Source organism: Drosophila sulfurigaster, chromosome 2R, assembly GCF_023558435.1.
Source record: "Drosophila sulfurigaster albostrigata strain 15112-1811.04 chromosome 2R, ASM2355843v2, whole genome shotgun sequence".
In the NCBI taxonomy this organism is placed as follows: Eukaryota; Metazoa; Arthropoda; class Insecta; order Diptera; family Drosophilidae; genus Drosophila; species Drosophila sulfurigaster.
In genome coordinates this window covers 34,479,615-34,603,676 of record NC_084882.1, presented here as the reverse complement: position 1 = coordinate 34,603,676, position 124,062 = coordinate 34,479,615, and the positions used below count along the sequence as shown (strand labels likewise).

At 38.2% G+C, this 124,062-nt stretch overlaps 16 protein-coding genes and 1 long non-coding RNA gene across 23 annotated transcripts; 11 read left to right on the top strand and 6 right to left on the bottom strand.

The window, feature by feature from the left end:
- Window positions 1-11,721: 11,721 nt before the first annotated feature.
- Window positions 11,722-12,525, top strand: LOC133837100 (protein lifeguard 1). The gene is made up of 2 exons (XM_062267759.1): window positions 11,722-11,738; window positions 11,806-12,525. Exon 2 carries the CDS (start codon window positions 11,833-11,835, stop codon window positions 12,523-12,525), a length of 693 nt encoding a protein of 230 aa, XP_062123743.1. The 5' UTR covers window positions 11,722-11,738; window positions 11,806-11,832.
- Window positions 12,526-21,552: 9,027 nt separating this feature from the next.
- Window positions 21,553-22,520, top strand: LOC133835745 (uncharacterized). The gene is made up of 2 exons (XM_062265795.1): window positions 21,553-21,803; window positions 21,963-22,520. Exons 1-2 carry the CDS (start codon window positions 21,780-21,782, stop codon window positions 22,386-22,388), a joined length of 450 nt encoding a protein of 149 aa, XP_062121779.1. The 5' UTR covers window positions 21,553-21,779; the 3' UTR covers window positions 22,389-22,520.
- An 835-nt stretch (window positions 22,521-23,355) lies between these two features.
- Window positions 23,356-27,424, bottom strand: LOC133835742 (DNA-directed RNA polymerase II subunit RPB2). Its single transcript, XM_062265792.1, has 4 exons — window positions 27,249-27,424; window positions 24,973-27,141; window positions 23,930-24,864; window positions 23,356-23,865 (listed from the first exon to the last, which is right to left on the bottom strand). The coding sequence occupies exons 1-4, from the start codon at window positions 27,268-27,270 to the stop codon at window positions 23,461-23,463; spliced, it is 3,531 nt and encodes a 1,176-aa protein (XP_062121776.1). The 5' UTR covers window positions 27,271-27,424; the 3' UTR covers window positions 23,356-23,460.
- Window positions 27,425-27,906: 482 nt separating this feature from the next.
- Window positions 27,907-29,016, top strand: LOC133835744 (RPII140-upstream gene protein). Its single transcript, XM_062265794.1, has 4 exons — window positions 27,907-28,079; window positions 28,131-28,296; window positions 28,356-28,444; window positions 28,505-29,016. Exons 1-4 carry the CDS (start codon window positions 27,907-27,909, stop codon window positions 28,860-28,862), a joined length of 786 nt encoding a protein of 261 aa, XP_062121778.1. The 3' UTR covers window positions 28,863-29,016.
- On the bottom strand, window positions 28,942-30,719 carry LOC133835743 (twinfilin). The gene is made up of 5 exons (XM_062265793.1): window positions 30,568-30,719; window positions 30,461-30,491; window positions 30,322-30,399; window positions 29,468-30,243; window positions 28,942-29,413 (listed from the first exon to the last, which is right to left on the bottom strand). Exons 1-5 carry the CDS (start codon window positions 30,706-30,708, stop codon window positions 29,255-29,257), a joined length of 1,185 nt encoding a protein of 394 aa, XP_062121777.1. The 5' UTR covers window positions 30,709-30,719; the 3' UTR covers window positions 28,942-29,254.
- A 98-nt stretch (window positions 30,720-30,817) lies between these two features.
- LOC133837035 (abl interactor 2) lies at window positions 30,818-33,519 on the top strand. Of its 4 annotated transcripts, none has more exons than XM_062267684.1 (7): window positions 30,818-30,944; window positions 31,182-31,548; window positions 31,988-32,613; window positions 32,682-32,769; window positions 32,850-32,861; window positions 32,933-33,120; window positions 33,181-33,519. In XM_062267684.1, exons 2-7 carry the CDS (start codon window positions 31,193-31,195, stop codon window positions 33,342-33,344), a joined length of 1,434 nt encoding a protein of 477 aa, XP_062123668.1. In that variant the 5' UTR covers window positions 30,818-30,944; window positions 31,182-31,192; the 3' UTR covers window positions 33,345-33,519. The 4 variants fall into 4 exon arrangements, with proteins under 4 accessions (XP_062123668.1, XP_062123667.1, XP_062123670.1 ...); XM_062267683.1 differs by having other exon boundaries at window positions 32,679-32,769; XM_062267686.1 differs by lacking the exon at window positions 32,850-32,861.
- A 1,762-nt stretch (window positions 33,520-35,281) lies between these two features.
- LOC133837140 (kinesin-like protein KIF19) lies at window positions 35,282-43,595 on the top strand. Of its 2 annotated transcripts, XM_062267810.1 has the most exons (6): window positions 35,282-36,003; window positions 40,877-41,036; window positions 41,098-42,505; window positions 42,746-42,894; window positions 42,953-43,296; window positions 43,382-43,595. In XM_062267810.1, the coding sequence occupies exons 2-6, from the start codon at window positions 40,926-40,928 to the stop codon at window positions 43,593-43,595; spliced, it is 2,226 nt and encodes a 741-aa protein (XP_062123794.1). In that variant the 5' UTR covers window positions 35,282-36,003; window positions 40,877-40,925. The 2 variants fall into 2 exon arrangements, with proteins under 2 accessions (XP_062123794.1, XP_062123795.1); XM_062267811.1 differs by lacking the exon at window positions 35,282-36,003 and having other exon boundaries at window positions 40,178-41,036.
- On the bottom strand, window positions 36,064-44,107 carry LOC133837142 (uncharacterized). 2 transcript variants are annotated; one of them, XR_009893771.1, is made up of 4 exons: window positions 43,828-44,107; window positions 43,728-43,777; window positions 43,393-43,651; window positions 36,064-36,267 (listed from the first exon to the last, which is right to left on the bottom strand). It is a non-coding gene; the product is annotated as an uncharacterized LOC133837142 (long non-coding RNA). The 2 variants fall into 2 exon arrangements; XR_009893772.1 differs by lacking the exon at window positions 36,064-36,267 and adding an exon at window positions 39,244-39,572.
- Window positions 44,108-44,136: 29 nt separating this feature from the next.
- On the top strand, window positions 44,137-51,285 carry LOC133837141 (F-box and leucine-rich repeat protein 13). The gene is made up of 2 exons (XM_062267812.1): window positions 44,137-45,097; window positions 47,309-51,285. The coding sequence occupies exons 1-2, from the start codon at window positions 45,014-45,016 to the stop codon at window positions 49,058-49,060; spliced, it is 1,836 nt and encodes a 611-aa protein (XP_062123796.1). The 5' UTR covers window positions 44,137-45,013; the 3' UTR covers window positions 49,061-51,285.
- Window positions 51,286-54,055: 2,770 nt separating this feature from the next.
- On the top strand, window positions 54,056-58,103 carry LOC133838521 (pyrokinin-1 receptor). Its single transcript, XM_062269647.1, has 4 exons — window positions 54,056-55,385; window positions 56,471-56,688; window positions 56,752-56,895; window positions 56,959-58,103. Exons 1-4 carry the CDS (start codon window positions 54,542-54,544, stop codon window positions 57,007-57,009), a joined length of 1,257 nt encoding a protein of 418 aa, XP_062125631.1. The 5' UTR covers window positions 54,056-54,541; the 3' UTR covers window positions 57,010-58,103.
- Window positions 58,104-59,745: 1,642 nt separating this feature from the next.
- LOC133837207 (10 kDa heat shock protein, mitochondrial) lies at window positions 59,746-61,251 on the top strand. Its single transcript, XM_062267884.1, has 2 exons — window positions 59,746-59,903; window positions 60,661-61,251. The coding sequence occupies exon 2, from the start codon at window positions 60,663-60,665 to the stop codon at window positions 60,969-60,971; it is 309 nt and encodes a 102-aa protein (XP_062123868.1). The 5' UTR covers window positions 59,746-59,903; window positions 60,661-60,662; the 3' UTR covers window positions 60,972-61,251.
- A 278-nt stretch (window positions 61,252-61,529) lies between these two features.
- Window positions 61,530-69,198, top strand: LOC133837206 (neuropeptide CCHamide-1). The gene is made up of 4 exons (XM_062267883.1): window positions 61,530-61,855; window positions 65,594-65,629; window positions 66,735-66,781; window positions 68,184-69,198. Exons 1-4 carry the CDS (start codon window positions 61,792-61,794, stop codon window positions 68,379-68,381), a joined length of 345 nt encoding a protein of 114 aa, XP_062123867.1. The 5' UTR covers window positions 61,530-61,791; the 3' UTR covers window positions 68,382-69,198.
- Window positions 68,952-74,309, bottom strand: LOC133837205 (ecdysteroid-regulated 16 kDa protein). Of its 2 annotated transcripts, none has more exons than XM_062267882.1 (3): window positions 74,197-74,309; window positions 70,829-70,919; window positions 68,952-69,614 (listed from the first exon to the last, which is right to left on the bottom strand). In XM_062267882.1, exons 2-3 carry the CDS (start codon window positions 70,911-70,913, stop codon window positions 69,220-69,222), a joined length of 480 nt encoding a protein of 159 aa, XP_062123866.1. In that variant the 5' UTR covers window positions 70,914-70,919; window positions 74,197-74,309; the 3' UTR covers window positions 68,952-69,219. The 2 variants fall into 2 exon arrangements, with proteins under 2 accessions (XP_062123866.1, XP_062123865.1); XM_062267881.1 differs by lacking the exon at window positions 74,197-74,309 and adding an exon at window positions 71,199-71,315.
- Window positions 74,310-75,691: 1,382 nt separating this feature from the next.
- On the top strand, window positions 75,692-89,217 carry LOC133836029 (kinesin-like protein Klp98A). The gene is given in 14 exon segments (XM_062266301.1): window positions 75,692-76,562; window positions 79,487-79,710; window positions 83,996-84,309; window positions 84,381-84,550; window positions 85,416-85,851; window positions 85,912-86,658; window positions 86,716-86,889; window positions 87,040-87,162; window positions 87,281-87,394; window positions 87,454-87,728; window positions 87,730-88,394; window positions 88,459-88,634; window positions 88,700-88,894; window positions 88,897-89,217. Coding segments are annotated over 14 exon segments (3,708 nt in total). The 5' UTR covers window positions 75,692-76,515; the 3' UTR covers window positions 88,945-89,217.
- Window positions 89,218-89,978: 761 nt separating this feature from the next.
- On the bottom strand, window positions 89,979-92,904 carry LOC133836030 (putative gustatory receptor 98b). Its single transcript, XM_062266302.1, has 4 exons — window positions 91,695-92,904; window positions 90,462-90,538; window positions 90,236-90,403; window positions 89,979-90,172 (listed from the first exon to the last, which is right to left on the bottom strand). The coding sequence occupies exons 1-4, from the start codon at window positions 92,557-92,559 to the stop codon at window positions 90,074-90,076; spliced, it is 1,209 nt and encodes a 402-aa protein (XP_062122286.1). The 5' UTR covers window positions 92,560-92,904; the 3' UTR covers window positions 89,979-90,073.
- Window positions 92,905-103,052: 10,148 nt separating this feature from the next.
- LOC133838306 (probable serine/threonine-protein kinase yakA) lies at window positions 103,053-108,900 on the bottom strand. Its single transcript, XM_062269373.1, has 5 exons — window positions 107,765-108,900; window positions 106,180-106,242; window positions 105,917-106,079; window positions 103,839-105,847; window positions 103,053-103,765 (listed from the first exon to the last, which is right to left on the bottom strand). The coding sequence occupies exons 1-5, from the start codon at window positions 107,833-107,835 to the stop codon at window positions 103,429-103,431; spliced, it is 2,643 nt and encodes an 880-aa protein (XP_062125357.1). The 5' UTR covers window positions 107,836-108,900; the 3' UTR covers window positions 103,053-103,428.
- A 4,340-nt stretch (window positions 108,901-113,240) lies between these two features.
- On the top strand, window positions 113,241-114,891 carry LOC133837532 (dynein regulatory complex protein 9). The gene has a single exon (XM_062268328.1). It carries the CDS (start codon window positions 113,333-113,335, stop codon window positions 114,548-114,550), a length of 1,218 nt encoding a protein of 405 aa, XP_062124312.1. The 5' UTR covers window positions 113,241-113,332; the 3' UTR covers window positions 114,551-114,891.
- Window positions 114,892-124,062: the final 9,171 nt, after the last annotated feature.

The window sequence follows — 124,062 nt, the reverse complement described above, 5'->3', positions numbered from 1 at the left end:
CCACACAAACGTACGCCTTATAAGCTAGTTTCTACTAGCTACTCTTACGGCATGGGATTAAACTGTAAGCAAAGAGAGAACAGCTTGTGTGCGTAATTATAATAGCTTTGGAGAATAATGCGAGGGTCAAACGAAGAGTGGGAGAATGTGAACTTATAAAGAAACAGGTAAGAATGCTGTGAATGTATTCCAGTGGATTCAACAATAAAGCTATGCAGTGCAGTATTATATTTCAAATATACCAAGATTTGTATACTGCAAAATACTAAATTATACCAAATGTATATACCGCAAAATATCAAATTATACCAAAATGTATATACCACAAAACTTTAAAGTATACTAAACTTATATTCTGCAAAATACTAAAATATACCGAACATATACTGCAAAATACCAAAATATGCCGAATGTATATACCGCAAAATACCAAAATATACCAAATTCATATACCGAAATATATTTTGCGGTATATAAATTTTGTATAATTTAGATAAATTTATATCAAAATTTCAACAATATAGATAAATTTTGCTGATAAAAATTCTTCAACAATATAGTTAAAAGTACTATATTTGTATGAACAAAATATCTCAAGAAACGACGCATTTCATACTATTTATTGAGTACTTCTCGCATTTTCGTAGAGGCGTAGTTATTGAAAATGTTATGCAGTGTGCAGTTAATTAAATTGTAGGCACGCACAGTCTTAGAGCGTTTGTCGAAACAGTTCATGAGGAAGGGAGACATGCGGGGGTCAAAGCTAGGCACTTATGGCACTCCATGACAATAAGAGGAATATACATATATGTGAGTGTATGTTGCATACTCACACTCAAACCGAGGTCTTATCAATAAATCAAAGATAGTTATGCGGGTTGCTTAAGCAACCCCAAACTTGATGACTCACAATCAGACCCTCGATGCATCATCCCATTGATGAAGGTACCACAAGCATAACTAATTTGAGCCAACTATATCTATTTGTGTTAATTAGGCAACGCAATATTACAGTTCTCTCTCTCTGCCGCTCTTCAGATCTATAATACAGTTAGTCCGTGGGGTACTTGAAGAAATTAAGAGCTAAGCCCAAAGGTACTTCAGAGCTCAGACTCACCTGGGAGAGAAGCACAGCCTAATGAGCTGCAATTTAATACGTCGAAAAGAACTTTAAAGCAAACGTAAAAAAGGGTATCAAAGTTATACAAACGCAAAATTTTAATTAAACAAATTACGCAAATTAAGCAAAAGGCAAAAAGGGAACGAATTACCGAGAATAAAAGTGAACAATATTTATTTACGCGGCGAGCAGTCTGGCAAATTATTCAAATGACAAAGGAAAATGCAAGCGTAATTATTTATGGCAAGAATTTTAAATATGAACAAAAACAAAAAGTTGGAAGCATGGGAAACAACACGTTGAACATGCGCTTTAAAAGTGTGACTTTCAGAGTTAAAGTGAAGAGGCTTGTTAACAACGGCAAATAACATTTGCCATTAGGCCACCTTTTATTATGTGCTATTAAAAATGGCGGCAGGAAATGGCATTGAGGTCTGTTCTGGTCTGGTCAGCACTGATTGTAGCCTGAAGTGGGTATTTAGCATATAAAATACGAGTATAACTTAAAGCGAGAGATTTCGGCACGTGGTCCATAAAATATGAATCGAAAATAACATGACACACTCGACTCGACTTCAATTTAATATTAGGGAACATGCTCGCACTCTCGCTTAGCTTTGATTGAAGAGTGTGAGCCACATTGGGTTTGCATAATATATGTGACATAGGTCCCTCAATAGCAATATCAATCTACACTCCAAAAGGTCAGACGATGCGCAAATTTCATTGAATTTTTCATGTTAAAGACTGTTTAATTTATGTTTAAAACAACGCTGGCCAAAACACTTTTTGGCAAATTCATAAATCAACGGCAAAATGAGAAGAGATTCGGGTACAACAAAGACGAAGGAAAGATGCACTATAAAGAAGGTGAAATATATGTATTTGCACTTTAGTATTCATAAAAAAAAGCGAACCGGAAATGCATCAATTGTGTGTTAACAGAATATAAAATATCTTGTTATTATTTAGTGTCCATTTTAAAGGGATAATCTCGTAGGCTGATCAAGTCTATATACGTATGTATGTGTGTATATATTTTGAGTTATTCCCCTCGGCTCGACAATGAAGTGAGCCTGCACGTAATGCCACTCTGGGGCGCATTTTATGCCAGTCATGTCAGTGTCCATTCGCTCTGGCAGTTAACATCCGTTTCCGTCGGCACAAACAAAGCTTTTATCAGATTTTCATGTAAAATGCGGTAGAACGCGGACAACGAGTATACGCGATGTGCGCCGACAGCAACAACTACTGTGGACACGACTCTTTGCACCGACAAGCGAGCCGTCAAGGCGCGTTACAAAATTGTTGTGAAGTGAAAGTAAAGTAAAGTCGTTTGGCTGGCTGGCCAAGACACTTTATCATCATTTGTCAATTAGTTTTGCCAGCCCGAGAGTGCCAAAAATCCAGACGGGGAATGCGTGTGTGTGTGTGTAAGTGGGTGTGGCCTAGGGGCGGGTCCATTAGTGGCAGAGTTATTGTTTCATAATTCATAATAATTATGGCAGTAGATTTGTAAATGCCCCCGAAAAACCTTACGCGCTCTGTCCAATCATTTTGAAGTTTCCCACAAGTTGCCAACGGCTATCAGCTTTACTTTGCTTTGCGTTCCCCTCTTCTCTTTAATTTTCGGATTGTCTAACTCATTTGCACAAAACTTTTGTTCAGCGCTCGTGGCAGTTTTTGCAATTTGAACGCAGCTGCGCGTGTCTCAGTTGCCGCCTGTTGCCATTTGCCAGTTGCCAGTTGTCAGCTGCCAGTTTGCCCAGTTGACAGGGCGCAGATTTCAGTTTTGGCTTTGTCAGTTCGCTTGACTTTAATGCAATACGATAACTGCAACAAAGGCAATGCGAGATGCTCAGCTGAAGAAGCATCTCGCGAAACTTTGCCACACCTGCTAGCACAAAAAAAAAGCAAACGGATGCAGTTCGCTTTTCTGTATTGCGTCAAAGTTTTATTCTGGCAAATGGCAAACAGCATTTTGGGCCAAAAATGTTCGCTTCGTTTCCTTTTGCGTTTTGCGGTTGCGAAATTTTGCCTGGTCTTAATTGAAAATTCGATTGGAGATTTTAATAGGCAGGCAAAAGCAGGCAAGTCAGGCCAGGCCATGCAGCAAATGAAATGCCAAAGCCTCGCATGTGGCATGCAACCTCAGCAGCGGTAGCCTAATTAATGCAAAAATTGCGCGTGGCGACAACGCTGCGTATGAGCAACGGCAACAGCAACAGCGATGGCGACGGCGTCGACAATGCTAACAGGATGTAACCAAAGAATTTCCTCTTTATATGTTGTGCTGAGTGTGTGTGTGGTCGTGTGTGTGTAAGTGTGTGTGTGTGTGGGTAAAACTATTATGTGGCTGCCAAAAGAAAATAAGCAACATTTTGTTACCTAAAGCTTTACGATTGCGTTAAAAGCAAAGAGCGAAAGGCGAGCATGAAAACAGCTGAAACTAGTTAAAGAGAAGAAGTCGAAAAGTGAGAGACTTTAAGATGCTCATTAATAGTATTAAGAAAATATATTTATAGTAATATTATTGTACTTATTTTAAGTATATTAAATCAGTTTTTATATCATAATTATAATCATATATGTTACCTATTTTATTATTCTATTTATTAAGCTGGGAAATCAAATATGAAATAAGTACATAATAAATGTTTTACTCAGAAGTACAGGTGGAGAACTATCGATAGTGGGAACCAATAGTAAAGTTTGAGCCATCGATTGTATCGATAGTGCCATCGATAGTTGCCGATAATATCTGCCGATATACAAATTTTGACTTATTGCCGCTTGTTTTATATTTTTTTCTAGACTCAAGACATTTCGAAAGAATAGTCTCAGACATGTGAAATTTTACTCTTTTCTGTAGTAATCTGTCTAGTGGCAGTGATCGAAAATGCCTTCTGCTATCGATTATGGCTCGATAGTACCCAACCCTCGATACTGCCATCGATTCCTCTCCATCTCTAGTCAGAATTGCCTTCTTTTGTAGCAAATCACAGGGTATAGACACACTTGCACTATGCTGCAAAAAAGGTAAAAATAATGGATTTAGGCATTAAAGTGCACAGTTTTAGCCATTTGCACGTTAGTTTTTGCGAATGACTTTGTTAGCGGCGTTCTTTCGGTGTGCTTTCTGTGTGGTTTCTGGTTGCCCTTAATTAAATGCCAGCAGCTAAGGAGCAGCTAGTTAATTTGATAGTTGCTTTTTTGGGTCTCCGAAAATCCAGTTGCAGCAGTTGCTGAGAGATAGAGAAAGAGAGAAAGAGAGAGAATCAAATTAAATGAACAAAGCTGCAGCAGAGCAGCTCCAAGAGGTGCTCTCGACACAACAGGAAAAAGCGCGTGTTACTTGTGTTATGATGCGAATGGCAATGCGAATGGGACTGGTAAATGCAAATGTGTGTGAGTGGGTGTGAGTTGGTGTGTGAATACGATGTGTATGGATGAGTGTTTGAATACGAGTCTGAGTACGGGCTTGCCATTTGTGGAAGACCTCTTCTATGAGCTACGCATGGACGTATAAAAAAGTGCTGCGAATAAAACTTTTTAATTATGCGTTGCGAATGCAAAGGCATTCCCACAGCGAGTGGTCTGAAGTCGTCCCCACTCTCTACTCCTCTCTCCTCTGACTCATCTCGCCAGCGAGGTCGTTTGACAATCCGCGCCCGGCAAGTATGCAATAAAATATGCATGCAAACGTTCGCGTGAATTGCTGTATAAGAACTTTTCGTTTCTCTTTTTATTATTATACATATTTACATAAAATAGAATCAACCCAAAAAATAAAAAAACACTCGAATTCCCTTTTTCCCATTTGGACAAATCGCAACAGTTTTCTTTTTTTTTGCGAGCTGCGGATTATTGATGGAAACATGCAGACATACGAGTGGCAACTGTTCCATATTCCTTTTTCAAAGCTGTTCCACAAAAGAGCGAAATAACTATAGTTATTTGTGCAGAATTAAAGCATAATTGGATTTCAGAACCAACATTACCTAAAAAAGCTTCGGGGAGAAATAAATATCCCATTGAAATTGAGAGAAGACAAAAAACTAATTATAAAAAGAAAATACAACTTTTTTGTGCAGTCTTTTATTATAAATTGCATTTAAAGTAAATAAATCCTCATGATGAGAATTATTCTATACTTGTTCAAACAGTTCAAATTCCTTTTTTACAGGGTATTATAAAGCCAAATTTATCAACATTTATCTCACATATTTATATTGCAAGCTTACAATAGTTTTCATATCAAAACAAAGCGGCTTTGCAAATGTTATTTTGTAAACGAAAAACATTTATGGCATGCCAATTAAAATATTATTTATTCGAATTGCTAAACGATTATTAAAGCGATTTAAGTTGATGTTGCTTTTGTGCATTAAAGTCAGACTCAATATTTTGAGAAAGTCTAAAGAACCACAAGACAATTTCAATTAATTTCGAAAACGCTTTTGCTGTTGTTTTCGGTTTTTTTGTTTGTTTACGTTTTTTCTGACCTTTTTTTGCGTTTACCACAAATACACCAAATGGGAAACATAAAAGTGTCCGCAAAAGGACACACACAAGTGGGTCATGCAACGACAGAGACAACCCAAAGAGAGAGAGAGAGAGAGAGAGCAAGAGATATTTACATGGTTGAGCAGCACATGAAATTCAATTAAACAAAGTTTACTCTTTGCACATCTGAATTTTCATGGAAATGCTATAGACACGGTCGAACGGAAGACAATAAATTTCGGTGTCGAATATTGAATCTGTGCTTTCAATGACAGTCTTTACAAAGTAGTACATAAGTAGAGTTTAAATTATAGCTGAAGATTTTTAAAAATTTAAAGGAAAAGTCATTGACTGATTGCGAGAGAATTTTGTGTCAATGGCCAAGAACTTTATGGACAGCAAGTGGTCAACGTTGTCTCCCCCCTCTCTCACTCACTCTCTTGTGGTTATCTTAGCATTCTGACAAATGTTTTTACTTGCTTGAGAAATATTTGCACTACAGCCACAGCAATAGCAACAGTCTCGAACGTTGCTTTGAAATTTGAAATGCATACTGACTCTGGGCCATGCTCATGTCTGACCCTCTGAGCAAAATGCAGCAGCACATTATCAACAGACTGTCTATAAACGTTTGCATACTTCGAGGCAATGAACCGAAAGGGCATTAAGTTTACGATTTGCACACAAATTGAGTTGGCCAATGTGTTTCTCGAGCAACATGCAACACAGAAACTCAGCTAATATTGTTTAGAATATAATCAGCAAGCTAGAGTATATATTTAAAATAAGTTAAGCAGCTTAAAATCGAACTTGAAAAATACTTTATCAATCTAGAATTGCTTGAAAGATGACGAAGCAATTTGCTATTAAGAAATAAGAGACTCGCTCGTTAAGCGAGACCTAATTACCTCAGTCATAAATATCATAATCTCAGCAGTAATAATATGTATTTTAATGGCAGTAGGAAAGTGCATTTAAGTAGAGCAAAAACATTTAATGAGCGCGCCAAACAACAATAGTTCAACCCAAAATGAGTGAAAAACTTGTGGTACACTGGCTGCTGAATGTGTTGTTATTGAACTTTCTGCTCCGCGTTTCGTTGTAAATTTTAATGACTTTAGCCCGAAGAGCAGCAGCTGGAACAGGAATCGAAGTTGAGAGCTAAAGCTGATGCTGTCTGTACTTGACTGCCTACGAAAACAACAATGAACACGGCCAAAATCAACAAGCGGGCCGAAAAACTGAGGAAGAATGAAGCCAAGACGCCTATAAGACGAACAATAAGAGCGCATAAAATATGTATGCCATGATAAAACATAACAATAAAAGGGAAAAGTTCACGTTGGCACGCCGAACATTAAACACACTTGGAGGAGGTAATAACCAAAAGACAAACTCTCAAAACAACAGATGTGACCTTTGGCTAAATTACTATGAGTATGCATATATGATGAATTGCTTCATTTTTTTTTTGGTGTTAGATAAGACCAATCTGAAGATTAGATTTTATCCATCGATGTATCTTTTATGAGCTGTCGACATGAAAAATAACTTATTAAGTTTACATTTGAAATTAGATAAAGAACAACTTTGAAGAATATTATAGTTAAAACAAATTATAAATTCTCAATTGAATTTTACAAATTCAGAAATTTGCCAATACATTAAAAATATATAGATATACTGATGATACGTTAGATCGATAGCGTATGGGATATCGATAACGTGAAGAGGAGAATTGCATAGTAACCAAGATGAAGAAACGATAATGAAGACTTGAGATGAAGTTGAAGAAACTCGTAATAGAATTCTAAAAGTTTACGCATTCAAGTATGAATTATTAATATTTAATGAAGAATTATTTTTAATCTTTTTTTTAATATCAGCAACGTCTTAAATAACCTATGAACTGCTAAGATGACTTATTCAACTTACTCTTTACTTTTTGCAATTGTCATCGTTAATTTGTTTTCGTCGTAATTTTGTAATATACTCTGAGAGGGCATAAAAGTGTGGGCGTGGCAGTCCAACACACTTGTGCCCACTTGTCAACAAATTTACAATTTACACACCGAGTGCGCACCGAGTCAACTGTCAACATTTTGCTTGGCACTTTCCTCCGCGCTATTCTCCATCGTTATAGTTGTTGTTGTTACTGTTGTTGTTGTTGAACGGCTGCATCGCACTTTTATTAAGTTGAAATCCACAAAATGAGTTTTTGCTCTGGATTTGCATAGATTAAACTGCAATGGATTTTTGTTTTTGGTCAACCATAATGATGTGGCCATTGTTGCTGTTGTTCTTGGCTCCCAAGTTGTGGTTGTTGTTGGTTTTTGGATGATGTTGCTGCTGTTCGCTCGTTGGTTGTTGTTTGTCGATGTTGCTGTTTCTGTTTCTTTTTGCGACTTTGTTTTTAGTGCTTGTTAAGCCGCTTCGTAGTCTATTTCTAGCACAGATACATATACTTAAATACCCTATAAGCATTAAAATAAGCAACGGTATACACCATTTTGTAAAAGCTTTTTAATATATTAGATAGAAGACAAATTATATATGCTAGACACGTTTCTCTTATTGATCACTAAAAATAATTTTAATAAGTTAAGCTTCAGTAGTGATGGTGCAATCTTAATATATTTAGTGATGGTACTTATATCGATACCAATCGATATATGAGTCTGCTAAGTTTAAAATGAATAAATTGCATGTAAGATTGGAACTCATTTATTTATACTCCTTTGCATGCTAAATAATATACACATTATATATGCGCGACACGTTTCTTCTATTGATCACTAAGGATAAATTTAGTAAGTCGAGTGTTGTTAGTGATGGCACAATCTAGTCTTGGTACTTAGTGATGACTTATATAAACCTATCGATATATTTGTCTGCTACATTTTTGCTATCAAGAGATTGCATGTTTAGCTATTTCTTGCAAATAACAGATTATAAATTATTATATTGATTAATTGATACAAATTATTATATTCTCTACCACTACAGAGTATTTTCTAGCTTACACTTTCTAGTACTACACTCAAGTATGTACTTAAATTTGTATTTGTTTTGGCTTTGGTCAAGATTTGCGACCATTTCAGGGGCCAACACACAGTCTATTCAATTTTGTGCCGTCTGTCAGCGCCTCACCTTCAATTTGGTCGATAAAATGTCAACGATTTGTTGTCGCTGCTATTTCTCTTAACCATCATCTTTGTCTACATCTTCCCCAACATCTTCGTGAGCTTCTTTTACTCTGCTTATCTTTGCTATGTGGCCACCTCTCTTGTCTCCTTTTGGTTTCAGTTGATTTTTCGGCACAAACTTTGCGCCACACAAAAACTCATTTAAAGTTTTAAAGTGTAGTTTTTTGTTGATAGATGCCTAACTGGCTGACTGACTCACTGACTGACTGACTGACTGACTGGTTGACTGACTGACTGACTAGCTGACTGGTTAGCTTGGGGTTGGTTGGATGGATGGATGGATGACTGGCAGCAATGCCCTGAAACAAATTCGGTAGCTGGCTTTTGTTGTGTCAGCCATGGGGATTAGAGTAACACGTGACGCAGTTTTTTTGCTTGGCTACCCTGTCATTGCCTTTTGGCAGCCACTGTAACTGATTCAGTGAAAAACTTATCAGTTATCAAAGCTTTTTCTGCAGAGTATTTCTTAGCCGGATTTTGTATATAAAAACGAAAGGAAAAAAAAGAGAACTTGTTGATGGCTATTTGGGCTTAAAGCCAAGTTGAAAACGCAACACGTGCCATGCCATGGAATGGAACTAGTTTCGGGTCTCTTTCGGTCGGAACCTAACAAAGTTAGGACCAGGACCGAACCTCTCGTGTTGCATGCCAGTCCAAATGGCATTTTGATTGATGTGTGCCACAAAATTGTCTCTGGCAAAAACAAAAGACTGTCAATTGCCAGTTGGCAGTTGCCATTTGGTGGCAGCATAACTTGCCCTCTTACATTGTTTATATTCTATTTTCCTTTCCTTTATTTGCCATTGCCAAGCTATATATTATTTTTATAATATATTTATTGTCAACTTAATTTCGCTTGGAATGTCTTCAATGCAAACTAAAATAAAAAGATAAAAGCGCCTGTGGTTTACTTGGAAACGAAGTCCTCACTTTCAAATTTTGAGGTATGCCGAATTTAAGTTTGCATTATTAAATGAATCTTGATGAAAAATACGTCAATTTGCTGTTGGCCAGGCAATCAGAAATGTGCCAAACGCAGTCCCCGCTTGGTTCTGCCAATTTTCAAGTCCTTCGTCCACTCAAACCGACAAAGGCGCTGAAAATACTGAAAATTATTTCACAAAACCAACAAAAAAAAGCTCACGAATTGAACTTTTGCTGAATTACCGCAATGCGCAGAAGCAAACTTCGAGAGTATGAGACACGAGGTGAGAGAAAGAGTTCGACAAGAGACAAGAGAGTTGGAGAGAGAAAAGCCAAAGCTACTCGTAAATAGAATCACATGAGGAAAACGCACACCTGTTGTTGTTTTCCTGTTTCTTATCAGTTATCGCGCAAAAAGATCCCGCCATAATAACAAAGTTAATGGAATGGAAATCACAGTTAAACACAAAAAATACACTAACTCATTATACGGGGGAACTTTTCTAAGCGTTCTTTTCAAATATTAAAGTGTTGATGGAAAGTTCCAAAAGAAAATATAAAATAAAATATTAAAAATTTAATAAAAAAAAAGTAGTATAGAAGTGAATTAAAATAATACACATTTAATACAACAAAAATAATGATAAACAACAAATATTACAAAAGTAGTTAACAAAATTGAAGAGCTAAAAAATATGTAAAATAAAACAATGTTGTAAAGCTTGAATTCCATTCTTTCAATTTCGAGTTTTCAATAATATAAATAATAATATATAACATAAATATTAACGTAATTCTGAACAAAAAAATATATAATTTAGTACTTAGTATACAAAATTTAACAATATAAGAAACGTTCTAAAAATGTAAGTTTTCTTTTATAAAACACATAAAATAATTCTTGATTTAAAATGAAGTCAAAGTCAATTCATAAAATGTTTCTTTAAATACTTAGGATATTTTAATTAAGAAATGCTCCACACATTTTTATTTTTATAGAACTCTGGCAATAATTTACACTAATCTTTTCTCTCAATATACATGTGGGATTGATTTTATGTTAATGTTTATTTATTATTTCATAAGTTTATTCCTTAATTATTATTGATTTAGTTTATTGATTAATTAAATTATTTTAATATATTCGTTGCGGTCGTCGTTAGCACGTCTTGCTTTTTTCGTCTTCGTCACCGAAGGGTATATTCTAAGTCTATTCTATCGACTTCCTTCTCAATCGATACTCCTTTCTTCCTATCATCCTCAGTTGGGATGACGTCAAATCAAATCTCAAGCGACTATACTCCAGCAAAAAGACAGAAGAAATGCTTGTTAGAGAGCTACATAATCTTCCGGATGGACTCAGTATGGGAAGATTATACTTCACAGCCACGAGAATAACTGGCCAGAGAAGCAGATCCTAGTGGACACTCCCTCGCGTCCAAACGTGACCAATATGACAGATTCTGCCTAAATACATTCCTAGTTGGATTAAAGGACCCACTTAGATCAGCCATTAGAAACCAAAGGCCAGAGACGATCGAGAAAGCGTACGAGTACGGACAGCTTAAACTAAACTTTTCTAGAAGTCTGAGTAAACATCCTGGAAACCCTAACACCGACAAACTAATACATTAAGAACACACTTTATAACACAACACAAAAATTGTAAAATTCAAAATATCGTCGGAGTTCGTGGCATACACCAACAACACGTCACCGAGCCATCCTTCTCCGATCCGGCGGATCCGGGTTTTATTCGTAGGTCCCGTCTTGTGTAGACACAAGATTAATTTCATTTGCCCGGAACTCTCTCCGGCCACATGGAATAATGCAGATCCGGAAACTCCAAGCCTACTCTATGCAACTCCAAGCCTACTCTATGCAACTCTGACGATAATACACTCATACATAGATTCTGTCACACACACATGACGAAATAGTCAGTCTCATTCGGTTCTCCAAACAGTACTGTCGTTTTATTTGTGAGTATTTCTAACATATTTCTAGCTGACAATTTCAACTTTCTAAATATTGTTTCAATAATAGCAGTTGAAGAAAAACTTTTCAGCTTTTAAAATGGCCATGACTAAAATCAATCCAGATTACCACTTGCCGATTGACAATCAAATTCGCCGTGGATTCATACGCAAGGTGTATTTTATATTGATGTGTCAGTTGTTTGTAACTTTAGGAGCTGTTGTAATCTTCTTCTTCTTCCCCGAAGTGAAGGACTTTGTCGAACGCAATATTTGGATCTTACGGCTGGATGGGATCATCATGGTGGTGACAATGGTGGCCTGCTGGTTCGAGATTGTGCGACGACAGACGCCAATGAATTTCACATGTTTGGGCAGCTTCACCTTCGCTAGATCCTTTTTTCTGGGCGTCGCAACCAGTTATTATGCTGACAACAAGGTGCTTTTGGCCATCGGGACTACAGTTGCCATCTGCTTGTCACTCACGCTCTTTGCCATGCAAACTAAATGGGATTTGACAGTGTTGGGAAAAATTGTGATATATGCCAAACCTATCTTTGACCTGTTCTCCATCTTCTTTGGTGGCAAGTTACCATCTCTGACCTATTCATCGCTTTGCGCCTTTTTCGCCTCCTTCAACTTGATCTACGACACGCAGTTGATGATGGGCGGCAATGTATGTAAGTATATCATTAGTCAGGAGGAATACATTTTCGCCATAAGCAATCTGTATTTTGATATTTCAAACATTTTCTTGAACGTGTTAAACATTCTGGGCATCACAGAAGAGTAAATAAGTAATCCATTTATTTACTCTTCTGTGATGCCCAGAATGTTAAAAATTTTGCGCATTTTATCGAATGTTTGCTTATTGCATTACACAGGCATTTAATTAGTGGCCAAACACACACATAAATCACACTCTCACACTTGAGTTGAAATGTGTCAATTATGTTATTAGTCGACGGCAATAAAAACGTCAAAGTAATTACAATATTAACATAAAGAAACCGCAATCTAAGCAGCAGCTTCTCTAGTCCTAGGATCAGGCCAATCAAATGGTCTTAGTTGACAGCTGCTGGCCGTTCAACTTTTTAGCTTTAATTAACAATTGACAGTCGCCTGACAGTTGACACACACACACTACGTTGTAGTTATCGATATATACCAACCACCCACTTTTATACTAAGCTGTATTTTGGAGCTGGCCATCAATAAAACTCAGCGTGCTCATCTCTTATCTGCTCACACGCCATGACGTGCGACAACTTTTTGGCTGTCTACGAACTTTTTATTTGGTGGTTCACTCCACACTGACCTCAGTCCCTCACCTCCTCTCTCCCTGCTTCACTGTTGTTTGCTTGTCACTAGTTTTTCTAGCATTTAAGTGCCAGCAACATTGACTCCTGACTTCCTGTCAACACGTGTGTCCACAACCATTCTTCTCTCCTTCCCTCTCTCATTTATCCTTGCATGACTTGCTGTTGTGGAAAAACGTTTGGCTACATTTTGCCATATTTAAAATTGTATTTTTAATAGTGTGTTGCATAACAGATTTGGCCGTATTATTATTAACACTTATCATTTCAATTTAATTAAAAACTGCATGACAAAAATGAAAAGCAGAGCAACTGAAGCATTCTTTAGCTTTTGATAAATCTTTTTGGAGTGCTCTTGTTCAAGCATCATCAAAATTGCGGAAATCGTTAGAGGCTAGTAAAAGCATTTTCAAGTTTTTTTTCTACCCGATACCCAAAGAAATACTTCTGTATGGCAAATTACGCATATTGCAATCTGGTATATTTTGAAGTCTTAGTATATACGATATACCAAATATAACAATCGGTATATTTTTGGTATTTTTCGGCATAATAATTGGTATATTTTATGACCTCTTGGTATATTTCGAATATATTACTTCATCGATATATCAAAATATGACCTGCGCATTTTTGGTATTTTTTGGTATGATAAGACCTCCTGGTATATTTCAAATATAATACTTCTTCGGTACATATTTAGTATTAGTTCGGTACAATGTTTGGTATATTTTAATACCTCTTGGTATATTTCGAATGCAATACTTCCCCGATATACCATATAAGGCACTCGGTACATTTTAAGCATATTTGTGAAATATTATTTGGTATATTTTAATAACAATACCATACAGTTCAGTATATTTTTAGTATTTTTGCAGTATATTCATTTGGTATAGTTTTGAATATAGGTTTCGCTGTTTTGCTTTTATTCAAAATGATTAGCAGGTATTTCATAGTCGAGCACACCCAACTGTAGCCTTCTTACTTCTTTTTTGTTAAACATAAAGCAAATTTATAAAGTATTCTCTTGTGGCTTAGTCTTGCAGTTCCATTAAACAAATCTTTTAATGAAAAAAAGCTAAGCTTGTTACTCAGTTATGCAATGATTAAATGCATAAGAGTCAGAGACTCACTCAACTCAGTGCCGCAAAATGTCGCACATGCTACGTGGCAACAACAATAATACCACAACAACAACGACAACAACAACAACGACAACAGCAACAACGAGAACAACAACTGTCTGACTGTTGTTGAACAAGCAGAATTTGCCCGCGTTGCAGAAGTCAAACAAAAAAAACAACACTCGAAAGAGATTACGTTATGACATTGTTAGCATTGCTTTTGACCAGCGCAGAACAGAAAACAACAATTGTAAATATTTCTTTTTTTTTTATATGTATTTTCGCAAACACTGCATAAAAATATGTTTCGCAATTTGTGGGTGTAAAAAAACGAAGAAAAAATGCCGACATATGTCACAAAGGTTGTGTGTGAAATGCAGGCGCAAAAATGGGATTGTTCTTTGCTTTACTTTTTTTTTTTGCTTTTGGGAGTCCTGTTAATGACTTTTTGGCGACCTTTTGCCATGCTAAAAATGTAATTAGAAGATTATTATGAAAAGCGCCTGGGCTGCCCTTAATTAAAGTTGACAGCGAAGACAACAAAATGGAGGAGAACAAACTAAAGTGGGGAATTATGTGAATGTGAATGTGAATGTGAATGTGAATGATGTAGAAAAGTTACCAGAAAAAAGTAAAAGTTCGGAGTGCAATCTTAAACGACTTCTAAACTGAGCCGGAAAGCATGCTTTTTAGTAAAAGGAAATTGGCAACAAAAGGCATCGGACATTTTATTTACTCTGTGCCGTCAATCAATTAAACGAACGCTTTCAACATATTTTGTTTGTTGCCTTCGATATTGCCTCGCACTTGAAATATGTCAGTTTCAATTTGTGAGACTAAACTATGTTCCCCAAAAACAGAGAGAGAAAGAGAGATTCCAAAAGTCGGCTGAATTGTTAATTTTTCCATCAAATTGTTTTATACCCGGAGAATCAAGCATCTACTCGGCCGGCCAACTAAACTGTAAACATTTGCAAGCAACACGTTTACCCGTTTCCGTTCCTTGTTTGTCAAGCAAAGATGCAGCTGCAAAAAAAAAACAAAATAGAAACAGTGGTAAAACCAAAAAAAAAAAATAGAAAAGCGAGATAAAATGGCAGCAAAAAGTGGGCAGAAAAATAACTGCAAATGCAACAAACTGTGGCACAGAAAAAATACAGAGCGAGAGTCAGAAAATTGGAACGAGAAAAAATTGCTTTGGTTGAGGCAAACAAATTTGCAATCAAAGTTGAGATAGTTCGTTTTTTTTTTTGCGCTCGCACAAAGACTGAAAAACTTCCGCCATTTGCCTTTACGCCAGTAAATTGAAAATCAAAATTGTTGCGAAAATCAATTACAAGCAAGTTAGAAACAGTTGAAAACTCGACTTGAACTCTCTCTCTTCACTAATTGAAGAGACTGCCAAGGATGCTTTCTGTTAATGTATATTGTAAAGTTGACGCTTATTCTCAAATGGATTTCATGAAAATTTCAATCGCTTTTCATTTTTGGTCGTAAGCTGCTTAAATGTCCGCTTGATCCGCGAGGATAACAACAGCCAGCAAACATCTGACAAATATTTTAGACTATGGGGGAAGGGGAGAGAGAAGACGAACTCGGATTGGGACTGGGAAAAGAGCACGTGATGCGCATGAGAAGCACATTCAAATCCAATGCCAGAAAGTGACAAACAAGCTAAAGTCAAAGCCAAGGATGTGCCTTCTGAATTGGTCAGAGTCTGCGGAGCGTGGACAATTTAACAGACTTATTTATTTATGAAAGCCAAATGCATTTGGGCTGCTCGACAATAGACCCAACGATGATGTGGCCAGCATCAAATTGAAATTGCCAGCAAAGCCAATTTTATAGGCACGCACGTGTAACTTGGCCATTTGACTCAGTTGGAAACGGGAAAGGGAAAGGCAACAGGGGCTGAGCTTAGGTCAATAAAGTTAATATTCAAGTCCGAATATTGCAGTTTGTTAACTAAATAAATAAATCAGTGGACATGTCTCCATTCTGGCTAAAGCACAAACAATTATTCTATTTACACTCAACTTCCACATCTCTTATTTTTCACATGTCGAACAATTGCCATTGAAATGTGTTGGAAATTAACAATTATTCAGCTTTAAAGTCAACACAAAAGACTTGACTGAATGGCAGCAATTTAAAATTGTGCACAAAAAAGTGAAGTTGAATGGGTATACAAAAATAAAGAGAAGCCTTGGATAGAATGATTTTTATTCTACATACTTTAAGTATATCAAAAAATGCACTTTTCCTAATATACTTCAATTCATTAATCGTGTATTTTATTTCATCATTTTTTATAACATTTTTCCAGCGTATGTTTCCGCACATCAACTCAAAAATTTCTCTCTTCATTTGCTAACATGCAAAAACTGTTATGTATTGAGCTTAAATTATTCAACAGTTTTAACTATTGTATTTCAATGCAATTCAATAAATTGCAAATATTTAAATTTTAAAATGTTGCTAAGTATTGTAAACAATAAAAAACAAGTACTATAAGAAAGCTACAGTCGAGTGTGAACGACTGTGATATACCCGCTTCCCATTTTTAATAAAAGTATAAAAAGAGTGCGGTATTAATTTTAAAATATACCAAATTAATGTACCGAAGAAATACTGACTTATACTAAAACATATTTTTTGTATATTGATACAGCAAAACATAAGCGAAACAATGTGGTACTATTAGTGTAATATTCCCAAATAATATACCAAAAAAATACTAAAATATATTTTTGTTATATTGATACAACAAAACATAAGCGAAACAATGCGGTGCTATCACTAAAATATTCCAAAGGAATATACCAAATAAAATGTATATCTGATATATTGATACAATATATACATAGTATAATATGTTGGACTTTATATAGCTCTATCTCTTATAGTCTCTGAGATCTAGGTGCTCATACGGACAGACGGACAGAAGGACAGACTGGCATAGCTATATCGTCTGGGCTCTTGATCCTGAACAAGAATAAATATGTATATAGTACTTCATGGGGTTTGAGATGCCTTCTTCTGTCTGTTACATACATTTCCTAGAATCACTAACTTATAATAACCTTCTACCCTATGAGTACTAAGTATAAAAACAAAAATACTCCCATTCAAAAGCTATTTGTGCATTTATTTTCGTGCTGTGGTGATGAATAAATTATAATATTTCTCTTGAAAGAGTCGTTTTGCAATTTAAGTGCAATTGTTATGAATTTAAGCTGCACTTCAAAGGAAATATTCTAACTTTAATAACATCCATTTCAGCCACAACTTGGTTTAATCTGTTTTCAATTATGCAGCAAACTGAATTTGCCTTTAACGACTTCAAGCTGATAACCTATTAATTTTTAATTACGAATGTAGAAAAAAAGGGTGTGCATAAAAATAGCATACAGCTTTGATTTATTATGCCCGACCCGCCCCAACGGCCACGCCCCGTAGTCCGTCCGTTCAGGATTTTAATGAGTTCAACTATGGATGAATGTAAGTGAAGTGAATGTGTTCGGTGGAGTCCAGAGTTCTTGGCAGGTTAATAACCGACATGGCACGAAAATTAATTGCAAAACATTTAGCCCAAGTTTGTGTGCCTTGCCGTAAGTGGTAAAGTGGCAAGTAGCAAGTTGAAAGTGCCAAGTGGCAGGTGGCAGGTGGCAAGCTCCAAGCAGGCTCCAAGCAGGAAGCATAAAGTCCGGCTGTCTGTGCGGCATGCAAATTATGCAGCAAAGAGGTCGGTGCTGTCGGACCCCATCTAATGTGAAATAATTAAAAGTTTACTTTTTAAATAAATTGCAACGGGCAAGCGATGGGTGAATCTCAGGCCTGGACTTGCCATTTAATTAGGTTGATAACCGGTTAACTATTCGAACTTCCTGACACAACTGTGGCTACTTTGTTAGTTCAACCACAATACAAAAAAGTCCGCTTTAATTTTGCCCTGGCAACAGGCAGGCAAACAAAAGGCGAAGATAACAACAAGGCAAGCAGTGACAAAGAGATAGAAAAAGAGAGAGAGGGGGGGGAATGGAATGGAACACCCGCTGACTTGAGAGTGGTGCACGCAAAATAACTTAAAAGCCGCAAAGTGGCTGGTAAAAACTATTTAAGTTTATACGATAAGGACAATAAAAGCACAGCAACAGGGTGGCACTTGCTGTGCCACCTCCCCAACGTCCCCTCCTCTGAATTATGCTAACTGTAAACCAACCACAGCACATCTGCCACGACACAGCACAGTGGCGTGAATTTAGATTTTAATGGAATATTAAGTAATTTAGTAAAAAGAAAGTAAAAATATAAATTTTAATGATGGTAAATATACAATTAACATCTTTAAAAATCATTAAATATTTATTATATATTTATGAAAATTTTGAATTTGCCCCACGGTGCATAGCACACACTTTGTTCTGTCAGAAAGTGCTGCATACTTATAGGCAACCGCAATATTATCTTTGTGTGCGTGTGTGAGACTATGCTATCTGCGAGTATGGAGGAGTATGAGTGCAAATGCGATTCCGTGTGCTTGTGTGTGTGAGTTGTGCGTGTGTGTGTGTGTGCAGTTATGTAATTATGGTAATTAAAAACACACTGGCGCCACTTTGGTCGCTTGACTTGTCTTTGCCATCTTGTATTTCATAGCTGAAAGCACCTTTTGCGACTTTAACTTCCGCGCAACATCTTGCTGAGTGTATAATATGTATAATAATAGTGTTGTAAAACCAGGATAGGCACGTCCGACCTCATGAAGTATTATATAATTATATTCATAAATGCAGATTAGTAAAGGTTTATTCCGCAATACACTTTAAAATAAAAAGCATACTTCTAGGCGGCAACAGGAAATTATAGATTAACTTCATTCATAGCAAAAACTTACTTATTAAAATATTTTCCATATTTTTATATATTTTTCTAGTTCTTAGAAACATTGTAAATAATCAGACTAGCTTTAGTTGGAAAAAATGAATGACAAAGTGTAGCAAATTTAGGAATTTTAGTTTACTCACTAGAGTATTCCCACTTCGGCTTGTCACATAAATTTCATAGAATTTTTTTTAATCACATTGTAAGCAAACACATACAAGTTATTACGGCATACTTACGAGCCAAGTTGCAAAGTCACAAAAATTTCCATGCATAAATTGCATAAACATTTTGCGAGCTCGTTTTTTGCAATTAAAAATGCAAATGAGCTGGGGAAAAACTGTTGCTCTTACACTTGTGGCAAGGACAAGAACAAACTGCAATTATTTGAGATATAGATTATGATAAGAAAAGGGAACTTTTAATTATCTAAAACAATCAAAGCACCCCATTTAATATAGTGTATTTAAGCAATAAATATTTGTGGTTGCATAATCAATGGCAAAAGCATTCATTTAATTAAAAATGAAAAGATATGGCGATGCCATAGAATAATTTGTGGGTGTGTAAATGTGTGTGTGTGTGTATGTGAGTGTGTGGCTCAAAGCTACGCAATCGGCTTACAAATTTGTCGGTTAACTCCGGGAGCTTATCGCGCGGCGAGACACATAAACCACACAATATGCTTCACTAATGCTGGCGCCACAGATGCTTTCAAATGAAAGGCTTTCACTTTTCGTGCCACTTTGCGAAAACAGTAGCCAAAGCCAGAGACCAGCAATATCATATATATGTGATAAGTATTCACCTTTCACACGATTCCCCGAACGCATACGAATGAGCTCATTAAGTGCGTCTGCTTCTGTTTCTGTTTCTGTTTCTGAATCGAAGAACGAATAACAAACAACAACAACATAGCATAGAACGAAATCGAACTCGAAACGAAAGCAAAGACAAAAGCACCCACAAAATAATCAAAAAGCCCCTCCAGGTGTGAGCGAGAAAGAGATAGAAAGAGAGCGAGAGATGCGCTGCAATTAATCAAACACGATTTACTACTCGACTCGACTCGCCTCGAAAGTGGAAATCAAATTGCGACAACTGATTATGATTATGTGATGTGTGCTGCCAATTGAGTTTATTTATTTATTTCCAAATAATTTCACATTTAAAGCGATTAAATTTCGCTTGTGGCCTTGCGTGCTGCTTTTGCAAGCTGGCCCTCAAAGTGTTGTGTGTGTTTGCCTTTTGTCTTCACTTGCCACTTCAATTACCTTTTTTTCTTTCTGTATTATGCTTTTTACGTGGCCCACGACAACGTCTGCTGCTGTTGTTGACGATGAAAGGTTTCCTATAGCTCTCGATAAACATCATTACAGATGACTTAAGTCTTTGTTTTCCTCTTGTTTACGCTCGATACTGTTGCTGTTGCTGTTGCTGGAAAGTAAGTAGTTAACAGTGCGTATGATTAATGTAACAAGCATAGAGACTGCATATCAAATGTAGACACAATATCACCGCTTATTTATGCTGTCAGTTGTCAGTTGTCATGTCATTGAATAATGCATAAATAATTTGCACTATTCATAGAAAGTACTCAACAGCGTGCACCACGGTGCGTATGACTAATGTGACGCATTCAGCTCGTAGTTATCAAAGCAAATACGAGTATAGTAGTAAATTTTTATTTGTTTTGAATAACCTGAAAACAAAACACATACTATATCTCATACGTATTTAACAATTATTTATGCACAGCAAGTTCTGCTTTGGCTTGTGGCTTCTTCTTCAATTGTAATTAGCAAAACTCTTCAGCGTCATTGACAGTAGCCAATTCACTGGAGACTTAATAATACACACACGTTAAAAACATAGAAATGTTATCATAATACTATATAAAATATACTCAGAAAACAATAGACAAACGGAACGCAAGCAAATCTCTTCAGCACTTTGCAAATATTTGCTAATTAAACATTTCTACCTTTGTCTTTCATATTTTTTTGTTGATGCTTTTTCACCTTGCCTTTTCTTCGCATTATTTACTCGCTTGTAGTTTGTTAATAATAAATTTGACATCATTGCGCGTAAGAGCATAAAGATATTACTTGTTGTTATTGTTATTTATAGATGTAAGCCAGCTACACAGCTGCTCCGAACCCGACTGATAAATTCTCGACAGCATTGACCCTGCTGCTGCTGCTGATGATGATGAGCAGCAAAAAACTAAACGACCTAGTGAACAATTAATTGCAATAATAATGCCAATATCTAATGCCGTTTATTAATGCCTTATCATAATAATAATATTATTGTTTTTTGAACTTGCCGACCGAAGACTTCTTAACCGAGAGAGCCCAACCCCAACCCCAAGCAGAAAACAAACCGTTTATTTACCTTCAATTTACAATTCATTGACAGCAAAATTGACGTTGACGTTGACGTCGCTGTTTTTACCGGCTGCTCTCTGCTGCTGGCTTTGAGTCGCGCTTTGGACTTGGTAAATGAAGTTACCTGGCCTTGTCGCGCGCCAGTCTGCGCTTGATAGCCAACGCAGCTGCCTCCGACTCGCATTCGCATTCGCACTTCGGCACAATCTTGATCGACAGTCTTAGTTGACATTCGTGGCTGTTATATTTTTGGTTGAAAGCGTTAACTGGCGTGCTAGCAAAGCGGCTTAACTTATAGAATCCCATTTGCTTTGCGATTTATCTATCAAAATGTCACTGGCCAAATTCAAAACGGTAATTACGCAACGGGAACACAAGTGAACACAATTTATAAATAAAATCATATACACAAAAAGGAGTTTAAGCTAAAAATTGTTAAACAATCGGAGTATCGAGAGTAGCTCAATGTTGGACTATAATTTGTGATCCTCGTATTCATTTTCTTAATTCCAGCCTCTGGCATTCCTCGGTCTCTGTCTCTGCCTCAGCTACAAAGTGCACTCAACAGTCGCAGCTCCAGCAGCACGTTATGAGGACAATCTCATTGCATATCCCACTTCACCCAGCGAAGTTTTACCCATTGAACCTCTCCTGATTTATCCAGAGACAAGAGAGGTTTACTATCAAGCACGCACACTAGACGGCGATGAAGAGCGCGACATTATCTTTGTGAAGTTGCTGAAGGATAAATCCAATAGCTATCGACCCAAGCTGCAGCGTCTGGTCGAGAAGAAGGAGCAACGTCGTAAGGAGCTGAGCATGAAGGACATCTTCTTTGTGAAAGCACGAACCAATGGACAATTCAGTCACGAGCGTCTCAAGGTGTATCGACTGCCGGAGTTCTATGCCATCAGCGTGTTTCGCAACGACGAGAAGTGAGAAGGGAGGAAGCTGAGGAAGAGGAAGCTGCAGCGAGAATCGATTGCATTTTAACGATGCAACAAAGTTGTTTTAAGTTTTTTAAGTGTAAGACGCTATAAATAAATACCTCAAGAGTTGTTTTAAGTGCAAGCTGCGTTTATTACTGTTAATCACACAAACAAGACACAGGCTCGTTATCAGAACAACGACAATTTACATGCCATTTCAATTATGCATAACAAAAGGCAGCTGAAAGATGGGCGTCAACGTCAGCGCCAGAATCAGCGCCAAACATCTCTCTCTGTCTCCTCACTTCACCAACTTCAACTTCACGCATTTTGCGACGGGTTCACGTCAAGCGGCAATTAATAACTGTCAGTCAATTGGTAGCTACAACTAAAGCCTCGCCAAAGCTCCAGCTTCAGCTTCAGCGCTCCATAACAACAAAGAACTAATCCCTTTTGTCACTGGGCGTCACAGACCGCGGGCCAAACATTACGTCAAAAAAAGAAAAAATCATAGAAAGCCGCAACAAGAAACAAAAGAACATGAATGGCAAGAAAGATGTCTGCAAAAGCCGATGCGTGAATACACTAATAACATGAGCGTGGCGTATGTGCTTTACTTTAATTACATATTTAAACACAAAAATATACCCCAAGGGGACTTTACATCAATATTTCTATCAGTGATTCACCTCATTGAGATGTCTAATGGGTTAATTTTTAATAAATCTTCTCTGGAATCGGGTTAAGCGCAGAAAATCTGGGGAATTTGTTATATTTTTGCAATCACTGCGTCACTGCGGCTTTCTGAAAAATCACACAAAAGCATCCACTGCAGACCTAACGTCGACTTTCGCCCACATTTTTCGGATTGCCATTTAAAATTCCGCACAGGCATTTGCTCCACTTTGAGCCACGGGGGAGCTTAGAAGACAATGAAGACGTCGCACAAAGGGCTTTATGAAGTAGACATGCCGCAATGAGGTTGTCACAATTATGTAAATTTAATTAATTACTTGGTAAATAGGACAGCACAGTCAGCGCCCAAAATTGATGCTTACAATGTAGGTGATAAGTAATAAGATTTAGTTGACCATCAGTCGTGGTGCAATGTTCATCGACATGAGCTCCTGGAACAGCAATTTGGCCGCATACGGCAGACGAACCTGCGATATTTGTGTCTTATTCTTGCAGCCCTTGCACTCAAACGTATTATTCCGCAAATTGGCAATGGCAATCAGACCACAAAAGTTGCAAATGTGCACACGATACGGATCCGACACCTCGAAGAGACGTTCGCGCAGAAACTGTGCTGCACCGTGAGAGATTTGACAATCACGTTCCATCTCACCGAAACGCAGACCGCCATCACGAGCTCTGCCCTCCATAGGCTGACGCACAAGAATCTGCACAGGACCACGGGCACGCGAATGGATCTTGTCGTCCACCATGTGCTTGAGACGCTGATAGTAAGTGGGGCCAAGGAACACCTGCAATAAACAGTTTACTTATTGAAATTGATTGATTTAAGTTAAAAGTTGATTCTCTACCCACCTGAGCATTGATTTTGCGTCCTGTGTGGCCGTTGTACATGACCTCATTGCCACGCAAATGGTAGCCGTACTCCTGCAGGAACGTGGAAATCTTCTGCACGTTCACAGCATCGTTGAAGGGCGTGGCATCACCAATTTCGCCCTTGTTGGAGCCCAGCTTGCCCTGCAGACACTCAATTAAATGGCCAATTGTCATACGAGATGGAATAGCGTGAGGATTGATGATAATATCGGGTGCCAATCCCTCGCAGGTGAATGCCATGTCCTCCTGTCGATACTGAATACCACATGTTCCCTTCTGTCCGTGACGCGAGGCAAACTTGTCGCCAATCTGTGGGATGCGCACAGAGCGCACACGAATCTTGCAGAACTTGTAGCCCTCGCTGTTGAGTGTCAGCATCACTTGATCCACAATACCAGTTTCGGAGTTACGCAAGAATGTTGAAGCATCTCGCTTGGCAAAGCGCTTTGTGTTACTGTCAAGTTCATCCTCGTTCTCGGGCAACGTAATTGTCTTGCCAATGACGACATCATCGCCAGAGACACGAATGCCGGGTGCAATGATGCCATCGTCGTCCAGTTTGTCGTAGTGAGCATTTCGCATGCCTTGGCAAGTGCCACGATGCGGCTTCTCAAAGTTCTCCTCCTGATCGCCAATACGCTTGTTCTCCGAATCCTTGTACGAACGGTAGAACACCGAACGGAAGAAGCCACGCTCCACAGCCGAAGCATTCAAAATAACAGAATCCTCCTGGTTGTAGCCAGTGTAGCACAAAATGGCCACAATCGAGTTGATGCCAGCGGGCAACTCTCTGAAACGCAGATACTCCATGGAGCGTGTGGTGACGAGTGGTTTCATGGGATAGTACAACACGTGGGCCAAGGTGTCCATCCGCACGTGGAAGTTGGTAATGTAGACACCCATAGCTTGTTTACCTGATGAATAAAGAAACAAATTAATAAATGAATAAGTAAGAAAGATACAGTCAAGCTTTGACGGTTTTACTTTTATCGAAAGTGAATATCATGGAAGGAATTTCTTACCCATAGCACTTTGATAGGTGTTACGCGGACTCTGATTGTGATCGGGGAAAGGTATAATGGATGCACAGACGCCCAATATCATGGCCGGATGAATCTCGCAATGCGTGTAAGTGGTACAATAAGCATAGTCCTTGTCTTGTTTAAGATCGTAAGGCGACATGGCAATCATAACCGTCTCCTCCTCCAGAGTATCGATGTACTCAACCACGCCAGACGCAACCAGCACTTGCCAGCTGTAGTTGTTGTAGTCACGCTCCTTTAACATCTCCACATGTGTTTTCTTCAACAGCAGCGTGCCATTCTCCACGATGAGCAGAGGTCTGCAAATACGTCCTGCATCTGTGTAAATTCTGATCTCACGATCACGAATATCGCGAATCATCGACACCTCCGACACAATAATATCCATCTGGCGACGCAGTTTACGCAATGTGGCCATCAGCTGCTCCGGGTCACGATGAATGCCTACCCAGCAACCATTCACAAAGATCTTGGTGGCATCCGCAATGGCAGAGGGTGCAATTTCCTCTAGATTCTCCATGGACCACTCCTCCAAGAACTCTAGAATGGGCGACGGCTGCGAACCCACAGAAATGTAAGCCATGAGAGCCAGATTCTTGACCAAGCCGACAGCAGCGCCCTCGGGAGTCTCAGCGGGACACAACATGCCCCACAAAGTGTTGTGCAACTGACGAGGTTTGGCCAGTTTACCATCGCGTCCAATGGGCGAGTTGACGCGACGCAAATGTGACAAAGTAGAAGCGAAAGTGAGGCGATTCAACACCTGAGAGACGCCAGCACGCGCCTGATGCGCCTTCTTCTGATCACCCCAGTTGCCTGTGGCCAAAGAGTAACGCAAACCATCAGTAATGATGTTTGTCTTGATGGCCAGCTCCAGATTAAAGTCCTTGCCGCGATCAATGAACTTTTGTGTGTACATGCGCACCTCCTTCATCAGGTTCTTGAAGAGACCACGGAAGAGGAAAGCCAACAGCGGTCCAGCGAGATCCAGACGCTTGTTGCCGTAGTGATCACGATCGTCAAGTTCTCGACGACCGAGTGAAGCCAGCAGCAGACGATGCACCATGTAGCCCAGGAAATAGGCTTTCTTAGTCTCACAGAAATCAGAGACGCCAACGTGGGGTAACATTTCCTTCTGTAGAATTTCCTTGGCATACTTGATACGCTTGTCCTTGGTGACGCCAGGACGTGCACCCCGAGCGCCAATGAAATTGAGGGCTACATTCTGTTCTTGCACAACGAAAGCCTCATCGAGTGAAGGCTTCACCATCTCCATCATCTCTGGATCATCAAAATCGTAGATAATGTGTTCCAGAATATCGCGATCGGCCACGAAACCCAAAGCACGAAAAACAATCATGATGGGTATCTCCTGTTTGATGTAAGGCAGAATGGCAATGATGCGCTGACCAATTGCTGACTTCTTGATGTTCTGCGAGCCACGTGCCATCATGTTTACCCAGAGCGTCGAGGTGGGACGCGAACTGTGCTCCAAACACGAACGGATCTCTGTTTTGAAGGCATATTTGCCATCCTTCATGCTAAACACATACACTGTGTTCGTTGCCATCTTTTCTTGAGCGATAAGCACTTTCTCTGAGCCGTTAATAATGAAATAGCCACCTGGGTCAAGTGGACACTCGTTTAACTCAGTCAAATCACGATCTGTCAATTGGGAAAGCAGACAATAAGTGGATCGCAACATAATTGGAATTTTGCCAATAAAGGTTTTCTGATGCTGCGTCTCCACGGGATCCTGGCCTTCCACATTCTTTGTCTTTGTAATGTCCACATAAAGCGGAGCCGAATAAGTTAAATTCCTCAAACGCGCCTCGTTTGGCATCATGGGACTTGGTGAACCATCTTTTTCCCAATGCGTTGGCTTCGAGAGGTAAATCTGTTCGAATTTCAGCGAGAAACGCGGCGGTGTCTCCACCTCGCCCGATGTGTGCTGTGCCTCAGCCTGTAGCTCAATGGCTGGGGAATCCTCCACAATGCGTTGCACAGACATTTGGATGAACTCGTCGAAACTGTCGAGCTGCTGACGCACCAAACCCTTCTCGTCGAAGTATGCGTTAATCACAATCCAACAGGCTTCCTGCCACAACTCGTGCGAGATTTCCTCCGCATTCTCCTCCTCGTACATCTCTACAATGGGAATTTGTTACATTTTTGTTGTTTCTAGCGCTCCGCCGCCATGTTCATTTTTTTGGCAAACAGCGTGCGTTGCAACTTTTTGTTGTGGTTGCTCTTACCTTCCTCATTGTCGTACATCATGTTGCTTTAGTAGCTGCAAGTGCACTTTGTGCGTTCAACAACAATAAACTTTCTCGTATAATTATTAATATAAATACAAAACTAATGAAATTGCCACACAAAAAAATTCCGCACCAAAACGTTGCGGCGTTTTCGTTGGTGATGTGCAATAACAAACATCCAAACAATATATCGATAAGAGCGTGTGCTATCGATGTGTATTATTGATATCGATAGCAGATTCGGCCGGCAACAAACAAATTGATAAAAATGTAAATAAACCAGAAATTACCTACAGCAGTTTTTGCATGAGAGCGATTACAATGCAATCCAATGCAATGGTGTACAAAATAATGCAATGCGAATAATTAATTGAATAATTTCAAGGTCTGCTGGCCACCATGAACAAGACACTATGAAGCTTGAACGAGTTTTGAGTGCACTTGACTACGCTTCAGTTATTTTGCTTTTTTTTGTAAGAATTTCACTTAAATTTTTACGCATTATCAATCCTATATTATAATACAAATTATTCAAATTAGCCAATAACCGATAACAGATAATTGTCAGCAGTTTAGTATCGAAAGCGGCATCCAAACAGCTGTTTGCTTGCTGCATGTTTTGCTCTTCTTTTTTGGTAGTGTTTGTTATTCAACAATGAAATTCTTTCCGAACGGTCGACGGTTTTTATTAGCCGGCATTATACCGGCTATTGACCATAGTGAAAATGACGTTATCGGTAAGGAAACGCCAACATACAAAGCCTTTCTCCAAGGCAAACAGCCCGAAGGATCGGGCATGGAGCGTTTGAAGCACATCTTCACCATTGAGTAAGTTACTCATTCTGAATAAAAGAAGGATTAACCGACTCTTTTCTGCAGTGAATTCGGCACCATATCCCCAGAGCTGAACTCCATATACCAAGCGGGCTTTCTAGGCTTCCTTGTTGGAGCTTGCTATGGTGGTATTACACAATCCCGCGTTAGCTACATGAACTTCATGGAGAACAATCAGGCAACGGCTTTTAAGTCACATCTGGATGCCAAGGTAAGCATAAACTTCTTATACACATTGCTTTCTAGCTAACCCATACTTTCTCCTCACAGAAAAAGCTGCAGGATCAGTTCACAGTCAACTTTGCCAAAGGTGGCTTCAAGTGGGGCTGGCGTGTGGGACTCTTCACAACTTCCTATGTGTAAGTGCTCCAAGAATCACCAAGTTAAGTCTGCTGCTAACTATTTTAATTCCTCCACAGTGGCATCATTACCTGCATCTCAGTTTATCGCGGCAAATCAAGCATCTATGAATACCTGGCAGCTGGCTCCCTCACCGGAGCTATCTATAAGCTCAACTTGGGACTGCGTGGCATGGCAGCTGGCGGCATCATTGGAGGCTTCATGGGTGGCGTAGCAGGCGTTGCTTCGCTGCTGCTGATGAAGGCATCCGGCACCTCGATGGAGGAAGTGCGTTACTGGCAATACAAATGGCGTGTGCAACGCGATGAGACGATTAATCAAGCTTTCAGGAATCAGGCACAGAAGGATGCACCAGAACTGTTCACAGCTCATGACACTCGAGTAGGCGACAAGATCAGCTTGGATCCCGTGAAGTAAACACAAACATCTAAACTCAATCCCTATTTGAATTCTATGTTGAACGTTGAAAAACAGTGAAATAAGTTCGAGACGCTGCTTAAGTTTAAAAACTGTAAATTTAGTTGATTTTTAATTAAATAATAAATTGCAATAATGTCCATGCGGAAAGTAATTATAGACAATTTGAGTACAATATTGAGGAAGCCCCAAGTTGGCTGCTTGCTTGCTATGCTTTCGTTTCATCAGTTGTTCTGCTTAGTGCAACTAAAGGATACAAGAAGGATATAGAAAAGTAGGACATGAAAATGGAGCACTAGATTTTGCGTATAATAAATTAAATGCTTTTGCTTTTTGTAAATGAATAGTAGTTAAAATTTAGAAGTTTCACTCATCGTTGGGTTGCTCAGACTTTAGACTTCGTCATCGTTGGTGGGACGCGTCAAGCGTTTTGCGCCACGATTTGGCGGACCTTTTGGCTTGGCAAATGCTGGACGATGCAATATCTTCTTGGGATGCAGCTCGTCCTGCAGAAACTCCTCGGTGAGTTCGTTGCCGCTGTCGATTTCCAACTGCAAAAGGCAATCTATTTCATAAAGACATCTTTTTAAGCTTTCTCTACTTACCTTCTTCGTGACATCCACTCCAAGTGCTGCCAGCTGATCGAGGAACGGAGCCTTGCAGCTGGAGTACATCATGCGCTCTCGGACCGAGCATGCGTACCCAGGCATTGAATAGATGAACACAAACGACTCCAGATAATCGCCCTCGTGCGTGTGCTTGAACAAGAAGAGATGATAGCGTGCATGATCCTCGGGCACCTGTTTGGGCAGCTCACTCAGCGGCACCTTGGCTGCATTTGATACATGTATGCGCTCCTCCTCCAAGCTAATGCGAAACTGCAAGTAATCGTAGTTTCCACGCAGCAAATCCTCAACTGCCGCACGCGTTGCATCACTCAAGGGGCAAGAGACGCCTCCCAGCGTCTGGTGACGCGTATCCGTGGAGATGTCGGTGCGCACTTCGGTCTTGCGCAGCTCCTGAATCTCCTCCTCGCGTGTGGTCAACGGCGCAGGCGCCGCAAATTCACGTTTATGCTTCTTATAACCCTCCAGTGTCGTCTCCTCCATAGTGGTGGCATGCAACTCCTCTGTGATGTACGCGGTGCCGAATTCCGTCTTCAGAGTTGCCTTAGTCGAGGCATAGACCATCTTCTGGCGTATGCTCGCCGTGTCCGGTGTCCAGCTAATGAGCAGCCATCCGTGTCCCAGGGGAATCTTGGTGTCCAGGCGATAGAGCAGATAACATGGCACATTCTCCTCGAAGAGCGGTCCCAGTAATTTGTCATAATCGCGTTCCCAATCCTTTTTCACATCAGCTGTAGCGCTGCAGCTTAACTGTTCTGTGCTCACCGGAAGTAATGAGTATACTTAATATATGTGCGTGCGTGTGTGTATGTATGTGTAGGTCTTTCACTCACCATTTTCAATTGATACTTTTATCACACGTATTTTTCCATTTTTGGCCTTGCCGAATACTTTCGCCAATTGCTCGTTGGCTGTGTAGCAAGAGAGTGTAATGCTATTATTACGTTTTGTAATCCGCTTAGCTTAGCTTACCCTTGATGCCCGTTTGATGCGACATAGTTAACTAAACAAAAAGAAATTTAACGCTTTATACTAAAAAATCTCTTCTTAATCGGCGAACAAAAAAGTGTATTACTCACAGCGGTGCTGCCACAGCTTTCTATTTTTAGCACATTGGCAGCGCTCGTAGCATTGTTTACGTTTTGCAGGCAAACGCTGTGCAATGTGGCAGCGTTGTTGCTCGGCAATGTGACCAACTCGTAGTAGAGGTGCATAAACATCGATGTGTGCGTCAATCGATGTTTTCGATGTTTAATTAAAAATGCATGTGTGTAAGTAGTGAAGCTGCTCAAAAACCAGCACCACGACTTGCTTTTTATTTGTTTGTTGCAACACTGTGCTGCGTTCTTTTCACTACGTCTGTACAATGTAAAACAGCAATTGCATTTTTATAGCATTTAACGCGACGCAAACCATTATTAATAACTATTTCAAGTGCAAGCGGATAGTAAATCAAGTGAGTGCACGTTACAGCATGTTCGCATAGTTGCGAGCAAAGCTGAAGCTCTTTTTGAACGCTCTAATTGCTAATCAGCACGCAGCGCTGCCGACGTCAGCGTCGCTGCCAGCAGCGCTTGACTCCGCCCTACAACAAAAACACACACACACACAATCGCAGTGAATGTTTACTTCCGTTTTGGAAAGCAGTGAAATCATATATATATGTATTTTTTTTTTGTTTGATGGCTTCCAGCATCTTTACCCATGTTAACCGAAGCCCCAATGGCCAGTGACAAAATCATGGACGAACTAGCATCATTGATACGCACCGAAATTCCCGATGGCCGCCAAAGTCTGCGCGATAGCTATACGAACTTGGAGCGTGTCGCGGACTACTGCGAGGACACCTATTATCGGGCGGACAACAAGAAGGCGGCCCTCGAGGCGACCAAGAACTACACGACGCAATCCTTGGCCAGCGTAGCGTATCAGATCAATACTCTCGCCTATAGCTACATGCAGCTGTTGGATCTGCAGGCGCAGCAGCTCAGCGAGATGGAATCCCAGATGAACCACATTGCGCAGACGGTGCACATACACAAGGAGAAGGTGGCCAGGCGGTGAGTGTCCTATAGAGAAAGAAACAAATTATTCTTTACGTGGTATATCTTTCATATGACTTACTAACTACAACAAAGACGCAGTTCAAAGAGAGATAAGACTATAAATAATTATTATTTATCTGTAATAATGAATTCGATTCCTTATTAACATTATGAATTCAATTTAAAAAGCACCCAGATCTTAATATAGATTTCTTCGTTAAGTTTAAGACAAGACACAAACCATAGAATGTCTTTCCTCCAGTTTTTATTATCAAACATATTCCTGATTATAATGTAAAAAGTGTATACGATATATCAAGTTATTAAAGTTTTAAACAATTGAACTGGACATATTCTTAGCTGAAGAGTAACATTCTTAGTCATAAGAGTACCATTTAATACGATCGATTGTTAGGACAAAAACTAATCTCCCACATCATGTCTTCTTTTCCAGGGAGATTGGCGTGCTGACTGCCAACAAGGTGAGCTCGCGTCAGTTCAAGATTGTGGCGCCCATCAATCCCGAGAAGCCCATCAAGTATGTGCGCAAACCCATCGACTATTCCATACTGGACGAGATCGGACATGGCATCAACTCGGCTCAATCCAATCAACATGTGCGTCAAAAGCATCGTGGCTCGAGTCACGGTTCAGTGCAATCGCTGGTGCCGTCATCGGTGGGTCCGCCTCCCACCACGAAGCCGCCAACGCCGCCGCAAATGTCGCGTGCCGGCAACACGGGCACACTGGGCAAATCGGTCAGCAATACGGGCACACTGGGCAAGAGTTCGCGGGAGTATCGCACGCCACCGGTGGTTAATCCACCGCAAGTGCCTTCGCACTATGCGCCCAACTATCCCATTGGGCATCCCAAGCGCATGTCGACGGCTTCATCGACCACCACAACCACGACAACTGGTGGCGGAGCAGCGGGCAATGAGCGTGCAGCCGGTTATAGTGCGTTGCCGATGCCACCGAGTCAGCAGATTGCGACGCATGTGAATCTGCCGTCGGCTGGAATGATGCAATCGCTGCCACCGCCGCCGCCCACAACTTACGACGACAGGAGCAGCATGCCACGTGAGTTACAGGCATTCGCAAAAAAGATTGAGCTATTAAAACTAATAATGAATTGTGATTTTTAGCAGCGCCTCCCTCGCCGCTGACAGTGTCGCAGCACGAGATGACGGAGCAGAGTCACATTGGCATGCACACGCTGGGACGCAACATCAACAGGTAAGTCGAATCACGATCCCTAAACTCCCCATTTTGTATATAACTGACCAAATCTATATTCCTATTATGCTTGCACTCAGGAATCCCAATAGGTAAATTGCTTGTGCTTGAAATATTGCTTATAACTTAATTTTTCTGTAATCTAATTCCAAACCTTCTTTAGAAATCATTTCAGCTTGAACTTTGCACGTCCTGGTTCGCAATCGCCACCGCTGCCACCACCGCCGCCGCCAGAGGATGAGCACCAGGACTTTGGACGTCCTCGAACCTCAACTGGACCGCAGCTGGCGCCCATTGTGCCCGAGGATCAGAACTTGCCTGGCTGGGTGCCCAAGAACTACATCGAAAAGGGCAAGTTAAACAAATACGTTTTGAAATAGAAATACTTGAATAATTCATTTACCATTTTAGTGGTGGCCATTTATGACTACTATGCCGATAAGGACGATGAGCTGAGCTTCCAGGAGAGCTCGGTGCTCTATGTGCTCAAGAAGAACGACGATGGCTGGTGGGAGGGCGTCATGGATGGCGTCACTGGGCTTTTCCCCGGCAACTATGTGGAGCCCTGCGTCTAAGCAAATGGAATAAATATTAAACAATAAGACGACGACGACGATGAAAAGCAACAGCAAAAGCAAACAACGCAATTTGAGCATATTGATAAACTAAAAGCCACAGCCACGCTCGAGAAAGTATTCCATATATAAAAAAAAAAATAGCATATATATATAGTTGAATCAAAAAACAACACATGGTCCTAAACACACACTCCAGCAAATGATTGACTGACTGATCAATCGATGCATTTATATTTGAGCACTTTGCGATTTTCTACCTATATACATCTAAACTAAATAACTCGTAAACCTAATAGCTGAAATAGCCCAAAAAACAAAAGTAAAGAGAACCTAGAATTATGACCTACATCGTAAGCTGACATAGACGAATTCGGTCCCCCCCTCTTTCCTCGCTCGCTCTCCCACGCTCCAAAGAAGACGTGTTTAAATATTTGCCAGTTTTGTTTATACTGCGCTTGCCTCCCCCGCTACCAACCTTCACCCTCTCTCGCCCCGCCCCGCTCCTCGCCATGTCGTAGGTTATACGAATTTGAGTTAGCCTTAAGTATTGGCCAGTTGGTATTGTGTTTTTTTATAATAAATAATTACACTCTTAACAATATGCATACTAAATATTTAGTTAAAATGAAATTACCACAAAAACAACAAATCAAATTTATTAAATATATATATTACAACAATAACGTATATACATATTTATACACACACAAGAAAAATGCATTATATGGTCTACATAGCTAATAAAAAATTTGCAATTTCAATTACGAATTACGAATTCCCGCAAGGAGTCCCAAGACCATGTTATTTGGCCATCGAGTGACCTTTTCGTGTTCTAACGCCGCCGGACGTCGAATCTTTTATTTAAATTTTGACACGTCGCGCGTCGAGTCGTGAATGCAAATCCAAGTCCTTGGCATGCACAGCACAACAGTGATGTTTGACGATGATGATGATGATGATGATGATGATGTGAGTGACGCATGCCTCAAGTGGGTGCCCCACAAGGAAAATGAAATATTTACAAATGCCAACAACACTCAACGGACTTGCGCCCAAATCTATCAATCAATCATCAACAAAAAATTGAATTGTGAACTCATAAAATAAGCATATTGCAATTCAATGTCGCGACACGGCTTAAAGTTGAATCCCCCCTCGATGTTGAACCCTTCCCGCTGCATGTTGCATGTGGCAAGGACTCGGCATAAGGAAATTAATGCTTTCGTGCTGATATGTGTGGCAGTTTCTATACCTGGTACCCACAAGGTGGAAGGATATTATAAGTTTGTGGCGGTTGGAAATGTAGCAGGCAGAAGTATATAAAATTCTTGATCTGTCATATCCGTCTGTCTGTCTGTCCGCCCGTATGAACACCTACATCTCAGAGACTATATGAGTTTTAGATATATCATTCTTTTTCGACAGAACTTGTTATGTTTGTGCGCAGATCAAGTTTGTTTCAAATTTTGCCACGCCCACTTCCACTCCGGCAAATCAATCAAAATCGAATAGCAAGCATTATTTTGAAACTAAATTTTTGATACATACAATAATGATTATAGTCGTTATGAATCCTTAAAATTTGGCACTGATCAGATAAAAATTGTAGGAGGTATTTAAGAAATACTTTTATATACGGAAAAACTACTACTTATTAGGAGTTACTTTACCTGACAATTGGTATATTTTGTACTCTATGGTATATTTTAAATAGTATTACATTTGGTATATGGTATCAAATAGGACAACATTTCAAATATACCTTAGAGAACAGTATACGTCAATATACCAAATACAGCTTTTAATATATTTTAGTTCAGCTTATAATCCCGATTTTGATTAAAAGCAAAGCTGTCTACTTTTATTCAAAATGGGTACCGGGTATCTCACAGTCGAAAACACTCGACTGTAGCTTTCTTGTTTTTTCTCTGTTGGTAGTTGGCAACATGTATTATCAAACAATTTTCTTACCCACTGTGTCATGGCAAAATGATTTGCATAAAAAAAAAGTGTTAACATGTCTGGCGAGGGGCGACTGAACGAGTTTGATGTCGGCACATTCATTCAAGTAAACTAAATGTTGTAGAACTTGTATAGTATTTAACAAGACATTAGATGGCCAACTAATAGACATAAAGCAATTTGAATATTCAAGTGGCCCTAGTGGCAAATGGTAAAGTTGCCTCTTATTGATATCCTCGCATTGTTGGCCAAGAACTGTACTAACACACTACTACCACAAAGAACTTGGCTCAAACTGGCCAACACCAAAGAAATGTATGCAAAATGGCGCATTAGCATTTCAACAATTCGGAATGCAAAGGGGGGCAGAACACAACAACAACAAAAAACACAGAACTAAGAAATTGATTGAGCCACAACACTAGTTGGCCACCCATTTAGACCACCAACTCTCAGTCCCTCGTTGGTTGTGCCTATAATTTCGTTTGTGCCTCGCTTCTGACCAGAATGTCCAATGCGGCCTTTCAGTTTTGTTCTGTCAGTCCACGCGAACGGTTCTCGCCGGCATCGCGAGTCAAACTGTTTTGTTTTTTCCCTTTTCCCTACTCTCTTGTATCCTTTCGAAAGTATTTCGCGTCGAGTACTGAAACCAAATCGAATCGAATTCCAATCCGAAGTGAGGAATTTTGCAGAGGTGCTGACAACAAAACTTTACTTATCACAAAAAAATGGCCAAAAGTTATGCTCTTTTTATATATATATTAAGTAATCGATGATAAGTTTTGGGCCACATTTTCCGTGTTTGGTGTATTTACGAGTACTATTTATGAGTATTAACTGTGCTGAGCGCTGTTGACGACGGGTTCAGTTCTTTGTGGGTTCCGCATATAATTGACCTACTTGGTAGGCTTATCGTGGCGCTCATCTCGGGTCCGCATTGGATTTACTTTGTGCTTCACTGTAAAATATTACATTATTATACCCTCTATTGCATATATATTGCAAAGGGTAACTGCGGCTAGACGAGTGAGTTCAAAGTTGATGAGAAACTAACTACATATTATATAAAGGAGATTTTAGAATAAAAAACTAAGATTTGTATACTTATAATGCAACTTTTTAACTCACCAAGTATAAGAAAAATGCTAGACAGAACCTCACTTAAAACAAGAGTACATAAATAACAAGAGTAAGATAAATGACTCTTAAACATTCTTCAACTCATTAATGATCAACTTTTTTAGTCAGAGATTAACGACAATGCAGTTCCACAGCTCTAGGAAAATTATTGAATAATTTTAATACTTTCTATGATACTTCAAAGATTAAACAACATGTTAGACAGAAAATATAGTCAGTTCATCATAGTAAATGTCCATTTAAAATCAACTATTAATTAAATAACTAACTTTCTCATAATCTAATAGATCCTTTGAAAGCTACATTCGAAAGATATTTGCCTATATCTTATACAAATCGAAGGCATTACTCATCATTAATCTTGATTTAAGATTTATTTCAGCCTAAAAATCTTTTCTCAAGATTGTTGTTTTTACAATGTAAAAAATCATAAATTAAGATTTGCCATCTATTTTTCAATCTACATTTTGTTCTCTCTGTGTACAGTATGAAGTTAATTTTTTATTGAAAGCTGATAGACGTATAAATTTATTTAATATAAGCAATAATCAATAATATAGTTTTATTAGTAACACCTCTTTAGAATATGAAATATAGGAAATTAATAAGAGATAAATAAAATATTTAATACAAAGAAAATATGCCAAAAACAAAGCAAAGCTTTGGCCAAGTGTTGTATTTAAAGATAGACATGAGAGATACAATTTTATATTAAATTCGGGGCTTACTTTGAATAGTCATAATATAATTAAACCCGATTCATAAATTGCTCTCAACTTCTAAAAGTATATTCTTTAAAATATAAATACTTGTTTTATTAGAGGGTATAAAAAATTGAATTCACACCAAATCGTTTTGATTTCGTGTTAAGATTGGTGCCAGCGACGCCATTTTGTTGTGAAATGTGCGAAATATGCGAAAACTTTGGTAGCTAATGTAAACAATGCGGAGAAGTTGGCACACTTAAAGTGCGGGCCAAGTTCTTGAGATTGCAGCTCACACGCATACACACACGCACACTCACACACACACACAGCTCTTTTGTTTAGTTTTCCGGAGTTTTTAATTGCGGCCATTCGCTAATTGCTGCCAAACATCAACACCAACTTTGAAGGTTGCAAAACAGCACAAAAAGTGACGTCAGTTCGATGTGGAAATTCCTCTTTATAAGGATCACAAACACACACTCTGTGCAATAAGTATGCGTACGCCAACTCATTTCATTTGATGTGTTTTCCATAAATAGCTCGCAGACGAAGTTGCCGACTTCCCTTTCGAGTAATTAACTGTTCAGCGCAACTGGCGTTGACCATCAATCACGAGTCAAGCTCACTTTGCGGCAGGATATAATTATTATGCAGAGCTGGAGGATTTAACGACTCGACTCGAATGATCATCATCTACTTCATAGATACCTTTGAACTTTATGCATTATTAATTTTAATAGTTTGCCAGAGGGAAACTACAATTTTAATTCAAAGTTAAAACTCAACTTTATTTACTCGATTAATGGAATTGAAATCTATTTTTAGCCACAGATGCATTAAGCGATAAGCCGCTTCTATTACTTAGCTTTCAGTGTAATATCAGATAATTGGATTTAATTCAATCAAATATTCAATATTCATTGGCAACATTCGCTTTTACTTGCCAACAGATTTGTCGAGCGCAATAATCAGATTGATCATAAATACACATAGTTTTGTAGACGTTGAAGTTTCTTAGCTTTCGGTTTAATGGCTTCCAAACAGGCAAAATATTTAATCGAGGGGCATTCAACCTTTTATCCAAAAGAAACTCTGGCCTTGAGTCTACTATTAATAAATACGCAATTTAAGGTGCCTTTTAAGCCAAGAGTTAGGTCCGAAAACAAATCTGCTAGATTAGTTTTTCTATAAATAAATGTTGTTTACTCAATTCCATTTGTTTTTGTGCGACAAATCGACACAAAGCTCATGCAAATGTAAACTGAATGCTCAGATAGTATTTGTCAACACGTGTCTCGTAAAAGGAGGCGTGGCCCCTAATGAAAATGGGAAAATGAAAAATGTGGCTTTATTATCATTGTGGCCAAAGCTCATTGGGAGCAGAGCAACAACGCCCCAACACACCATTACTTAGAAGGCTACTAATTAGCCCACCAACTACGAAACCATAAACCATAAAGTAAAACCCTAACCACATAATCTGTGGCTGCCTCATCGCGACTATCGAGGGGGTGGAATCTAGTGGAGGGGGAGCAGCGGGGAGGGTGCAGTGAAAGCAAATCAAAGTGCGGCATTCCACAGTATTGAAGCATTAACAACGAGCCAAAGCAAAAGACACACAGAGAGCGCTGGACATTTGGCTGGACTCCAACGAACTCGTGTCGTGTCTGTGGGCAATTTACACAAATTCAATAAGTCACAGAGGGGGGAGAGGGCAAAGGGAAGTGCTGGAATGCAGGACAAAACAAATACACTAGTCGAGTATTGTAGTAGAGAAAACAAACAAAATGTGGATAGAAAAAAGCCGGCGAGACGACAAAAGGTTGGAAAAAGTGTTGCCGCATTTTAGGCGCTCAGCTCGTCGCCAATCGATTTTAATATCAAATTTGTTAAAGCCGCCTACTGTGAGTGTGTCTATCGAATAATAGGGGAATGCCCCTGTTGACTGTACTCTCGGAACAAAGCTAAAACACTTTGGAGGCCTGCTCCACGATTAGTTCCATTGACACTGAAGGCCTGTAATTTGAAGTACAACTAGTCGTATGTGTGTTTTTCGCCTTGTTGTAATTTCTGTCACGTATGCGTTTGACATATTTATGATATCGAGGCTAAAACAAAATAAATTATTCATCGCTTTTACTGTCGCTTGTTGGCACAACAAGCTCACTCACTTATGCCGCCCTCACGCTTTATAATTGATGCGCTTTTAAGGAAATTAACTAATTACAGAAAGCGAAATTGTGGGTTGGTTGTGTTCAGGTGTAAAGTGCTGACTGCTCGACTGACCGATTGACGGACTGACTGACACTAAGGTCAGCAGCTGTGCTGGGTTCCACGATATTGAAAGATAATGAATTTAATTTAAAAAAGGCAACGCTCATTGTCAACTGCAGAACAACGTGTCACATGCAAATATCTGAAAAGCAATTAAAATGAATATAAATGAACTGGATTAAATTTGATTGATTTCGATTTATAAATTTAAAGATTTCAAAAAGAAATTTCTCTGAGAAAGCTGAAGAATATTAGAAGAATATACTTGTATATATTAAGCTGTAATCTGAATATAATTTTCAATCTTCAATTTTAATGAAATTTAGTAAGCGAGAATAAATCAAAAGAACTTTTTAATTTAACATTTATTTTAGGAAGTTCATTAAAAAGATTTCTGAGAACTCAATCATAATTTCCAAAATACTTTTCGTAGTACTTTTCTAACTGTCAAATTTAAATTACTTCAAAATATATAAGTTTATCTAAACACAAATGCTATACATCTTGAGTTATGAATTTAATCTCTTCTCGTAAATCTTTATTAAAAACTTCAACTATTTTATGGAATTTATAGATATGCTCTATAAGGCTTTTGTAATTTTTAAGATACATTTTACAGTGCTTTAGCATTTGACAATTTAAACAATGTCAACATCAAGTATTATTATTTCATGTTGTACAACTTCTTACCATCAAATTTAGTATACAATAATAGACCCAGAATACCGACAAATTATGTGGACGTCTTAAAAGTTAATTCCAGACTTCATTTCCCTAACAATTGCACCTAAATTAGTGTAAAGCACGCTCCGAAAAATAATCAACGCTTTGCTGCCCAAAAAAGTATGCTATACAAATTGCAGAGGAAGTGAAAGTGCAAAGCGGAAGTGGTGAGCAAAGCCGCTTTGCTCGTAGTACAAGCAGATTAAGATAGGGTTGCAAAACCCATTCATTTAAAGACTCGCTTTTCAAGGTCTTCGCTTGAGTTTGGCAGTTGACTCAGTTCCTGCTTGGATTAGGTTAGTCATGAGTTGTTCTTTGACCTGGCATCGAACTCTGGAGTCAGAGTTTCTCACAGTTCTCATTGATTTGCATGCCAAGACACGCAGTAAGCCACGTCGTAGTCGATGGAGTGTTCAAGTTCACGGCTTGAGTTATGGCACACGCCAACTCTTTGGGGGCAGGCAGCTCGTAAACAAAGGACCCACAGGACTTCGACATCGCATTAGTGGCCAACAACATCGATTAGCCAAGTCATGTTAATGCCAGCGTAGACCTTGGCGCTCAAAGTTTACAATCCATTAAGACGGGGTTTTCCATTGTGACCCACCCAGACCAAAAAGGGTGACGAAGGCGGGACGCCCGAGTTAATGACATTTTTACGATTGTTGACAACAAATTGACACCATTTGTAATCATTTGTTGTTGTCGTCGTCGTCGTCGTAGGTTATCAGCGAGGCACGTGGACAACTGACCACAGAGCGAACAGAGAGCGATGGCAGCTAGCGCCGGGGCCAGCAGCTGGTCAGGCAGCAGCGGTGGCAGCACATCCTCGCAAGGACGCCAACTAGCCACCGCCCAACCCGCCCAGGAGGAGCGTTTAGTGGTAAGGCGGGAAACTAAACACATTACAAGAATATCTGTTCAAGGATTTACTTTATTTATAGGTGGCAGTGCGTGTGCGTCCCAGCCTAGAGGCCACTGAACGCTGCATCGAGGTCATCTCGGGTGGTTCCCTCCTCTACGATGATGGTGGCAAGAGTCGGCCACGCAAATACTCCTACGATCATGTCTTCAAGGAGAACGACACCCAGGAACAAGTTTACCGCACAACAACAGCTCCACTTGTCCGGGATGTGCTCAATGGCTACAATGCTGCGGTGTTTGCTTACGGAGCAACTGGTTCCGGTAAGACGCACACCATGCTGGGTCCTGTGCCTCGCAAGAAACCCTCGACAGCGGATCGCGGCATTGCCACAGCTCCGGGACACGAACCCGATGTGAATAGTCAGGACATCGGTCTGATGGTCCGTGCCATCGAGGATATCTTTGGCTATATTGAGGCAGCTGGACCGGAGAGTGCTTGCAAAGTGTCCATCTCCTACTTGGAGATCTACAACGAACTCATCAGGGATCTTCTCAATCCTGGTGGTCCGTTGGAGCTGCGCGAGGATCATCGTGGACAGCGCATCACTGTGGCAGGACTCTCTGAGATCACAACGTCCAGTCGCAAGGAGGTCGTCAGTCTGCTGCTTAAGGGCAACAAGGCGCGCACCATGGAACCCACAGCCGCCAATCAAACATCTTCGCGCAGTCATGCGCTGCTCAGCATCACGGTTCAAATGCGCACACCGCTGGGCACCAAGCAGGGCAGACTCTTCCTCACCGATCTGGCTGGCTCAGAACGCGCCAAGAAGACTAAGAATCGCGGCAAGCGTTTGCAGGAAGGTGCGCACATCAATCGAAGTCTTTTGGCACTAGGCAATTGCATCAATGCCTTGTCCGGAGGAGCTCGCTATGTCAACTATCGAGATTCAAAGTTGACTAGGCTGCTTAAGGAAGCTCTTAGTGGTCGCTGTAAGACGGTAATGATTGCCCACGTTGCACCGGAAAGCAAGCATCGCGATGAGACCAAGAACACCCTGGTCTATGCGGATCGTGCCAACAGCATCACGACCAAGCTGCAGAGTTCTGTTTACATCGATGAGTTTAAGAACTTTCCCACCAAGCACTATCAGAGTCTGGTCTCCGAGCTGCGCGACGAAGTGACGCGATTGCGCACCAAGATGCTCACAGAACGTCCTCGCAGCGGAGCAGCTGCCGCCGCAGCAGCAGCAGCGCAGACTACGCAACAGCCTCCTAGTGAGGAGTTGAATGAGCAGCGCAAGACAGAGCTGCGTTATTTGCGGGAACAGATTGTCTTGACCTTTAAGCAGCAGATGAAGCTACGCAGAAAGTTACTGGAAGCAGAGAGTCATCTCCTAGGCTTGGAACTGGATGCGGAGCGACAGCACATGATCATCTCGCATTGGCAGGGACGCATTGGCAAGCTATACGATGCTCCAGGAGATGATGGTAAGTACACTGACCTGTGAGGTTAGGATGTCGAGAATGAAAACCGGTTCAAGCCTAAGTTAAGGTTCGGTCAAGAAAAGAGCTTTAAGAGTCACTGAGTCCAAGATCTTGGTTAAACCTTGGTAAGCCTCACGAGGTCGAAACTATTTTGAACATTCCAAGAGTATTGATCCGGTTCAAGTACATTAAAGTTCTGAACCTAACTGAATCTTCAATAAAAACACTATGAATTCCTTGCAGATCTAGAGTCGGAAGGTTCTGTGGCTCTAAAGAACGCCTGGGGCGAGCTAGCGGCCATTGAGAAGGAGACTCGACGCTACAAGGAGATACGCGAGAACACCGAGCACGAGCTGGAGCTGTGCCGCCAAAAGGGTGTTAAGCTAGAAGATGTAGGATTCAGATTCCCATACTACCAAGAGCATTCTAAACATTCTTTCCTCTTTACAGGAGCTTCCGGAACGCATTACTAGTGATGAGGAGCGTGAGCTGCTCGCCCTGCTCTGCCGCGTGCACGAGCTGGAAGCGGACAAAGTCTCGCTGCAGGCGGAAAGATTGGCGCGCCAAGCAGAGCTGCGACGTCGCGATCTACAGTTGCTGAGGGCGGAAAGACAGCGTCGCTTATGCGAGGACATTATCAGCTCACAACGACGCCTCATCGAAGAGGGCAACGTGGAGCTGCCGGATGAGCTGCGTGAACTCTACGGTCTCTATCAGCAGGAGATACACGCTGGGGTTGTCACTCCCAGCACCAGCAACTACGACAAGAAGCTGCCGCCCATCTACACAGCCGGGTAGGTTAGCTACCCCGAATTCCCTGCATATCCCAAGACAGCTTATCAACCTCAACTCTCCACACACACACACAAAATTTTGCAGTTCGGACTCACCTGGTTCCAGCTCCAGCTCGGAATGGTCGCCAGCCTCGCCTTTGCCAGCCATCGAGGGTCATGCCGAGCATGTGATTGCCGAGGGACCAGATCGCCTAATGGGTCCGCCAGTCAATGCGCGACTGCCACGTCTGTCCACGGCAGTGGCTGCCACCGGCTTGCGGCGCCCCTCGCTGCGTCTGGGCAAACAGACGCATCCTTAGAGGCGGCAGCGCCAACTCTGCTCGAGTTGCTCAGGTATAGTTTGTAAAAGATTAGGCTAGGAGTACGTACATAAGTAGAGGGGCGGCACAATTAGACAAATGCTCATTAATAATAATTATGATTACACTTACATATCTACATTTCGAGTACATATCTTTAATAAATGCATGGCTGAACGGAACTGCGAAATTGAAATGTGTTTTATTACAAAGTTCGATTGTTTTGGTTTACTTCAAATTTCAGGCAATCAAATTCAAAAGATTAGCGGCATGCCTTTAATGTTAGCAACGCAACTGCTGATTCGAACAATCTGGCAACCCTCTGCAACTTGATTGTATGTTATCGATATGATCAATCGATTTTCAACCACCTCTAGCACATTAACCGTTACTTGCAGAGCAGTCTAACGAAAATGCGCCATCAATAAGCAAACATTTGTGAAATAATTAATTCAGCTGAATGGAAATAAATATACCAACAAACAAAGTGACTGTGATACAAACAAATATACATACATATTCAGTCAATTACAATTGACGAATGTGTAATCATAGTTGAATTACACTGTTTACTTTGTAATTTCAAATGAGAAGCAATATCTTAACAATTTATGGCGTATTTCGGCAATAGCAACAAAGATAAGACAGCTTTTACTCAACTAATTGTGCGTAACATAATCGAATTCATTGCCACATCAAAACGAATGCGAACATACACACTCACAAACGCATTTACGCAGTAGTTGTATTTGATGTTTGCCAGCCCTTTACGCATTGAACGAGGGCTGCAAAAGGTTCGCACCGTGAGCACTTCCTACGCAACGCAGCAACAACAACGCTAAGGTCACTGCCGGCAACAGAATTTGGGAAGTGGGTCAAGCCAACAACAAAACATAAACAAAGCGAGAGAGCGCGTATTGTGTGTGTACGAGCGAGAGCGGGATAGGGCGAGGGAGAGAGCGCAACGGGCGAGAGAGCGCGCGTTTCGAGAGCGTAAGAAACGCATGAGTGACAGAGAGAGAAGAGAGCATGCGTTGCTAGGGAAGCATTTATCTGCGGAGTTGCACAAATGTATCTGACAGTTTGATTTTCATTATTAGATACACAGCTGTGTTAGCTGTGTGCTGTGTGTTGTCTGCTGTCTGGTGCCCTGTGCGTGGCCGTTGTCATTGTTATTTGGAAATTGAAACTCGAGCTGCGAGCAGGTTGCTGTCGAATTAGAATTAAATCATAAATGAAAACCAAATAAATATTTGTGAAATTCAAGAAACGATATCGAGAGCGAGTTAATAACGCGCAATAAATCGGAGGAAATTGTGCGGAAAAGCGGATGAAAAGTGCGCATTTTGAGGGTGCTGCAAATTAGATAAACGAAATTCATGCATTAATCGACAAATGAGACGCGTTTGATTGTCTGCATGGGAAATAATTTAACGACAAACGGAATTGTACGGATCGACCGGGGCAGAATCGTATTCTTTGACAGGAGCATCGAGTCCCAGGTAAGTGAAAATCTCATTGACACGGTCTGATGGCAATCAACAACTACATGTGAACGAGCTAGCTCTCATCTCTCATCTACTATTGCATCAGTGTGGGTGTTGTGCGGGTCAAAGTGCATGAATATGTGTTCTACGTGTAAGAGTGCAGAGTAGTAAACAAAACCTCACTCGGCGTCTGCGTGAGCGTCGCCGTCGTTTGCATTGCTGCCCAAGTGCTGCAGCTTTTTATCACCTGTATTTGGGGTAACAGCGGCAGCCGCCTGACATTTAACCCTTTTGCGGTGCTCAGTGGTTGAAAACACCCTAACATTAATTGGTCATTAACGAATAGTGTTTGCGTGGGACGAATGATATCTGCTAATACTGCTATAGCTATCTGATAACATTTTCTTTAACTGAACCTCCTGAGGTGGCTGGAATCCTTTGCCCCTTCGATCAATTTGAAGAATAATAAATACAATTATATAATTTAAGAACAATCTGAGACAACATTACTATTAGTTTACAATATTTGATACTGAAGGAAACCCTAAGCTAATATTTTCGGTATTTTCCCGAATTTCGAATTTTATTAAATTTGAATAGCAAAGTTATAAAAACTAAAGCTGATTTTCTGTTAAAGTGTATTCAACTCTATTGAAGATATTATATATATTTCACTTATAGATTTAGTATTTCACATTATTAATTTTTATTTAATTATAAAGGCAAACTTTAATTTCTTCTATGAAACTTATTTTAGTATTTTCTATTCAAATTTTTATAAATATTCTTAAACTTTATTGAAGAGTTTTATGTGTTAGTTTAGCTTTTAATAGTGCATTTCGCAATATTCAAATGAAAATTCTTTATCAAACTTACATCAAGTGTATTAAACTTCATTAAGAAGAATTCTGCATTAGAGTTTCCTTTCTGATTTTAATAGATGACTTCTTTCATTTAGCAACACTTTAATATTGAGTGTTTTACTTTAATAACAACTATTCTGTATTGAGTATTTCCCTGATTTTAAAAGACAGGTGCTTATTTTTCACATTTTTTATGAAATTTCATAAGCAGACGTCTACAAAGTAAAACTATTTTTGAATAACGAAGAATATAATTTTTGTTAATTACACTTCTCATAAAGAGTTTTTCCTTCCATGAAGTAAAACTGTTTTTGAATAACGAATAATATAATTTTTTCAATTACACTTCACATAAAGAGTTCCTTCCATGAAAAGTTTTCTGTAAATAAGTACGACTCTACATACTTACATATTCTAATTCTGTTTGAAGAGCTCCCCTATGGCTTAATTGTTAAGTGGGTTTTATGTGGGCAGCTCTCTAACACGTCTGGCAGGATGAATTACTAAGTGCACCCACTCGAGTGGGAGTTGCGTGGGTTAAATTGCATTTTAGAGCACTCACTTCGTATTGCGTGGTAGTTGCAGGAAATTCCGGACTCTATTAATGCTGCTGCCTGGCAACCGAATTCCCTGAACTGTGGCAGCTGTGTCTCGGTGTCTAATTTTAGACCGCACACACATAAATACATATGTTTGAGGGCGGCTGTCTAGGGAAGGGAGCAAGAGACAGAGGGAAACTGTCTAAATGTGTGTCTAAAAAACGACAAGTGCAGTTGATTTGAAATGCAATCATTGCAGCTCGGTTGACACCTAATCAATAACTTGTCTTAATACGATTTAATTTTTAATGGCAAAAGGGCAAATTATAAGTGTTTCAGCTGTTTATATGATTGAAAAAGACTAGGTTTAGGTTTAGGTAGAACCGGCTGCCCTTAGAAGGGGCCAGAAAAGGTCCGAAGCTGTACCGGTATATGTTGGCTTTATCTCAGAAGTTCCACAATATAGCTGTGAAACGTTACGAATATTCTATATACACAGCCATTCAAGGTATTTCAGCCTGAGTCGGGATATCGCTGGACATACACAGAGGAGATGCTCCAGTGTTTCCTTAACTCCCGACTCGTTTCATTTCTTATACCCAGATTTACTGCATGAGAAGCTGACAAACAGTGATCTGTTAAATTGCCTTAAACTACCCTTTCCTTGAAATCAACCTTGCAGTTTTGAATGAGTTAGTAAAGCACTAGCTCATGTCCCACCTTCAATTTCTCTCCCCCAAGAGATCTCAGGGATCGTAAATAGTTTGTTATCACATCATTTAAGTTCCCTGCCACCTCAACTAAATAGTTTTTTTTAATCGCAGGCTTCAAAAGGGGAGCTTGAGATGGCGTCGACAGCTGCAGCTGCGGGCGAAGGAGAAGCCGAAGTGACTGGCACACACATCGAACAGTTGCCGAATGATCTGTGGATCGAGATCATGTCTTACTTATCCTACTTGGATCTGCAGCAGTTGCGTTTGGTTTCGTGGCGCTGTCGCGATTTGGTCAATCGTCGTTACTTTCTCAACAAAGCGAAAGTGATTGTGACCAAGGAGAATCTGAAGGAAATGAAATCGCATGTGGAGCGCGGAATTTCCTATCTGAGCTTCGAGTATCTCGAGTTGCGCAACTTGACGCAGAGCAAGGAACTAGAGCAATTCCTTCGCATGGTGGGTCCAGAGGTGAAGGATATGCAGGTGCGACATTCACCTGTCTTTCGCAACATGGATGGAAAGTTGCCCAACCTGAAGATACTTCGCATTGCCACAACGAGTTTCTTGGAGGACACGAGTGTCAGTATCGATGGCATCAACATGAAGCAGTTCTTGCATCTGAATGGCTTCGAGTGCGATGGCGTTAGTCTCGACTCTTCGCTCAAGCTGCTGATGCTGATGCAGCTGCGTCGCATGGAGAACAAAGTCCGACTTCGCCATCTTCAGTTCGAGTATCGACGGAATAACGAGAGTGCTTTGCTGCAAGTGCTGTACGATCATGCGGCCACCTTGGAGTGCGTTGACATCTTCTTCAGCTGTTCGCCGGGCATCGATACAACCGATTGGTGTTTGGCCTTTGAGCAGATGAATCGACTGCGCACGCTGAAGCTATCGGGCAATTGTCACCTGGTGCTGCTTGATGATATACTCGACTCCATACCGGAGACGGCGCAGTTGCAGCAACTCGATCTCACTGGAATGCTCTCGCTGACCAACGAAATGCTGTTGCGTGTGGCCAGCAAATGGCACAATACTTTACGTTCCCTCGATCTCATGTTCTGCGTGCAGCTCGACGTGCGTTGCGTTCAAGCTTTGAGGCAACTCAGCGGCTGCCTGCAATCGTTGACCATGGCTTATTGTCGTGCTCTGACTGGAAGAGGATTGGTGGAAGGATTGACGTCGCAAACGAATTATACGCTGCAGGAATTGTATCTGGAGGATGTGTGTTTTATCGACGAGGCTTCCATGTGCACCATGCTCAAGCGTTTGCCAAATCTGCGCAAACTTAGCTTGGACAACTGTCGACAGGCAACCACCGATCAAACTCTGGCCACCATCTTCCAACATCAGACGCTGCTGCGTGTGCTGCGAATTGATTACTGCGTCAAGATTACGGATAATGGCTTCATTGGGTTTGGCAAGCAACCGTATCCGATTAGTAGACTTCGTGGCTTGCGGAAGTTGAGCATTCGCGGTTGTCGCAACATCACGGATCGCATGCTGAAGAAGGCTCTGCAAATGCCCGAGATGCTCAGCCTCACTCTAGATTATTGCAATCGCTTGGAGACGAAGGGAATTGCTGCAGTCAGCGTCAATTGTCCTGCACTGCAAATGATTTCATTGGCCAGTTGCTCGCTGTTGGATGATGAAGCTGTGCATCTGGTTGTTAGCAATCTGAAGCGTCTACGTAGTCTCAACATAAGCAATTGTTCGTTGCTCACGCTTCGCGCTTTCCAGCACATTGCCAAGGAGGCACGCAATCTGCGGGATTTGGTGGCGTGCAGCATCGATGGCCTGGATCACGAGGCGGCGCAGAAGATGCTCGCCAAGGAGCTGCCAGAACTGAAGCAGGTGATGCTATAGCAGGAGAGGCTTGTCCACTGACTAGACGACAACAATCCGCACGCAGGCTGGGGCACCGATGACGAGGACGAACCGGAGATTATAGAGGTTGTGGTATGAGTGGCAAGGTGTTCAAGGAGCAGAAGGAATAGGAGAAGAGTGAGAAGGGAAATGAATGGGAGAAGCTAGAAGAGAAGTTGAAGACGACTCGATAAAAGCAGCTAAGAATTAAACAAGAAGGTGAAGGCAATTCAATGAGAGAAGCTAGAAGAAAAGCAGCAAAGAATTAAACAAGAAGAAAAGCGCCAAATGTGGAGGCAGTCAATGAGAAGTTGAATCTGAGAAGTTGAGCTGATAAAATAGATTTGAGTGATGAGTGATTAAAAACAGAAGTTAAAAGAAGGGAAAGAAGTAAAAGATGAATTAGTAAGGAAAGAAGGAAGTAAGAAAAGTGAAGCAAGGAGATGAAGGAGAATATGAAGTCGTAAGGAAAAGAAGCAAGTAAGGAAGAAAAGAAAGTGAAGCATATAGATATTTGAAAATAAAGAGGACTTTCAGAGGCTCAAAATAAGGAGGTTCAAACTCAGAGGAATTGAATGAAATGAATTAATGTAAAGAGCGGAAAAGTGAGATAGAAGACACAAAGAGAAAATGAGGAGCAGCATATAGAAAGAAGGAAAAGATATCGGACGGATGAAGGAGAAGCCTAAGAAGCATATGGAAAAATGGAAAATATATTGGACAGAGAGGAGCATAAGGTGCATATTGAAAGAACGGATGCCAGATCAGATGCAGAAGCAGAAGAAGCAACAGGAGCAGTGCAATATGATTGAATCTATTTATAATTTAACGAAGCGTAGCCATACATCTAGCGTATTATTTGTGTTAACTATGTTTTATTTATTGCTATAAAAGTTCAAAATGTGAGAGAAACTCTTGTTAAAACGAGGTGAAAAAACATAAAATTATTTCTAGACCTAATGTAACTATAATTTGTAACTATGTTAAGTCGACTTAAGGTTTTCAACTTAAACAATAATACAAAATACAAGCCAAAAAATGAAATGTACTTCAATTACCTCCTAATTCAAAATGGAACTAAACATATTTCAAGCAACCTATTCAGAGATTCCTTAACGAAAACACCAAGCAGCTATGCATTACGAGTATTTACTTAATATCGAATAGATTTACAATTGATAATCTCTTTTAATGTGATTAACGTAGAATCTGAAATAGAAAAAAAGAAAACCTAGACAACTTAACGAGCTTGACTAAGACTTCGATTGTGAGTTTGAAACGTTTTAAAATAGACATTTGATAGCTACTCTGAAACACTTACAAGTATTTACACATACAATATACGATTATATAACATATATATATATACTCAGATATATAACAGATATCATCACTATATTGCCGGCCATTGCTAAACTAATTGAGTGTTCAATGTCTATACGAGTTTACTCAAGATCTGTCGATGAAAGCTGAGAAGAAACAGAAATCAATCTAGAAATAGTTATATACAATGCCATATTACACATTTCCGTATTGTAATTGCCCAAGTTTTGGCTATAATATTTACATATGAAAGGTCGATTCTCAATTCCATAAATACTCTGAAACTGCGCCAAAAAGTATGCCAATATAAAATGTGCGTCGGATTGGGAAATCGCGACCGTTTAATCAATGTAATCATTAATCTAACTTAATCTACAGAAAGAGGTTTATAAATCGAATCAAATTTGATTTCCGAAGGAGGCTGGTAGGATAAGAATCTCATTTTCTTTATTTTTATATTGCATAATCTCATTACAAAAAGTATTTACATATAAGGCACACATAAATATTCATTATTAAGTATTGTAATAGCGTATCTAATTAATACTGTAGAGCGTTGGAGATTTCTCTAATATTATATTATTGATCATTACCAAAATTAAATGCAAATATTTTCAACTTTGGTAAGAATGAATCCATAAAATGATACCAATTACCGGGGATAGCTGGTTGAATACGTGTCCAGTGTTTAATGATATATATTTACTTAATTTTACCAAGTTCTATATATAAAAATAATGTATACACGTATATATTCAAATTGTAGTCTTTGCAATATGTTTTTACATGTGTTAAAAAGGATGATTTTATCTGTTCTAAGTTGTCCTTAATCCTACAAATGGTTTTACCAACTAATATGATATACAACTAATATAATATAGTATACAATATAATAAAATTTATGTCGCACAACAAAGTTGTATTTTATTTAAAAGCGGTTGAGAAGGAATTGACTTCATTGTATATTTCATAGCATCAATTATTCAAAATTTACAGAGTGGAAAAGTTGGTCAGCTTTTTAACTATTCGATAGTATTTTCATATCAGATCTGTATATGCTTTGACATTATAAAAGCAAATGGAATAGTAGTATTTGTAGTTGAGAACGAAAGATACATTTCATATTATATTTCATCCCTAAAAACTTGTTTCAATATAAATACTTTAACGTTTAAACATTGATAGATCTTTAATCATTATCTCTTATTAAGAACTGCAAAATTTGAAAACTTAATGAATTGAAAAACAATAAGTGAAGGGTGCGCAAGTTATGGTATATAACCTTTTATATGTTAAGATCTTAAGATCCATAACTTCTTTACCATTGGAAGCACATAACTTAAATCGATTGGTAGTATTTGATTTACATATTTGCATAAGCTTCGTTTAATTTAGAAACTATTATTCCAAAAGTATTTATACCCGCTACCCATAGGGTAGAAGGGTATTATAACTTTGTGCCGGCAGGAAATGTATGTAACAGGTTGAAGGAGGCATCTCCGACCCTATAAAGTATATATATTCTTGATCAGCGTCAACAGCCGAGACGATATAGCCATGTCCGTCTGTCCGTCTGTGTGTCTGTGTGTCTGTGTGTCTGTGTGTCTGTCCGTCCGTCCGTATGAAACACTGGATCTCAGAAACTATAAGAGATAGAGCTATAATTTTTTTTCGACAGCATTTGTTATGTTTGCACGCAGATCAAGTTTGTTTCAAATTTTTGCCACGCCCACTTCCGCCCCGCAAATCAAAAATCGAATAACAAGCGTAATTTTAAAGCTAGAGTTACGAATTTTGGTATATACAATAATTACTATAGTAGTTATGATTCCTGAACATTTGGTTGCGATCAGATAAAAATTGTCGAAGTTATTAAAGAAATTCTTTTGTATGGGCAAAAACGCCTACTTACTGGGGGTCTTAGTTACTTTGTCTGACAATCTGGTATATTGTGCCGTCTATGGTATATTTTGAATGCGGTACTATATCGATATACCACATATACCATTTGGTATATTTTTTTAGTATTTAGTAGTATATTTGGTATATTTTGAGAAATATACCGCAAAATATATTGCTTTTATTCAAAATGGGTAGAATCTCACAGTCGAGTACACTCGACTGTAGCTTTCTTACTTGTTTTTTTTTGAATTGAGTATTTGAATATAAATACAAATACAAATACTATATATAAGATTGTCACAAAAGTCTTGCTGTGTTTTTATTGAATTTTCAATTGTTCATAAAATTGGTTATAATAATGCGATTTAAGTCAAATATGCGCCGTTTTGTTCGATGACGAGTTCCCAACGAGATGTCAACTTCATAATGCGCCTCTTATAGAAGCTCGCTTCCCTATTGGCAAAAAATATATCATTGTGTATAACATTCATAGATCTTTAAACATTATATTTAGTCGATGGCCTTAGATGCTAGTCCCTTTTTTTTAGTTATTATTTTATTTTGTATAATAATTAACATTTTAATTAATAAATAAACATTATATGTTATAAAGAACTGTAGAATTTTGAAACTTTATGAATCAAAAAGCAATTCGAAAAGGATAAGCAAGATATTTTTTATGTTATTTAACATGAACTTAAAATCCATCAATTCTTTAGCATTATAAACACACACATCAAATTGAATATTAGTGCTATAATTTTATTACTTATCATGCATAATTTAGCTACTTACCTAGTTCCCTTAACTCAAGTTAATTCATTTAGTTCTCATTATCGTTAATTTCATTCCATAAACTGGCTGCACACGATTGCAACCGCTTTCTTAAGCTAAGTACTGTAAAGGCATTTGAAATGCTTAGAGTGCAATTCACTTACAATGTCAGCACGTATTTCATCGCATGAACGAAGTGTGTGTCCACACAAATATAAGTGTCGCTTCAGCTACCTGAGAGCTGTAGAGCACTCAAGATATTTCAAGTTGCGTTTTATAAATCTGAGTAGGCAACTAAGCAACTAAGAAGAGAAAAAAAGAGGCACGGTTGCACTTAGTTAAACAGAGCTTTATAAAAAAGCACGCGTGCAAGCACTTTGACAAAGTTAGTTCAAAGCTTTTCAAACGGGGAAGAACACACACCAAGTGGGTGTGAGTGTGTGGGTGTGTGTTCATGTGTGTGTTTGACTATTACGAAGGCAACGCACGCACTTTGACAACAGCAATTGAGAAGAGGAGAAGGTAGTTGGAAAAGACACTGAGGAGCTAGTTAGTTAGCGTGTGTGTGTGTGTGTGTGGCGCTAAACGAAATAAAATAAATGAATGAATATATGACAGGGGCAAGGGAAAATGTCACTCATCAGCCACAAAACTGTCACGAGAGGAAGTGGAAATGTGGAAATGTGAAAACGCATTCGCCAAAACTTATTTCGCCGTTTAATTTTCCTCAATTTTTTTGGGGTTTCTGTTCGTCGTTCGTCGTTCGCTGGTTGCCGTTGTTTTTCTTGGCTGGGGGGGGCTGCCAAAGCAACAAAAACAGAAAACAGAAAAATGAAAATGTCACTAACAAAATCAAGCTGAGAGCGAAATACTTATGAGCATGCACATGTCAACCAGCAGCGACGCCAGCTGAGGCAGCAGCAGCAACAGCAGCAGAGATAGAAATCTGAATGGAATTGTCGCGCGCTGCTTATCAGACAGGTTCAGAGCGAGCTGGCGTACGGTTCGGATTGCGGTACGGATATAAGATTTATAACCTATATATAAACACGGCACAAACACACACTCGCGGTTACCTGAACTTTTCAACTTTCCATCTTGAACATGTTGAATACGTGTTGAGTTTTTGCGGTTATACTCGTAATCAAGTGAAACCACACAGCAGACAGTTAGTTCGTTAGTCTGTCTGGAGCGGGGTTCTACTCCGTGTACGGTACGGTTGGAGATATATGTTGCGTGTGGAGAGACGCGAAACGGTCTCTGGGAATGCGCCACTGCTATTGCTATCGCTGCTGTTACTACTGTTTTATTTTTCGTCGGTCGTGACATCAAATTATAATAATTAGCATAGAGGAGGCAGTGGAGACATTGCCCAACGTTTTAAACGGCGAATCAAAATCCAATATCGGAATTCTAGCAAGTGGAAATTTTGAAAAAATATAAACAAAGCGCTAAACGAGAAATTCCAAACAGACAGTCAACATGCCGCCTCCGCCTCCTCCTCCGACGCCAACTGCGAGCAATCTCAGCGACGCTGCCATCGCCCAGCTGCTTGGCCCCCAACGTGATTCGCTTGGCATTGTGATACCCGTGACCGTTGTCTATTGCCTGATCTTCTTCACCGGCGTCGTCGGCAACATCAGCACCTGCATTGTCATCAAAAAGAATCGCTCCATGCACACAGCCACCAATTATTATCTCTTCTCGCTGGCCATCTCCGATTTCATGCTCCTCCTCTCCGGTGTACCCCAAGAGATGTACTTCATCTGGTCCAAGTATCCGTATGTCTTTGGGGAATACTTTTGCATCGGCCGTGGACTTCTCGCTGAGACCTCAGCGAATGCCACAGTGCTCACCATCACCGCATTCACCGTGGAACGTTACATGGCCATTTGTCATCCGTTTCTCGGTCAGGCAATGAGCAAACTAAGTCGCGCCATTCGCATCATTGTGCTCATCTGGCTGCTGGCCGTGCTCACGGCCATTCCTCAGGCAGCACAGTTTGGCATCAACAATTACGCCGGTGTGGACAAGTGTGTTGTGGTGCGTGTGATCATCCAACACTCCTTTCAGCTGTCCACCTTCATCTTCTTCTTTGCTCCAATGTCAATTATATTGGTGCTGTATCTGTTCATCGGCTTGCATCTCTATCGCTCGAATGTCATTGGCGGCGGAGGCGCAGTTGGCACTCAGAGACGTCCCCAGCCACTTAAAGCGGTGCAAAGTGACACCATACTCTATCGTTACTCTGGCACTGGGCCGCAGTTGAGCTCGGTGCGTGGACGCCTCAATCATTATGGCACGCGTCGAGTGCTGAGGATGCTGGGTAAGTTATCAAAGCAAGCAACAATCGAGTATGCTCGACTCTGGGATACCCGCTATCTATTTTGAATAAAAGCAACACAGTGTGGTATATTTATTAAAATATACCAAACGTATATACCTCAAAAATACTTAAAACATACCGAAATTCAGTATGACATATTTATTAAAATACACAAAAATTATACTAAATTAATATACCACAAAATACTAAAAATATACCGAAAGCTATATTTCGTATTTGGATAAAGTACTTAATTTAAAATATACCATAGCATCTAAAATATACCACAAAATACCACAATTATACTGAATTAATATACCACAAAAATACTAAAAATATACCGAAAGATATATTTGGTATTTGGATATAGTACTTCATTTTAAATATACCATAGCGTATAAAATATACCGAAAAAATATATTGCAAATATACTAAAAAAATATATCAAAGAAGATATTTGGTATATTGATAAAGTACTACATTCAAAATATAACATAGCGAATAAAATATACCAAATTATTATACCGCAAAATACTAAAAATATACCAAAGAATATTTTTGTCATATTATATAGTACTACATTCAAAACATACCAGAGCTTACAAAATATACCAAATTATTATACCGCAACAATACTAAAATTATAATAATATGTTTGGTATATTGATGTATAGTGCAAAATATACTGGATTGTCATACAAAGAAAATAAAACCAGAAGAATTTCTTGAATAACTCCGCCAACTTTAGTCGGATCGCATCCAAATTTTCATGAATCATAAATACTGCACAAAGCTATAATACCCTTATACCCAATTGGATAGCGGGTACAAAAAAGGCTTACAAATTATGCATAAATGTGCCAAATGGCCACCCGGCTGTGTCCCAAAGTGTCCGCATTTATCTGCGCGCACAGCAAGTGGCCGCAGCAGACACGTTTAATCAGCCATTCACTGGCCAATTTATCGCCTCGTCGTATCATTTATATATGAGGCGCGTGTGTGCCGAAATAAAAGACAGACAGACATCGCATTGAGTTCATGAGAGTATTTGCAATTGTTTTGTGTTTTCTGTGTGTATTTGACAGTTGCCGTTGTCATCTGTTTCTTTTTGTGTTGGGCCCCCTTCCACGCCCAGCGACTGATTGCCATTTATGCGCCCGCCCGTGGCGCCCAGCTGCATGATCAGCATGAATTCCTCTACACGGTGATGACATATGTCTCTGGTGTGCTCTACTATCTCTCCACCTGCATCAATCCGCTGCTCTACAACTTGATGAGCAACAAGTTTCGCGAGGCCTTCAAGGTGAGTTAGAACTTTTCTCTGTTTATTTCACTTTCATTCTCATTCTCTCTCTTTTATTTCTAGGCTGTGCTGCTGGGCAAAAAGTATTCGAAGGGCTCGCTGAACTCGCGACAACTTGAATCGCGACGCTTGCGTCGCACTGCTACGCTTAATTCATCCACGCATACGCAACGTGAATCCAGCGAGTCGAAGCCGACGATCATGCAGGTAAGTGCCAGACACCCGGCGTATGAGTAATATTCCATTCACTCATTCTCTCTCTTTTTGTAGACGGCTCTCAACGAACGGCTGCTTCAAGCCAAGTCACAACTAGTTTCGTAATTTGAACAATTGCAAACTAATTGCAGTTGATTTATATTTTGCGAGCTACTCTCGTCGTATCGATATTTATGAATCGTATTTGTGCAGTTTTCTGCTTCCTAGTGTTAATTTATTTTAATTTATCATTTGTTTATAACACACATTAGCCGCATTGTTTTCCACTTAGTTCTTGTTGTTGACTTTTGTTGTTATTATTGTTTCGATTTTGTTGTTTGCTGCTGCTACCAAAGCGTTTACATATATTATTATTTATACTTATTTGAGGCACTGCAATTATCAAGCATTTAATATTCATAATTTTCCCTCCGTTCCGTATTGAATTCTTTTGAGCTAGTCTATCGCATCTCAGTATAATTATTTTACGGTGTATTTCTTATCTTAAACTAAAATATGAAATATTTTTTAACTAATATAATTAATTACCGAAGGCATTCAATTAAAGCTATCTAGATAATTATATTTATCTAAGAAATTGACAGGTTCCACTTTGAATTATTTTCGCACAGTTTCCATTGACAGTAGCCACTCGATAATTGAAACATGTGTTAATCAGAACTGTGATTTCATTTTATGCTCTCTTTTAAAATAACATAAGTATAACACTTTGAACAAACTGTAACAATAATAATTATTGTAGTTTTAAAATAGCTTTAACCAAGTTTAGCTTTCAAGTTTGTTCGACAAACAAAGCAGAGAAATGATTGATTGATTGATGTTGTTTTTCTTTTTTAAAAGCATCAACCCGGGGGAAATTGAGCGGAAAGCTAAAACTGACCCTGGCTAAGAAAAAGTTGGAGCGGGTCGCTTAAAGTGCTTCTGTCTGCTGTAAAGTCAAATGTTTGTAAACAAATAAAAGAACAACAAAATAAAATTCTTGTATAAATAGAGAATGTAATTTGGTTATTGCATTGCTAAGGCTTCAAAGGCAAGTTGACTATTTTTGGCTCTTTAAGATGTCAGCGCAATTAAAGTGCAAATTCGGATTTGAATTCAAAGAAATGCGCATAAACAAAAACAATCTTTTTTTTTATCGATTTGCATTTGTGGAACTGTGAATGCCAACTGCATGCATAAATAATATGCTAATGATGCACACGGTTTACGCCTCCTTCTGCTCCCCAGACGTCTAATCATTGTGCCTGATAATCGCCCAAGGACTGCCAACGCGACGTATGAGTAATGTGTGCCAAGCAGTGCATTTGGTATGAAAATGCAATCAAACAAATGGACTGATTGCCCAAGACAAAGTCCACACGCTTACCCTTTTTATTTTTTGTTGTTTTGTTTTGCAAGTGTGATTGGGTTCACACCCCTAGCTACTGCATCCCTTTTTCACAGCGTTTGCTTACGTCTGAGTGTGAGGGTTTGCGTACTTCCTCGCTGTGCTCATAAATTCTACACAAAATGCGTCATTTTGATATGTGGAATCCAAAGCGCAGCATGCCATAAACACCATAAAGTCCAAAAAAACTGGTACCAAGCAGATGTGACAGCGTTTAAAGTGAGTTGATGGCCAAGAAATACCCTGGAGAAAGGAAATTAAATATTTATATTATATATATTTTTATATTTCATGGTAAAAAACCAAATAATTATAATAAAATGGAGTTTCAAATTTGTTTTATCAAGTTGCCAACACTCAGTGCGTATACTTAATATGACAACTGGTTATGCATGCCCCTGAAAGTATGCAACATTTTAGTGTGAATTGAGAAACAAACGCTGTGATTGCTTTGCTGTGTTTGAGCACGTTTCTGTTGATTCGTCGAATTCAATCATAAATGTATTACGTCTGCTATTGAAGTGATAAGAGTTTGTTTTTGGAAAATGATAAAAAAAGAGAGAGAAATAGAGAAGAAACTTTTTGCAAAGCTAGTAAAGAGAGAAAAAGGCTTAAGCAGCTAGAAAATGCTCAGTCTTGATGGTAAGTTAGGTAACTTGTAGACAGTAGTTGTGACCTTCACTTTTACAGGGTATCGTAATTATATACGCTGCGCTTAGGGTATATAAAAAGTTTCCATGTACGTCACGTACAATGTACAACGAACAAAAACCAAAAAGCCAATGGAATAATACACAAAAAAGAAGCAAAATGAAATGATCCACTAACACACACACACACACACGCAGAGAGAGTGAGAGACTGTCATACAGACACACCCACTGACAGAGAAGCCGCCCGCAAAATGACGTAGAAAGTGTGAAATATTTTGATTTACGAGCGAGTCGGGAAACAGCAACACAGCAAAAGAAACAACCAGCAAAGCAGCAGCAGCAATAACAGAATAAATAAACAACAAAAAACAGCAAGCAAAAAAAAATGCGGGCGAAAAAATTGCGAGGGAATTAACTCTGCCTGCAAGAAGCTAAACAGGAAACACACACACACATACACACATGCTTATATGAAACCGCAGACACACGCATACAGTAGTTAGTACGCGGTAGTGCCAACAGGTGGCGCTGACGTTTGCAGCGTGGGAATTTCAGCAGAACAGAAGCGTAAATGCCAAGTAACTTATTTCTAACACACTCAACGCTGCACACACACACACACACACCCACTCTCTCACACACCCACTCTCTCACACACACACTCTCACTTACACAAATTCATTTTTAATAAGCTGCTTTAAACGCAATTGCGACAAGAATGTAAACACTTTGTTTGGCATGACAACTTTTTAGAGTGAACCCAAATCACAGTTGACTTTGGAGTTGATGAAATGTGAATAAAAAAGTTAATCAAAATGTTGTAAATCAAGTAGGCCTGCAAATTTATAATTTACTAAACAACAGAAGCTTTTACGGTCATTCTGCTTTGGGTGTTAGAGCTGAAAGGTCCTAAAATTAAAAAAAAAAAAACTAAAAATAAGAAAATCAAAAATAATTTGGTGAGTCAAAGATTTTTTTAAAGTGTGCAAACAAGAAATGAATTCACTTTTCTGAGTTTTTTTGTTTGATCATAAAATAAGAATTGTTTTTAATTTTTTCAATATTTAAATGTTGCCGATGTATACAAATTTTATATTTAAAAGATTGCTCGATTTTAAATTGTTTAATATCTATTTTTGTGTCGATTTTTACAATATTTTAGATTTGTTTAGAAAATTTAATTGTAATTGACTTACAAACTTTTTTTGTGATCGATTTTCAGTTTTTTAATATTCAATTAAGCAAAAGTCTTAGCTATTCTGAATTAATTGGAAATTCCATTCTATACTTTATTTTATTTTTTTCTTTTTATTTAGAAAATTTTGCCAGATTTTTAAACATTTATTCCGTAAATTTTTGTCAATTTTACATATTTTACATTTAATTTTTTGTAATATAAAATTTTTTAAGATTGTTTTGCCTCGTTTTCGATTTTTAAATTTTTTTTGATGTTTTTTGTTGTTTCTTAATATTTAAAATACAATTATTTTATTGCTTAGGATCCAATATAAAAGTCAACATTTTTGTCGATTGATTTTTAATATTTTTTGTTTTGCCTTTTAACTTTTTTTTATTTATTTTTTTATTCAATAGAGCCACCATTCTTTTCGATTTTTACAAATAATTTATTTTGAAAATTTGAGGATTTAAATTTTTCTATATTCAATTATCTTTATTTGTTTTGTTTATTCATTTTTACTTTCCTTCATTGTGCAGCCATGTCAAGCGTTATTAAGAAAGTTATTCCGATGCTGGATCGCATTCTGATCATGCGCGCTGAGGTGAAGACAACCACAGCTGGTGGCATTCTTCTTCCAGAGGAGTCCGTTCCCAAGGAGATGGAAGGCGTCGTTGTCGCCGTGGGACCCGGTGCTCGCAATCCAGCTGGAGCTGGTCATCTTCCAGTGGCCGTGAAGGAGGGAGATCGCGTTCTCCTGCCCAAATACGGAGGCACCAAGGTAGACATGGATGACAAGCGTGAATACGTTTTGTTCCGCGAGGGAGATATTCTGGCTAAGCTAGAGTAACGAGTTTGTCAAGCGATATTCGAGTTTGAGGCCGCCATACACTAAACACAGCTATACACAAAAAGAAAAGAATCTAAATGAATCTCCACAACTACACACACAAGAGGTTAAAAAGACAGCTGCGTTCGAAACTAAATGATTGATGAAATGTTGTATTTGGTAGCTAAACACGAAACGGCGACAATTCCAATATTACAATATTCCAATACAATTATAAACATTTAGTTAGTAAGTACACGAATAATAAACAATTGTTCCCTTTTGCGTTTGAAAGCATGAATCGAAAAGGTGTTTTTGTTGACTTGCAACATGCGGCATGCAGCATGTGTGGCAGTTGCAACAAGTTGTTAACATTCCAACATTCTCTCCACCCACTCTCTGCCTCCCATTTTCATACGTCAGCCTGTTGCTGCCACATTCGCAACTCTCATTGGCGGCTCTTGCTTCGTGCGTTGGCGTCCTCGTATCGTTCTTCGTTTGCGTTCGCATTGGCTGTCGTTATCTCTCTTCTGTTCTGTACTGCGTTCAAACGGTAACGGTAACACTGCTGCCTCTGCTGTCTAGCTATAAAAGCCGCTAGTCTACCGCACTTTGTTGGCAATTCGAAAAGTGTTTCTAACCCATACGCAGTAGTTGATACCAACGAACAAAACACAACACACGAAACTTTTCCTACTTCGGCAAGTGCATTAGAGAAAGTTGCAAACTCCGTTTAAAAAGAAAACCTATCAGATTCAATTGGGATAGTCGAAAATTGTGTCAAAAGTTTTGTGTGTGCATCGCCGTCGAAAGTAGTAAAGTCGAAAAGATCTTGTTCAAAATGTGGTACAACAAATTCAACTGGACTATTTTGGTATTTCTGGTGCTCTTCACTTTAGTGACAGGTAATTTGTAGAAAAATTCTATTAATTTCTAAATTAAACATGGTGTGAAAAATTCAATGAATGAAACTTGAGATTCAATTCGCTAATTTAATTAAGCAAGCTTTGCTTTGCGCTGCGTTTTTTATTCGATTCATTCAGTATTCAAAGCGTGAGTCACAGTGAGTTCATTTATGAGAACTGTGATTTCCTCCTACGAAAATATAAAAAACTTGTTGACAAGTTAATTACTTTAAATATTAATTCATTTAAAAATTTGTATAGGAACTAAACTGAAAGCCAAGGCAAATTTCTTAGCCAGCCGGAAAGTATGCAACATTAAATTTTACACAATGACTTCTACATAAATTTTTATTTGTATTTTTAATACAACATGGAAAGAGAATATGGCAATCAAGTAATTTTTTTATTTTAAATATGAAATTAGACTTTCTGAACAATTTCTATAAATTCACTATTCATAGTTATAAGCAGCGATCGAAAATGTTTATTATATACTATTTCTGTCCACGCCCTAAAAGTATGCTGCATAAAATATTATAGAATGACAAGATATTCTTATTAATTGTATTTTGTTGTTTTCAATTTAACATGTTAAATTTACAACTATATATTTTATAATTTAAAAAATATGTTTCTAGTTTCTGAACAATTTCTATAAACTCACAGATATTAAGTTATAAGCAGCGATCGCACAGTCTTCCCACTTAGGAAATATTTCCACACGCTGCCTAAAAGTATGCTGCAATATTTTGTGTAAATTGCGAATTTTTGTATGCGTCATTGAAATTCCTGCTTAGAATTCCCCGCGATATCGCCTCAAACGATATCGGCCACGTATCCGTATCCCGTTTGCCGTATCAATGTAGGCCATAAACTGGCCAACTACCTTATTAATATGTATTGTTATTACAAATTGTAATGCGCATTATCTATTTTATGCACATTTTCCTGTTGCTCTTTGGTCTCGCCCACCTAATAAGTTGTGCCACGCCCACGTCCGCCTTCGCGCCCGCCTAATTTGGTTACGTTACGTGTTGTCACCTGGCTCGATTGTCAGACGAAAATGCTTGCAAATGCCCCAATGATTTTAATTGCAGTCGTAAATTAATCCAAACTGCGTGCCAAACAACAACAACAACTAAAGGGACTTTGCCAACAGTAACAACTAAAACAACAACAATAAGAGCATTTGGTGACACAGCGGAAAAACGTGTGAAAAACTCAAGCTGTGCCGCCTGCAGGCGTCAAATCGACACCGCTGCAATTGCGCTTGTTCAACTCGTGTTGTGGGCGGGTTTTGTGGTTGAGGCTTAGTTCGGGTTATGCTTATCCTCGACAACCAACAACCAACAACCAACAACCAGCAACCAGCAACAACAACAGCGATACTCATGGTATTAGGCGATAGCAGGAGGCAACGAGCACAACCTATTGTTCCAGTTAAGATTGTAATTATTGGCGGCGTTTGCCTTTGAAGCGCATTGTTGATAAGTCATAGATCGTTCGGTTGGGTTAGGTTCAGGTTGTCAAACAGATAAGCAACGGAGGGGGGGCTAGGGAGGGAGAGAATGAATAATACTCAATATATATGAAAGTAGAAAGAGAAAACAAGTTAAATAATTAAATATTGGTTTAAATTTCAATTACATAAATAGAAAGAGAAAATAAGGTAACTAATTAAATATTGATTTAAATTTAAATACCGAAATATATTCTTTTTACATTAGGCAACATAACAATATTAATTTACCTTCATTATTTTTTTTTAAAGTTTTTTTTTATATTTAAAATAAAAGTCATTTCAGGAATTAATGAAAATATTTATTAGTCAACACTTTAAATTTCAATGAAATTAATTTGTATAATACTTTTATTAATATTGAAAAAACATTGAGAACTATTAAATTACATTTTTTAAAACTTTGATTATTCTCTTTTTGGTTTAAGAATATATTTTATATTAAATATTTATTGTTTTAATAATTTCATCTACATCATAAATCTTTCTATTTAACATCAGTCAACACTGCAAATTTATATTTTTTTTATATATTTGTTTTGCTTCATAAATATTGAATAATTAATCTACAATATATATTTCTGGTATACTTTCTTCTTTAGTATTTTAAATAATTTTATTTATTATTAAAAAAATTATTGCAGTTTTTAAAAAAATTACTTAAATTGGGTTTATTGGCTTATATTTTAATATTTTCTTGGGTATTAAATCAAGTGAATACATTTGATATTAATTATAATATTAGCTTATTATTATAGCTTCAAAGTTTGCACTAACTAACTCTATTTTCTCATATAGCTGTTTGTTAGATTCTTAAAAGTTAATGTGAGAAGCTAGTTTAATATGTGTTGACTAATTATACACATAATGCATGCTTCATTAATTATCTAGAATCGCGTTTTTTTATTGAGCCATCTAATTAAAAATTAAGTTTCACAAGCATGAAAAGATTAAAGATAGATGCTCTTTATGTTAACAATGAGAGAATGCGAATAGGTTAAAATAAAATAGTAAAGTTGTTGAATCACTTTCAAGTGTGATTTCCCCAAAAAGAAAATAAATGTTAAATCAGTGTCGGATTCAAGCTGAGATATTTTTAGAGACAATTAAAAATCGGTTTATAGCCCGATGGCGCAACAGTTTCAACTTTGACGATCCATTAAAAAAAAGTAAAGTCAAGACACACACAAGACAACAAAAGAAGAAGAGGGTCAACGCCAACACACAAATGGAGCACACAATGACACGGGTCTGGACTGTGGCCCATTAAACTGGATGAGCATGTTAATTAGAGGCTCTCAAGAGAAAGTCCTTTGGCTCCTTTGCTAGCCATTTTAATGACAGCAAAGCGAACCGCAGTTGATTCTATCGAATGCGGTTATCGCTGATGGTTCAAATGGGCGTCTCTGTTTGGTCTGGGCTGCCAGTCAACGCAATTAATCCACGGTTTAAGTAATTGACAAATGATTACACGTTTAACACATATGGCTAGCAACAACAACAACAACAATAGTTGAAGAGGAGTCATAGATAGAGTCAACGTGATAGAACATTTATTTTTATTTATGGGCTTATGCAAAAGTCTCTCTCTCTCTCTTTGTCTCTAGTGCAGCAGCTGCTGGTCTTTGGTCTCTCCTTCGCTTTTTTTGTTGCTTAGGAGATGAGAGTTGCGTAAAGCGTTCAACGAATGTCCCCAGCTGCTCTTATGGTGACTTTTTTGACGCCTCGCTCTGACATGTGAGCCATGCAAAAGTCTTTTGTGTTGACGTCCATTTGGACGATTAGTTTCTCTGGCCGCACAATGCGATGCTGCATCAAGGACATTGCATAATAGCTGCTCTCTCTCTCTCTTATCCTGCGTGTTAACCACGCAGCTGAGTTCTGAGTGCTGAGTGCTGCTTTCAACACACATTATTATTATACCTCTATACGAATCTCTGTAATGTTCGCCATATATCAAAGGTGACGACACAGCAGCAGCAACAGCAACAGCAACAGCAAATAATAACAATATAACAAGAGCCAACAGCGGCAACCTTTAACTTTTGAAGCCAAGACATTTGCCCCGCTGCTTTGACTTTTTAAGCCCTTTTTCGCCCCTTTCGCTGCAGCTCAGCATGTGGCTCATTGCTTGCCACATAAATTCCCATTCCTCAGCTATTTAACGATCATAAATTTGATGATGATTTATGCTAAATTATATATCATTTATTTTGCAGGCTCCTGCTTGGAATATGGACATTCGTGCTGGGGTGGTAAGTTTGACTTTAGCTTTCTTTTTTTTTTGAGCTAATTATACCCGCTACTCATAGAGTAAAAGGGTATTCTATAAGCAGACGAGGGCATCTCCCATCGCATAAAATATGTATATATTGTCTTGATCAGCATCATATAGCCATGTCCGTCATCTGTCTGTCCGTGTGAAAACCTCCATCTCAAAGAGTATATGAGTTAGAGACTTACTGAAGTTTGTATCAAAATGTTGCCACGCCCACTTTCGCCCCCCAAATCGATAAAAATCGAAAAGCAAGAGTATTTTGGAAGCCAGAAATGGTATATTTTAATATACTATAGTATTTTTTTTAAATGTATTACTATATAAATATACCAAATATAGCCTATGGTATATTTTGAATGTACTTCTATAAAAATATACCAAAGAAATACCTTGGTATATTTTAAATGTAATACTAAATAAATATACCAAATATGACATTTGGTATATTTTTAGTATTTTGTGGTATATTAATAAAATTAATACCGCACTATGTTGCTTAAACTTAGTACTAAATCAATATACCAAATATAGCATTTGTAATATTTTTAGTATTTTTGCGGTATATTAATTGGGTACATTTAAAAATAACTGCCGCGTTTTTATTCACAATGCGTAGCGGGTATCTCAGAGTTGCATAAACGTAGAACCTTGTCAATATACCAGATATAGACTTTGGTATATTTTTAGTATTTTGTGGTATTTTAATATGGTATATTTTTAAATTAAAACCGCACTGATTTGCTTTAACTCACAATGCGCAAAAACTCGACTTTAGCTTCTTATGGGCTGAAATATAGTACTATATCAATATACCAAATATAGTCTTTGGTATAATTTTAGTATTTTTGTGGTATATTAATTTGGTATATTTATACTTTTACTCACAATGGGCTGCGGGTTTCTCACAGTTGCTTAAATATAGTACTATGCCAATATACCAAATATAGCATTTAGTATATTTTTACTATTTTTGCGGTATATTTACTTGGTATATTTATACTATAACTACAATGGTTAGTTTTCACACACTCGACTGTAGCTTTCTTAATTGTTTCACCTTCAAATTTTCCCCACTTTTGCAGCACATGGCAAACGTTCGGGCAACAGACCGCCAATTGCAATTAAGCAGGTGAGTAATCAATTACACAAATATCATCGATCCCCAGCATAAATCATTGCGATTAAGCTAATCTTATCCAAGAACGTATTCGAATGAATATTTCTGTGTGTACAACTAAATCAATGGTTTAACCAAATTAAATGAAATTGCGCCGTTTTTGCCGTGTGTGTATAATTTATGCTGCTGACTAAGCAAATGTTTAAGGAAGCGTTTATTGCCGAGTTGTGCTAATCTTAATAATGCATTTAAATGTCACATTTCCGGGCCAATAATGTGCTTAATATTTTTGAACTAAATGTTAATCGTTGCTCGTTGAGCAACAAGACACACAACGCCCATAACTCAGTTGTCTTTTTTGTGACTTGCATTAAGACAATCAGGTTTATTAACCTTTTTTAGAATTCTGGATAGGAATTTAAGTTCCAACTCAAATTTGTATAATAAGTGGACGCTTTAATTAAAATAGGTTGTCTATAATTTGAATTTAAATAACAAGTTTTACTTAAATAAATTATTTTAAAAAATGTTTATTTTCTTTTATAAGAAATTCTTAGTTGGTATAAATTGTAATTTCTTAGAGAGAGATAGATAGAATGGATTTAATTTGCGAATGTCTACTGAATTTATTTTTATTCACAACGTAATTTATTTATAATTCATCTTCATTACTAATCCAGGCCTAGTCCAGCTAAAAATAGTTTTGCAGCGTAAAGTTTGGAGAGGGATTTGTCTTAAAATATTTTCAGCATTTCTTTCTCATATCTTGGTTAAATTTGTTGATCGATTTCAAAATATTTTCAGCATTTGCTTTGCTTATCATTCTCTACAATTTGCTGATCAATTTAATGCTTCAAAATATCTTTAACATTCCCTCTCCATAAATTTCTCTACAATTAGTTATCTTGGATGAGCAATCAATTCCTTGAAAGTATCTTTAGCATTTCCTTCCCACATCTTGATTATCTCAAAATATCTATGATCATTTCAAAATATCTTCAGCATTCCCTCTCCTTAAATCCCCAACAATTAATTATCAATAAATAATTATCAATAAATATTGCTTTCTTAAATCTTAGTTGTATTTGTTGATCGATTTCAGAATTTCCTTTGATTATCTTTCTCTACAATTTGTTGAATGCGTTAAAATATCTTCAGCATTCCCACTTCATAAATTTCGATTCAATTGGTTATCTTGGATGATCAATAACTTTTTTAAAAGTATCTTCAGCATTTCCTTCCCACATCTTGGATATCTTTGTCATCTTTTTCAATTTAATATTTCAAAATATTTTCAGTATTTCCTCTCCATAACTTTCAACTTAAATAGTTAACATATCTTAATAATCTTATCTTATCAACTTAATTTGTTATCTTTGCTGATCAATTTGTTTGTTCTACTTTCAAACTTTAGGCTCCTCCCTATGCCGACAACTTGGCTGAGCAATTGATGAGCAGCAACGATGATGAGAGCAACAACAACAATAACGTGAACAATGTGAACAATAATAAGCTGAACGATTTGCCGCTGACTGCATCGGCCTTGTCACTGCCCAGCGAGCGGGGCGTGGCAGTGGGCGATGGCGTCGTCGAGGGGGAATGCGTTGCGTGACGTTGTGAACGATGGCAAATGGACGCAGCTGCTGCGTCAGCATCGATACAAACTGCGGCAGCTGCAGCGACAATTCGATGCTGCAGATGCGGCTGAGAGTTGGCGCAAGTTGCAACAAGCGATGGCCGAGGCAGAGCAGCAGCAACAACAACAACAACAACAACAACAACAACAACAACAACAGCAGCAACAACAGCGACAACAACAACGACAACTTGAGCAGCTGCCAATTGGCGATTTCTTTGAACTCGCGAAGTGAACTTTGACCGGCAAATGTTAAACAGACACGCAAACACACATCAATACACACACACACACACTAACACACACACTGTACACACGCACACAACGAAACGCGAACAATTAAACGATATTTATGCCATCATGCGAGTGATCTGCACTGTGGCCCCCATTAAATGAGAAGCACAAAAGTTGCGCATACGCAACGTTGTTTTTTTGGCTTTGGCAAACGATGCAACTAAAAATTAACAAAATATACTGCATACTGCAACAAATATACCATATATACGAGTATACCAAATAAATTTTAAATAAGTAGTTACACTTGGCTTTCGTTTCTTATACATTTCTTCTTTATTCTTTTCTCACTTATTCTTTAATTATGCATATACATATATTGTATTTAATGTTTAATGTTCAATTGTGCAAAACAAAGAAACAAAAAACAACAAAAACACACATTATTCACATACAATATTGCGTCATTGGCTGGATGCCGCAATATTGAACATTTTTTCACTCTTTAACTTAAACTCTAAAAACGTTACTCTAATAAAATTCTTATAACTTGACTCGACTCGCAAATCCAAAAAGAATTCTAAGCCTTGATTTTGGCGGGTATCTGGAAGCAGGCAGCATCCCCCTGCTTATCCCCAAGTCCCCAATGTATCTCCAGACTCACGGTCGGATACACGGGCAGTATCTTAAAGCTATTCTTGTACGTATAAGTTTCGCCTGCTTTCAGTGGACAACCGACTTTCTTCTCGCCCGCCGCATCGTAAATGTGCGGACAAGCACTCGTGCCATAGTAGCCAGGGAAAGGCAAAGGAACGTCCAAGATGATACCCTGTATATCCGAGTTGAGTTCGGTAAAGTCGCGTTCGGGTCGCAGCTTCATCGTGATGCTCGCCTCCGAGTTGCGCTTCAAAATGCACTTGTTCTTCGGGCAGTTCGAGATGGTCACCTCCTCAGCAGTCAGAGCGCGTGATTTGGCTGGGAGAGAGAGGGAGAGTTAGTAAGTCAGTAAGTATTATATAGTATACCATAAAAAAGTTGGAAGAGCGAAAGAAAAAATGAGTGTTATATTAATATAACCTAATATAGTATATACCACTACTACTACTATAACTGGGAGAGCGAAAGTAAAAAAGAGTTAGTATATTAAAATACCAAAAGTATATAGTCTAGTATATTATATATTTATATAATATATAGTATACTATACTATAGATGAGAGATATTGGAGGAAGGTGTTAGTATATTAATATACCAATTATAGTATATAGTATATTAGAGAGTAAGTTTAGTTTGCTATAGCTGGGACAGAGAGAGAGAGAGAGAGAGAAAAGAGTTAGTATATTAATATACCATATATAGTATATAGCGTAGTATACACTATACTATACTATGTATAGCTGGGAAAGCGAAAGGTGAAAGGAGTTAGTATATTGATATACCATAGATAGTATATAGTATAGTATTTAGTACACTTATATATTACATAGTATACTATACTAAAACTGAAAGAGCGATAGGACAAAGGAGTAAGTAATACCATATATATACAATATTACAGCTGGGAGAGCGAAACAAAAAAATGAGTTAGTATATTAATATACCATATATGGTATATAGTGCACAATCTAGTATATATTATACTATACTGTACCCGGGAGAGTGAAAGAAGAATGGAGTTAGTATATTAATATACCATATATAGTTCAAAGTATATAGTATATTTATATATTATGTAGTATACTAACTAAAACTGAGATATATAGAAGAAAGGAGTAAGTATATTAATATACCATATATAGTATATAGTATTTTAGAGAGTAACTATACTATACTATAGTTGAGAGTGCGAGACGAGAAAGGAGTTGGTATATTAATGTACCATATGTAGCATATAATGTAGTATATACTAAGCTATAATGGAAAATCGAATGATGAAAGGAGTTAGTATATTGATATACTGTATACTATATTCTATTTTACTAAATAGTAAAAACTAAATACTATACAATATACTATATACTGACTATACACTCACTATACATATACCAGATACCACATACGGTATATAGTATATAATAAATATTATACAATATACTATACTGTGACTATGTACTATAGTACCAGATACCAAATACAGTTATATAGTATATACTAAATACTATTAAATATACTATACAGTGTCAACTTACATTTGGGGCACGGCTTGACATCTGTTGCCTGAGCCAAGCTTAGCAGCGCGGCGCCAATCAACAGCAGTGCAGTAAAGTTCCTCATTTTTAGCTGCAATAAATTCAAAATTACATAAAACAAACAAAAACACTTTAAAACCGCTTAAAATTAAAAAAAGAAACCGGTTCAAGCGAAAGATCGACCTTGACTCAGTTTTTGTTTTTGTGTAACCAAATTGCAATGTGAACGGCAGGCAAAAGTATCTCAAAGATACTCAGCGCATCTCACGAGAGTCTAAAGTCTAGTTGAACTTTTTGGCGATCTTTGGCTGCAAATTGCGCAGCAGCAAACACTATAAAAGTGTAGCTTACAATTTACTTTGTATCTTACTTCACTTTTGGCATCAACGCGATTACAAAACACAACTCGAGCGACTCGCAACTGAATGGAGACTGAAAAGACTCGACACTCAAAGTAGATACTCGTATACATATAAGACTAGCTCTGAGATCGCTGACTAATCAAGCTAACCGATTTCTTTGGCAGTTTCGTATGCGTGTGGCATACAATTAACTATATTTATATCTATAGCTATCTATATCTATACTAAAGCGATGGCAATTGTGAATTGCCTCTTCAATTGGGACGCATCCGTGACGTTGTCAAGAGTAAAGTTCTGATTCGCTTAGCGTGTCTTCACTGTACTCTATTCACTTGCTGTTTATTTGTTAGATGCGTTCATTTACACTCTCCATCAGCTGTTGACGCTGTACAAATATCGAAAGCAAATGCTCAGTCTCAGTCAACATAACTGTGCAAGTCATGTATTCGTACTTCCCTAAAGCCGATTTGGGCTTCGAGCACAATGGGAAGATTTGGACGTATGGAAGTATGGAAGTATGGGAAGTGCTAATGACTGATCAAGGTCAAGTTCGAGTCTCAGATTTTGTGTAGGTAATTGAAAAAAAAAACGTTGCTATTAAATGGAAAATTAAATATTATCATTTAGACGCCAAAAAATACTCAATTATAGATGCATCTTTAACTTTAAGATTTCTATTACTTTGTATAACAAATTAGTGATAAATCTGTTCTACCTATTTAAAAATTCTTTTATAGATTTTTTTCAATTTTTTAATATTGGCTATATAAAAGTTATTTGCATAGTAAAAATGAACAATATAAGAAACATTTTTAATGAAGTTTAAGCAAGATGAAATTTTGAATGTTTAAAGAACAATCGAATTTTTTTATTGTACTTAAATTAAATAAGGTTTTGATCAACCTGTAGATAGGTTTTATTACCTAAGTAAGTATTAAAATCTTTTAGCATTTAATTAAATTATTAGAAATAAAAAGATATAGAATGCTTCTTTGTTATGGAAGATTAAAAAATATTTTGTATGACTTTATAATTTTATTATACGAGACATACAAATATGTTCTATCTGTTTAATTATATTTTGTAAATTGTAAAGATATTTCTTATTATTTTATTAATTTGTATATAGAAACCATACAAAAATTTCGGTTATTCTCCATAATATGATTTGAATATTTATATTGATTAGAAAGCATAATTTTTACATCGATTAATTATTCATTTTTCATCTAATATTAACCTTATTGATCTGCTCCTTAATTATTTTCCTTCTCAATTAAATATTTTTAATTTCTCATTTCATTTTTGCCTCATTGATTTGCTCATTAATTATCTGCCCTCTTCTAATTATCCCACAACATTGTCTCACACATACTCGTATTTCTTTCTGAACTTTACCTCATAGATCTCTCATGCAAACTGAGCTCATTGTCAGCACAATTATTCGCTGACAAGCATCATCAATCATCTTTTTATAGATAGACAGATGCTTTTAGTGCAAATTGCATTCAAAACAAAACGAAGCTAAATTTGTGTATCTATAGTATCTATGCTTATAGATATGTGATGTATATCTAGTATATTACAGTACATATAGTATATACTATGAATATGTGCGATTTTTAGTTCTCTTTGCAATGTTCGCTGTTATTGCTAATGTTTTTTTTTTTTACTTTGCAAGTATGTGCAAATAGTGTCATAAAATATATTTATTTTTGGCTTTTTGAAGGCTGTAGAAATACACTTCTTATTAAAGGTGTGTCTTTATGGTTCATTTGCATAGTAAATATGAATATTATTAACAACTTTTTTTAATACAGTTTAAGCAAAACGAATTTATGAAATGGTAAAGATTAATCGGATCTTGTATGTTATTCAAAGTAGTCAAAAGCAATTTGTGGTTGGATTTGTTTTTGTTATTTGCTATGTTATTTCATAAATAAGTATTGAAGTCTTTAAATATAATATTCAAGTATTCAATTTAAAAGTTTCGTTACTGAACCTTCATTGAATTGAAATTCTGGCAATGTTTTATAATTGCACACAAAACTTTTAAATATGACGCAAAATGACAAACAGAATAGAATTCAATGAAGTTTTAATAAGCAAGTATATTAATTGAATAATATACATAAATAGGTTTGTTTATTTAATTACTTAATTGAGTAATACAAATTATTGGATTGGCTTATTAAAACTTTAATAATATAAATGAATAAGTTTGCTTATAAAAACTTCACTGAATTCTATTTTTGAAGATTTTCATGAGTGCGCATAAATCTTTTTTATATACTTTTGGATTTCTTTAATAAATAATTACCTAAATAATAATGATAAAGTTTTAATATGTTCTAAATTAGTTTAATTATTTAGTTTAGTTGTTAAAACTGTATTGAATTATATTTTTGCTTATCATTTTAATGAATTCTCTCAAAATTGTCAGCATATTATTTTATGAATTTCAACTTTGAAGTACTGATTTAATTAAATAAGTAAAATATAAATTAGCATTCAGTAAAGTGAACTGATTTTTATATTTTTCAACATATTTAGAGCAGAAAACTGAGCTTTGCAGAGTGACAAAATATAAGATGACTAATTGAATAAAAGTTCTTATCGTATTCAATTCTCTTTTGGGAGTATTCACTGTAAGTAAAGAGTGTTTAATTCTCTAGAATATCCATTGTAAACAAAGGGAATTATTCAATTACATTAAACAGTCGGTAAATAACGAAACTGATCGCAATTATTATGCAGCACATGTGCGTTTAGTTAAAGATTAAAATGATTTGTAGTTGAACTCTGAGCAGAAGCTCAATTTACACACTTTTCAACAATAAAAAGCCACGAAGTCAGGAAGTTGAATTGAATTGAGTGGGATCGTGAGTTGGATTTTAAATGCGATTCAATCAGTCGATCAATAAAGGTCTCACGGAATTTACATATAGAAAGTTGGCTTAGCACAAATCTCGATGAAAACTAAACAAAACTGCAAAAGTTACTCACATTTTGATCGAGTTCTGTTCAAAGGCGTCGACTGCTCTGATCACGGTTTGAAATGCAACTGAAAACTGAAACTGAAAATTGAAAGCGAAAACGAAAACGAAATCGACTTCGGCTTTAAATGAGAATTTGACAAACTGACTCAATGAAGCTCACTATTTATTTTTTTATATGTTTTGTTGTTGTTGAAAAGCGACTGAGCCGGTTTTGAGCTTCGTCGTTTTACACGCTTTACACAAGATTTCAGATTTGTTGTCGTTGTTTTTTGTTGTTTTTTTGTGTATTTGCTACGCATGCGACAGAATTGAAAATTTCCGGCCTTTTGTTGCGCACACAAAGCAAAAGTAGACACAGATCAACGAGCAGATACCCTATAAAACAGTGTATCTATAAGATACATTTGTATCTACATCGTTTTATCCTCTATCTCAACAGCTCTTTCAATCCAACCTATAGTTAAATATATAGCGTGTTTATTATCCGATTGTTATAACACACAAAAAGCGGACATGTGAATTTAATCACGTTTTCATCAAGGAAATTGCTTCTTTTTTTTTCAGTTTTCAGTTTCAATTCAATGTCACAAATTTATCTTGGATCACAAATTTAATTATTTGCAGACAGCAATCGGAAATGTTTGGCTCAACAGCTGAAATAAACAATTAATCTGTGCTTTAATTACACCCCTTTTACACGTGCCGCTTTTACAGGGTATACACTTGAGTCTACTCACTTGCATCTTTATGGTAGGCGTTGCTCAAGTGTGTGCGTGCGGTCAACGAACAGCGTTGTGAGTAAAAGAAAAACAGTTTAATAAATAATTAAGTCTAATTGATTTAGAAAATATTTGCGTTGCACTTCTCAACTGTTATTTGGATAGAAGTTGAGTTTAATTTGAGGAAGCTAACGGGAAGCAAAGTCTACAAAATGTCAAAACGAAACTATTTTCATTTAAGATTCAAACGGAAGTTTTTTTTATATTTAGAATAATTTTAGATATTCCGACTAGATTTAGACTGATTTGTGAAGTTGTAAGAATATTATATATAACCAATTTAATGCAATTAAATCATTCTTATATTTAAAATCTATCTATTTTTGACGTTCTATTTGTTACTCAAAATATGTTGGATAATAATTTAAAATTTAGATGGCGCACCCAGCAAGCAGTGTAACGGTCGGGAAGCAGTGCAAGCGGTAAACTGCTACGTCGAACCTTTTCTGTTCACTACACTTAACGTTAAATATTTGAATTGTTGTTAATTAATAAATAAGGGGTGGCATATTCATTTAAAAAATGTTATTCAACAAATTATTAATATTTTGTTTACTCAAAATGTATTTTTGTATGCTAGTCATTTTTATTATAACAGTTGTTGCATTATATTGCACGTTATCCAGCACTGTTTTCTTAGACAGTGTGACCATTTGGTTGTGTGTAAAATAGTCCATACTGAAATTTTGTCTTGCGGTCACGCTGGACTTTGAGCAGTAAGAAGAAGATTTTGTGATGAGATATATCGGAACGCGCACAAAATGCAGTAAAAAATTGTGCATAAAATTTCAAAATTCGTTCGTAATGCGCAAACTGGCGCAATTGTGCTAATTAAGTGGCCCTTTCTTTTGAGTTATAGTGGTTTTTTCATAATACACATTGCATACTAAAGGCAAATTACATCTTAATTGACATCAATACACAAACACATATGCGGGACACACACAGAACTCACATCTCGAGGGCTCGTGTGTGTGTGTTTGTGAGTGCTGGACTCTGCTTGACTGCGACGACGTTGGCAGCGACGTCGACTGCAGCTGTGGCTGCTGCTGCTGTTGCTGTTGTGGGCAACAATAAACAATGAAAGGTGCAAGTGAATCAAATTGTGTACAATCATTATTATTATTATTATGTGCTTGGCTCGTTGCTGTTGCTCTAAGTGTGACGGACGATGAAACAACGATGCACAAGACAACGAAAAGAAAAACAAACTAATAACAAGGCCAACAGCAACAACAACAAAAATAATAACGCGCAAATACTGCATACAAGATACATAGAAACAAAAGCAAGAAAACGAGAAATATCGTAACGAGGTGTGTGTTTTCTGTGTTGTGTTTTGTGTGCAAATAACAAAAACAAAAACCAAAATTACGTCGCCGTACTGTACACACCGTCTGCCTCCCTCCCCCTCATCCTACCCACAATCCACATAGCGCTGCAGAAAAAGGAATATCAACAACACGAAATAGAAGCAGTGGAAGAAGCAGAGCCAAACAACAACAACAGCGACACCAACTAGAAGCAGAGCCAAACAACCACCCAAAATGTCGTCGCTCAAGGTTGCTGTGAGGGTTCGCCCCTTTAACTCACGGTGAGTGAACTGCTTGTATAGGAATTAGAATTTCAATATGCAGTCCAATTGGAATTGGGCGGCGAGTGTTTCCACTTAGATAAGGCGGCAAAAAAACGCCCCTCGTAAGCAACTGTTGCGCATTTCCAATTAAAAAAAAAACTACACACTAAATAAATGTAAAATACCCAGAAAAATATAAAATAAAAAAAATCAAAATTAAAAAGTCTGCGGCCATTCACCAAAAAATCAGTTACGCTGCTGACGTTGCCAAGTTCTTGTTTCTTGTATTTTTGTTGGCCAACAATTTGTTGAGCAAGCAGTCAGCGTATGTTTTTTTTTGGTTTTTTTGCCCCTCTTTGAAAGCCGCATTAAACCGAAAAATCTTACGGTTGTTTATGACGCTCGTCTAGCAAGCGCTCTTTTTTGTATGTTTATCATGTCGTTGGATTTGGCACAGTTACTTTTCAGCTCTTTTTTCGGTTGTTTGGCTTAAACCCGCATACAAAGCAGGCGAACAAAGCCAACAAAAGATGAAGCACTTCTCTTATGATGTCATTCATCTCATTCGATTGTGGCAAACACAAAAAAACAAAAACGACGTATACATTCAATATACACACAAATTTAGCTTCTTTTAATGGCCTCTCATTTTGTGTTAATTGTGATTACAGGTGCGAATATCACTCTCTCTATCTATCTCCCTCTCGCACACTTCCTCTCAATTTGCGTACGTTCTCTAATGTGCAGTGCTGATGACGTCATCGGTCATCTGCTTGCTGCTATGTAAAGCAGTTCACAAATGTGGCTCAGCTTAGTACTGCACGCACACACATGCAAACAGACTCACACACACACATTCGTATGCTTAACGAAGCCATGCTTGTATGCAAATACATATTATTAAGCATTTTTGCTGTTTTGTTTGCAAAGGCTGTGCACTGCAAGAAAATACTTTATCTCTTGTGTTGTCTGTCGGGAAACAGGAAATAATAAAAGCTTTTTAAATATTGCTTGCATAGTTTTTAATAGCTAATTGTGTTTTTTTGTTTCTATGATGTATGGTTCAAATATTCGAGTAGTTGCCTCTGATAGCACTTACTATCTAATCGATTTTACGAACGCAAAGTCACACATAAAATACACTGCGAGATATTCATTTGATATGCTAAAGTTTAGGAAAATTATGTATGGTATATTTGGATATAAAAATACTGAAGGTTGGAATATATACTAAAATGTGTTTAAAATATCTTGACATATATCATTAAGATATATAGATATTTTTATTTGATATGTTGAAGTTTGGTAAAATTATGTGAGGTATATTTTGATATTAAAATACTGCAGGTTAGAATGTATACTAAAATGTGTATAAAATATCTTCAAATCTTTTATTAGAGTTTCTTAATAGTCTACAGATATTTAAACATTTAGATGTATACTACGAATATTTCGAGATTTAAAATATATTTCGATTAGAAAAGGCATAAATGTTGGTATTATTTAGTTTCTGCCAAAAATCCTTAAGTATAAAATAGTATTTTTAAGAATAGGCATAAGTATTGACATTATGTATTTTATAATATAGTATTTTTCACAATTCAATGTTAATTTATATTAAAAATAGTATATATTTTTTAAATTAAAAAGAGAATTTATTCTGAAATGATAATTTTCTATAGATTGTATATTAGATTCAGGAATTATTTGTATATAAGAATTGGATAATAAACGAAAGTTCCATCAAATGCAATTGAAGTTTACAAAGATTTGTACAAATCTTACTTAAAACTCACTCTTAAAATGATACACAAACAATATGTTGCATAAAAAGTATGTCTATCCAAACTGTCTCTCCTTTTCTCCCAGTGTAGTCATGGAAGAGCGCACGTTGCTCGCAAAAAAATCGTAGCAAAATAAGTATAATTAACAATTGAATATACGGATGCGCAGTATGTAGAGTTCAACTCGAATTTTCGCTGCGATTTCGCGAATATGGAAAAGATGTAGTATAAAAATATATTATTGTAAGCTGTAGCTGACGAGTATTATGAGTATTTTATGCACGCGAATAACAATTTGCAAGCAACTTCCATATTCATTGTGAAGTTTTGCCAGCAAGCGATTCATTCATTTGCTGCTGACTCACAAATTTGGTCATAATTGAAGGCGCTGTTTGGTGTGTGTTTATAGTTTGGGGTTTTGTGGTGTGAGGTTTGTTGGAATGAAGGCACAAATCAGCGCCACAGATTGAGATAACATACTAAGGAGGCAAATGTGCGCAATAAACTGAGTCAAAGCAAAGCCAAAGCAAACAAACAGATTAAAAATTAAAACCACTCGCAGGCAATGAGTGGAGAGAATACGACGAGTGTGTTTGAGCTGACGATGCGATGCGCATTCAGTCTATGAGCAGCCAGCAGCAAGAGGAATGACCTAAAATTGTTGCCACAAATGGGGGCAAGAAGCGCAGAAGGCAGATAAAAAGTAGAAATGCCAAGAATTAGTAATAAAATGATACTGAGTTGTTGTGTCCGGGGGCCATTGACAGAGTCAAACTGGCGGCAAGTTTGTCTCGAATTGGGTGGCACATGCAACCGCGTGGCACATGCAACGACCGCGTGAAAAATCTATTTTTTTTGTTTTTCTCTCTGTTGTGTTGTTATTTGCTACCTCCTATGGATTCTCGACATCGCGCGTCATTTAGCATTTTTCCAGATCATGCAAAATGCTTATAAATAGCGCTATTTATTATGGCCAGGTCGTTGCGAGCCAAGTTAATGGGGCCCTAGAGAATGCTAGCTAACAAACGACAACAAGCTGTTCTCCCATGCTTCTCCTTTTTTGCTTGTTAATTTTTTGGGTCCAAGGTCGTTTACAGGGTATTTTAATGTCACTCCCCAACTTATACTCTCTCTCTCTCTCTCTTCTATTTCTTGCAGTGAAAATGACATGGACGCCCAGCTCATTGTGGAGATGGAGAACAAGAAGACACGACTGGTGAAGCCTCGTTTGCAATCCATTCGCGATGCTGGCAGAGAAGCGCATCATGACTTCACCTTTGACTATTCGTATTGGTCATTCGATGCGGAGGATTCACACTTTGCCACCCAAGAGCAAGTGTACAGCGATCTGGGCAACGATGTCGTCGATTGTGCCTACGAAGGTGAGTTCAACTCAACCCAGCGATGACTCAGCCCAAACAATTTGCCCCTGACTTTGACAGATTGACAAGACAAAAGACAAGTCGGTCGAACAATCAGTCAGTCAGTCAGTCGCTGTTTTCTTTTGCTTTTTGATTTTGCGCTCTTTGATGTTTCCCGAATTTTCGCTGCGTGTCTAAAAATAACTAGAAAGAAAGATAGACTTGAGTGGGCTCGACTTTGAGATACCTGATATTAATTGTGAATAAATGCTAAATAGTATAGTATTGGTTTTAAAATATACCAAATTAATAAACATCAAAAATACTAAAAATATACCAAATTACGAAAATTAAAAATACCAAAAATACTACAAATATACAGAATGATATATTTCTATTGATTTGAAAATATACCAAATTAATAAACACCAAAAATTCTAAAAATATACCAAATTATATATGGTATATTAATATGTTACTAAATTAAAACTACTGAAAATATATAGAATGTTATATTTGATATATTAAAATAGTACCACATTGAAAATACCACAAAAATACTAAAAATATAGAAATTGTTACTTTTGGTATTTTGATATAGTATTATATTCAAACTGTATAAGGAAAAATATTACTCGCAGCTCGCTACTAAATCAATATACCCCAAAAATAGTAAATATATACCAATATGCATATAAACCAAATGCTATATTTAGTATATTCATATAGGACTACTTTATATACCATGCTGTTACTACGCTGCTACCTTTTGGCGGTAGCAGTGCCGTATTTGGCGTCTAAAATATACCATTACAATATACCACAAATATACTAAATATACACCAAAGACTATATTCAGTATATTAATATACGACTACATTAAAAATATACCATAGAGTGCAAAATATACCAAAGGAGGCACAAAGTTATAATACGCTTCTTCGCTTCTGCGTAGCGGGTATTAAAAAGAAAATATACGCTACTCATGCTCGCTTTTATACACTACTATTAATTTAGTATACAAATGTACTTAATATATACTAAAGGCTATATTTAGTATATTCATATAGGACCACATTAAAAATATACCATAGAGTGCAAAATATACCAGGAAGAAAACGGTATATGCTGCTAGCTTTTGACTTGCTCAGTATGGCATTAATTTTAAAATATATCAAATCAATACACCACAAATATACTTAATATATACCAAACACTATATTTAGTATATTCATATACGACTATACCAAAGGAGGCACAATTTATAATCACCCTTCTACCTTTCTGGGTATCGGGTATAAAAAGCAAAAAAAAAACGCTACTCGCTTTTGGCGTGCTCGTCTATGCCTCAATAATCATGCAAATTTCCGCCTAACACTGCGGCTACGTAATATGGGCAAAGTCTAGTTGTGGCTGTTTTACTATCAGCTGTAGTTGGAGTTGAAGTTGAAGTTGGAATAGAGGAGATTAGCGTTGATTGATTGTCGACACGACTGACGACTGTCACGTGCCTGGCGAAGATTTCCACCAGTGCGTAATATTTTATGCGCTTTCACTCGTGCCTCGAGAGGAAAACCCACCAGCAGAAAACTGTAAACTGTAACAGCTGAATTTCTATTATTGTTGTTGCTGCTGCTATGGCGAAAAACTATGCCGAAAAACCAAAACTAACTTTCGCCTACGACTGAATAAAATGCCAAGCGAAATGGAACAGCTGTTTTTTGTTTTTGTTGCTGTTGTTGTTGTTGTTGGCACGCTTTCAATATCAAATTACCCGAGCCAAGATTGCTCGAGTGGGAATGACAACACAACACAACGAAAACAAAACAAAACTGCAAGTGATGTCCACACACACACACATTTTCGAGCCATGTTGCTGACTGGCCAAATGCGGCAGTAACTTGGCTAAGCAATTGTAGCTGTCGCTGCCGTTGATGCTGCTGTCTGTTGTTGTTGCTGTTGCGCCACTTGTGCGGTCTCGGATGACGTTGTTTTGGCCCGAGAGGCAATCTCTGAGTCGTCCCCTGCACAATAAGCAAGCTGTTGAGGTGCTTAAACGCCCATTGGTTGCGACTCATCTGTCTCTTGGACTGTCTCTCTGACTGTCTGCAGTCTGACACTTGAGCTGCAATTACAGTAAAAGTGTTTATACCCTCTAGCCATAGGTTAGAAGGGTATTATAAAAGTACACAACTCGCACCCTATAAAAGATATATATTCTTGATCAGAGTCATCAACCGAGATGATGATGAGATGATTAAAATCAATGTTAGTAGCTTTGACTGGTAATCTGGTATGTTTTGTACTCTGTTATATTTTCCATGTAGTACTATTCAATATACCAAATATACACATTCGGTATATTTTTAGTATTTTGTGGTATATTGCTTTTGGCATAACTTCAAATTAATACCGCACTGCTTTGCTTTCATGTAGCCTATGGTATATTTTAAGTGTTTTTGTGGTATATTAATTTGGTATGTTTTTAACTTATTACCGCACTGTTTTGCTTTTATACATAATATGTATCAATATACCAATTATAGCCATCGGTATATTTTTTTTTAGTATTTTTGTGGTATATTCATTTGGTATATTTTAAAAATAATACCGCACTGTTTTGCTTATATTCGAAACGAGTATCGGGTATCTGTTTCTTACTTGTTTAGTATTTTTGCAGTACATTATTTAGTATATTTTTAGAATAATACCACATTGTCTTCCTTTTATTACGGGTATCTCACAGTCGAGTACACTCAACTGTAGTTTTCTTACTTTGCTTTTTATATGCAACGTCGCGTCACCTCACAGCATTCATCCTCATCATCACATTCAACACCTGCCTCTCTTTAAACCAACAATTTATCATGCGCTTAACGTTGTGAGTCAACATTTAGCTAATTTCTTTATACGTTTGTTCTCAATATAACCATATTAGAGGTTTTACAATCGAGCCATAAAATTGCGTAATCACTACGTCATATTGAAATAGGAATTAAAGAACGTATGTACATTGAGCTAACGTCAAATCATTATTTTCGCAATTAGCTAGGAGTGTGATTAAACACTTCAACTTTGATTTGGCATTGAGTTTTGATAAAAAAAAATGCAACTTGAGCATGAGAAATGAAGAAAATTAATTGATTTTGTCTGCAAAGTAATGTTAATAATGAATTTTGAAGATGATTGTTTTTTCATCAACCAAGAATTTGAATAGAAATAAATAAGTATTATATAAATGGGTGTCCGTCAAACACTTATTAAATATCTACTATATGTTACTATATGTATAGAAAGAAATATTTCCTTAAATATATGTATTCAACTTTACATAGATTCAAATATTTCTCAATAATTAATAAGAGAGTTTTCCTTAAAATTTATTACATAAATATATAAAGATAGAATTATATCTCAATCATTTATTAAACAGAACTATGTAAGAGAATTTTTCATTTTCATATAATAAATATATATGGATTGCATTATTTGTCAACCACAAATGAAATATATTCAAACATATAAATAATGCTTAATTTCGTTTCATTATTTGTCATCCCATAGCTAAATAGTTTTTCAATATATTTAGAATACATTAATCATATATTTAAATATGAATAACAATTGATTTTTACGTGTTTTTAAATGAAATATTTTCTATACATTTAAAGCTTATTTTTTACAATTGTTTTGACATGCTTATTAGTTCAACTTTATTACCTCTTTAAGAAATTCCATTGTTAAGTTTGACAGACAGCTTTCTATTTGTTATCTTGACATATATTTTGCTGAGGTTTATTTTAGAAATGCGCATTCATTATGCAAGCAAATGGCAAAATAATTTGTCTAGACTTGAAAATGTTTTCCCCCAAAAATAACTGCAATTATTGTTATTGTGGACAGACGCATTTTTGGGGTCTTAATTCGACTCTCTTCGCTTAGTTAATTTGCTGCAGTAATTGGAGAGCATTTACTTTGTCTGGGGAATTGCTTTTTACTCGAGCATTTGCACAACTCAATTTAAAAATAATTAAAATACTTTAAAGACTTTTCGAGCGCCCTCGAGCGCAATTCGATAGCTCGCTTTGCAATCGCTTTTATGAGGCAGACAGTCTAACCTTGTCCTTTGAAATTTGCGACTGCTCGTCGGAGAGAAATAATTACGTGCAAAACGAGCTTAAATCCTAGGCTCATAAAATTAAACTAGCACACCATCTGTTGCAAGCGTGTTGCATGCAATGACTGCCTCACATTAACATTAGATATACCACCTCTGACCTTTTGTGATTTGTGTTTTCCTCGTCAGGTTACAATGCCTGTGTGTTTGCCTATGGCCAAACCGGTTCTGGCAAGACGTTCACCATGATGGGCACCCCGAACAATCCTGGATTGATACCGCGCATCTGCGAGGAGCTCTTTGCACGCATGAAAGTGGGCCAGGAGTCAGGAACCGGATATCGCACACACGCAAGTTACCTGGAGATCTACAACGAGCGTGTCAAGGATCTGCTCGCAGCACAGAGCACAGGACACGCGTTGCGAGTGCGTGAACATCGCAGTCTTGGGCCTTATGTAGAGAATCTGTCGCAGCACGCAGTGTCCGACTTTGAGGAGATACAGGTGAGTGAAGCAAATGGAAATTTGTAACAATTTATTACGTTTATTAATTGAAATTCCTTCTTTGGCATTAGGAATGCATTGCGAGGGGCAATGCACATCGCACCACGGCGAGCACGAACATGAACGATACGAGCAGTCGCAGTCACGCCATCTTCACGATCACATTTGTGCAGGCCGTCTTCATGAATGACATGCCAAGCGAGACAGTCTCCAAGATCCATTTGGTCGACTTGGCTGGCAGGTGCGTAAGCGGAGCATGAAATTATTGCCATTGTTACGACGAGTAGGGAGCAACTACTTTGGCAACTTTTGAAAAGACAAAACTATATGTTTGCCATAGGCTAACAAAAAGTTAAACAATTTACAAAAAGTAGACAAGAAAAAAGTAGTGCAAACGCATAATATATCATCGGTTTTAAATAGCTTCGAATGTAGCATTTAATTAGAAAATAGGTTTGTACAATTCGTGTAGAAATTTGATTAATGAATTTATAAATTTAAGTGACAATTTTGTAATGTTCGTTTAGGGTAAGAATCAATGATAATGAGATTTAAACACTAACAGCAAGATAGGCAACAATTTCGTTCAATTATTGTACTAATTATATTACTGAATTGATGAACTTAACCGATAATTTTGTTAAATTCGTGTAGAGTGAGAAAATCATTCTTTACCTTCGCAATTTGTGTCATGCTTTTACTTTAATATTAACAAGATTGTGATGGCTCCAGCAAGATGTATTTCTTCTTCGAATTTGAGTAGAAATTGCATTATTTACACTTTAATTTGTGCATCACTTTTACTTTGACATGATTAGCAACAGCAAAATGTATTTGTTTAATCGATAAATTCGTTTCATTTGTAAGAATGTGATATTAATTATGAATCCGTTAAATTTGCTTAGATTAAGAAAAGGAAAGTTAGCGACGCAATTTGTACTTACTTATGTCAACAACATTAAAATATTAATAGCAGCATGTCTTTGTAGCCCACAGTTGTTCACCTGCAATCGATCAACATAAAATACCAGATTAGATTTGAAGCTAGAATTGACAGCTCTGATTACAAGTTCAATCACTAACTTATACATTTTACTTTCTTCCAGTGAGCGTGCCAATGCCACAGGAGCGACGGGACAGCGACTGAAGGAGGGCGCCCACATTAACAAATCTCTGGTGACGCTGGGCAGCGTCATCTCGGCGTTGGCGGAACAGACGAGCGCCGCTCACATGCACAACTCTACCTCGCTGGCAACGACGCCAAACAGCGGCACAAAGCGTGTGCTCTACATTCCCTATCGCGACTCCATTCTCACCTGGCTGCTCAAGGACAGTTTGGGTGGCAACAGCAAGACCATTATGATAGCTGCTTTGTCGCCAGCGGATTGCAATTACAGCGAAACATTGAGCACGTTGCGCTATGCGAATCGAGCCAAGAACATTATCAACAAGCCAACTGTAAACGAAGATGCCAATGTGAAGCTGATCCGCGAGCTCAGGGAGGAGATCAACAAGCTGAAGTCGATGTTGACAGGAGATATTGTAAGTAAATTAAAATTGAATTACTTAATTCCTTATTAATTTGTTGGTTTTCTCTTTTAGCACTCGCTGCAGCCTTCGCTCAAGGTACTTGCTGATCTGCAGAAGAAGGAGGCGCAGGAGAAAGTGCTCACGGAGGAGTGGACGGAGAAGTGGAAGGTGGCACAATCCATATTGCAGGAGCAGAAGAGTCTTGGCTTGCGTAAATCAGGTGTGGGAGTCGTACTCGACTCGGAGATTCCCCATTTGATTGGCATACACAACGATGTGACTACCGGAGTGACGCTTTACAGCCTGAAAGAAGGCGAGACCTGCATTGGCACCGAGGATGCCGAGCTGGCGCCACACATTGAACTTGTGGGCGATGGCATAAGACCGCAGCACTGCAGCATTGTGCTGAAAGGAGGCGTGGCCACACTGCATCCCTGTCCGCAAGCGCAGTGCTGGGTGAATGCGCATCTCATTGACGAGCCCAAGCAGATATCGCAGGGCGACATTATACTGCTTGGGCGCACCAACATCTTTCGCTTTAACAATCCCAGTGAGGCGGAGAAACTGCGCAAGGATTTGAATCGTTCACAGCTCGACATGTCCCGTTTATCGTTGATCACTTCGTCGAGGGAGAATTTGCTGTCTTGCAGCGTCAACTTGGATGAGGACTCGATGACGGGCAGCACTTCATCGCCTTACAAACGCTCCGATCGCCAGTATTATCCACAGCGTCCGATGTCACGCGATGATCCCGAGCTGCAGGATGAGAATCGCAAGATTTTAGACACTATTGAGAATGCGCTCAAGCAGCTGAATGTGGTAAGTAAACTGAAAGTATCAAAAGTTCACATTTAATTACATTTTCATCACTTTTAGGAACGAGTTCAGATGCACGATCAGTACAAGACAAAAGTGCACAAATTGACAGCAGAGCTGAAGCGTTTGGAACTCGAGAAAATGGATGGCATGCAGCTGTTGAATTGCCGAGAACAGGAGCTGCTTGCTCGCAAGGATATGCTGCTATGGGAGAAGAACAACGAGAAGGTTCAGGTGCGTTGAGTTCTTTAACTATTTTACGGCATGAATTCAATTTGAAATTGTTAAGCTTGTTTTTGAGTGCTTAAATTATGATTTAATTTGTATGTCTTGGCCTTTCGTTTCCTTATGCGTTTATTTTTGTTCGTTTCATTTTCGTTTTAGATCGACATTGTGTGTAGACAAATTACTGCGTTTCAAACACAGCTCGACTCTAAGAAACGCGATTTCTCTGAGTATGTAGCCAAAGAATTGCAGGAACTGCATGATTGTGGCAAACTAGACGAGGTTTGTGCGCATTCCTTTTCATTTAATTACATATTGTTATATTTTTAAATATATTTCGTTTAATGCTTGCTAAGTTACTTGAATGTTTGGTTTACTAACAATTGCAACTACTTTGCAGATGGGCATGAAAATCGAGGAGGGAACGCCGCTCAACGATGAGTTGCTGCTGCAAGTGTCCGACTCGCTGGACTTGTTTGCCGCGCAGTTTATTAAGGACACAGTACGAAGAAATGTGAGTGTGCCTAGAAATCCTTAAATAGAGTTTATTTACTTACTTTAAATCACTTATAGAACGAGGAAATACGACGATTGGACGAGCAGATAGCCGAGAAGGAGCGCATACTCAATGCCAGCACCAGCAAAATAGCTAAAGTAGACGAAACCATGCTGGAAATTCAGGCGCAATTGGATCGCTTGCGACTGGAGCGCATTGAGGGGGAGAAGGAAGCGCAGAGCATCAAGGCCAAGAAGCAGAGCATGCAACTGCAAGTGCAGAGCTCCAATGAGATGGACGATGTGTCCAAGTCGGACACGTATAAAACATGTGATACTTTCCCCCTCGGACTTCTCGCCCACCATCACCGAGGGTCAGCAGTCGCCGCTGAGCAATTGCTCATGCGATGCTGGCGACGAGGCGGAGGATACGCGAAAGGACGACTTCTCCGGCAGCAGCGAGGACACTTCACGCACCTGCACGGCGGGTCCAAGCAGCGGAAGTGCGCCCAGCTCGCAGGCCGTGATGAGCGACAGCGGCGTCTGCTTGGACAGTCGCAATCAGGCGCTGTTGCAGAATGGCGTCGCAGCCAATCATCGACATCAAATGCGCACCAGTGACGAGGAGACTGGCTCCTGTTCGTCCTGCGAAATAGGACGGTATCCGGGACTAACTCGAGCCTATTGTCCGCTGCATGCAAAGCGTCGCAAGATTGCGGCCCAAAAGGCCTTGATTATGAAGAACCTCGAATCGGATGTGAACAAGACGGAGCTGGATGAACAGATTGCCGATCTGCAGGATTTACAGCGTAGCTACATACAATTGGAGCAGGAATTGCTGCAGTCTGTTCAGGATCTGGAGGCGCATGCTCTGTGCTGTGCGGAGGAACGTGCTGGCCACATGGCCAGCTCCATTATGCGCTCGAGTGTGATGAGTCCCACCAGCATGGAGGACTCCAATTCGCAAGGCTACTCGCCCAGCATGACCAGATCCTGTCCGTCCATGTTAAGGGAGTGCAGTAAGTGAATACTTAGATGCTTATTTGAGTAGTTTAACTCATTTAGTTCATTCTCTTCTTGCAGCTGAGGGCGAACACTTTATCACCATACCCACATTTGTGATGCGTGGAGCTGGTAAGCAGACGCATTATGAGTATGAGGTGCGCATTGCGCTGCCGGATGGCAAGCTCAACATACTGCGTCGATATAGTCGCTTTCGTGAGCTGCATCTCTGCATGAAGCACTGCTATGGGGCCAAGGTGAGTCTACTTTAATATTCTTTCCATTATAACGAAGTGTAATCCCTGCCTTTTTCCCTTTACAGATCTCTGCTTTACCATTTCCACGTCGCGAACTCTTTGCCTCGAACAGCGAGCCGGTGGCCAAGCATCGTCGCCGTCTGCTCGAGCTGTATCTGCGCCGACTCTTCGTCGTCTGCTCGAAGATACCGCAGTGTCCGATCTATGAGGGACCCGGTGGGCCGGGCCTGACGCGTGCCTCCCTCGTACAGCTGTCGTCTTTTTTTTCAAGAAAGGCCTGTTCGAGAACGGAAAGCATGGGACGGGATAATAGTTAACCTACTGCTGAATTATCTCCTGCCCACAGTGTGTCTATGTATCTATTTGTACTATCTGCTCAGCTATATCGGCGAGCAAATGCACCTGTTTTGACAAGTAAAATCCGTAATCGAGAATCGATAATCTGTAAAACGGTAATCGGTAGACTGTAAGACCTTGTATGTACCATGTACTATGTGTAAGACCACCAGTGTCCTTCCAAAATACGAGTATGTTATTATTTTTATACCACTATTTGAATATATAATCTTATACCCGTACTCACTCCTATCGCTGTGCAATCTCTGCGTGTAATCCATCAACCAACCAAGCAACCAATCAGTGTATCAGTGTATGAAGCCTTAAACTAATTGTAAATCTAACTGCCAACGGCATTAACATGTATCTTTATATAATTATACTGTAAACTTTATACAATGCGGTTATAACTTCCACACAAAAACAGTTGAAATTCCAACTATGAAAATGCTCAGTTGGTTTGTTCGTTTGTTAGTTTGCAAACTTTTAAATAGCTAATTTTTGAACTAGTTAAATATATATACAACATATACGTAAGCATAAGTTATTCCAGTTATTCAGTCTGTGATTATCAATTGAATGAAGAACTTCAAATCCAAAACAAAAATGTACGAAACTCAACATTTCAATTAAAAAGCATGTACTAAATTTTGATTAGTTGTTGTAAGCGAGCTAAAGAGCTATTAGAACACTGATGTGGGTTTTGGGTAGGCAGACATTTAGCAGTAGGCGATAAGCAATATTTTAGCATCTAAGCATCGAGCACTTAGCAATAAGCCCGAACGTCGCAATTACAAACAAACAAATAAGTACACTTCACTAATTATGAGTACAACTGACCGCAATTGCAACCGCAAATGTAATGCAACCGCAACAAAAACATGAAATGTTTAATAAGTCTAATATAAATGATTAGGTTAAGCACTTAGCTCTATGACAATTGATCGTTGAAACTGACATTGAATTGCATTGAAACAATAATAGTTTAAATGTTTGAATAAACTTATTTAATACGAAATTTAAAACCACAGAAATTTATTCTTAACAGCAGCTGTTAACCGTAATGTTAAGTGCAGAGCTTAAAGCTTTACCAGCGCTAAGCTTTATCCGTTACGTTGCGTAGCCGCCTGTTTGGTGTCGAGCAACGCTTGCAGCTTGAACTGTATTAAAATGATGGTGAAACTGATGATGGTGACAACCATCTGGAAACGAAAGTCGATGAGACTCGAAGAGTGTGCCTTTAATTAATCACATATTAAACTTACGCCGCCAAAGTATTTTAGATTGATGTCGAAGAAACCGCCGCAGGTGAAGCGCAATTTTAAATGCTCCAGCTGCAGCGCATATTCCATGACCACCATGCTGAGCTCTTGCGGTGTAATGCGACCGCAACCACAGCGTATATTATGCAGAATGCGACCGAAACTATTATACTGTGTGTAAATTGCAATTAGAATGCGAGTTGGGTGTGTAAAATAAACTGTGACTTGCCAAGCTGATGCAGTTGTGGCTGACATAGCAGGGTATCAGCAGGTTCGTCAGCAGTATCAACAAGTAGAAAACGCGATCTGCAATAAATTCATGATTAATACATGTAAGAAATCTACAGTCGAGTGAGCTCGACTGTGAGATACCCGCTACCCATTCGGAATTGGAATTATTTGGTATATTGATATACTATATTGTGAATAAATGCTAAATGGGGTCTTAATTTCAAAATATACCAAATAAATATACCACAAATATACCGAATGCTATATTTAGTATATTCATATATATTGTGAATAAAAGTAAAACAGTGCGGTATTAATTTGAAGACAACCCGAATTAATATACCACAAAATACTAAAAATATACCGAATGCTTTCATTGGTATAGTGATTTATATTGTGAATAAATGCTAAACAGTGGGGTCTTAGTTTCAAAATATGCCACAAAATATACCACAAATATATCGAATGATATATTTATTATATTGATATATATTGTGAATAAAAGTAAAACAGTGCAGTATTAATTTAAAGACATACCAATTAATATACCAAAAAATACTAAAAAATATACCGAATGCTTTCATTGGTGTATTGATATATAAATGCTTAAAATATATCGAATGGTATCTTTAATATATTAACATAGTACCACATTCAAAATATATATAAATACTAAAAATATACCGAATGTTATATTTGGTATATTGATATACAAATACTAAATATTAATTCGGTATGCTACTTTGATATATTGACAAAATATATAGAAATACTAAAAATATACTGAATGCTATAATTGGTATATTGATATACAAATACTAAATACTAATTCGGTATACTACCACATGATATTTTTAGTATATTGATTTAGAACTACATGCTATCTTCTTTGGTATATTGATCTGTGAATACTGAAAATATACCGAATGATATTGATTTAGTACTACATTCAAAATACTATATATAAAAATATTTAAAATATGCCGAATGCTATCTTTGGTATTTTGATATATCACTACATCAAAATATACCATAGAGTGTAATATATATTAGCCGATGCAACTCAGACCAGTAGGCGATCAGAGATCCAGTGTTTCATACGGACAGAAAGCAGAAATGCCTCCTTTTGCCTGCTACATATGTACATTTCCTGGATTCACTAAGTTATAATACCCTTCTACTCTGTGGATAGTGGGTATAATAAGTCATTAATGAGTTACTCTTCACTTACAGAAGCGACAGCAATCGTTGGGATTGAGCGCCTGTATGTAGGCCCAGTTGACAATGTGCAGCACGCATACTCCATTATAAAGAAAGATCAGCAGCATGGGGAGTAGGAAGTAACCCTCGAGTTGACCCACAAGCAGCCAGATGCGTCCCAACAGCTGCTTGTTGCGTCTCATGGCCTGGCACAGCGCCTGGAGCAAAGCACGCTGTTCGCAGTTGCTCAGCTCTCGCTGCAGTTGCAGCAATTTATGCCGCAGTCTGCGTAGCAATTCCCTTATTAAGAACACATACAACGTGTACTCTATACTCTTGAATTCCAGCACAATTATTATGAACTCGGTGAGAATTCTATCGCGCCAACTCATAAAGTCAGTGAGCACAGGAATTGTGAGACGTGGCAAGACGAGCACAATAAATATGGCCCACAGTCCGATGCGTTTAAACATATAGATGCGGAAATTGGGCTGCTTGCACTTACTGCCAAAGGATTGAAAGGTGCCATCGATGTCTTTCTCGAGTGCTGCTATCTCCCTGTAGATGTCTCCCAATCTGCCGTAGTAGATGAATATATAAACATAGTTGGTGGCCATCAGCAGCGTGTAAAAGATCTTCTGCACCAAACCCAAGGCGTTGGTAAAGTCCGTCACCTCCAAGGTTTGCACCTCAATCGCAAGTATAACCACATTGATGAATGTCACCCAGACTGAGATCAGCTGAATGCAGCAGCTGTAAAGTGAGAAGATCGACAGCAAGAACTTCCGTTGCCCGCTCCGTGAACTCATGCCAAAGCTGCTGGGCGGCGGAGTCAAAGTGAGCAGCGAGAAGAGCTGCAAATAGGGACGCGATGTTGCCAGCAGTTGACCCTCCATGGCGAGACTGAGCCAATCAATATTACGTGTATTACGTATACGCCACCTGACCGCATAGTTCTGTGCGATTAATTGTATAGATACTCAGCTTAGTCGAGCGTATAAAAAGATGCTTAACTTTTCTGTATGTCCAATTGTCATATTGTAACAATTGCAGCGCATAGAAAATGTTCATCGCTGGCAATTGGTTTCTGTTCGGTTTCCATTAATGTGCTGCTAGTTCTGCTGCTGCACTCGTTTCTGCATAGCAATTATTCCACTTCCTTTCTTCATTTAGCCGTTTGTGCAATGGCAACATAGACAGCAGACAGCACTTGTAGGTGTGTGTGTGTGTGTGAGTGTTTGCTGCATGCATGAGGACTTGGACAAGCCAAATCAAATGAAAACACTCTCCTGTCCCTCGTACACTGAAAAAACAGTTTTAAAATCAAGATTATGGCTCAAGTTCTAAGAAATTTGGAGGGTCAAGAACATAAAAATCTTAATGATAGAAAACACTTCTTGATTTCAAGAACATTTGATATGAGACCCAAGTTCTTATTAGTACGAAAAAAAACTTTTTATAAGATCATATACATATTTTATTATTTTCGGTTTTACTATCTTAATGTTAATTAGAATAAAATTACATTATACATTTTATATTGTTTTTTATTACTATTTTTTATTTTACTAATTTTTCATTAATTAGCGTATTCAGTTACATATATGTTAATTACTCTATTAACGAAATACTTATCATCGATTTGTGCAGCTCTTAAATCCAGGACCTTCTCTGCTAGACTGCAAAGAAGAATGGTTTGCAATAGAACAGAATTTTTTAACCTAAATCTAGTACTTTTCATATTATTGTTCTTAGTTTTAAGAATTTGTTCTTAAAGTGGTTCAGTTTTAAGAACACAATTTTTAAGACGTATTCTCTTGATTTCAGAAATTGATCTTTTTTTCAGTGTACACTCCGCCGCTTGCTAATCTCGAGTGCACTCGGACATACGCGGACATCCGGCAGCCCATTGGCAGGATCATGTGTCCTTTTTTAATTTTAAACTACTTCACTTTAGTCTTGCTCTAAGTCCACTCCAACGAACGAACGAACGAGGCAGCCATGATGATGTTCGCTTTCAAGTCCTTTTCTTTTCTGCTTGATTAAGCACTTTGTGTAAATGGAGCACATGCAGATGTCACTTGTTAACAGCTCCAACTCCAACACCAACTCTAACCCGATGGCATTTTTAATATACCAAACTCGAGATTAGTCTTTGAACTGGGGAAAGGGAATGAGATTGCAAGAGAAGAGAATCAGGTCTGCATTGTGCTCTGCTCTCATTCAGCAAACAATTATTGAAATATAATAAAATTAAATAATTTTTAACAAGCCACAGGAAAACGGAAGTGCACGCAGACCAAAAAAGAGAGATAGAGAGAGGGGAAACGGGAGGAGACAAAGCTGACACAAAAGCCGATGGCTTCACATCGCGTGCAGATAGTTTTTTTAATGGCCTTTTGTTGTGCTTATTATAAATACACTTGGGTATTGTTTAAATTGCATTCTGTTCAACCCAAAAAAAAAGGGAAAAAAAAAAAAAATGGAACAACACCAGAAAAATAGCCAATATATTTTATTTGCAAAGGTAAATAAATTCGCATAAAGGCATGTAAGCTGACTTCAGGCTGAGTTTGTGTGCGTGTAATAAACAAATACATTTTTATTATTTATGTATTCATGGCCATTAAACGGATATCCGTGGACATTGCGCGTTAAATTGCAATGCATCCCGCTCTCCTTCCGCTTGCTTGCACGTCTCTCTCTCTCTCTCGCTCTCCTATCTTTGCATCCTTTCTGTTTATGGGCGACTTTAATATGCATTGCTGCGTCTACATATGCCAAAAGGGCGGTGGCTGTTGCTGCACTCACATGTTATTAAATTAACGCACAAATTAACGAAAATTACGCGTAGCTTAATGAAATTTCCACGATTTTTCATTCTGACACGCCGAGCTGAACCTCTGAGCTGCAAAATCTGCTTAAAGACTTGACCCAATGAGCTGTGAATGGTAAATGAATTTCACGTTGAAATTCATTTCATACACTGCACGAAATAGTCGCGAAAGAACACAATTGATTTACATTTTTAAACTCCATTGAAAGTCGCACTTCAATCACTCCTTTGAATTTGCGACGTTGCCATGCGTATACTTAATATGCGCTTTCCGTCATAGTCACATGCGTTGTCACGTTGAAATTCGTTTCGTACACTGCACGAAATAGTCGCGAAATAACACAATTGATTCACATTTTTAAAGATGTATTAAAAATCCATTCAAAGTCGCACTTCAATCACTCCTTTGAATTTGCGACGTTGCCATGCGTATACTTAATATGCGTTTTCCCTCATAGTCACATGCTTTGTCAACTCATCATCATTCGATTCAACTGCCAGCTTTGTTTGGTTATCTCGCTTTTATGTTTACAAATAAAATCACCAACATTATCGTAACTTCAGATCTGTCTCGCTTTGCTTTGCTTTGCATCCAGTGCGTATACTTAATTTAATTGTAATCCTTGGCAAATCGAAATTGAGTAAAATAGAGTAGGTCCTGCACCTCTAATTGATAAGTGTAACAAATTGTTGTTGCCAACAGCATCAGATAAGCACCGGAAATGGGAAGAAGGCAAGGCGAAAAGCCGAAAAGAAATCGAAAAAGAAATCCATAAACATTTCGTTATCGCGGGAAAAGCTGCTGCCTATGTTACAACATACCGGCAGAATTTTCCTTAAAAATTGTAGGAAATATCAATTGTCATGCTGGCAACCAACGTTTGCTGTTTGTGTGTCTGTGTGGTATTAGCGAGAGTTGAGTTGAGAGTTGAGAGCTGAGCGTCTGGCTAGACATTTCAGCTGCGCGGCATCGATATGTAATCAATGCTTTCAAATAACTTTGCAATACTCGACACGGCTTTTGTTTTGTACAATTCAAGTGCGGAAAACGCCACCGCAGCATGGCAATCTCAATCCCAAACCAAGGAAGCAAAACAATGGCAGCTTAAGTGAAGAGTGTGGAGTGTGTGGAGTGGAGTAATTGTATAGATGTGTGTTCGCTGGTTATCCTTAAGGCGCACGAAAAAGGATTTCAATAATGCGCCGTACAATCTGTGCTGAAAGCTTAAACAATAAAAAGTGAAAATTCCGCAAAAGCCCAGACGTACTCTTCGCATGATGTGGTTAAGCATATTATCAATAGCAGAGCCCCAAACCCAAGTTGTCTGTCCTTGTCCTTGTCCCTGTCCTTAGATGGACGAGTTACATTTGCGGTTGGCAGGCTCAAGACAATGCGACATGTGTCTCTCTTCAATGTTACAACAAGACAATGCAGATTAGCTGCCTTAGATTGGGCTCAGCACAATGTCTCTCCATCTGTCTGTCTTTCCTTCTTTCTGTCCAACCACTTTGGCTTTGATTTAAATGAATAACAAGATTCAGTTAGGCTCAAGTTCGAGTTCCGAGTTCGAGAGCGAGTTCGATGCCAAGGCAGCAGCACCCATATCAACAATGGTTCAGAGGATTTTCAAGTGGCACAGCCAAAGAAGAGGGCAGAAGAAGAAGACAAGCACGTTCTGCATATGAATATGAATATGTTGCCTGTCAGTCGAAACATACGTTTCGAGTATTGATTTGGAAATCCCAAATCGAAATCAATTTTCTTTCCTCTCTCTCTTCAAGTGGCAGCTGCACAACAGTATTTTATACTTTGTTTTGTTTGTTCTCTGTGTGTTTGGAATGAGTTAGTGATTATCCTTGTTGTATCTAGTGCACTTTCTCTGCCCTGCGGCTTATTAGCAAAATTAGTTTCGTCTGATTGCCGCAAACGTATGCAGCTGGCAGTAAATGTTCCTCTTCTCTGCTGCTGTTGCTTTTAAGCTGCAACTGATTTATGTTAATGGTCTTGCCAAATATTTGCACCAGCAACATTGCGAATGCGAATGTGAACTCGTATTCGTATTCGTATTCGTACTCGAATGTGATCATTATTATTAGCCATGTTTGCTGCCGTAGTAAAACTGTCATACGTGTTCCGCCTGCAGTTGCCAACATTTGTGGCAGTTAAACAAAAAATAAAGCAACTAAAAGTTAAACAAGCAACAGTTGAAGAGTTGTGAGTGATTGACTAGCAAAATGACCTGGAAGTTACTGTGATAAATATATAAGGGATTTATTAAGATCTTATAACAAATAAGAGGTCGATAATTGTGTCACGGAAAGAGTGCCTAGAAAGTCCCAAACTTAAATGAAAATATCTTTATTTTGTCATCAACTATAATAACATCTTCAAAACAAAATGATAAAAAAAGAATTTAAAGGGCATATAAATCAAAGGAATGAAAAAGGTTACGAATTTCTTGCTAGAAGTGCAAACTAACCAATCATTAGTCAACTTCTCTCCAACTTGGCTAACAAACTGAACTAATACTTAATCCAATCAAATTTTGATAGTTTTATGCATTTTTCCTAATTTGTTTAAATATTTTTTTAATTTCTGTTTCGCTTGTCTGTTGATATTTTGCACTAAATTGAATAAGTATTGCAAATCTTTGTATTTAAATTAAACAACAATCTTACATACTAACTAATTACGTATACGACTCGATAGCTGGAAAGCTTTTTAATAGTATAGGCTTTAAGAAAATGCCTTTCAATCCTATTCGCGTTTCGATCTGCCGAAGATACCTTTCTAGTTGTAGTTTTAACTACTCATTTTATTTCTTCAATTTTGTACATAACTCGAAAAAAAGAAAAGAACAGTTCCCAATTTTGTGCTCGCCACAAATGCTTAAGTTCAAAGTTAATTTTTCATTGGGAATAAGCGTTATTTAAATTTAAATTAATTTACTTTTTTTTTATTATTTTTGAAATGTCATACAGTCATTCATGCATACCTTCATAATACTATTAATTTTAAATCATAAATTCATTATTATATTAATTTTAAATCAAACATCCGTAATGTATAATATTATTATTATTATTAACCTTATTGTTTTATTATATTATTATGTATAAACAGTAATTGATTAAACTTAATGCTTAATGTCTTCAATTCCTTTGATCTGAAAAGTGGGCTTACTTGCTTCTATTATTTATTTCTAGTCTATTCCTCTTTCTGTCTCTCTTTTTCTCTATCTCTCATAATTTCTTCAGCAATTGCTGTGTTTATTAAACCATGCTTAGTGCAATTTTCGCATAGATTCGAGTCGATAAACTTGATGCGGGGACAATCAAATAAAATATGCTAAATAGAGTGTGACTCAAGTGCCAAGCAGGCCTCCACAAGACACTCGCTGCATACCCTTTATGGGAATTTTATGAGTGCTAGGGTATAAAGCTGTGCTTGGTGCAGCGGACAAACGCGAAACGTGACAGACGTGATGTTTATGTCGAATACTCATACAGCATCCATCGACATCATCAACATAATTTCGAGAGACAGACAGAGAAAGAAGAGAGAGTGGGGGAAAGCTGGTGAAAGGCAAAAGGCAAATGGACTAATAGCAAACTAAGCAATAAGCTTCAGATCGGAGTTGTGTGCGTTTGACAACAGCAGAAGCAGAAGCAGAAGCGAAAGCAAAAGCGACGTCGTCGGCGACAGCAGCTGTCGTTGTGTTGTGTTGTTGGCTGTGAACCGCTTTCGCATTCATATGCATATCCCTGGCAGCAGCACTTAAAGTCACCCGAGTGCCCAGGCAACAACTACGTGACAATGCCAAGCCCAAGGAGTGCCACGTTAACTTTTGTTCTCCCCCTCTCTTCCTTTGCACCGAAACTTGTCGCGCATATGTTGCCAAGACAGCAAGACACAACGGTGTTGTTCTATATACTACCTCCAAACTTCCCTCTCTGCCCCTCTTCTGGGTCTCCACTTGCCCCTCGCTCAACCATTTGTAGTGTAAATATTTAAACAATAATAAGTTGGCGGAAAAACGCAGGAAAACTCTTGTGTTGTCGCGCGGCAAAATGGCGAAAACTTTTGTTATCTTTTCACCATGAAAATGGCACAAAATTGGAGTGGGAACTGAACTGAACGTGCACTAATCGTAGACTGGCTGGAATACGTATACGCCGAGTGTGACATGTGTGTAGTAGAAGTACAAGGGATGTTTGTCTATGCTGCTGCTATGCGATATATCGCATTTCATCTTTTCAATTAGCGTTAATGTCACGGCAACTCGTACGAGTTGGGACTAAATTGAAATTGTATATGAACTTCGGGGGGCGGCTCAGACAGATAATTATTGGATCCGATCGATAGCCTGTCGATTCGTCTACGGAGACGTGGTAAAACAATATGCTTGAATGAACATAGAACAATTAAATCAACTTAAAACTGGTCACAAATAACGATTAACTTAATGAGATATTACAACGAAATATGTTAAAGAAAAAAATATGTTTAAGCAATTGAAATAAATAAGAAAATTCAAGTGAATTCAAGATGACAGAAATAGAATTCCAAGAAGCTTGAAGTCAGCAAAATAAATACAGAGAAAGCCAAAAGGCATGCGAAAGTTTTGTGCGAAAAGAAACCCTCAATTTAAACGCCCAAGAAAATGGCATAATTGAAGTGAAGCGGCTTAAAGTGAAGTTGGTGTTGGGAATAGATTTCAGCTATTTTGGTATTTTATGTATGTAAATGGGTAATGGAATGTATAAAGGGTTGTATGTATTTATGCAGTTGCTGCTTTATAAATATTGTCATTCTCGAACTACGCGCTCTCTTTCGCTCTTCCCTTCAAAGAGTCATTTGCATAAATGTCAATCATACGCCGCGTGTACCACAATGTTGTTGACTTTGTCTGCCTAAAGTCTCCGTGTAACAAAGTACACCAAAACATACGACGCCATATACAATGTAGAGAATAGGGAGAGGTGTACTTCTCTCTTCCTCTCCCCCCTCTCTTTCTTCCATTCCAATTTTTGTCCCTTTGCACGTGCTGGCGGAAAAAAGTGAAGTGAAATTTCGCTACTCGATTTGCGTTTTATTTCAAAATTGAATTTCAGCACTGATTATGTATATATATTCGTGAGTGCGAGTACGAATATGTATTCATTCCCGTGGGTATTCACATTGCTGTATTCGATTCTCTCTTTTCCTTCTCTCTCTCTCTTTCTCTCTCTCTCTTTCTCTCTCTCTCTGTTTCTCTGGAGTATCTTTCATTTGCTTCGCCCGGGGTGAATAAATAAGCAAAGCGGCACTCAATTATTCGTGTTGTGGCTGAAGCTATATACTCGTAATCCTTTATCCTTCTACGACAACCTGCGACGTGCCGATTTGATTTGCCTTTTGCAATTTATTGTCGAAACACGCCAGCAACTAGGCACAACATATGGACTTTGATAAACGTCTTATAAGCTTTATGTTTATGCTAATATTTGTCGCGCATCAATTTCGAATTTTTTTTCTACTTCTACTTCTACTCTGAAGCTCGGATTCGGATTAAACTTCAAAAAGTGTCTGATGCGATACTTATTGCTGTAAATTGAGCGCAAAATAAACCAAAAAATTTCTTTTGTTGTTGTCCTTAGCTTGAATTACAAACCTTTGGCCCCTGTCCTCTCCATCTCCATCTCATCACGAAGTATGGCAATCGGTAAAAAGTTTCGAGTTTGAGGGCTCGATGGAAATTCATTTCATTTGATGTGAAACGACGCTGAGAATTTGTCTGCATTTTGTGCGTTTGCGTTTGACTGAGGCCATTTAATTGTGGCCCATTTCATTTTTATTTCGCAATTTGCCTTTGAGGTTTCTGGTGTAACATTTAATTGAAAATTTCTGTTCCAAAAAGTTGCCCTCGAACCGTGTTCTTTTTCCGTTTTTTTTTTTCTCCATCCTCTTGTATGGTCTCAAATGTTCAGCTCATTAAGAAGCGAAATGATGATAAAGTTGAGTTCAGTTTATTCACCCGACGTCGCAGTCGGAAATTATTGGACTTGTGAATTTAATTGATCCTATTACAACAGCAACCGTTGAGGATGTTTCCATAGATAACAGCGGGAAAAAAAGAAATTCCCATAACGTATTCAAATAAATTAAAATTGAATATACATTTGATTTGAGCAAACATTGCAGAAGGATTGTCTCTCTGTCTGTCTGCTGTTATTTGCCTTTTTAATGTCTTTTATTAATGGATATTATTGGCATTTGAATATTTGATGTGCGAAACCACGAGAATTGATGGACATTTGATGCCGCTAATGAAATGTCAGCGAACACTGACATTGAGGCTGAGAATAATTGGGTATGCTAATTATATTTTGATCGTTCGCATAAAAATTAATATAAATTAGCAAATGGATGCAGAGTGCATTTAAATTGCACTTCAAGAGTAATTAAAAACAAACCATAACACACACAGAGAACTGCGTTCAATTTAAAATAAATAAATATACTCACACAGCACAAGCAAAACATTCAACGCAACTTTAATGATGAGCTGAATTTTGTTGTTGCTTTTGCTGTTGCTGTTGCTGATGATGATGATGATTCATCATGAACAATGTCAATTTTTCATCCGCATTTAAATTGATGGCAAAAGTGTCAGCAACAGTTGCCCAAGTTAATCGAAAAGTGAAAATAATAATAACGTGTAGCGTCGATGCATTGTTCCATATTCTTTTTCTGCACTTAACTACAGTGTTGGCTGACTAAAAAGAAAATTTCAATTGCTGCAATTTCAATGTGAAACTAATTACAATCTTGGCAGCGAACATTTTTGTAATTTCAATTTATATTAAAGAGTTGATAAGCTTATTTATTGCTAAGAAAAATTCCTAGCTTTAATATCACAATGAAATATTCCACATGTGCATAAATTCCATTTATATACATAATCTTGTGCCTCGGCTCTATGTGAAATCCCATCACGCACATTCTTAATTGTTAATAGTAGCGAAAATTTCAATTAAGTTGGCTTTTGTTGACCTTACCTGGCCAACTGTATTGGCCAACGGCAACGGCAATGGCAACAGTCGCAGTCCAGCAGCGGATCTATCAGAGACACAGATACATACTATATATTATATATGGTATATATATGAGGAGTATGTGGAGCAACCGCCGGACTTAATTAGCATCATTGCCAGCGGGAAATGTTGGTCAACGAGTCGACTTTCTGTGTGTGACAGACAATCAACCCATTTTACTGACAATTGCACTTTTGACAATTTACAGCCTGCCAGCTGGCAAAACCTTATTATTGAGCCAGAAAATTCAATACGTTGTGCACACACGATAAATATGTATGTAAGTATATATGCATATATTATATTCCTCAGAGAGAGAGAGCGGCCAAATTGTTAAAGTCAAGTATTAACAATATTACATGTTGGCACTGCAAATTGTAATTTTTGATTGTAATCGAAGTATGGCGAACGATTCGAAATGAAAACATTTCAACTTTCCATTTTATGCGCAGACAAGTGCTTGTTTTCTCTGAGATGGCAAATAATGGAACATTGCAAATATCAAGTTGCTATTCAAGCTGGTGAGCAGCTTTTATACGATATAAAAGAGTCGCAAAAGAGTTCAATAAATAAGAAAGCTTAGCGTAGTACTTTCATTTTATAATGCTCCTTTATAGAAAAACATTAATATAATATTATGGCATCTTCAATATTTTCGAAGAGTATAAAGTAATGAAAATAAAAGTAGCACATCTTGAGGACCTGAAATGGGCAGCAAGGACTAAAAAAATATGAGACTAGGTAAGTACAATAAATACTTGCTATATAATGATGCTGTACAGAAGGAGAGTTAAGTTATTGCACCATCAATTTTTGTCTTCTTGAGTGTATAAGAATTATTAAATTAAATATTTATACCTTGTATATAACTTTAATTAACTATTACTAAACTATTTATTCTTCATACTTTCCTCATTTTAAATATTTATCTTATGAAATTTGAACTTTAAATCATATATCAGAAATGCATTTTCTTATTTGAAATATTTGAACATCAGATAAAAAGAGTCACTAGGAGAGTTTAGGTAAGAAACATACTATAAATATCTGTATAGAAGGATAATACTTATACTTAATACTTCTTAAGAATTCGAATGACAATAATAATAATAATAAATAATCGTAGATACCTGATACATTTTATTAACTAAATATTTGTCTTCTAAACTTTAACTTTCTATCTAAATTCGACAAATATATTTTCATAGTTGAAATATTTTATTCTAAGCTAAAAAGGGTTGCAAAGGTTGGAAGTAAATAAATATGCGACTAGTTAACTCAAAAAAATACTGAACCATTTTATATTGAATAGATGAATTAAATTTCATAATCAATTATTCTAAAGAATTTGTGATAAAATTAGAAAAACAAATACTCGTACATAATTAATAACTTTTATTTTTCATTTTTCAACTTTTGTTAATCATTACATTCTTCATACACATTATTAAAATTTTGTCTTACAGAGCTTCCACATTTTGTAAATTTCACAAATATATTTTATACCTTGAAATATTTATTAGTTTCTTTTTTTTAGTAGCAATTAAAGTGCATTAAACAAAGCGACTAATTTAAACTATATTTAATACCAAGTTATGCATTATTAGTAACATATCTAAAACTGTCTCTCAATTCGCAATTCGAGTTCAACAGTTGACACTTTAATAAGTTGCGCTTGAATATGTTATGCACACACAAAATAGCGAATTGCGAATTGCGCATTGAATTAGGGAAAGGAAATGCAGTGGCCATAAATTGAATGCGGTCACAGTGAATGGTCAGTGGATTGTTGAAAACGATTTGGTTAACCCAAATGGCAGCAAATTAGAGCTCAAGTGTTTTGCAGCTTGTTCTAATTCTTCGCCTCGCTGCCCGTTGAAAAATCGAAGTCACTCTCGCTGCCACCCGGAGGATGAGAAGCTGTTGCAGCTTGTGGATGGTTGCTGTTGGAGTTTGTCGTTGTCGTCTCCTGCTGGACTGGTTTCGCGCTTGAGCTGTCATCCGTTTCGCTGCTGTCAACGAAATTAACGCGCTTCTTCTTCTTTGGTTGCTGCTGCTGCTGGTGCTGCTGTGGTTGCTGCTGTGACTGCTGCTGATGCGCATCATTAGGCGCCGCTTGTTTGTCTGTCGTCGCAAGAATCGATGTGGGTTTGACAGGTTTCGATGCTGGAGGTGCGGGAGTGGCTTCGCTTTTTTGCATCAACGCCATCAGCAGGGGTCGCTGTGGCGGTGGTTGCTGCCTGCTCCACTTCCTGTGGCAACAGCAACTCGCCTCCCTCGCTGTTATTCTCGGACATTGGATACGCGACTTCCTGCTGCTGCTGTTGTTGTTCCTGCTGCTGTTGTTCCTGTTGCTCCTGTTGCGGCTGCTCGCCATAGTAATCATAGTTGGCTGTGCCGGCATCATAGTCCTGTGTGGCATAGCTGCCATCTGGGGCATACTGCGCTGCATTGGGATCGGCTATATACTGACCGGTTGTCTCGTCGTATATGTAGCCCGGATAGGCATTGGGATCATAGCCAGCTGCATACTGCGCCGCATCGTAGTTGCTGTAATCCATATTGGAGTACTCCTGTTGCTGCTGCGTCTCCGCTTCCCCTCCCGCAGTTGCTGCTCCTCCTTCAGCTCCATCTGCTGGGTTCAACTCCTGAACTGATGCTGCTGCTCCGTTCACTGCATCCGCTGCATATGGCTGATAGTCTGTGGGATTTCCGATTTCACTGTAAAGCGGCTCTCCGGCTCCGCTCGACGGCAACTGTTGCTGTTGCTGCTGTTCGATGCTGGCGTAGCTGGGCTCACCTGTCTCTCCATAACTAATGGCATCATACTGTCCGTAATCGATCTGAGCCGCATCGTGTGTTGTGTTGTCCACATCCAACTCTTGCTCTGCATTCTCGAATAATCCCAGCGTTGGTGTTGCCACGACTGCTGCTGCTGCTGCTGCTGCTGCCGAAGTTGCTGCTGCTGTCGCTGCTGCTGTTGCTGCTGCTGCTGTGGCTGCTGCTGTTGTTGTGGCTGTGGCTGAGCCTGTCAAACGTTCCCCGTAAATGGCATTTTCAATATTCTCAATCGACACTCTGGGCTTAGCGGCTGCCTCATTGTTGCTGATGTTACTCGTTGCCGTTGCCGTTGGCGACAATTGATTACCTCTTGCGAGCTGCTCATCAACCGCAGCCGCTGCCTTCTGCAGAGCTGCTCGGCTGGCTTTGACTTCGTCTAGCAAATCGTTGCTGATGCCACCAACCAAGCCAACACCGTTCCCATTGCCATTGCCACCTCCGTTGCCAGTTGCACGCACGTTCAGCTCCAGTTTGTCTTCTCTCGGTCTCGTTGTTGCTGCTGTTGTTGTGGATGGTAGCTGCTGCCAGGGCTCATCGATTTTCAGCTCACCAAAGTATGCTTCGAAATTGTGTTGCTGCTGCTGCTGCTGATGTTGTTGTTGGCCCGGCTCATTATGGCCAGCGACACTTGGCGATTTTTCATGCTCGACTTTAGTCACGCGTGAATTTGGCCAAGCATCCTGATGTTGCTCCATTTGCTGCTGCTGCTGCTGCTGTTGTTGTTGGCTGCCCCTGCGTAGCCCTGCCATTTGTGGTCGCCCAACGTCATCGGCAACAGCTGCAACTACCGATGATGCTGCTGCTGCTGCTGGCGTCTCAGTCAACTCAGTCAGCGTTGCCGTCTTTGGCAATTTATCAAATGTCAACGAGGATGTTGCCAGCGATGTTGACGATGTGCTGCTCAGCTCTCTGGCGACGCTTTTGTCTCTTGTCGGCGAACAAGGCGTCGTCGTTGTGGATGTTGCTGGTGTTGCTCCTCTGTCTCCTTGATACTCACCTGCTGCTGCTGCTGAGCGTGTCATGCGCTCCGGCAAATCGGCATTCTCATTGTCCAGGGCACGCAACGTGGCGCGCAGATCGAACAGATTGGATGTGCCCAATGCCTGGCCACCGCCCAAACTCATGCCTCCATAAAGATCTGGCACTGGCATCGGCATATACATTGGCTGAGGCGTAAACTGAGGCGCTAATAACATGCCAGGCTGTGCTGGATACGCCCATTGCTGCTGCGTTGGATTTGGATTTAGCAATTGACCAGCTGAAGTCGCAACTCCAACAGCAGCAGCAGCAGTTGTTGCTGTTGGATTCGATATTGCTGCTGCTTGTGGTTGCAACATAACTGGCATTGCTGTTGTTGCTGCTGTTGTCTGTTGAATGCTGCGCAACGTTTGATGCTGCACCAATTTAGCAAAGTACATTTGGTATTGCAACTAGAAAGAAGAGAGAGACCGAGTTCGACATCATCGACATTGATTAAAGATGCCGAAGTTGGGTCTCACCTTCATCATTTTGAGTCGCTCGCTGCGCTGCGACATTGCTGCCGTCTGCTCATCAATGCGCTCCAGCATCTGAACTAGCTTTTTGTTGCGCTCATTGCGTTTCGCCTGCTCCTCCAGAAATTCTTGGTACTTTTGTCTGCTCTTCTGCCGCACGCACTTATCACTAAGGGATACCAGATGGATGGATGAAAAGCATGGTTGAATGGATGAGAGAGAGTTGGGTAGATGAATGCTTGCCTTACGCAAAAGTAAAAGCTACTTACAACTCGCTGCGCTTTTGTAAGACTTTATCCAGCTTGTGCTCCAGCTGCTGGCGATTGTCCTCGCTGTTCAGAAGAGGGGAAAAGAGTGAGAGAGAGAGAGGGAGACATTGTGCCATAAAAAAACGCAGACAGGTAAAAGACACTTTAATGAGATGAGCAATTTCCTTCCGCACACTTACTCAAAATTAATAATATTTAAGTGCACTTATAAACTTTAATTATTAATGCAAAGATGGTTAAAATAATACCAGACATTGTCATTCATTTCACTCTTGAATTATGCAATAGTCAAAAGCGCAGTCTGTACTTCTCATTCCTCAACATTTTATTCTATTATATTACGCTAATGTTCCTCTAATGCAAGTTATTTCTTTACCCTTTACTTTAGTCTATATTATAATAGTCTTTTACTTGGTGAGGGTTTCTTACCTCCACTCAATCGATTGATGGCAATTACAGTGACTATTATTGGCCTTTTCGTGGTTGATTGCTTGCTTATAAATGTGTATTTATATTTACATGCATGCGGAAGTATTTGTCATCCACGTAAGTAGCTTTCTCTAGTATAGTGATTACTCAATTTGCTGCCGCATTATTCAAATAGTATTTTACTACCTAATTCAAATATTTATGTACATGCACTTAAGGTTGCATTTAGAAGGAATTACTATAAATAGGCGTTACACAATAAAAGTTTGAGTTTACTGCAAATCTTGCTTGAATTTAGTGTAATATTATACAAAATATAAATTAAGATTTATTTTTTTTTTATTATTAAATTATGAATAATTGAATCAATATTTAAATAAAGCTAAAGTAAAATAATAAGATAGCAAGCACGGTATAATATATTACTTATAGTATTTATTTAGTATTTTCGGATAATTTGGATGAAGTAATACTAGTTACTTTTGAAACAAATAAATTAATATTTATAATAATAATATAATATTAAATGATATAATAAGTTAGCAAAGAGAGAATAATGTATTTCTTTTGGTATTTATTTAGTATTTTCAGTATTTTCAGGTAAAACTAAATTCTAGTTACCTTTGAAATAAACAAATATTTTTAATAATAATATGATATAATACAATATGAAAGCAAGTACAGTATTTGTTTAGTATTTTTTGTAGTATTTTCAGGTAATTTGAATGAAACAATACTAGTTACCTTTCCAGAAATACATTTTTAATAAGCATTAAATTAAATCATACATATTAAAAACAGGATATTATATAACTTTTAGTATTTATTTAGTATTTTCAAGAATTGCGAATGAACTAATATTAGTTTCTTTTGTACAAACTAAATAAATATTTACTAAACAATAAATTAAATAATATTTGAGTTTACAATGCTTAAACTAAGTACAGGGTATTTGCTGGTCTATAAAGAAAAGTGATTTAAAAGAATAAAACATATTTACTGAACTAACTATAGCATTAAATGCAAAATTTGGCTATTCTAAACAAATTTCCTAATACTCTACCTAACTACAGAGTAACTGTTAGTCGCCTAAGCTCGCTGCTCCTAATTCATTTAAGTATTTACCCAGTTTAATTAGCTGAATAATTGGACTAACCTGCGCTGCAATTTCTCCTGCAGCAGCTCCACCTGCAGCTTGTAGTTCTCCAGCTCAGCCTGTGGAAACATCTCTCCAAGTGTGGCGGTAACTTTGATGGCACACTCTCTCTCCAGTGAGTCCTCGTTCAGTCCTGGCAGGCAGAGTCCTTTTTCCTGTTTGTCCTGTGTGTGGTGCTCGTGCAGCAACTGTCAGTAGCCAACTGCAGTTGGTGGTGTACTTTTGTATTGACACAGTTTGCGTGTGCCAGCGAACAGCCGAGCACCGAATACAATAAATGCGATTGCGAATGCGACAATGTGAGCTATTTTTAAAGCAACTTTATTTGAATAGCCGCATTAAGTGCGACTGTGTGTGCGTCTGTGTGTGTGTTACCACGTGTGTGCGAGTGTATTTACCATTTGTTTATTGAGTCGCGTTGTCATGGCTACCTTATTTCTTAGCTCTGTTTTTTTGATATTTAGTGGTTGCTTGGCATTGGCCCCAGTCGAGAGTCGAGAACTTTGCGACCTGCCTTTATTGATTTTGCTTTTGGCCACTCACAATGTGCCTGGCATTGCGAGCTGTGCTCGACTAACTTTCGATTTTGCGCATCATGAATTATCCATGTCCAAGTAGGAGCCACACTAATTACACGACCCCATCGCCAAAGTGGGTCGACGTTGTTTAAAAAAGTCTTTCTTCTTTTTCCTTTTTTTTAGAGGGAGGCATTTGTCATGCATTGCACGAGATTTGCCTGCACGAGCGACCGCAGCTTCTCCCTCTCCATTCCCTCGCTTTAGCTATGTGTGAGAACACATGTCGTTGCCACACACACTTATACACACACACACACTCACCCTTAGGTATATATTTTGCTGGAGCAAAGTTGGGCAGCCAAGCGTGCGGCACCTGAATGTGAATTAATGGTAGCGTCTATCACTCGCCGGCCACAGACAACAACACACTGACATATTCACACGCACACACACACACACACTTACACACTGACACAGTCACCAACGCCGTCAACATCATGCGCTGTGCCGCGACATCGTCGGTTAGTGGACACCCGAGTCCTTCTGCCAGGCTGCCAGGCTTTTGGCACCTACCCTTAGCTTGCCACAACCTTCCCTCTACCTTCTATCTCCCCCTCTCTCTCTTCTCAGCTCTTTGGTCGCTGCTTTGGCAGATGCCGTCTGTCGTCACGGTGTCGTGGTTACGGGTCGCAATATAAAATTTTTGGTTATTTACACTGGTCAAAGTGAAGCATGCAACATAAGTGCGGCTGGTTATGTTCCAAATATGCAAAATGTTACTCCGTGTGTGTGTGTGTGAGGGTGTCTGGGTGTGTGTGTGTGTGTTTGATGCATGGGCGCAACTGGCGGGGGTTTTTTGCTTTTACAACTTATATTTATGGAGAGCGCTAAACATGTTATTTATATACCCTGTAGGCAAAGACAAAAAGGTCTATGATAAATGTCAGCAAAGGTAGGTGAGAACTCATAAAGAGAGGGTTGAGTGTAAAGTGTTGGAATATATTAGGTTCAATTTGAAAGGTGTTGGTAATAAATAAAAAAAAGAGGCTAGCTAAAAAAATGTGATTAAAACAAATTGTACCCAACGGGAATTGAACTGAAGTCAGTTCCATATTCTGCTTTGTTATCTGCGAGGAGATAAAATGAATATAGAATATAAATAGAAATACAATAGAGAAAGAATAAAAGTTCAGCTGAATGAGAGGAAATTGTCGATGTGGAACCTAGAATAGTTTAAAGAAGCTACAATAGAGTGTGCTTCACTGCGAGATAACCGCATTGCAGCATTAATCTTAAAATATACCAAATAATATACCAAACAAGTAAGATAAAGATACTCGCTAACCATTTATTATAAAATCAAAACGGTGCGGTATTATTCTAAAAATATACCAAATAATATACCGCAAAAATACTAAAGCTACAGTCGTGTGTTCTTGAATGCGAGATACCCAAATGAATTTCAAGTAAAAGCAAAAGAGTGCGGTATTATTTCAAAAAATATACTGAATTAATATCCCTCAAAAATACTGAAATATATAAAAGGTTATTATTGTGTTAATATGTTTTTCGGTATATCAATATATACCATAGAGTGCAAAATATAAAGCGTTTTTCACCATACAAAAGTATTTCTTAAATAATTGCCTTTGGCGAGCTGGCTAAGTAGAGAAATTTAATACTTTGCAATAGTTGGTTTATCGAACCTCAAGAAATGGATATTAGATTATTTATGTGTCTAAGTAGATGAAAGTAAAGAAAATTCTAAGACTAAAATGTAGAGCAATATAACATCACAAAAGTACACTAGTAGTAAAGAAGAAATGGTACTAAATGGGTTAAATATTAGAGTTGATTTGGAAGACTAAAAAACTAGAAGAGAGTACCAAAGAAATATGCAAATAGACTTCAAAAACATACTGCGCAGAAGAGATCCAGAAAAGCTCTCAAAATTTATAAAACCCGTTTTAAGGAAACTAGCGACTCGGAGAATTGAAGAAAGAGCAGAAAGAACAGAAAGCAATTTCACATGCCAACATTTGTGCTTGTTCTGTGTCCCCTTTTTTGGCACAACTTCCCTGGCGATTGTTGAGGTCAGCAGCTGGCGAAATGAAGCTGTTGCCGGGGCAACAGAAGTAACTGAACCTGCCCCAGCGCACAGCACACAGCACACAGCAGACAACGAACAACAGACAGCATGCCACATGCCACGAATAGCTGCCAAAATACTAAAGCTGAATATTTGATTTGGCCAAATGTCGCTGACAACGGCAAACGATAAAAACGGTAGACAAATGTCAGATATTCATATGCATGCGAATATCAGGCAAGTGACTGATTGATTTTTAGTCGATTATAAAGCGAGTGTCCCATGCTAGCATAGGGAACTCTCTCAAACTGTGATCAGGGGAATTTCTGGCTTGTCGCGCAATATTTATTTATAATTTGCGATAAAAGCAGTTGGATAGAAAAGTTATTTGCACGCTGCTATGCATTGAATGCGCTTTGAATTTGATAATTCATGAGTTTGTCGCGCAGAGCGACAAAAATTTGCATCGCGAATGCTGCAAGCAGAGAACAGAGAGCGAAAAGCTGCAGCAAATTTTTGGTCAATGGGAATTTATGTGTATGACTTTATGCCACACTCTGAGTGTGTCACTGTGTGTGTGTGAGTGCTGCTTATCAGTCGCTGCACAGCATACTTTTTGGCGCACTTAATTTCAGCTGCCAAAAGTGGAACCGAGTGAGGAGGGAGGGGGAAAATGTGGCGAACTCTTCGACTGCTGCTGCTGCGCCTTTTTCTTGCCCCGATTCGCAGTCAATGAAGTGGAAAACTGAAAACTTTTTCTTTGCAGTCTATTAAAAATAATGGCCGCTGACAGCGAAACCACTCGCCAAGTGCGAAAACGCGCCACATGCAGTCTCTTATTGTGTGTGTGTGTGTGTGTCGGGCATTAAATTAATATATATGGATGTGTGTGTGCGTGTGTGTGTGTGTGGGCTATTGGGGCAATTTCTCATAGTGCTCTCCATTCATAGACCTCAGCCTCGCTTTGTCCCTTTGTGTCGCCTTCGACCTGTGGGTAAAAGTGCGGACACCCTTTGCTCCAAGCTGATAACTGACTTCAACTACAAAATAAAAAGTCGTAAAGCAAATAGTTGAAAAATATTTCAAGTGTGCAGACATTGCTCTCGTGTCGCACAAAGAAGTGCAGACTGTACTCTAGCTGCTGGGCAGTTTATTTTTACCAGTCATCGCTGTACTGACGCTCGATTTATGGGCTGTGCAGAATAATAGAGTATTCAATAAGCGGAAGTCTAACATATAATACTTTGTTTTTATAACCTAAAAACATATTATAAAACAGGCAAAAGTTACTATGTATTTTTAAGTCACTCCAGCGATTAATATTTCTAAGATGAAATACAAGTAATTTTCTTTTTAAATAAAATATTTATTTAAGATGAAATACAAGTAATTTTCTTTTAAAGTAAAATATTTATTTCATTTCAGTTTTTTGTATTTAAATTTTCCTACAACTTTTTGTACAGAAGTAAGAAAGCTGCAGTCAACAACAGTGCCGTATTGTTCTTAAAATACACTAAATAATATTATATACCACAATAATACTAAAAATATACAAAACGTATAATGAGCAAAGCAGTGCAGAATTATTCTTAAGTATAACAAATTAATAAACCGCAAAATTATAAAAAATATACCAATATATATAAATGGTATAATAAATTTGTATACCTCAAAAGTACTAAAAATATACCAAAGGTTGGTATACTGACATATTACTACATTCAAAATATACCATAGAGGTGAAAATATACCAGATTGTCAGCCAAAGCAACTAATACCCGATTGCATTACTAAAACTTTGCTGTTGTCATTCAATTCATACCATTTCATTATTTTATATTTACATTAATTCAAAATATTTCTACTGTATTTCTATTAAAAATAAATGTAAATACATTTTTCATTTACATGAAATACATAACAATAAATGAGAATATATTTTGCCATTATGTTTTAATCATTTATTTTTAAATTTACGCATTGTGTTTTCACATTATGATTTTTTGAGATTAAAGGAAGTTTCACATATTTTATGAGGTATTAACAAGACTTAAGGAATACATCAATACATACTCATGTTGTTTGTATTATACCACTTTGTAACTTGACTTTAAAAGTGTTCTCCTTAAATTTGTGAACCATGTTCACATCTTTAAGTTATAACGTATAAGCCTTAAACTCCTTTTCTACCACTCAAAGAGTATTACGCAGTCATGTACTGAATGCACTTACTATACGAAAGCAGTAAGAAAGAACTGGCCCGGCTACTGAGCGCTGCTCAGCGGTGCGCTGGTTTTTGTGGTTAATGCGATAATTTAATTGTAATGCGGGTCTGGCGTCTGGGGTGCCAATAATTTAAGTTGCAATCAGCGCAGCATTTATTGGGTTAAACATATAAGCCAAAGGCGAAAAAGAGGGCGAGAGAGAGTCAAAGTGGAGGGGAATGTATTGTGGTAAGTGCAGACAGAGGAGACGCACACATGCCACAGTCAGAGCCAGAGCGAGTGTTCCATTGCCAGTTGGCTGGCCAAGAAGTGAATGAACCCGGCGAGAAGCAGCCGCAGCAAAGGATGCAATAAAGGAGCTGGCAAATAAATTCAGCGACGTCTCCTGCTGCTCCGCCAGCAGCTTCAGCTCCAGCTCCAGCTGCTTACTGTCCTCGCCCGAAGGCGCCACAGCAACGCCAACAGCAGCAGCAGCAACAGCAACAGCAGTTTGGCATTTTTGCACGTAAACGTTGAGAAACGAGGACAAAAGGCAAAAGCAAATGCGTAGCACACTTATTGGCGCTTGGCCAAACTGCACAGACAGCGATAAAGACAGAGACGGAGACAAAGAGAGCAAAGAGAGGGAGCGCGAATGAGTGCAACACCCTTTTCTGTGCCAAGGGAACAGTTGCCGTGTCAACATCAAACATTTCACTGAGGCAGATACAAATCATGCCGCTTAACGCTTAGTGCAATGGCAGAGTCCACGGTGTCAGGTTGCACTGGCGAGCAGACAGAAGATCAGAGTGGATCACAGACTGGAGAAGAAGCTAGAGAACAGACTGGAGATCAAGCTACCAATCAAGCTGATGATGATGATGATGAGCCTTCGGAGCTGCAGCGTTTGATGCTGGCCGTTGCCTTCAAGGAGGCCAGCGATAGACTCGCTTTGCAGCAGCGTTCGCATCGCTTGAACATGCAGAAGCCGCTGCCGCCGTTGCCTGCTTCACTGCGTCGCCTGCGCAGCTCTTCAATTGGCCAGAAGGCAATGCCGGAGCGGATTTTGCTCACAGGCAAGAAGCTGCCACGACTGCAATCGTTGCTGGGCGAGGCTGAAGAGGATGCGGATCAACTGGATGAATGTGTGTTGAATGCTTTGAAGTACGAACGTGATATGGATGCATTGCGTGCCTTCTTCGACGCAGCCAATCAGCAGCTTTATATGACTAAAGAGGAGAAACAGAGGGAGAAGCCAAGCCGCTTAGAGTTAGCCATTGGTGCTCTGAGTGGCAACAACACCGAGGAGTCAGTGGCTGCTAAGGAGCTGCTGCAGTCGAAGGAGGAGCTGAAGCAGCTGCAGGCGCAGCTCGAGCAGGTGAAGATCGATGGCGTGGCCAAGCTGCAGGATTACGACGAGCGCATCGCCGATGCCAAGTACAATTTGCGCTGCGTGTCGCGCGTCAACGATCTGGAGTTCAGTCTGGTGGAGCGTTGGGAGGCAGCGCGTGTGGGGCAAGCGGAAATATGGGGCGAGAACGCAGAGCGTGCTTATCTTCGAGACATACTCGACTTTAAGCAGCGGCTCTCCCGGGAACAGAGAGTCAGCCAGGAGCTGAGCGCATTTCGAAGTCGCGAGCGCGCTGATCTGGAGCAACGCATCGCGGATTGGCAGCAGCGTTATGCGAGCGAACTAAGGAGAGTGGAGCGGGAGAGCGAGGCGTGGGAGTTGCGCATACTGGAGCTGACAAAGTCGCTGGCGAGGCATCGAGAGGAGAATGCTCAGCATGTGGTGTTTGTGAACGAGTATCGCGCCAAGAAGGAGGAGGAACAGCGGCTGCTTGATCTGCAGTTGCATCGCATTCAGTGCGCCATCAAGTTGCAAGCTTGGTGGCGTGGCACGATGGTGCGACGTGGCCTTGGTCCGTTCAAGAAGAAGCCAAAGCGCGGCAAGCGAGGCAAGCCCAAAAAGTAGACGCGAGAGAGAGAGTGAAATAAATGGCGAGTTTGCTGTCTGCCTTATGTCTTTTGCCTTATGGAAATCAAGTTGCGACTTAAAACCAATTAAAAAGTTGACTCGCTGCAGTTAACACGTCAGCGGTCAGCGGCCTACGTCAGTCTTAATGACAACCCGGGCCCATTGTCAACAGTGCCTGGGCCATTGTTTACGCCTCGCTAATGGGCCCAGTTCAGCTCGGGAGTCCTTGCAACTGCAACGCGTGGCAGCTGCAGCTGCAGCTGAAGTTGAAGTTGCTGTTAAAGTTTTTCTTATTTTTCATTTATTTTCCCTACAACATTCTCTTTTTTTTCTTTTTCTTCTTGTTTTTGTTTATTGTTTTGCTGGCTGACGCTGCTGCCCAAGTGGTTTCCACTGGCAACAATGGGCTGTCACTTTGTTGTTTACTCTGTTGTTGCTGCTGCGTTGGTTGGGTGCATGGCGATAAACTGCGACAATTTGCCTGCTGAATGAGTGCAACTTTCTCTCTGTCAGCCAGCGGCAACAACAACACAAAAAAAAGGAAAGTTGCGTGTGTATGTGTGCATTGTAATTTAAAATATAATTAATGGCCGTTGCCTTAATTTATTGAATTTGCATGGCGCGCCAAGAACGTTGCCATTTCCACTCTTTTTCTCTCTTTCTCTCTCTATCTATCTCTCGCTCTCGTTCTCGTTGTCTGTTTGTTGGTTATTGTTTGGCTTAATGCTCGCTCTTTGTTTCATGGGCGCAACAGCAACAACAGCAATAACAACCCAATAATGACTGCCGCAAGTCCATTTCGTTGTGCGGCCTTTTGTTTATTTGTCGGCGGATGAATTAATGGAAGATGCTGCTGCTGCCGCTGCACGAAGAATACTCCAACATTCAGCAAACAAATATCGCAGACAGCCATACACACATCGTATTCACTTCTGTTGTATTTCAAGCAAATGAGGTCGCTTAAAAAGAAGCCAGCAAGCATAAGGCAGATCAAATTGAAGCTGAGGTGCAACTTTAGTTGTAGAGAGTAGTTGAATTTTTGGTATTTTTTGGTATTTCATTTATGTGACACACATGTCTGTCATTGCTTAGAATGTTCCTTCCACGTGTCTGTCATGCTCTAAATTAAATACTTTTCAACTAGAACAGGTAAAGGAAGATGTGCAGTTTTTATACCCACTTCCCATAAAGGTTAAAGGGTTGATAATTTGGTATGTTTTGTACTCTGTGGTATATACCAAATATAACTTTTGGTATATTTTAGTAATCTGCGGTGTATTTATTCGGTATATTTTTTTACCGCAATGTGGTATATGCTGAATCGAGTAGTATATCGATATACCAAATATACATTTCGGTATATTTCAGTTTTTCTTAGGTATACTAATGCGGTATATTTAAAATTATAATACCGCACTATGACACATGTTAAATTTAATAGTATATCGATATACCAATTTGGTATATTTTAGTATATTTTAGTATTTGATATATTTTAGTATTTTTTTGGTATATTTATTTGATATAATTAGTTATAATACCAGTGGTATATTTTCAATGTAGTAGTGTATCGATATACCAAATATACATCTCGGTATATTGCAGTATTTTTTTAGGTATATTAATTCGGTATATTTAGAATTATAATACCGCACTGTACCATATGTTAAATTTAATAGTATGTCGATATACCAAATATATACATTGGTATATTTTAGTATTTTTTGGTATATTTATTTGATATACTTATTTATAATACCTGACAGTGGTATATTTTCAATCTAGTAGAATATAGATATCCCAAATAACCACTTTGGTATATTTCAGTAAATTTTAGGTATATTAAATTGGTATATTGAAAAGCAAATAGCGTACAGTTTTGCTTTTATTGAGAACTTTTAGCAGGTAACTCATAGTCGAGTGAGATTGCAACTTCTATACTTCCTTTCTAGTTACCTTTAGTTATCATTAGCATTTCAGTTGGATCAGCTGCCTGTCATTATTCGACTTAGTGCCCGCCCCGATTGTCAGCTGCAGTTGAGCAGCGCAATTTAAAGACAACTAACTGAACTCCAGCCTGTGAACCTTGTGCCCAAATGGGACCCATCGGGCCGCTGTCATGTGCGTTGTTAGTTGAAAATAAAATACTAAAACAAAACGGTTGCTCAAATCCTTTAAAAATGGCGGGGGGCAACTTTCAGCCAGGCAGCCCCTAGGGCAAGAAGGCAAAGCGACGCAGCGAAAGGGGAGGCTCAACTAGGGCTGCCTTAAAATTTACATACAAATTAGGGTTAATGAGCAGTGAAATTGTTATTTAACTTCAGTTGGCCGTTAAGCGCTTTAAACTGTGCAACACTTGAGCCATGCTTTGGGCTTAAATAACCACGCACTTTGCGACACGTTTTCCAAATTTTCTAGTGCAAAACATAGCGAAAGCTGCAAGCAAGTGTTGCTTGCATAAATTAATTGAATATTGTGCATACGCCACGTGCGACGCGAGGCGACGCGCAAATTAATTTCATCTTTTTACAGCAGTCAACGTGAGTATTTTTGTTTTTTATTTATTTAAAATTTAATCAAACACTTTAATTTGATTAACAGCGCACGTCTTTCAATATAAATTTATGGCCACACGACGCATAATCAGAGACCAGAACCAGCGCTGACCAGCCGTAAAAAAGGGTTAGCAACTCCTGCTCCTCAATAGCCACACACACACACACATACACACACACACACACCCACATAGCTAGCACATCGCACTCGTCAGAGCTTTCAACACTCCAACGCCGTCATTTGATATGCGTGCGTGACGTGCTGGTCCAAAGGGAACGAGAGAGGAGAGGAGCAGAGGAGGATACGAAGGTAGCTTGACGAGGTAAGGGAATTGGTGTCGATGTTTTAACGTCTAATAGCAACACGTACGTCTGATAAAATATTTTATTGGCATGTGTGTGTGTGTGTGTGGCTGCCGTTCGTCGCTGTCGGTCAATTTATTTTATAGATTTTTTTAAACGCCCCTCCACTTTCGATATGATAACTTACGAGTCCAATTCGCCACACGACTATGTGCAGCTATTGTAACACTTGACGATCTGTGTTTATGCTTTATTTTTATTTATTTTTTAAGTAAGTTTTTTACGACTCAAACTGTGGTTTGATAAAAATGTTAAGGTACACTTTTTGCACGCTCTTCACTCTTTAGATATTACTTTTTTTAAATTTATTTCGTTGATAAATAAATATTATTTATATTCAATACTTCATCTATTAGTTATCTTTAAAATTAGTAGACAATAAAGTAGTATTAACTAGTATAAAGGGTATTATATAAAGAAGTGAAAGTTTCTGTATGTAATTCTGTATCTATGTCAACAAAGTAGAATATTCTAAACTTTCTTGACACTCTTTTGATATGAAATCTTCAGTGATTATAAATAAAGTATAACATAAAGTATTCTTTATGTCTTTGTCTATGTCAATAAAGTAGAATACTCAGACTCTTAGAGTATTTTTATTTCATGCGAGATTGATGTGAAATCTTCAGTGATTGAAACTCATAGGATAAATAAGCATGTAAGCGCATCTAGATAAATACATTATTAATTTATACAGTTTATATTTGGATTGCATATTTGATGAAATTATGGAAGGTTAAGTCCGTGTTAGGGCCGCCGACTGTGGAGAGCAGAGAACTCGCAGATATAAATCATTTTAATATACAAGCTAAACTGTAAAGCTAAACAAACACCGGAGGCACTTTTATTTGCCTACGTGTCGTCCTTTGTGTGGATTCAGCCCGGAACGGGGGCAGGACACTGACTTCTCCAACTCCAGCTCCACCTCCCTTTCTGGCTTCCATTCGTATCTCATCATGCAAATCTCAAATAAATCTTTCATTTCTGATTCACGAAAATCACGGCACAGGCGTTCGGTCAGCTGAATTTTGCTACCGTATTCGTTATAAATTTAGCTGCGTGTGTGTGTTGGTTTGCTGTGTGTGTGTGTGTGTGGTGGCAAATTCCAAATGCTAAAGGCCAACTGGCAACTGCTGATGCCGAATGTTGATTCAGTTTTGTGTGTGTGTTAGACGAGGAGCGAGACGATTGCTGTGGCTGCTGCTGTTTCCATTACCATTCCAGCTCAACAGTCGCTTGGGGCATTCTATATTTCTGTCGGTGTGTGTGTGTATTCATTGTTGTGCGCCGTGAAGCATGCTACGAATTTTTTCTTGTTTCTTCTCGTTTTTCGGCATAATTCAGCAATTAGCCGCCATGCGAGGCGCAACATTGATTCGCATTAGTCGAGCGTCGTTCAATGAGGCTGCTGCAAAACTTTTTCTCCAAAATCAAAGCGCGACCAACAAAATTCAATTCTCAGCCAGAAAAAAAGAGACACACAGAAAGAGAGAGAGAGAGGGAGAGAGAGAAAGAAATATTCTAAACTGTAGCGTGAAAAGTTTGTTTTTTGCAAACGGCAAATTCGTTGTTATTTCGTTTGCTTATTTTGTTGTGATAGTTGTTGTTGCTCTTGTTGTTGTTGTTGTTGTTGTGCGCCGTTTGGAATTTTAAATATGGCGTCTGTTTTGTTTGAAAACGGAAACGAGTGTCTGTCAGTTTATTTGTTTGTTTGTTTGTTCGTTCGTTCGCTCACTCGCTAGCTAGCCAGCTAGCTCGTTCGTTTGCTCGTTTTGTTGTTGTTGTTGTTGTTGTTAATGTTGTTGTTGATGTTGATGTTGTCGTCGGCAACGTCAACGACCCAAAATGAAGTCAAGCAACTTTTATGCCGCGTCCTTTGCCAAAGGAAATGCCATCTAATGTGTTAGTTTAGCGTGCATCTGTAACTGTAACTCCACTCTCTTTCTCTGTGTGTGTGTATTAGTAATTGTCCTTGTCAGTGGCGCCTTAACAACATTAAGGGATGCTACTAAACACTTTTTATACCCGCTACCCATAGGGTAGATGGGTATTATAAATCTGTGCCTACAGAAAATGCTTGTAACAGGCAGAAGAAGGCATCTCTGACTCTAGCCGTGACGATATAGCCATATCAGTCTGTCTGTCCGAAGAAACTCTTATTTCTCATATATTTAAACAATAATACTGTTTAGCTTTTGTTTTGTTGTATTAATATACCAGATATACATTTCAGTATATTTTCGGTATATAATTTGATATATTTCTATGATAATACATGACTGTTTTGGGTTTTTTCATTATATACCTGACTATTTTTAGTATTAGTTATATCAATATACTAAATTTTTGTATAAATATACCAGATATACATTTCAGTATATTTTTGGAATATTATTTTATTATATTTCGTCATATAAATGATGTAGTATCATTATTACCTAACTGTTTGTATTTTTCAGTGTATATCAATATATTTACTAAATATACATTTTAGTATTTTTTAAGTATATCATTTTGGTATGCTTAAATGAGAATACTGTTTTAATTTTTTGTTGTATCAATATATAAAAAATGTGTTTTAGTACATTTTCGGTATATTATTGTATTGCTTATATTAAGAATAGGCAACGAGTATCTCACAGTCGACACTCGACTGTAACTTTCTTACTTGCCTATGCTTTCCCTTTGCAAACTACGTCTCTGTGCAGGTTAAGAAAGACCGAGAGATAGAGAGGTGGAGAGGAAGAAAGTGAGTGCTGGCTGTTTATGAAATCAACTCACATAAACACTAACAGCACGACTTGGAATGTGCGGCTGTGTGCACTAATAAAGTTTGCTTTGCATTTTTAATAGTCTACTTTTCGGCGCATTAATTTTAATGCAGCCATTTTGTAGGGAAAGCAAGTCTTTCGCAAAAGACTTTCGCATTTGCACCTTGCAAACAACGAGGATTGTCGTTCATTATGTGAGCGGGAGATAAACAAATGAGAATATTAGCAATTTGATTTTATTGCAGCACCCTTCAACAAAATAATGTTTCAAAACAAATGCCAAGAGTGGCACTCGCTTATCGTGTATTTGCCATAGTTTTGCCCTTCGAATACGTGACACATTACACCACTGCAATTGAGTGTGTGTGAGTGCACAATATTTATGCAGATTTTCAATTTTTATAATGTTGCAGTTGCAGTTGCAGCAGCTGCAACAGATAAACGTGCCAATAAATTAATGTGCTTTGCATTTCATTATTTGCCGCTGTCTGTCATACGATAGTAATTTCGTAAAATTTATACAAATTATATGAATTGCATATTTCACTTGACCCTTTTTCCCGATTTCCCCTCTCTCTTCCTTTATCTAATATATTGCTTCAGTTACTTTCTAACTGCATTTTCCGGCTAGTTTGGCATTACACACAAATTTAATTAAATGCAATCTGCTGCGGGCAATGCGCATATGTAAATGCAAATGACCAGCGATAGTCTCGCTTGGTGTGCAAAAATTAGCTACAAAAAAATGCCAGCAACTACTTAGTTTATAGAGCAACAAAATACTCGGAACGGATGGAAAGAAGAGACAAAGAAATAAAGCTAAAAATAATACACTCTCCTTAAGTGATTTCGGATATTGCTTAAATTTACTCGTATATCAAAGTTTGTACACCCAAAAAAACTATATTATTGTGGTACAAATTCTTGGCTTATGACAAATATATTAAGAAGAAAGTATTTAATATATTTACCAATAATCTTCAGGCATTTTATGTAGTGAATATTTATTTTATAATAAACTCTCTAACTAATAATGTGTTTAAATTCTTATTTTTATACTACAACTTCCACTTCTCATATATTTAATCATATAAATTTCCTCCTCAATCTGTAAAAACAATTCCAATTACATCTCCAGAACATCACAGCTGTAAAAATCTCTTCTGTCATCCCTGAGAGAACTCGTGTTGTGTTCTCGATAAGATTTGCATTAAATGATTTGTATTGGCAAATGATGCAGCTCATTTACCATTTGCACAACGTGTGAATTCGTTGCACAAATTTGTAGAACATGTCAAATACAATTTAAAAGAACACAAAAAAACAAAACGAACAACATGGAGTACAAACACAAACACAAAAAAACATAAAAAATCATACAAATTTGTTGCATGTAACTGCAAAATGAAGAGGAACAAATTGGGAGCTGCTGTTGTAGTGACAGATGGGTGGACATTTTGTCAGTGAGTGAGAGAGAAAGAGAGTGTAGAAGAGACAGAGAGAGAGAGAGAGAGAGCGAGTGAGTGCTAGAAACTATGAAGAAAAACAAAAGAATGGAAATGAACGCAAAAAACCAAAAAAAAGTAGAGAAAAACGTAAAACAAAAACAAAATGACTGACGCCATACACAAACAATTTGCAATTCAACAGCTGAAAGGATCAGCAGTGACAAGCGCATTTGCTGCATTGCATGCTCGTTGGGCGAAAAAAGCCTGGGCATGAGAATGAGGCTGAAGCTGACGCTGAAGTGGAGTGCGGGAGTAGGAGAGTAGGGGGAAGGGGAGAGGGGGACACTTTGCTTTTGCCACCCGAAGCGTCAACCATACACATGTTTCGGTTCCGTTGGGTGCTGCCAACAGCAAACAACCAACTCTACGAGAGTATATTGTAGTTGCAATCGTATGTGTATGCGTGTGTGTGCTTGCTACACAAATGCACGCTCCATTTTGTAATGCTCTTCTGACGAGCATAATACTCCAGCCATTAAGTATGCGCACTGTGCGCACACTTCAATAAGTGGCAGCGAGTGGAAGGGCTAAGTCCAGGCTGTTAGAATGCGTTGATGCAACTGAAAAACTTTTTAACTTCCGAAGGTCAATGCAGATGCTTCAATTGGGAATCAATTCAAAGGCTTGCTAGCTATAATTTTGCTACACACATATGTAAATAAAATAAGAGAGTGACATTTAGCATGCCAATAAGTATTTGATGCGTTTCTTTCAATTGTTATTAAGAAATTTTTATCGAAAATAATGCTAGATTTGTTAAAGCCAGATATTTTCAATAAGAACTTACATTTGATGGGTTTCTTTAAATTGCTATTATGAGATTTTTATCAAGAGTAATGCTAGAATTGTTAAAGCCAGATATTTTTATTAAGAATTTGCTAGAATTTATAGAGCCTTATGTGGCTTGATATAAAACAAATATTTTAATAAGAATGACAAATAAATATTAATTGGAAATGATAAATTTTGTTTAAAGCTTTTACTGGCAATAACTCAACCTAATAAAGTACAACTCAAATTATAAAATATACTCATATTATGACCACTTTAAGTTAGTACTTTCTTAATCATTTAATATTTACTTGTGTTGCATTAAATGATCTTAGACTAGTTGAAGAATTTACTGGAAATCAAATCATATTAATTATATTTAAATAATATTGCCACCATATGAAGAAAAATAAAGCAAGAATTGAATAAGAATTATTCATTTATAATACTAACATTACTAGCTGAAGATTTTACTCTGCCATATTATCAATTCACTTTTATTCGATTTTATTGTTAATTTTAGTCTTTTGATTAGATATTTGAGTAGCAATCACTGAGCATAATGACCACTTATTTTAGTCCTAATGGAACATAAAATGTATAAAATTAAGAATGGAATAATTTATAATGTTTTCATCACTTCAAGCCTGGAAAGGAAACATAAATATTTTAATTTAACTAATTTTGTTAGTGCTAAATATTTCCTTAAAGATTTTACTGGCAATTCAAAATAACACAGGGCATCTCTTTTGAAATATTGATGGATTAAATATTGTACCTTAATAATTCCACAACAATAAACAACTCCTCACATTACCAATACTATTTGCATTGTTAATTTTACTAATTTCATATTTCACTAAAAGTATTTTAAGTGCTCTTCTAGTGCAAGTTAGAGTATTCCATCGTCCTAGTGTCATTTGCATGTAGTGTGCAATTTTTTGTATCTTATACTTTGCATGACACTCGTAAATGCATTTGTTATTGTTGTTGTTGCTGTTGTTTTTGTTGTTGCAGTTTTTTATTCGCCGAAACACCGATTTGTTGTTGGTCGCGTTGTTGTCGTGTTTTTTCTTGTTGTTGTTGTTGTTTTTATTGTTTTGGGGCATTCGCCCATTGTTGAAATTAATGAATTTGTTCGCATTGCATGATGAGTGTGTGCATGATGTGTCTTTCTCTCTTTCTCTTTCTCTGGGTGTATGTGAGTGAATGTAATGGTGTGTGTGTGTGTGGATTGTTTTTTGAAGCATCCTTAATATGATGCGGACAGAACGATAAAATAAATGAATTTTGTGCGTATGAGCAAAGATTTTCCAAAAGTTTTTATGGACAACTGCGTTCTGCATTCTCTCTCAACGCTCATCGTTATGGCGTTATTGACAGTTATCATAAAAACTGGAATCGATTTGGTGTGGAACTCTTCTAACAACTCCAATTTGCACACAATGTAGTCGAGTGAATCACACAAGACAAATCCACTAAGCAAAGACACAAAAGAATTAAAGACAAAGCAAGAGAAAGAGAGAGTGAGAGCTTGTCAA

Coding starts and splice junctions, on each gene's coding strand:
- LOC133837100 (XM_062267759.1), top strand. CDS start 11,833: ATGGCCATGACTAAAATCAATCCAGATTACCACTTGCCGATTGACAAT.
- LOC133835745 (XM_062265795.1), top strand. CDS start 21,780: ATGTCACTGGCCAAATTCAAAACG. Junction 21,804..21,962: donor CACTGGCCAAATTCAAAACG/GTAATTACGCAA, acceptor TCTTAATTCCAG/CCTCTGGCATTCCTCGGTCT.
- LOC133835742 (XM_062265792.1), bottom strand. CDS start 27,270: ATGATGTACGACAATGAGGAAG. Junction 27,142..27,248: donor GATGTACGACAATGAGGAAG/GTAAGAGCAACC, acceptor TTCCCATTGTAG/AGATGTACGAGGAGGAGAAT. Junction 24,865..24,972: donor CACCTATCAAAGTGCTATGG/GTAAGAAATTCC, acceptor TTTATTCATCAG/GTAAACAAGCTATGGGTGTC.
- LOC133835744 (XM_062265794.1), top strand. CDS start 27,907: ATGAAATTCTTTCCGAACGGTCGACGGTTTTTATTAGCCGGCATTATA. Junction 28,080..28,130: donor AAGCACATCTTCACCATTGA/GTAAGTTACTCA, acceptor TCTTTTCTGCAG/TGAATTCGGCACCATATCCC. Junction 28,297..28,355: donor AGTCACATCTGGATGCCAAG/GTAAGCATAAAC, acceptor TTCTCCTCACAG/AAAAAGCTGCAGGATCAGTT.
- LOC133835743 (XM_062265793.1), bottom strand. CDS start 30,708: ATGTTTATGCACCTCTACTACGAGTTGGTCACATTGCCGAGCAACAAC. Junction 30,244..30,321: donor AAAAGTATCAATTGAAAATG/GTGAGTGAAAGA, acceptor CGGTGAGCACAG/AACAGTTAAGCTGCAGCGCT. Junction 29,414..29,467: donor GAGTGGATGTCACGAAGAAG/GTAAGTAGAGAA, acceptor TGCCTTTTGCAG/TTGGAAATCGACAGCGGCAA.
- LOC133837035 (XM_062267683.1), top strand. CDS start 31,193: ATGTTAACCGAAGCCCCAATGGCCAGTGACAAAATCATGGACGAACTA. Junction 32,614..32,678: donor CGACAGGAGCAGCATGCCAC/GTGAGTTACAGG, acceptor TGTGATTTTTAG/CAGCGCCTCCCTCGCCGCTG. Junction 33,121..33,180: donor CAAGAACTACATCGAAAAGG/GCAAGTTAAACA, acceptor TTACCATTTTAG/TGGTGGCCATTTATGACTAC.
- LOC133837140 (XM_062267810.1), top strand. CDS start 40,926: ATGGCAGCTAGCGCCGGGGCCAGCAGCTGGTCAGGCAGCAGCGGTGGC. Junction 41,037..41,097: donor CCCAGGAGGAGCGTTTAGTG/GTAAGGCGGGAA, acceptor CTTTATTTATAG/GTGGCAGTGCGTGTGCGTCC. Junction 42,895..42,952: donor AGGGTGTTAAGCTAGAAGAT/GTAGGATTCAGA, acceptor TCCTCTTTACAG/GAGCTTCCGGAACGCATTAC.
- LOC133837141 (XM_062267812.1), top strand. CDS start 45,014: ATGGGAAATAATTTAACGACAAACGGAATTGTACGGATCGACCGGGGC. Junction 45,098..47,308: donor ACAGGAGCATCGAGTCCCAG/GTAAGTGAAAAT, acceptor TTTTAATCGCAG/GCTTCAAAAGGGGAGCTTGA.
- LOC133838521 (XM_062269647.1), top strand. CDS start 54,542: ATGCCGCCTCCGCCTCCTCCTCCGACGCCAACTGCGAGCAATCTCAGC. Junction 56,689..56,751: donor AGTTTCGCGAGGCCTTCAAG/GTGAGTTAGAAC, acceptor TTTTATTTCTAG/GCTGTGCTGCTGGGCAAAAA. Junction 56,896..56,958: donor CGAAGCCGACGATCATGCAG/GTAAGTGCCAGA, acceptor CTCTTTTTGTAG/ACGGCTCTCAACGAACGGCT.
- LOC133837207 (XM_062267884.1), top strand. CDS start 60,663: ATGTCAAGCGTTATTAAGAAAGTTATTCCGATGCTGGATCGCATTCTG.
- LOC133837206 (XM_062267883.1), top strand. CDS start 61,792: ATGTGGTACAACAAATTCAACTGGACTATTTTGGTATTTCTGGTGCTC. Junction 65,630..66,734: donor TGGACATTCGTGCTGGGGTG/GTAAGTTTGACT, acceptor CCACTTTTGCAG/CACATGGCAAACGTTCGGGC. Junction 66,782..68,183: donor CGCCAATTGCAATTAAGCAG/GTGAGTAATCAA, acceptor TTCAAACTTTAG/GCTCCTCCCTATGCCGACAA.
- LOC133837205 (XM_062267881.1), bottom strand. CDS start 71,300: ATGTATACGAGTATCTACTTTGAGTGTCGAGTCTTTTCAGTCTCCATT. Junction 70,920..71,198: donor GCGTTGATGCCAAAAGTGAA/GTAAGATACAAA, acceptor AATTTATTGCAG/CTAAAAATGAGGAACTTTAC. Junction 69,615..70,828: donor TGTCAAGCCGTGCCCCAAAT/GTAAGTTGACAC, acceptor TCTCTCTCCCAG/CCAAATCACGCGCTCTGACT.
- LOC133836030 (XM_062266302.1), bottom strand. CDS start 92,559: ATGGAGGGTCAACTGCTGGCAACATCGCGTCCCTATTTGCAGCTCTTC. Junction 90,404..90,461: donor GCCACAACTGCATCAGCTTG/GCAAGTCACAGT, acceptor ATTTACACACAG/TATAATAGTTTCGGTCGCAT. Junction 90,173..90,235: donor ATCTAAAATACTTTGGCGGC/GTAAGTTTAATA, acceptor TTTCGTTTCCAG/ATGGTTGTCACCATCATCAG.
- LOC133838306 (XM_062269373.1), bottom strand. CDS start 107,835: ATGTTTCCACAGGCTGAGCTGGAGAACTACAAGCTGCAGGTGGAGCTG. Junction 106,080..106,179: donor TTACAAAAGCGCAGCGAGTT/GTAAGTAGCTTT, acceptor GGTATCCCTTAG/TGATAAGTGCGTGCGGCAGA. Junction 103,766..103,838: donor AGCGAGGGAGGCGAGTTGCT/GTTGCCACAGGA, acceptor GATGCAAAAAAG/CGAAGCCACTCCCGCACCTC.
- LOC133837532 (XM_062268328.1), top strand. CDS start 113,333: ATGGCAGAGTCCACGGTGTCAGGTTGCACTGGCGAGCAGACAGAAGAT.